General features: G+C 36.5%; 4 protein-coding genes across 4 annotated transcripts; 1 reads left to right on the forward strand and 3 right to left on the reverse strand.

The window, feature by feature from the left end:
- Nucleotides 1-9,043: 9,043 nt before the first annotated feature.
- LOC123667776 lies at nucleotides 9,044-56,599 on the reverse strand. The gene is made up of 34 exons (XM_045601614.1): nucleotides 56,490-56,599; nucleotides 54,937-56,193; nucleotides 53,976-54,085; nucleotides 51,764-51,856; nucleotides 50,400-50,483; nucleotides 49,321-49,364; nucleotides 48,681-48,803; nucleotides 45,860-45,918; nucleotides 44,748-44,865; nucleotides 31,470-31,847; nucleotides 30,798-30,887; nucleotides 30,483-30,710; nucleotides 29,443-29,546; nucleotides 28,392-28,568; nucleotides 27,991-28,111; nucleotides 27,754-27,909; nucleotides 27,471-27,594; nucleotides 26,442-26,586; nucleotides 25,924-26,031; nucleotides 25,017-25,155; nucleotides 24,055-24,170; nucleotides 22,548-22,657; nucleotides 21,622-21,764; nucleotides 20,024-20,153; nucleotides 19,081-19,153; nucleotides 15,111-15,167; nucleotides 13,945-14,121; nucleotides 12,096-12,240; nucleotides 11,695-11,799; nucleotides 11,498-11,597; nucleotides 11,253-11,371; nucleotides 11,078-11,217; nucleotides 10,414-10,492; nucleotides 9,044-9,148 (listed from the first exon to the last, which is right to left on the reverse strand). The coding sequence occupies exons 1-34, from the start codon at nucleotides 56,597-56,599 to the stop codon at nucleotides 9,044-9,046; spliced, it is 5,367 nt and encodes a 1,788-aa protein (XP_045457570.1).
- Nucleotides 56,600-59,153: 2,554 nt separating this feature from the next.
- On the forward strand, nucleotides 59,154-74,404 carry LOC123667833 (mothers against decapentaplegic homolog 3). Its single transcript, XM_045601671.1, has 12 exons — nucleotides 59,154-59,507; nucleotides 63,590-63,683; nucleotides 65,459-65,564; nucleotides 66,266-66,356; nucleotides 66,781-66,885; nucleotides 68,143-68,222; nucleotides 68,928-69,114; nucleotides 69,721-69,818; nucleotides 70,724-70,831; nucleotides 71,273-71,417; nucleotides 71,659-71,813; nucleotides 74,269-74,404. The coding sequence occupies exons 1-11, from the start codon at nucleotides 59,305-59,307 to the stop codon at nucleotides 71,780-71,782; spliced, it is 1,341 nt and encodes a 446-aa protein (XP_045457627.1). The 5' UTR covers nucleotides 59,154-59,304; the 3' UTR covers nucleotides 71,783-71,813; nucleotides 74,269-74,404.
- Nucleotides 74,405-75,322: 918 nt separating this feature from the next.
- On the reverse strand, nucleotides 75,323-86,720 carry LOC123667777. Its single transcript, XM_045601615.1, has 5 exons — nucleotides 85,883-86,720; nucleotides 84,861-85,035; nucleotides 78,065-78,430; nucleotides 77,518-77,753; nucleotides 75,323-75,390 (listed from the first exon to the last, which is right to left on the reverse strand). The coding sequence occupies exons 1-5, from the start codon at nucleotides 86,718-86,720 to the stop codon at nucleotides 75,323-75,325; spliced, it is 1,683 nt and encodes a 560-aa protein (XP_045457571.1).
- Nucleotides 86,721-90,539: 3,819 nt separating this feature from the next.
- On the reverse strand, nucleotides 90,540-108,774 carry LOC123667778 (solute carrier family 28 member 3). The gene is made up of 16 exons (XM_045601617.1): nucleotides 108,736-108,774; nucleotides 107,662-107,715; nucleotides 106,632-106,685; nucleotides 105,655-105,841; nucleotides 104,678-104,849; nucleotides 103,276-103,400; nucleotides 101,942-102,078; nucleotides 100,416-100,505; nucleotides 99,363-99,524; nucleotides 97,689-97,782; nucleotides 96,203-96,362; nucleotides 95,378-95,589; nucleotides 94,515-94,630; nucleotides 92,458-92,577; nucleotides 91,453-91,513; nucleotides 90,540-90,568 (listed from the first exon to the last, which is right to left on the reverse strand). Exons 1-16 carry the CDS (start codon nucleotides 108,772-108,774, stop codon nucleotides 90,540-90,542), a joined length of 1,812 nt encoding a protein of 603 aa, XP_045457573.1.
- Nucleotides 108,775-125,340: the final 16,566 nt, after the last annotated feature.

The following is a 125,340-nucleotide window of genomic DNA, read 5'->3' on the forward strand; positions in this document are numbered from 1 at the left end:
TAATGTGATGTCGTAGATAATTACATTTTTCCGCTTACATTGCAAACGCAGCCTGAACCCTACGAGATTTATCAAAATAATGTACTAAGTATTATACACATTGAAAAGTTCTACAGAAAACTCCGCTATGGTATATGTCTCTTTTGGATATCCCACAATAACATTTTTTTGTCATTTACTTTTTACGACAAATAGTGGCTAATTTTCAAATCGATTTTAACCAATACAGCATTAATCCTTATCTAATTAAATACCTTAAATACATTGTTGATTTAATATTGATCTATATGGCCCTTTACAGCATATGATTTAAATGAATATTTTTGAAGATATAGATTTAAAAATTGCGATACGTACCGTTTGCGGTAGTTCCGGCCGGCTTTTACTCTAAAGTTAATGCGTGCGGGCTACGGGCAGTAATGAATAAATCAAAACTACTGGATCGATTTTAAACATTTTTCAGTGAATGACATAGGCTATAATTATATTTTATACCCATGCGAAGCCGGAGCAGGTCGCTAGTATATATATATTTTAATGTATGTTCGGGGATAACTTCGTCGTTTATGAAAAGATTTTGATAATTCTTTTTTTGGTGGAAAGGAGATATCCCTGGTGTAGTAGCATGATAAGGAAACCAGGATCTGATGATGGGATCCTAGGGAAATCGAGGGAAACTCTCGAAAATCCGCATAACTTTACATTAACTACATAATACTTAACATACTACTGGGTGTACTGATTTTGATGTTTTTAACCTAATCGAAAGCCGATGTTTATCATGTGGTCATATTTCATCGAGATCTGATTACAACTTATGGAGTAATCTTTGATAATGCGTATTTATTGACTATTTTTTCAGGTACCTACATTGTATTACTTGTCGATGTAGTATTTCTTGACTATTTTTTCATGTACCTACATTGTATTACTTGTCGATGTAATTGAAGTCGATTTTTTTTTTCGTTTGCCTGCAAGCAGCAATTATTAATAATAAATTAATGCAAAATAAAAATAAAAAATAAGGATAAATCAAAAATTGATACAAAATACACAATTACAAGATTGAGAGTAATTGCTTCTAAAAACTGATAGGCGCTCCAACAAATCGTGTTTTTTTTTTGAAAATTATACTTAAATACGAATTACATATTTATAAAATATGAATCATATTTTTTACTGACAATAATAAAAAATATAAATAAATATAAAAAATCAAAAATAAAAAATAATTAAAAAATAATAATGATAAAATATGAATAATATTTTTCGATTTTACCGACATAATAATAAAAAATAAGAACAGCTTATTTAAATAAAAAAAAAGCGAGTGCAATTAGAAAAAGAAAAAGAAAAAATAATTGATCAGGGACATGTGGATTTGAACCATGATCTTCTCGGTTGATACCGAACGGCCGATTTTCCACCGAGCTATTGCAACTAAATTGACAAATGCGAAATTTACCTTCGTATTCTAACGATATTTTTTTTCACTCCCTAAAAACAGGGATAAAACGACATTTTCTGAAAATGAATCCTAGCTAGATAGATTTATCTCCCCCGAAACCACCTGTATACTAAATTTTATGAAAATCGTTGGAGCCGTTTCCAAGATCCAGATTATATATATATATATATATACAAGAATTGCTCGTTTAATAGTATAAGATATGTATAGATGACGGTAAGATCGAAAAATAATATTCATATTTCATCAGTGTAGGGTAAGGTTGCTCAAGTCGTACCTACTACCGCCTAAGTCGTACCTCGATGATATCCCAGCTGTTGCGTATTAAAAGTATCATGTTGTAAGGTAGATCTGAACTAAATAGTCGGGCAAGCACGTGAAAACAATCGGACGGCCTTCCGTGTTGCGGAGCAAAAATTATCAAAAAGTAAGTTTTTTCAAGTTTTCAATTAAATTTTCAGCTCATTCGTAAGTTTTTTATAAAAGGAATGTAATTTTCAACTTATTTTTTTGTTCACATCTTAGTTAAAGTAATATTTTATTAAAAAAACAAAATCAACGCATGCAGAAATTTTAATTACATAAAAATTGTTAGTTCAAACATCAATATCCAAATGAAAATCTTATATAGATTAGTTATTTATTATTTATTTGTTTAAATTAGAGGAGGCCTATGTCGAAGGACAAGCTGTTTGAAACCGATTGTCAATAACAAACTAATATAAAATTTTTAATTTTTCTATAAATTGTGGAACAGTAATAAAGGCTTATTTTATTTTATTTTTTTATTTATTTGTTTATTTAATAGTTTCAAAAAAGATACACATTGTTACTTATATATTAATAGCAATTATAAACCACTAAGATATAAAAGCGACGCCGCGTTGGCGCAACGGTTACAGCCATGGATTGTACCTGTTGCGCTGGCGGTTGCGGGTTCGATCCCTGCACATGACAAACATTTGTATTGGCCATACAGGTGTTTGCCGTGGTATGGGTGTTTGTGCAGTCCTTGTGGGTCTTCCCACCGTGCCTCGGAGAGCACGTTAAGCCATGGGTTTTGCCGACATTAAACTTCCATAAGTTACCATGACAATAAATACAATATTAAATACAACTTTTGTGATATCAGTTTTGTTTTTTAACAAACTTCAAAAAAGGAGGAGGTTATGCAATTCGACCATATATACCTACTTATGTATGTTCGGGGATAACTCCGTCGTTTATGAAGCGATTTTGATATTTCTTTTTTTGTCGGAAAGCACATATCCCAAGAGTGGTACCATGATAATTAAACCAGGGTCTGATGATAGGATTCCAGAGATATCGAGGGGAACCCTCGAAAATCGTAGTGACGACTAGTGTGTTTGTAATTTTTTTTTTTCGTTCACTTACGTTGTATTACTTGTCGATGTAATTGAAGTCGGTTTTTTCGTTTGCGAGCAAACACAATTATTAATTTCACAATTTTATTTACTTAGAATCATTTTTCTATAAAGATAAAAATGTCAACCCCATCGTTTTCTAAGTACCATCAACAGATCAACGATTAATTATGAGCTCATGTCACTTTATAATATTAACAATTCATTTTAAAACATTGGCTGGTTCATTTTTGTCCAAAGAATCGGCATAGCGATTCAACGGGGAAACGCTATCAGCATTCTTGACATCTTTCCACGCGGACCATACGCGTCCACGTATGTTTTATTCCATAACTATCTGTAAATACTTAGTTCTTAAGTTGTGAATTGTTATTATGTAGGTATAATATTTTAAAACTATAAAGCATCTTAGTTCAAACATGGAATCACATGTTACGAAAAGGAATACCTGACAGGTCAACATTACATAACAATTTTACTATGAAGAATATAATTAAAATAAACTTTTATCTGTTGGATACCGCTACGCGTCTGATAGATCATTAATTAATAAAACGGGCTCTCGTAATCACTGCTTCGTTCTTGGAAGCCTTATGACACCCCTAGTACCCCAAAATGATAATAACAGATTTACAATCAATCAAAAATTTTAATGTATTGTTCTAGTAAGTTTGATATTAATAAGATTTTATATTACCATGAATAAGGGGGAGGATATTTGAATATTAATAATAGTAATAATCGCAGTTTAAACGCGAGAAGGAATAACGAATTGTAACTCCAAGTTTCCGACTGCGCAAAGTATACGTCTCCTTTCTGGGTTATAATATTCGCATGTATAATAAAATCCCACAAACAATTTCGGAATTATCTCAACAGAAATTTAAAGTTTTTATTAAAAAGAAATTAATAGATAAGGCGTATTATTCGGTGCAGGATTACATAGTTGATAAAGGTGTGTGGACTTAGTGGCGCTTTGTGCTAAAACCCAGTTTATATATTATTTTTCAAAAGAGTAACCGAGGAGTTTCTTGCCGATTCTTCTCTGCTACATTCCGAATCGGTGGTAGCTTTAGTTTTACAAAAATAATAAACTAAAAATGACGATTCGAACGACGGTGCCTATTTGAAATTTGAATAAAGTTAGGTGGGACCTATTTGAAATTTGAATAAAGTTAGGTGGGACCTATTTGAAATTTGAATAAAGTTATTTTTGACTTTGATGACTTAAATTATTTTATCTAATAAGATATGATGTTATTGGCAAAGGGTATTCAAGTAATTGGCCGAGTTAAGAAATAGGAAAAAAAAATATGGATCATATATTGTTTTCTTGTCTACGCGAATTTCACTCAATATAATATTTCACTCATGGCAAGACCACCTTTTGTACAATTTGCTTTTTTTTCTTGCATATTTTAATACGTGTATTGTTTCCGATTGTAAAATAAATTATATTTGTATTATATTGTATTGTATGATGGAACAACTTGAAGAAATTAACGTGAGGACTCGTCCCGTGACCATGGTAGCTGTAGGTGTAATATCCGGAACGTCGGGCATGGAAAAAAGCTAATAAGCAGCGATTACATCCGAAAAAATTTTTTTTATTAAAAATATATGGATCGTATCGCTAATTATTTCCAGAGCTTAATTTTTGTACGATCAAAGTGTCAACTTACTTCGTGCTAAAAATATATACTCGTAGCTGACTCGGCGTGTTTCGTGCCACTATATATTTTCGTGATTATTTTTATTTATTTTTTTATTTATAAATTTTGTCCAGACAACATTGTTGAATTTAATTATTAATATTGATTTATCAATTTTAGGGCAATCGTTCGAAAATAAACGATCGCTCTGGTGTAATTGTGCCGTGTCGGCGGCGCCTTGACACCGACGGTCGCGGTTTCGATTCCCGCTCAGAATGGATATTTGTGTTTATACAAATATTAATTTCCGGTCTAGTCATTAGTCCTTATGGGTCTCCTCGCCGTGCCTGGGAGAACCCGTTAATCTGTCCCGGTTGTTATCATGTACACCTGATAGCGATCGTTACTAATATTAGGGAATATATCCCCCAACCCGTAGTAACCCGTTCTCCTACATGGGGAAAGAGGCCTATGCCCTGTAGTTGAGATATTACAGGCTGAAACAAAGGAATACGAAGAAGAAATATATATTTACCCATATATTGAGCTGTAAATTTCTTGTAATGGATATATGGTTCCTGTTCTCTAACAACATTGTCAGTGACATACCAATAGTCACAGTCAAGAGATAAACGCGAGCGATACCTCCACTACAAAGCATTTCATGTGTACTTTGGGACAGCTATTGCTTACCACGATTTATAATACTAACATAATTAAGTCATAACGCACGTACGGGTATTTACAACCCACAATTTAATTTGTTGCGTAAGCATTTACGATTTAAGCCACTAGCAAAGGCTTGTAATTTATGTGTAAAAAAGAGAAATCCTGGTGGTACGAAGCGATGCACGTTCAGTAGCCCGAGAAAATCCCAATCCCATTTTGGATTACAAATTAACTCACCTACGCGGTAATCGAAATTTTCAAATATTTTAATGCATATATTTATCACAAACAAACATTCACCAATTCACACTAAAATAACTTTTCCTTATTAGGTACTTACACGGAAATAAACTTTTGATAACAAGTAAAAACAGAATAATACACAAATATAAAATAAATAGGACCGTTTGAAATCCTAATTAGTTCCAAAATCCACATGCTTAACTCGAAACACTTAAAATTCTTTAGTTAGATCGAATAAACTTTAAGTTTTTAAATTCAAAATGACAGCAAAAAAAAAAAGAAAAAAAATGTACCTTGCGTAGTCGCCAAACTGTTATAACACAATCAAATCTCAGTTGAATTTTACTGTCAAGATATTAATTATCTGTGATAGCGTTTTGATATCGACGATTACTTTGATAATTATAAGGATTATAGATATTAAAATTTTATTTTCAAACAAAACCATTTACGTTTGGTGTCATTCATGCTTTTAGAATTATTTGATTCAAATTATATATATATATATATATTTTTTTGTATCATCCACATAACGAATGTTTGGTTTTTTATTATATGAACTACAGATATATTTAGCGATAAGAATGGATGATACTAGGATACTTTAATGCCTATTACGGATTAGATTACGAGAGTCGTTATATATCAAAACTCAGGTGGTTGGAATATGTGGATTAGTACATAAATGCTATTGACACGAGGATCTGGAATGAGAAAACCTAAAGCCGGGTCCAGACATGTATCATTTGCCCGATCCGATCACCGTATCCGTATCGTCGACGCGTATCATGATCGCATATGTGGACGGGTAATGATATACGTATCATGATACGAGATCTCGATACGCCGTTATGATACGGCCCGTCCCATGTCGTGTCGGTTTTTGTCCGATCATCAAAGGTGATACAGATACGGACGTGGGTCAGTCTGGACGCATCACTCGCGACGCTCGGTCGGTTGTCACCATCGTCTCTGTTTTGGTTTTGAGGTTAGAATGTTGTGAATAACAATAAAACAGGCACATGAAATTGCTAAATTCTCGTACATTTCAACCAACTGCGACGACATGTTTGATCGAGAGCAGAAACTGAACTGGGCAATTTGATACGCGATCATGACTATTGTGAAGATACGGATACGGAGCAAATCGGAGGCGTCCACAACTTGATACGGGGCTTGACAATACGCAGATACGGATACGGTGATAGGATCGATCAAATGATCATGTCTGGACCCGGCTTAAAACTGATCTGGATGCAGAAGTATTCGTGTTCAGGCAAAGACACCCAAGCTATAGCGCCTTAGTTGCGGATAAAATCCATGATGCCATCAACTTTGTGTTTAATTTTTCTGTACATTATTTTTAGTGCAAAAGTATATAAATAAAATAGATATATCTGTATTTTTGTCTAACTACTAGTTTTGTAAGAAATATTTTATCTGTTAATTTAGCCCCACCCTTCGTTTAATCAGTATAAGTAAATAGATTGCTGTAGTAAATACATTGGTTTACTTTCAGAATATGAATATTTCTATTCGAATGTTTTATACAATATATCATTTACAATACAAACCGAATTGACCTAAACTATTGTTTTTTCTTCATGCTTATAAAGTTTAGTTATCATATTATGATAACAGTTCTAACGTAGTGCTAGTTATATATGGGTGGTTGGTATTTGTACAAATATGTCTCTGGTCTGGGCCTATATCCTTGTGTATCCTCCCACCGAGCCTCGGAGATCACTAAGTTGTCGGTCGCGGTTATTATCATAGACTCCTGCAACTGTTACTCTTAGTGGGGAATATATCCGCTAACTAAGAGTGGAGCAGCATGGTGTAAGATCCGTCCTTTCAGAAGGCTCGGAGTGTGGTGATATAGAGAATCCATCATCTTTTAAAATAATAGAAATGAATCAATATAACATGTATGTAAATAGCTAAAATTCTCATCTTTTTCTTACATGGAGACAAAGCCCTCTTGTCCAACAGTGCCACGTTGGTTGCTGGTGCAATGCAGTTTAGTTCAGTGGTAAAAGTTTCAATATTGCCTTTTAACAGAAGTACCTACAGGTAAACATTGTGACTTTATAAATATAAAGTAAAAAATAAAACAACGGCGAAGAAACAAAATTTATTTTTCACTTAAATCTAACAAAGAAAATCATTACACCATTAAGAATAAACATTTCATTCAAATTAAAAATATTTTCATTAATGTATGGTTTGGTAAGAGAATAATTATATACATCATTGAAAAAAAGATTACTATATCAATATACAAATGGATATAATAAAGGAACATTAAATTACACCACATATATACCTATAGTGGCGTATTTTAAGATTGAACGCCCCGGGCCATTTTAATTTGCCACCCCATAAATTAAGCGAAAAAGGTGAAAGTAGCGTTTGTATTAGGGATGTTTTTTTTTATGTCACTAGGACAGCAAACAAGCGTACGGCTCACCTGATGGTAAGCGGTTACCGTAGCTTATAGACGCCTGCAACACCAGAAGCATCGCAAGCGCGTTGCCGACCCAATCCCCAATCCCCCCCCCAGGAGCTCCGGTCACCTTACTCACCAACAGGAACACAATACTGCTTGAAAACAGTATTATTTAGCTGTGGTCTTCTGTAAGGTCGAGGTACTATCCCAGTCGGGCTACTCCGTATTTTGAGCAGAAAATTCCTGCTGTGCCCTACAGACCTCAGTTGTGTTAATAAATACCGATTATGGTAAATTTTAACGACTGATCTTTTCTTGAGGCCGTTAAATTTAATACCTCTTGTTTGTTTCTGACCTTGCATAGTTGTACATAAAAAAGTTGACTCAAAAATAATGAAATACTTTGAACATGACAACATTTAAACTATATGAGATAGGTCACTGAACCGTATTTTAGTGCGTTTGATGAAGTTTGAGAATTGACGGACAAAATTTTTTTTATAACTTAAAGTAATTAAAATTAACTTATCTGCTTAGTGTTATACATGGGAAATTAAATAAAAAAAAAATTGATACTAATTTACGTACACAAACTATGTCATTTAAGTATCAAGCTCGTTTAGCACTAGTATAGTAGTTATATGCCCAGGTATGAGGTATGAAAACATTTTTTGATTTTATTAAAACGTTCTTAAGTTTAGTTTTCATGTACCAGGTTATAGCTTACAAAAAGTTTTATAAGAAATAACTCAATTAGCATAAAATTTTAAATTTACAACTTAAAACAATACAACATAAAATTTTAAATTAACTTTCATATATTGTTACATACTAGCTGTGCCCGCATCTTCGTCCGCGTGGAATATAAGAAAATAGTTATTGTTCAGTTCGCAGAGTTATAAAATAAATAAGTTTCTAAAATAAAAGTAGCGTAAATTACTTCTTATTACATCAGCTATCTGCCAGTGCCCTTCAAAATCGGTCCAGTTGTTTCGAAGATTAGTCGGAACAAACAAACAGACAGACAGACAAAAATTATAAAAAATGTTATAATATAAGGTATATGTGCCTTGTATACATACATATGAATTTACTAAAAAGCGGTTATTTTAATATAACAAGCAGACAATCCAATTTTATGTATTTGTAGAGATTAAAGAATATATAACATATATATTTATTCTAAGAACGATCTATCGTCTAACTGTAGTTTCACCATTTCATTATTATTGACAGCGGCGCCATCTTGTAGCAACAATTGAACGTTCAAACTTGTAATGTTCTGTTTAAAAAAACGTTATAGAAGTTTATATTTAAACAAGGAGAGTACAGACTAACTATTAATTTTATAAACAATATGTAATTAAAACTATTAATGCTATAAAACACATCTAACTACTACATGAAAAAAAGTGTGTGTCAGCTCCGACGCACGACTGGAGTTTACTCCTTCAGATCGACTGTCTAAATACGCACGAAAAGGCTTACTAGTCTAAGAAAAAGATTAATACCATATCAAATGGTAAATAAAAGATTCAAATAATTGGGTTTCGATAGATATCGTTATTTTCCATAACACCATCTATCGTAAATAACGCCATCTATCGGAACCCTATCGGGTTAATCAAAAACGTAATGATTATTCGTTCAGTAGCTTTCACTCCTCATATTTTTTACATATTTTATATGGAAAGCAATTCTTGAGAAATAAAACTCCAAAAACACGCACAAAAGTGAAAATCGTAAAATACCTAGATAAATAAAAAATATATTTAAGACACACATCAACATACATGGTCGTCTGTTTTAGGAAGGAAACTTTATGCTTGTTACATACAACACATACATTTCTGAGTCATTGATACGGAACGAAAAAGGAAATTTGGCGCGGCGTCCTAAAGCTGGTAACAGTGTCGAGAACCTTTTTTTTATGTCACTAGGTCGGCAAACAAGCATACGGCTCACCTGATGGTAAGCGATTACCGTAGCTTATAGACGTCTGCAACACCAGAAGCATCGCGTTGTCGACCAAATCCCCAATCCCCCCAGGAGCTCTGGTCACCTTACTCACCAACAGGAACACAATACTGCTTGAAAACAGTATTATTTAGCTGTGATCTTCTGTAAGGTAGAGGTACTACCCCAGTCGGGCTGCTCCATATTTTGAGCGGGAAATTCCTACTGTGCCCTACCTCAGTTAAAAGCTAAGGCTGACAGCACTATCGCGCTAAATGGTCGAGAATACAATACGGTCACGAAAATTCAGAAGAAATTTGAGAAAATCACTAAAACGAAGAATACGGTAGTTACGACATAGTTTCTTTGGTCGATTATCGATTTGTTCGTCCACATGATGTCTGACGATAGAATAACGCTGTCTTCGACATACATATTTTTTGGGTACTGTTAACGTGTTATACATTTTTGGAATAAACTTAATGACTTTGGAATAAAACGCACACGACCAACCTATTTTTACCTACTTTGTATTTAAGGTTCGAAAGATTACTTTTGTTGAGGGGGGGAGCTTAATTAATACCAACTCACCTCATTGTCAGTGTTAATATCGATGCTGTAGTCTTGATTCTGAATCGGCGGTTGCGTTTTGGATATTCCACGATCGTGTCTTGTTGTGAACGATTGGAAAATATCTACATAAAAGCGAATTCATATACATTTGCCAAATAGCTTGACTTATTTTTGTAATTTGTTGTGTATATTCGATTAATTCTATCTCAACAAGTTAAGGCAAAATAATATCCAAAAGGAATTAATTTCACAAAAAATTTTACTCCAAACTACTACAATAGTATAGTTGCAAGTGTTGTAAGCCAAATGTGTGGTATTTACACATACGTTCACACACTTGCACTTGTGCACACACAAACACTCTCGAACCCGCACAAATATCCATCCACGCAAGTATGTATGTATGTACGCATTCACGTAGTCACGCACACACTGACATATCCGAGTAAGTACGTATAAACGCATACACGTATCTAAGCATGCATTTATTGTTTACTCGTGAGTACAAGTAAACATATGACGACGGATACAGGCATGCTATAGCAAGCGATTTTCTACTTTTCACGAATGTATGGCTACATTTTCATTTTCATTTTCATTCTGTGTCTAAATTATTCTAACATAAAATCATTGACTCTCTTTATCTCTTTATACACCCACGCCTACACCCACGCTCACTCACACGCCCACCCACACGCCCATCCACACGCCCACCCACACGCCCAACCACACGCCCATCCACACGCCCACCCACACGCCCACCCACACGCCCACCCACACGCCCACCCACACGCCCACCCACACGCCCATCCACACGCCCACCTACACGCCCATCCACACGCCCACCCACAGCCCACCCACACGCCCATCCACACGCCCATCCACACGCCCATCCACACGCCCACCCACACGCCCACCCACACGCCCACGCACACGCACGCGCACACACACACACATATCGTAACGCAACAAAATACTATATAATAAACTAGACATGAGTTCGCACCATTTTTGTCGCGAACTTGTGGAGACCTATGTCCAGCAGTGGACTGCAATAGGCTGAAATGATGATGATGATGATGATGATGAACAAAATACTTACCAGAAGGTTCTGGAAGCTTCTCGCACACAATCTGAGTCCTCGGCACATCTCTCAGTAACGATAAAGCGCTCGATGAGTTCGGTACTATATTGACTGTGTCCTGTTTTAAAATAAATTAATAATTGTTTTTCTTTTTCTTTATCTCTTTGTCATTTACTCAGTTTATCGTTATATAATTTATTGACAAAAAAAATTACCTTTCTAAAGGAGATCATCGATATTTCGATAACTTTGTTCTGCTCGATGTTATTCAGCGTCAATTGTTGTGTAATCTCTTCAGGGCTGATAGTGTTCCCTTCGATCTACAACAATGGTTTATATGAAATTCTATTAGCTCTTTACAATTATATTAACCTGATAGCGATCGTACTCATAGTAACAATATATCCGCCAATACGTAGTGGATCAGCGTGGTGAACTAGGCACTCTGGTCACCTTACTCACCACAGAAACCCAGCAATGTTTGAAAGCAGTACCTAGCTGTTATATCCTGTATGGTCGAGGTACTTCTTAGATTTTGAGCAATATATTTCTAGCTATGCCCTACCTTAGTTATGATAACAAGTAAAAATACAACAGTTGATAGAGACTATCTTACCTCGATAACTACTAAATGCGACGGATGTTTCAACCTCAAATGGGTCTTCAAGTCAGATTTGATTCGGAATCGTTTAGGACATCTATTGCAAGCCCAAGCGCGGACTCCAGCGTGTATCAGTCTCTGGTTCCGCATAGCTGTTAACCTATTACGTTGATTCGTATTTACTTGTATGTATTTGTAATTTCTAAGTTCGAATACGTTATTTAGTATAATAATGATGACACATTAAAGGTTTTGTTGAAACTTAAGTTTGTAACTATCGTCAACTTTGTTTTTTACTTCAAAAGTGGAAAACGAGCGGTTCACTTGATGGTTAGCGAATACCGTTGGTTATGAACGCCAGTAATACCAGAACCATTCCCAGGAGCTCTGGCTACGTTATTTACTATAGGAACACAACACTAATTGAGAACAGTATTTAGCTGTGATCTTCTGTGAGGATGTGATTCATCTTCTTTTTGTTTGCTGTGTCCAATTAACGAGATTATTATCCTGTGTTTTTTTACATTATTTATGTTTATTTTTTACTTGTATCTATTTTACGTGTTTGGAAATGAAATACTCTCAAGTTGTTACACTTTAGCCAAGCGTTGAGAAAATTCTCATCCTCCAATCTTCGTACCACAGGGGATTCAGATACCTATTGAATAAAAACCATCGTGTGTTCGCGGGGACGCTGTAGCATGCTTCCGCGCATCACACTTCAGTATATCGTAGTCCACTGCTAAACATAGACCTCCTTAAGTTCGCGTCAAACATTATGGCGTGAACTCACGTGTGTTGCCATAGTCACCACGCTGGGCAGGCGGGTTGGTGACCGCAGGGCTGGCTTTGTCACACCGAAGACGCTGCTGCCCGTCTTCGGCCTGTGTATTTCAAAGCCAGCAGTTGGATGGTTATCCCGCCATCGGTCGGCTTCTTAAGTTCCAAGGTGGTAGCGGAACTGTGTTATCCCTCAGTCGCCTCTTACGACACCCACGGGAAGAGAGAGGTGGCTATATTTTGTACTAGCTGTGTGTCTATATAAATAAAATAATAAATAATAAAAAAGGCTAAAAGACAGCATCTTAACGACATTGTTCATGACATGGAGCGACTTATAAAGGCAGGCGAGACCAGAAAGTTCTATCAGGAGATTAGAGAAGTGAGGAGGGGATATCAGCCGGATACACAAATGCTAGAAGACGATCATGGTAACTTAGTCACAGACAAAGATGTCGTTAAGTGCATGTGGCGAGATTACTTTCAACAGCTACTCAATTGCCCCCCACCGACGGAGCCGATTATCCAACTAGCCGATGACAATCAGGAGGAACTGGGACCGCTCACCTTCTTTGAAGTTCGTAGGGCGATAATGAGGCTTAAAAACAACAAGGCCCCCGGTGTGGATGGAATACCAGCTGAATTATGGAAATATGGTGGAAGCGCTGTACAGTCCAAAATTTTCGAACTCCTGGAAAAAGTGTGGGACGTTGGAGTACAGCCCCAGGAATGGAATTTGGGTATTATTTGCCCAATTCATAAAACGGGCTCCAAAAAGAAGTGCGCGAACTACCGAGGTATTGCTATGCTCCCGACTGCTTATAAGGTCTGGTCATACATACTGCTGGAAAGGCTAGAACCATATGCGGAAAAAGTCTTAGGGGACTATCAGTGTGGGTTCAGACGCAATCGTAGTACGGTTGACCAGATTTTTCTTTTTAAACAACTCATGGAAAAGAAATGGGAATACGCTCAGAGCATTCACTCATTGTTCGTGGACTTCAGGAAAGCATATGACAGCGTGGATCGAATTTCCTTGTATGCCATTTTAAGGAATTTTAATATTCCAAAAAAGCTAGTGGACCTAGTGGTGGCGGCTACCGGAGTGAGCAGGATGTGTGTAAAGGTTGGTGGCGAGCTGAGCGACGAATTTCCTGTTATTACCGGTCTAAAACAGGGCGACGCCCTGTCACCAATGCTCTTCAATATTGTCTTAGAGCATGTAATTAGAGGATTGATGACACTCGATCTGGGGCTTGACCTGAATGGAAGGCATATGGTGATAGGCTACGCTGACGATTTGGCCCTGTTGGGGGAACACATTAACGATGTTGCTTTAGCCGCTATGACACTCGAAGAGCAGGCAAAAAAGGTTGGTCTCTTGATCAACCATGACAAGACCGAGTACTTCCACATGAAGCGATATAGGAATATTCGCGAAGCAAGACAAGACCTCCATGTTGGAAGTACCACATACAAGGGAGTGTCGAAATTTAAGTATCTTGGCTGCACTGTAACCGATACGAATACACGTGACGAAGAAATACAGATCCGTATACAAAACACCTTGAGGTGCAGTGCAGCCCTGCACAAGGTCTTGGTGTCCAAGCTTCTTAGTAGGAAGACAAAGATCACAATTTATAAAACCATCATTCGTCCAATCCTAATGTACGGTTGTGAGGCTTGGACACTTACGCTCAGAGAGGAGAACAGGCTTCTGGTTACGGAAAGGAAAATTTACCGTAAGATCCTAGGACCATCTAAAGGGCAAGATGGCAGCTGGCGAATAAAAACCAATGCTGAAATTGCAAACCTGGTGTCAGAGCCAAACATCATTGGAGTTACCAAATCCCATCGGTTGCGGTGGCTCGGTCATGTCGAACGCATGGGGGAGGATCGAGCAGTTAAGAGAGCGTATCTGGGTCGACCAACTGGACGTAGACCGGTGGGTCGACCCAGGTACCGCTGGAGGGACATGGTTGAAGCAGACTTGAGTGAGATCCAAGCCAATAATTGGTGGGAAATCGCGCAAGATCGTGCAAAGTGGAGAAATCTTGTTTCGGAGGCCAAGACTCACTTCGGGTCACTGAGCCAGTTGAGTTAGTTAGTTAGTGTGTGTCTATAATTGTTGTGACAATCAGTTGGTACCGTGGTGTGAATGTGAATGTATGGTGTCTAGGTGGGTGTGCGGGAGTAGGACTCCAGTGGTGGTGGTGTGGGGCGCACTAGCTAAGTACTGCTCGCACCCACCTGCGACAGGGCGGGCCGCGCAGGTCGCCGGCCGGGCGCGCGGGGCCGTGCGCCTCGCTGGCGGACAACAAATCACAAATCACAAATCACTTTTTTATATATCACTAGGTCGGCAAACAAGCGTACGGCTCACCTGATGGTAAGCGATTACCGTAGCTTATAGACGCCTGCAACACCAGAAGCATCGCAAGCGCATTGCCGACCCAATCCCCAATCCCCCCAGGAGCTCTGGTCACCTTAATCACCAACAGGAACACAATACTGCTTGAAAACAGTATTATTTTGCTGTGATCTTCTGTAAGGTCGAGGTGCTACCCCAGTCGGGCTGCTCCATATTTTGAGCAGGCACTTTATTCAAATAGGCTTCAAAAGCACCATCGAATCGTCATGTTATAAACTAGCGGACCCGGCAGACGTTGTCCTGCCCGGAAAACGGTTACCAAATTTGACAGCTTACATACCGATAGCAGCGCCACCTACCGGGTCCAATTGAGACAAAAACTACCCTATCTCTAAAATTGGACCAAATTACAGATGCTTACAAAATTTGATAAAAATTAGTTCAATAGTTTCGAAGTTACGTACCGATTAGCAGCGCCACCTACCGAGTCCAATTGAGACAAAAACTACCCTATCTCTCAATTTGGACCAAATTACAGATGCTTACAAAATTTAATAAAAATTGGTTCAGTATAGTTCTCTAACCTAACCTAACCTACCCGGGAAACAGCTACCAAATTTGATTGATTACATATCGATACCAGCGCCACCCATCAGGTCCAATTGAGATAAAAACTACATTGTCTCTCAATTTGGACCAAATTACAGATGCTTACAAAATTTAATAAAAATTAGTTCAGTACTTTCGGAGTTACGTACCGATAACAGCGCCACCTACCGAGTCCGATTAAGATAAAAACTATCATATCCTCCAAGTCAGACCAAATTATTATTAATAATAATAATAATAAACATTTATTCATACTCACACACATACATCATATAGTCAAGACAAAAAAATAAAAATCACAACATAACAATTCTATTACAATATAACTATATAGATATTATGACAAATAGCTAAATTGAAAACAATGAACACAATATAGAACCGAAATAAAACACAATAAAATTAAAAACAATAATAATAGGTAACTACCCACATAAAATCAACAATAACTTAATAATACATTAAAATATCTAATTGGCTTAGGGATAACCTACTAACGCTTAATATTCAGAAAACACATTATATCTGTTTCACTCCTTATTCTTCGTCGCAGCCAGACTGCAAATATAAAATCAAAATACACTGCTGCCCAGTACCTGGTGCTTCGATTTGTAACTGTCCACCCATTGAAAAAGTTAAGGAAATGAAATACCTAGGTATCATACTAGACCAACGGCTTAGCTGGTACTCCCACTTGAATTTGCTAATTAATCGAACCAGGAAACTCACGTGGGTTTTCAAGTCCTTGCAACAGGTTATGTCCAATAAACTTAAGAGCCATTTCACAAAAATCGGTAACAATCCGCGAAATTGTAATATTTTGACGTCGTTAATCTCAGTGTTGGATGCAATAATGTAATTTATATTCTTGAAATATAATAGAGCAACCTTTGTTGTAGTCCATAGTCAGATCAGAATTTTGATTTATATTATGTGTATAAAATTATTAACCTTTTCATCAGCCTCCTCCCTGGGTAAACGGTCGCAATGTATACTTTGAAGTCCTACTTTTCAATAACCTCTACGTTGAAACCATTTTAAAAAAATATCATAATATGTGTAATATAATTTTGTTGTCCACTATCATAGATTTTTATTCCATTTGTATCTCTATTAAACGATAAAAAAAATTTAAAGTTACGAATATTTTCCAAATAAGTACAATTTTAAAAGCGATATTTCTCTTAGAAAACTAAGAAATTTTAACGAACTATCTTCATCAAAGTAAACTTACATCATTAAGGAATACAAAAAAAATAATTAAAAGATGTAATTATTTTTAATACATTTTATATTAAATAATAAAAAGATAGTATATATTGCCACGCATCAAGCCCGGTAAATCAGTCGAGCGCTAGCGCTCTTAGAGGTAAGGTCCACGCCAAATTCTGCGCAGCCGTCTCTTTCGCTCACACGCGCCAAGCGCCTGTTGTTATAGCGGATAAAACGCATTTGATACTTTCATAATAAAATATAAATAAAATAAACATATTACGAAAATGACTGTAAAATAATATAATGATAATTTCTGTAAACAAATGTATAATTTAATTTTCTTTTCTCACACTATCAATACAAATAGGCATTTCAATCTGTTTGTCTTGTTAATTGTTAATTAATATGTTTGTCGGTGTCGATGTCATTAAATGCTTTTTTATTCAAATCGTAAATATTAGATTCATTCGTAAACTGAAAAAACTAAATCAATTTAAAAAAATTGTTTCATAAAATTGATTTTTTTAATTTTATTTTAAATTTATTGACTGTTGTTATATAACATACTTGAAATTTTTAACAAATTAATTATGTAAAAAACATTTTATACCATAGTTATAATTTTTATTATACATCAGAAAATGATCACGATGGTCTTTTGGTTGTCACACTATACGTACTAGCACAAAGATCGCGCGGCTCGTACGACTCGCGCGATGCGACCAAATTTACCTAAACTTGCAGAGCGTAAAATTGTGAAATGGCTCTTAAGAATAAAATTTACTTAGCTCTGGCACAATCAATTTTCACCTACTGCATCTCGATTTGGGGAGGTGCAAACAAAACTTATTTTCTTGATCTGGAGAGAGCGCAGAGATCTCTTATTAAAGTCATGTACTCTAAGCCTTTAAGATTTCCAACTGAATCTCTTTATAGAATTAGTGGTCTTCTATCGGTGAGGAAACTCTATATTCTAAATCTCGTTTTACAGTGCCACAAATCTCTAACTTATGTCAAACCAACCAGTCGAAGAAGAAGGGATATTGTAGTTCCCTCATGCAAAATTCGTACAGCCTTTGCTAGAAGACAATATATTGCCCAGTCCGCCTACGTGTATAACAGAGTCAACAAAATACTTAATATATACCCTATGCAAAGTTATAAATGCAAAGGAAGATTAACTAGATGGTTGCAATCTCTCACTTTTGTGGAGGTTGAAAACCTTATTGCCAAAATCAGTTTATAATATATTTTTTCACTACCGCTGCTATTGGTCACAAGTCATACGACGTACAATGATCCTCTACTTAGCTTTACTTAAAAATCATAGATAAGACTGTGTATTCACACACACACACACACACACATAGCCTCACACACACACACACATATACAGTCACACATACACACACACACACTCACACAGAACACTTACACTTAGTTTAATTTTAAAGTTTAAAATGTTAAAATGCTAAGTGTACTATAGTCTTAGTCGTCCGTAAGGGAGGTAGCGAGTCATTCCCAATACAAGTGTCTCTGACTACTTACTGGGAAGACTCGGTGATGATTTGTACTTAAGATTATAGAAATAAATGATTTTTATTTTTATTATTTTTATTATTATTATTACAGATGCTTACAAAATTCGATAAAAATTTGTTCAATAGTTTCGGAGCTACACACATTTAAAATTTTCATTGTTAACGCCCGCAATCTTTATTGGGGACGTGAGATCATAAAATCCGCTCATCGATCATTTCTACCAAATTTGGAGTGGATAGGAGCTATAGTATTAAAACTGGAATTTTCCATTGTTAACGCCCCCGAAACCCCCTCCCCCGTGTGAATTTCTTTGAATCCGTTCTTAGCTGACCTCTACTCGGCGGAAGGAATACTTCTACCAAATGTCAAGTCTCTACGCCTTATAGTTCCGGAGATATCGTGACGAGTCAATATATAACAGGTGGAAATCTCTTATGTATATAAATATAGATAAATTTCCAACAATTAACAGTTACAAATTACCTGATATGTTTCTGCAAAGCGGTGACATTGTGCAAATTGTGTCCGCACTGACCGCAAATAGTCGTTTTGTGACCTTCCGTATAAAATGAAATGTTGATATTAAAAATAATTTATTTATTTTATAAAAAAATTGAAATATACGTAAATTTGCATTTCACATTGCATCAATGATAATAATGTGTTTGCTTGCAAACAAAAAAAACCGACTTCAAATACATCGACCAGTAATACAACGTAGATCGACGAAAAAAATAGTCAAGCAACTACGCGTTATCAAAGATTACTCAAAAAGTAGTTATCATATCTCGATAAAATTTATATGTGACAACATGATAAACATCAGCTTTCGATTAAATTAAAAATTATCAAAATCGGTACACCCAGTAAAAAGTTATTACGGATTTTCGAGATTTTCCCTGATTTCTCTGGGATTCCATCATCAGATCCTGGTTTCCTTATCATGGTACCAAACAAGGGATATCCCCTTTCCAACAAAAAAGAATTATCAAAATCGGTACATCCAGTAGAAAGTTATGCGGTATAATACAACGTAGCTCGACGAAAAAAGCGTCAAGTAAAAACGCATTATTAGATATAACTCGAAAAGTAGTTGTTAGATCTCAAATAAATTTAAATGGGACCAATCGACGCACACTACCTTTCGATTAAAACAAAATTTGTCGAAATCGGTCCACCCGGTCAAAAGTTCTGATGTAACATACATAAAAAAAAATACAGTCGAATTGAGAACCTCCTCCTTTTTTGGAAGTCGGCTAACAAAAGTAGACGAAAAAATGGTTACAAATACGCATTATTAGCGATAAAGTTTTTAGGTAACATAAGCAAAAAAAAATACAGTCGAATTAAGAACGACCTCCTATTTATGAAGTCGGTTAAAAAAAATTAGATTCATTATTCACAATTATTTACTTGTAATAGTTACCTTCGTAGCCGGCCAACGTGTCGTCACAATGTTCTTTTTGCCTGTGCTTGTAAAGCTCGGTCTTATTGGGCAGAACAGCGTCGCAGTCGCGACACGGTATCCTATAAATAATATGCAGACGTACTACTGGCTACTGACGTAGTGAGAAACTTAAGAAATGTTACATATACAAACGAAAAATAATTGTGTTTGCTCGCAAACGAAAAAAACCGACTTCAATTACATCGACAAGTAATACATCGTAGGAAGACGAAAAAATAGTAAAGTAATTACGCGTTATCAAAGATTATTCCAAAACTTGTAATCAGATTTCGATGAAATTTAAATGTGAAAACATGATAAACATCGGCTTTCGATTTAATTAAAAACCATCAAAATCGGTGTACCCAGTAAAAAGTTATGCGGATTTTCGAGAGTTTCCCTCGATTTCTCGTGGATTCCATCATCAGATCCTGGTTTCCTTATCATGGTACCTCACCTGGGATATCTACTTTTCAACAAAAAAAGAATTATCAAAATCGGTTCGTAAACGACGAAGTTATCCCCGAAATAAAAAAAATAATAATAATATATATATATATATACAGGGTGACTGGTGAATTACTATCAATATTTGAGGACGTGTTAATTGACGATCATATATGACGAAAAAAAATTACATATAAAATAAATATTCATAAACTTCTAAGTAAAGTTAACCAACAGTTATCTCGTTAATTACGCGTCGTCTGGACGCCCTAGCTGCGCAGTCGTCACAAAGCAGGTGTGTAGGTATAGATACATAAGTTATCGCGCGGTCGTTTACCTACGTCCAAACACCGCCAAGTGTTAACAGGGTAGCAGGCTACTTTTGATAAACCAGTATGATCCATTCCCCGTTCATACTTTAATTTTGGCTTAGGACAGGCAAAAATACCAAGATAAGAATAGGCCGACCCCCTTCCCCTTGATAAATATTCCCCTTGATAATTTGATAAACATTAATTTATTACGTAAGAATCTAAACGAAAAAATGAATACACGTTTGGTTTGTTTCAATGTTAATTTTTATTTGTACTTTAGGTAGGTACTAATAATTTTTATTATTTGGTAGTAATAAACTTTGGTTTTAATTATTGATCTTTATCGACATAAGATTTTCAGTCCAGAGGCTTAACAAAAAAAAAAACAAATAAAAGAAACTATTCACACTTCAATAATCCATTTATTATTTCAACTACAATATTAATCAACGAAATAACGAATGTTGTTTACGAAAGCAAGTGACAACTAGTCGCCACTCGCGCGGTTGTCCGCGATTTTTCAAGGTATTTTCACTTTGCGCATTTTTGTAATTTTACCTAAGAACTATCGAGACTAAAGACATGATCGATCCCCTCTCCCCCTAAATCGTCTTACGTAATAAATGAACCATACTTATTGTCTTTTACACGATATAACACGAACGGGTCACTTTTAAGTACTCTGCATTTGTGTATTGATAAGCCATACCTAATTACTTATAACAGGTCACATTCATACTTGACATAATAAGTATACGCGTAAGATCGATCACTAGGCGCGCGCGCGGAAAGATGGACGTATTCTAGCGTACAAACCTTATGGCGGCGCTTGCCCAACTGACCTAGTGACCTACTAATCGAATTTAGGGGGGAATTAGAATTGGCGGGGGTTGCGGCGTGCGGCGGCAAGCGGCACAGTACAAGGCCAAGGCCGCACGCACGCACGAAAATTAATATGTCTACATTTCATTTATTTAAATTGAAATTTATGGGAATTTTGTCAAAAATTAAGTACCTATTTTTTTTACATAATTCGAATGAGAATCATGTACCGAGTATCCTCTGTAAATATTGATAGTAATTCACCAGTCACCCTGTATATATACGGTCGAATTGAGTAACCTCCTCCTTTTTTGAAGTCGGTTAAAAAAAGCAAGTGTGCTTTAGACTACACGACTGAAGTAAAACTTCTGCATAAAAGGCCTGCGCTATGTCCGAGATATACGAAACATAACTGGCTATGAGAGAAAGAGAGAAAGAAAATGTGTGCTCGCACCTCTCTCTTGCTCTGTTCGCCTGGCCTGATCACACTTTTCGTAACGCTCTCGTCACGCATTCACAAGCTTACTCCCCAAGTCAAGAGTGCGTAAAGAAGTTTTACTTCAAAAAATGTTTATTCCTTACAAGACCTTTACCCTAGAGCGGCGCGGATACGGCGCTTGGCTTATTTTTTTTTTTAACGCAAAATCATCAAAATCGGTCAAGCTAATATAAAATTCTAAATTCTGAACATACACAAAGTTTAAAAAAAATACAATCTTCGCTTAAACCGAATATAAAAATCATCATATCAAAAACTTCGATCTAACGTTATAGATCGTTCCATAGCTTAATTGGCTAGAGCGCCGACACGGTCAGTCGGAGACGCGGGTTCGAACCCCGCTGGATGTTTAAAATACAATCAAATTGGGAACCCCTCTTTTTTTTTGGAAGTCGTTTAAAATACGATCTCGTGTACAAACGGTTAATAGAACAATACCTATAATTTTCTCGAATAATCTTCGTGAAACCTCCGTTGTCGTCGTTTCCGCTTTTACCGTGTACTTTCTTCCTATGATATGTCATGCTCCAGCTAAAATATCAATAAAGAAATCAATAATCACTTCAAACATAAATTTCTCTCATACCACAATATCTTCAGACAAGAAAAAATTTGGTTGTCTGTAAAGTTGGTTTCCGGACGACAGTTTAACATGACAACGTCATAACAAAACCTCGGACGTATAGGCCCATTAGAGATAGTATATGGAATATAGATAGATGCGGCGCAATCACTGAACGTGACGGGACAATGAGCGTAACGCAAGGAGTCATCCTTTTTCGTACATACTGCTGGAGTTCATCGATTTATTAGACGTTGTCACGTTAGAAATAATCTTGGAAAATATTTAATAAAAACACTAACGCACAGAACAGGCAAACATCTGTATGACCTATACGAATATTTGTCATGAACGAGAATCGAATCCTCGTCGTCTACAATTTACCGATATACGTAAGCAAACTTAAAAGTTGATTATTATTTGTCTTCATAAAATGTATGACCTTCACAGAAGATCCAAATTAAAAAAAAAAAAACTTAAATAAAAATGCTATCACAATTATTTTTTTCTAAAAATTTTTAATGGTGCGATTTTTGTCCAGTGAGCCAGTCCTATACACAAATATAGTTAACTTTACGTATGTACGCTTCAGCCTGTAATATCCCACTACTGGGCATAGGCCTCTTTCCCCATGTAGGAGAAGGCTCAGAGCGTAATGCACCACGCTGCTGCAATGCGGGTTGGCGGATATATTCCCTACTACGAGTAACGATCGCTATCTGGTGTACATGATAACAACCGGGACCAACGGCTTAACGTGCTCTCCGAGGCACGGTGGGGAGACCCAGAAGGACTGCACAAACACCCAGACCACGGCAAACACCTGTATGGCTAATACATGTTTGTCATGTGCGGGGATCGAACCCGCAACCGCCAACGCAACAGGTACAATCCATGGCTGTAACCGTTGCGCCAACGCGGCGTACGTATGTAAGTATATGCCAAATATTGAAACCAATACGAGTATTAGAAAGCTGACGAGTTGTTGGATCATCCATTTACCGAGGAAGCCTATATTCTTTAAAAAAAAATTATCAAATTAACGCGAACTGAACCGCGGGACACAGCTAGTCTAGTATAAGGTACTGTATATCAATAGTTTTTTTCTATGTGTATTTAGTACATAAAAACCAAACGGTGGCGGGATAACCATCCAACTGCTGGCTTTGAAATACACAGGCCGAAGACGGGCAGCAGCGTCTTCGGTGCGACAAAGCCAGCCCTGCGGTCACCAAACCCAGCCCAGCGTGGTGACTATGGGCAAAACACATGAGTTCACGTTATTTTTGGCGTACACTTGTGGAGGCCTATGTCCAGCAGTGGACTGTTTAGGCTGTAATGATGATAATGATGATTTAGTACATACCTGTTAGGAAAAGTCATTTCGCATTGGTTACATTTAAATATGTAATTTTCGTTCGCGTGTTTCATACGACGATGTACTTGCAGGTACGTCCAGTGGAGGTACGAGCGACCGCAGTCCTAAAAACACATGTTTAATACTAAAATTCCTATTTATATAGTTTTGATAATTAAATAAATGAAAAAAGAGTAAATAGCAAGTAGAACCTCCCCCCCCCCCCCTACACACAGACGCACGCACGCACGCACGCACACAAAAATATCAATTTTAATACACTCGTAACAATCTGCCATTCCTACAGCTTGACATATTAAAAATAATTTCAATAATATTGTAATAAAACGTACAAAAAAATATCACCTGAAAATCTAAAAAGCCCACATAACACTCATCCATTATAAATCTATTTGAAAGCATCTTTATATATTTCTTTACGTATAATAAGCTGACAAACATAAAAAAATATATTATTACAAATGCACCTTGTCAAGCAATGAAATGTAAAACATTAAATATTTATTATTTATTAGCGACAAATCAAAAACTCCAAGTCAGATCTTGCACTATCTTCAATGATAGACCACATGACAAGCACTCGTGCACAAGTTATGAGCTACACACATAAAAAATACATTTAAATTAAGCACATCATTCTCTTTTTTTGAAATCGGTTAAAAAGAATTTAAAAAGAAAGTTTTAGAATATTATAAATTCACATAATCTAAAAACTAAATACAAAACTAAAAAACGAGTCTGCTTTAGACCCCACGACTGAAGAGGCTTATAACTTAAGACTTACGAAATGTAGCTCTCTCTCTTTCTATCTTTACTAACTTATATCTCCCTTTTAACTTCCATTCGCCTCGCCCTATCACACTTTTCATAACGCTCTCGTCACGCATTCACCAGCTTACTACCCAAGTTGAGCGCGTAAAGAAGTTTCACTTGAAAAAAAATATAAATACCTCACACAAAAAGTGTTTCACGACGGGGAATCCCCCATAACCCAGAATTCCCTCACTGGCCGGGCCACTCGTACCCTCACTACGAACCTCTGTAGTACTACGTTTGTAAAAACCGTGCGTTGTTTTGTGCGTTGTACATCTATTTATTGCAACAAATATACATAATTGGTACAATACAATGAAAATAAAAATCAAAAACCACTTTATTCAAACAGGCTTCAAATTCACTTTCGAATCATCATTTTACCAATTAAAATGTTAACCGATTCGGAATGTAGATTCTGCAGAGAAGAATCGTCAAGAAAGTTACTCTTTTGAAAATAATATATAAACTGTGTTTTTAGTACAAAATTAGTAAAATGTTGCATGAAATGACTTTAATTTGTTACAAAACTGTCGAATTTTACAAATTTTCCAAAATTTCTTTCGCATTGCAAAACTGTTTTGTAGAATTATGCAAAGTGACTCAAATGCATATTAGTTAGGTATATAAATATATTCATTGCTTACATAATTTATAATGTTCGTGAATATCTTTACAAATAATTACTTTGTGAACAGAAGTGTACAGATCCAAGTCCGAAAATATCATTTTAGTAAAAAAAAAATAAGACTGGGCCTGTGTCACTAATTGCAGATAACACTATTTGACGAATGATGACACAAATTCACTTTGACGACGGGAGGTAGAATAAGCCGGTAGGACCTGTTTCTCCTCAATAAGAGAAAGAAATATCTCATAAATATAGTTGAATTCGAAGGTTAAAAAAAAATAATGAATCAAAAACTTTTTACTGTCGGATACTGTCATAAATTATATATTATTTAAAAAATATACATATTATTTATAATAAAAATGAATGACTAATAAAATTATTATTATTATAGATTATTGAATAAATCTTACCTAGAATAAGTAGCAAACGACACTTTACAAATGTGACAGGTGAACGGATTTTTGACACCCTTATGGATAGTTCTGTGATTGTTGAGAGCATTTTCCACATAGAACACGCTGAAAAATAATAACGAAGAAATAAAAATAAAAAATTGTAAGCATGCAACACAATTCCAAGTCTAAAGACATATATTGATAAAACCTCCACTTAGTACATAATCTTATTGACTAACTTTTGTATCTAAAAAAAATAGCATACGCTATATATTTTTTTTCTTTTTTTAGATACAATACAATGCGTAAGACCGCACGGCAGAAGTGAAAACTTCATTGTGAATATACTAAGCACAGCAACACAAAAGCTGTCTGTATCGTTCTCGCTCGGGTACACTCGGCGGTTTCCGAGTTCACCCGATCGAGCCTTTCACCTCCGAGCGTGACGGATCGGCCTAACTTACTACCTACGGAAAAATGTGTGTGCGGTGCGCCAAAAAAGTTTTTACTTCAAAAAATTATAAAATACTAACTCTTCGCAATACTCGCATCTAAACGCCTTTTCAATATTAACGACGCGTATGATGTTTCTTGCTGCATCGTCTAAGCTCGATAGTAAAGCTACACTCAGTTCGTTTTTGACTTCGCGATCTATCAGCTTGGTGAGACGAGGGGATTCTGTTGTATAATTATATAATAATAGTTGAATTAAAACTAGTATATACTGATAACTGAGGTAGGGCACAAATGGAAAGTTCCTGCTCAAAATCTGGAGCATCCGGGCTGGGGAAGTACCTCGACCTTACAGAAGATCACAGCTAAATAATACTGCTTTCAAGCATTGTTGTGTTCCTGTATGAGTTAGGTTACCAGATCTCCTTTGGGGGATTGGGGATAGGGTTGGAAATACGCTTGCGATGCTTCTGGTGTTGCACATGTCGTTGATGGTGTTGCTACGGTAATCGCTTACCATCAGGTGAGCCCTACGCTTGTTTGCCGACCTAGTCACATAAAAATAAAATCAATCGATCGTCAAGTCAACATTAGTCAAGTTCATACAGTAAAATAAGTTACAATTTAACGCACATAAAATATCGCAGTCGAACTGAGAACTTTTACCTTCTTTAGAAAGTCGGTTGAAACGATTCGTTTTTCTTACAAATGCTAGAAACAACCCGCTCCGGTGTAGTGGTGCGTGTAGGCGCTTAAAACACCGACGGTTTACCGATTCGATACCCGCTCAAGATGATTATTTGCATTTGTACAAATATTTCTTTGCGGTTTGGATGTCTATCCTTGTTGGTCTACCCACCGTGCCTCTGAGAGCACGTGAAGCTGTCGGTTCCGGTTGTTCTCACAGACACCAGATAGCGATCGTTACTCGCAGTAGGGAATATATCCGCCAACCCGCAGTGGAGCAGCGTGGTGGATTAAGCTCCAATCCTCCTCCCATACAGAGAAAGAGCCTAATGCCCAGCAATGGGATGTTACAAGCTGATCATGATCGTGCTTGAAATTGAACGTTTAGTTAACCAGACAATGTATATTAATAATATACATACCACTAGCTCGTACAGCACGCCTCACAATCCCACTAGTGGGCGACAATTGTTCCGTAGCTTCAGTTTCTTCTTTCAACTGTTTAGTAAACTCTTCTACGCACTCTGTCGATTTATTTGCGTGCTCCTGAAACATTTTGAGCAAACGACGTTAACATACCATGTAAGTTGGAGTTACAACTTATTGGAAATAAGTATGGATTTTCGGAAATACGTACATTAAAATACCCATACTACGACTAACATTTGTACACTCAGTTAGTTGGATAAGAAGAAAGCGTCTGACCTGAGCATCAGCCGAGTCCCTGAAGGGCCGATAGCAGACGGAACAAGCCAACACCAGGGTCGGAGAAAGTTCCTCTTCATGGGCACGGAGGTGCATCCTCAATCGAGAACGACGCGTCAATTGCTTCAGACATATGTGGCATTGGAACGGCTTTATCTGGGATTTTGGGAATACCAACGATGCAAAATCATACCACAAGAGACGACACGATTTATCACCAACATAGTTATTTGTTACCTGTAAATGGGTAACCCCGTGCTCATCTAACGTCTGTTTATCAAGGAAACGTTTCCCACAAGTCACGCACACGTAACGCCTGGTGTCGGTGTGTATTCGACTATGTTTAGTCAGAGTTGCCCTGTTTAAAAAAAAAAGCAATTATATGTAGGCTTAAGGCACACGAAAACGCACACACCCACACTCGTATATAATTATAAAATACGCGTTTACTCACACAAAACAGTAAAACACACAACAATTACAGATAACAATAACAACAACACAAAAGCCTGGTTCAAATGTCACAAAACGGTTCGTTTTGCAAAATTCGAACTAGAAACCGGAACCATTCATCAATTTCGACGGTAAAACCAGTCGTTTTTGATACAGAAACCTAGCTAAACAAAGTACAAACGAACCGTAAAAAGAAAGTCTTCCCGCATCCCTTGACAGGGCACTGCCAACGTTTCTGCTTATCGTGCTGGAAATGCACGTGATCGAAAAGTTCTGTTTCCGTTTCAAACTTGACGTTTTCACACTCCGCGCACGAGTACCGTCCGTCGGGGTTTATCAGGTTTGTAGGGTCGTGGAACTGCCTGTTGAAAGTTTAAGTCCGTTTCCTATATTCAAAAAACGGTTCGTATCTCGTACGAAACTCTCTGAGCCAAACGTATCATTTTCTTAATACAGCAACTGGATATTACTAATTGTTTTTTTAAAGTCACGTACGTGTCTTGGAAATAGTATTTAGAACAAACAATTTAAATAAATATAGTGTTTTTTTCCACGAACAACGGCTACTTATGATTTTTGTTCAGATTAACGATAATGCTGTAGTCAGAAACAATATTATGGCAAGGCTATAACGTAACTAAACCATGTTGAGCAATTTTTGCTGTCGAATTGCAATAACATAGCTATAGCTAATACTAATTCACTCACTTCAGCCTATCGCAGTCCACTGCTGGACATAGGCCTCCACTATTTCGCACCAAAAATGGCGTGAACTCATGTGTTTTGCCCATAGTCACCACGCTGGGCAGGCGGGTTGGTGACCGCAAGGCTGGCTTTGTCGCACCGAAGATGCTACTGCACGTCTTCGGCCTGTGTATTTCAAAGCCAGCAGTTGGATGGTAATCCCGCCATCGACCGGCTTTATAACTTCCAAGGTGGTAGTGGAACTATGTTATCCCTTAGTCGCCTCTTACGATACCCAAGGAAAAAAGAGGGGATGGCTATATTCTTTACTACCGTAACCACACAGCAGTTTTAATTTGCAAATACCAATTATTAAATTGAAATTGAGATATATGCACAAGTGTATTTGACAATTAGTGAACAATCAACAATTGACATATTACGTTATAGCTAGCAATCGATCGCTGATGGACTGAGCCGATATTTCAAATTTCTACTAATTTTAAACTAATTTTTATATTAAAAATCATATCATATTATTTTAAAACTTACATATGGAACTTCAATCTCACTTTAGAAGTAAACGATTCGTTGCAATTGTGACAAGTAACGATTTGAGAGTCTGACTGTTCTCTGTTCTTCTTTTTACGACCCCTCTAATATGAAATAATAAAATTATTGATTTAATTATGATGTTTTCACTTCTGTTTGTTAACATAATTATATGGAATTCTAAACATTTTTGAATATCGTATCAAAAATTGACCGTTTCAGCGGGGATCGAACCCGCGTCTCCGACTGACCGTTTCGGCGCTCTAGCCAATTAAGCTATGGAACGATGTACCCGTTAGATCGAAATTTTTGATATGATGATTTTATTTTCGGTTTAAGCGAACCGTGGCGCCGTCTATAGTGAGTTATTTACAGAGACCCGTAACTATTCAAAGTTGATTGATTGATTGGTTTAATGGCTTTCAGTTGTGCCAAAGAAGCACGGTTGATTCCGCCAATGTCACGTAGAGTGGAGAACACACGAAGGAGATTAATTGGTCGGTGCAGTAGAGATAACAGTCTCTATTTAATTTTGAAAACAGGCGAAATAGTCAGACTTTCATTGTTACACCATAACCTAAAACAACACAAACATTTAATGTTAAACTAAGACTACAGCTGTTAGTAACTAAACTATTACAAACTAATTACACTAGGACAGACACATGATTTATTTACAACTTAATTTTATTTATTTCAAAATATTTACACAAAAATCTACAATAGGGACTAAACACCAACATTAACAAACATTGAACATTTATAGGGCGGGGAATATCACGGGGAAGGATGTCGTATATAGGACGGATGAGTTTGGGACAGGAAAAAAGGATGTGGGAAACCGTGCCTTCGTCAAGGCCACATTCACACAATGAGTGGTCACGAACTCTGATTTTGGCCAGATGAACAGGTGTACACGCATGGCCAAGACGTAAGCGACATATACTAGATGTTACCCAACGACGAGCATGTCTATGAAGAGAAAACCAAGGGCGTCTTGGGATGTCTGGTTGTATATTTGAGTAAAATTTACCCTTTACCAATTTTGATGAACTCCAAGATAAATTCCAGGACTTGTCCATATGGATTTTGGCTAGGGAACGAAGGTCTTGGCAGGAGTTTTTGTAGTGATCAAGGATACCAGTTTGGATTGCAGCTTTAGCACATGAATCTGCTGTCTCATTGCCTGCAATGCCTGAATGGCCTGGAATCCAGACGAGCAGAATATGCAGACCCTTTTGACTGCAAGAGAGCAAAGCCTCTCTAATCTTAAAAACAATAGAAATTTTCAATTTGCTACGAAAGGGATTTTCCTTAATGGCTAAGAGACAACTTAGTGAGTCAGTGAAAATTACCGTTGGTCCTAAGTCATGGGAGAGGGCAAAGAGGATGGCTTCCAGTATAGCAATAGCTTCACCGGAAAACACAGATGTTTCAGGGGGACACTTAAATTGGAGAATGATTTTAAATTTAGGAATCCAGCAGGCAGCACCAACACAGCTGGACGGGGAAAGTTTAGATGCATCGGTATATATATGATGATGATTTAACCAATTTTGATGAAGAATTTCTTGAAATTTTAACTTTATACCAGGATCTCCTTTTTTCAGACCCAAATCTGTGAGGATAGGAACATTGTAGGTAAGGGCGTTGAAGGAAGTAGAGAATAAGGGATTGATACAAAAGGTTGAGAGAGGATTTGGGAGGTTTGAAAATTTGGTGTAGCTGATTAAAATGTAGGAATGTGGCCGGTTTGGGTTGCAGAGTTGGGAGAGCTTGTTGAGTTTAGGCCAAAGAGGATGGGAAGACAGCTGTAATGATTTTATGACAAAACGATCGCTTAAAAATTGTCTTCTGATTTGCAAAGGAGGGTCAACACACTCAACCTGTAGGGCATTAGTAGGCGACGATTTCATGGCACCTAGAATAATCCGTAGGCTTTTGTATTGGATTTTATTTAACTTTTGTGATAGTGACTTACTAATAGGGTCTAAAACAAACAGACAATAATCCATATGACTACGTACAAGGGCATGATAAATTAATTTTAAGCAGTAGGGATGTGCACCCCACCATACACCTGATACTGCTCTTAATACATTAAGTGATTTTTCACATTTTTTAGAAATATATTCTATGTGGGAAAATCCATTCAGTTTGCTGTCGAGTATTATACCAAGAAATTTTGCCTTGTCCACCAGGTTGATGCGCTCACCCTGATAAACCAAATCAAAGACAGGGGCTACTCTTTTCCTGGTAAAGGTGACAGCCTGGCATTTGTTTATCGATAAGGATAGACCGTTGTCATCCAGCCACTGGCCTAGGTAATGCAAAGCAGAGTTAAGTCGAAAAGATAAATTTTCTACTGAATTTGAACTATGATATAAAACAATGTCATCTGCATACTGCAAAATGTTACAAAAGTTATCAACAGACATATCGAGATCATGTGTATAAATACTATAGAGCAAGGGACTGAGGACAGAGCCTTGAGGGAGACCCTTCCAGATAAATCTGGGAGGAAGCACAAATAGTGGATGTCTCACAGATATTGTTCTGCAAGATAGCATACTGCATATAAAATGAACCATTCTTGGCGGAACACTCAGCTGGTGCATTTTCTGCCTGAGTATCGGAAGAAGGACACTATCGTATGCAGACGCTATGTCCAGAAAAATGCCTACAAGATATTCTCCCTTAGCAAAAGCTAATCGAATGTCTGTTGTGAGTAAACTTAAACTATCAGTTGTGCTGAAACCCTTCCGAAAGCCAAATTGGGAGGGAGACAGAATGTTTCTACTTTCCACTATCCATTCCAGGCGATTTTTCAAAAGGTGCTCAGTAACTTTTGCCAGAGTAGACGATAAAGCAATAGGACGATAAGATTACTGTCGAGGGGATTTTTACCTTGTTTTAATATTGGGATAATAACTTGAGACTTCCATGATTGCGGGACGATTCCTGTCATAAACAAGGTGTTAATTATGTTAAGGTAGCAATGTTTTGCTTTATCATTTAAATTTTGGATAAGAGAGTATGGAATGCCATCTTCCCCAGGTGTTGAATCTTTCAGTCCATTCAGAGCACACTGAAGCTCAGAAAAAGAAAAGGGGGCATCCATTTCATCCGAGATAGATGCTGGCATTGAAGTAAAGATATTGTCCTCACAAGGGACAAAGGGAGGGGCGAGTTTGTCTGCAAAATCATTAAGCCATACAGAAGGATCATTAGAGGACAGGCTATCAGAGGCTAGGGAGCGGCGAAATTTTTTAAGTTGGTTCCAAACTAGACGTGGAGGAGAGCGGGGAGTAAGGGATTCACAGAAGCGAATCCAACAAAATTTTTTCTTTTTTGACACCAAGCGTTTAAACTTGGCATCCAATTTTTGATACCTGATAAAGTTTTCAGGGCACATGCTCAGAGAGTATGCCTTTTCTGCTTCCGATCTTAGTTCAGCCAGGCGTTTGCAATCCTCATCCCACCAGGGGGTGGAAAGCAAACGTGTTTTTGAGTGGTGCTTTTTGGGAAAATGGGTATTAGCAGAATTTAAAATAGCATTAAGAAAAAGATCATAACAAATTAAAATATTTCCATCATCTTGAGAACCAGGGAGGATGTCAATCATGCTATCAACAGATTCAGCATAAGCAGAGAAATTAGAAAACTTCAATTTAAATTTAATAATAGGGATAGGGTTAGGAGGCAGGGAAGGTCGTAAATGCATAGCAAGGATAATGGGAAAGTGATCACTGCCAAAAGTGGATGGGAGGACTTTCCAGGACAACATAGAAGCTAAGGAAGGGGAGGCTAAGGAAAGGTCTACAGCAGATTTGGGGTTCTGATTAGGATAAGCTCTTCGAGTTGGTGAACCATCATTGAGAATGCAAAAGTTGAATTCATCAAAGATGTCCAACCCATCTGGATCCCCAGGAGGTGTGATGGGAGTTTAAATCTCCCATGACAAGAACAGGGCTAGGAAGAGAAGAAAAGATAGAACGGAGTTCAGGGATAAGGGAAGGACTAGGATGAGGAATATACAGAGATAAAAAGGAAATGTCACAGGATCTAACAGCAACAGCATTGATGTGCTGGCTGGGGGAGGATATGGGGATTTGGGAGAAGGGGATTTTGTGCCGAATGAGGATGGCACTACCCGCATACCCATCACTTCTGTCATCTCTCAAACAGAAGAAACCCGGAACCCGAAAACGAGAACCTGGAACTAACCATGTTTCAGAGATGGCAATAATGAAAGGATTATGCAGGTTGATTAAGGATAGGATTTCATGTTTTTTTGGGCGGATGCTCTTACAGTTCCATTGAAGGAAGCTGAGTGGGGCCATTTTTAAGGATAGAAAAGAGTTGAGCAAGTGATGCGGCAACGTTGGGCGGTAAGGACATATCATTACATGTAGTAATAATACTAAGGATCATTTGGACGAGGTTTTCAAACAGGTTACTACTATAAGGGGTTAAGGGACTTTGAGGGTTGTTTAGTGCACAACCATTAGGGAGAGAGGAAGGGATGTCACCTACAATGGATTGATGGGCTTGTTTATCGTACCCTTTGCCTAGAGCGGCTACAGGACGAGGATAATGCGTTACCGTTTTACGATAGGACCTATTCGGTGAAGAAGGAGGCTGTGTTGAGGAGGTGGGAGTATATACTGGGGGAGTGAACATTTCCTTTGTCATCTCTGCATATGACCGACGAACAGGAGGATAGCGAGAGGATGCTTCTATATAGGATATGTTATCCGTGGACATATCGGTTTTAATTTTAATTTGACGGAGGTATTCAGGACAGTCCTTCTCGGTAGTAAAATGTCTACCAGAGCAATGTAAGCAAGTGGCATTTTCTTTAGTTACGTCGCATGACTCACCTGTGTGCGATTGTGAACACTTGTAACACCTTGGCTGTGACCTGCATTGTGTCTTAATGTGGCCGAAACGGCAACAATTTAGGCACTGTATGGTGGGTAGATTATAGGTCTCAACTGGTAAGGATGTATGGAACGAAAATACTCTACTTGGGAGAATTTGACCTCTAAAAGTTAGAACCACTGACTGGGTTGGGACCCAAGAGACTACGCCTTCCTGAATGTTTTTGCGATTCAGCCTACGAGCTTTCATGATTGAACCGCAGCCAGATGGGAGCTCTAATGACTCCACTAATTCCGCCATTGACCAGTCAACCGGAATACCCTTTATAAGACCCATTCGAGTTATATTGTAAGTCGGTACAGAAGCATTGAACTTACACATTCCTAATATGGGATTTTTTAAAAAATCATTAGCAGTTTGAGCTGAAACAAATTCAACAGAAATTTTGTTTCTGCCTACATTTTTAACGCCGTCTTTCACAACCGAGCCAATTTTGTGTGTGTGTAAAAATTGGCCGAATTTCAAAGCGCGAATAGTAGTTCCTGAGGCTGGGTCTGGGGTTTCACGGGCAACATGGACAATGAAGGGACCTTTGTCGTCATCAGAGTAACTCTTAGGGCCTTCGGAAAAGGATGGGTGTGTGTAAAGAGATTGTATTGACGGGCTAGCCGTGGATGGATGTACAATAGTTTTTTTAGAAGAGGAGTCGCTGGAAGAGTCAATAGCCGGGCGTTTTCTCATATTTTGATGAGAGGAAGAGGATTCAGATATATTTCGATCGTCAGTAGAACCACCCGTATCTGGCGGGTCTGGAGGACGATCGAGATCCATTTTTACAATTAAATATATACACTAAACTTACAATACTATTATAATTAAACACTTACCTACAACAAAAATGTTAGTTTAACCACTAATCCCACAATAATCTACTATTTACACTGTAAACAATAAGAAATAAGACACCAAGATCACTAAAACACGTGTGTTGACCACAGCTAACGCAAGCGGCTTCCTATTCAAAGTTTCATATTACAATGAAAATCTTTGACAGGAGACGACACCATGATTTTTTTAATATGTACGATTTTATTTTTGTGTTACCCACACATTAGGATACGATATTCAAAAATGTTTAGAATTCCTAATGTGGGTAACACAAAAATAAAATCGTTCATATTGATTGATTGATTGGTTTAATGGCTTTCAGTTGTGCCAGAGAAGCAGGGTTGATTCCGCCAATGTCACGTAGAGTGGAGAACACACGTAGGAGATAGATTGATCGGTGCAGTTGAGATAACAGTCTTATCGTTCATATTATAATTATATGGACTTGACAGTAAAATAACAAAAATATCAGTCAAACCATTTGGTTAGTCAAGGTAAAAATCATCAAAATTTGCGTAACGTAATACTTAAACGAACAATCGACGTCAAAAAATGAAATGAAATCTTACCGCTATCAAAAGGTCGTTTTCTCCCTGCTCTTCAATAGGACGAGGCCTTCCTTGGGCTCTCTATATTAAATAATTATAAAAGTTCAAAGAAACTATCTAAAAAAGAACAAAAAGCTAGCAACTACATACTATTACAACACGTGACTTGTACACATAAAATAATTAAACCAGTTGCCTAATTTTGCCTAAAAAGATAGTTTTCAAAAGTCAAAGGTCATTTCCAAATTTAAAATTTTTGAAGAAAATATTCTAGATGCTTCTACTGAGGATTCGAACTTGAGTGTTTCGAACTAAATGGGTTATATTGCGATGTAATTTCCTTCAACAAAATGTTTACTTTGTACCTATTTTATAAAATACCCTACTTCATCATCATCATCATTACAGCCTATACAGTCCACTGCTGGACATAGGCCTTCACAAGTTTACGCCAAAAATAACGTGAACTCATGTGTTTTGCCCATAGTCACCACGCTGGGCAGGCGGGTTGGTGACCGCAGTACTGGCTTTGTCGCACCGAAGACGCTGCTGCCCGTCTTCGGCCTTACCCTAACCCTACTTAATGCGAACAAATTTTCATCTAAAAGTTATTGTAGGCGGAATAGTGGTAAAAGAGACGTATATTTTTTAACACAACTAGAACCGCATAAAAGCGTACGGCGCACCAGATGGTAAGCGATTACCATGACACACCAGACGACGCCTGCAACACCAGAAATATTGCAAGCGCGTTACTGAACCTACCCCCAAACCCCCTTAGAAACCCTGTTCACCTTATATTCACCACAGGAACACAACAGTGTTTGAATGCAGCATTATTTAGCTGTGATGTTCTTTAAGGACTAGGTACTTCCCTAATCCGGTTGCTTCAGACTTTAAAAGCCATTTCACAATTTTTCACTGTGGAAATTCAGGAAAATTTGGTCGTATCGCGCGAGTCGTATGAGCCGCGCGATCTTTGTGCTACTTCGTATAGTGTGACAACCAAAAAACCATCTTGATCTTTTTCTAATGTATAATAAAAATTAATAAATATGGTATAAAATGTTTCTTAGATAATTAATTTGTTATAAATTTCAAGTATGTTATATAACAACAGTCAATTTTAAAATTAAAATAAAAACTCAATTTTATGAAACAATTTTTTAAAAATTTATTTAGTTTTTTGAGTTTTTTTTTTATATTTACTAACAAATAACAAGACAAACCGATTTAAAGAACACGCTGCTGCCCGTCTTCGGCCTGTGTATTTCAAAGCCAGCAGTTGGATGGTTATCCAGCCATCGGTCGGCTTCTTAAGTTCCAAGATGGTTGTGGAACCTTGTTATCCCTTAGTCGCCCCTTACGACACCCAAGGGAAGAGAGGGGGTGACTAAATTCTTTAGTGCCGTAGCCACACAGCACATTAATAATATTATTTTTTAAATTTCAGGTACAAGTACCAATGGAAATCTTGCCCACATTTATCGAACTGCCGGTAGCCATCCCAACTACACCTCATCACATACCAATGCAAATTGAGTCCATATCTACACAGGTAATTAGTTATAAAACTTATTCTGATTTAAAGAAAATCTATGTTTACCTTGCTACTTCATTTTCTCTATTTATTATCTGATTGTCTATAACTTCAATTAATCAAGAAAATGTATTTAATATATAACAAGCAATTATGAATCCTTTTTTTAAAAATTTCAGGTAGAAAACTCAGAGTCCATGGAGATTAAGACGATACCACGAAAACAGAAACTTTTGAAACCGTTCAATCGGAAAACACTTTTAGCCGAGACACGAAAAAAGAAGTTGGCAGTATTACGTTCAAAAAATCAGCGTTTCTTGAAGAGAAACGCTGAATTGTCCACCATCACAGAAACGTCAAAAGAAAAGCGGTTGATTAATCAAGAGGCAGCAGATTTATTATCCTCCATAAACCCAGGCGAAATGTTGAAATTTCAAAAAAGCAAATTCTCTCCCGAAGTGCCCAAATTTGCATTTCATTAGTTCGCGTGCTTACAATTTTGTCAGAAACGCTTTTAATACTTGTCTTCCGCAGACTCACACACTCGTTCGCTGGTATCAAACGATAGAAGGTGAACCTGGTTTCTCGTCCGAGGCACTTGCTGCTCTCAAACTCTTGTGCACAAATTCAACACAGAAGTGGATATGCGGACTTTCTTTTGATGAAATGGCCATTCGCCAAAAGGTTGAATGGAATGGCCAAAATGATGTTGGTTTTCTTAACTGCAGGGACCAGCCAGAAACTGATGTTCTTCCCGTCGCTAAAGAAGCATTGGTGTTTATGCTCTTGCTTAAATGGCAACTGGAAACTTCTTGTGGGCTATTTTCTGGTTAATGGGACGACTGCCGAACAAAAGGCGAACTTACTCAAAACTTGCATAGATTTGGTGAGTGCGGTCTTGTTGTTTCGTCAAATAACATTTGACGGTTGCCCAGCCAACTTTTCTATGGCTAAGTTATTGGGATGTCAGATAGACGGTGAAATAATAAATCCCGTATTTTTACATAACAACAGAAAAATTGTTATATTCCCCGACCCATGCCACATGCTAAAGTTGGTAAGGAACACATTGGGGGATAAGTTGTATTTAAAAAATTCTGAAGGAGCTACTATTTCATGGAATTACGTGAAACTTTTGGTCGAACTTCAGGAAAATGAAGGATTTCATTTAGCCAACAAAGTCAGAAGTGCATACATTCATTTCAAAAAACAAATAATGAAGGTGAAACTGGCTGCGCAATTTTTAAGTGAATCTGTAGCAGATGCCCTTCAGTTTTGTAAAGATATACTTAAACTAGAACAATATAGTAACTGTGGACCAACTATAGACTTTATTAAAAGATTTAATACCTTGTTCGACATAATGGACACGCGCAATTTAAATACATTTGGTTTCAAAAAGCCCTTGAATCCCGGTAACATTGAAAATGTAAAGCTTTTTTTTGGAAAATATGTTTCAATACATAAATGGATTAAAAATGGATATGTTCAACATACTTCGAATAAATTGGAAAACAGGATTTTTGGGTTTCGAGATTTGTATAAAAAGTATTATACTTTTTGTACGAAGAATCTGGGGGCACGGTAGTGCCCCCGCCAAGACGAACCAAAAAAAAAAAAAAAAAAAAAAAACGAAAAGCACTACCTATCTTTTCTCGAAGTGCTTCGTCGTTTTTTTGAACCCTCATAACTTGGGTTTGGATTAAGCCAGATAAATAAAATTCTGGGAATATGATGTCAATAGTGAACTTATTAAACATATAAAGTTTCAATTGCATAGCTCTTATACTTTAGATTTTATTGATATCTAAAAAACCCCGATTTCGTCACTCACTGATGATCATCAAAATTCATAGAGTACTTCCTGAAGTCCCAGAAAGCTGAAATTTGGTACATAAGCTAGTATTAGTACACAAACAACAAAAAAATTCTAAAACTTGGAACTTTTACCCCCCAACCCCTTAAACTAGGGGATGGAAGTTTGTATGAGACTTCCGCAAATTTTGATGCTAGAGGTCTGAAAATTGATATAGGGACTCCTTGTTATTAATAATAATAATAAAATACATAAAAAATAAAAATCGGTTATTAGTTTATGTCGAAAATTTACATTTTGTAATTTTGGTATTTAAGTTTTGGCGGAGATCACCGTTTGCATATCAGTTCAACATAAAATCAAAAATAGCGTGCTTAAACCGAATATGGTGAAGATTAGATAATATTTATGGTATAAAATGTCTCGGAGGTAAAACGCAACTACAATATTGTCATAAGCAACTTACAAAAAGAAGTGAAATCCCACCAAAAACATTTTCATGTAAAATGTTGCCAAGACGAGATCATATGGCTCGCACTGTCAAAAAGTTATCAGATCTCATCTAGAGCCAAGCTTCTAACTCTACACGCCCTAACTCTACAAGCCCTAACTTCACAAACTCTACACCTTAGTCAAAATATATGGCTTGGCCGTTTCGCTACCGTCACGTGGGCGTAAGCTGAAAAAATTTTTTCACTGTTTTTTACTTTTCTGTCATACAATAGTTCTATTAAAGAAAAAATAAAAAGAAGAAGAATAATTGATACACATATAATACAAATAAAAATAAAAAGAGAAAATATATTTATATAAATGAGACAGGAAAGTCGTCATCTACAACATCGGCAGCCGGTAGTAACGAAACGGCCAAGTCACATATTTTGACTAAGGTGTAGAGTTTGTGAAGTTAGGGCTTGTAGAGTTAGGGCGTGTAGAGTTAGAAGCTTGGCTCTACATGAGATCTGATAACTTTTTGACAGTGCGAGCCATATGATCTCGTCTTGGCAACATTTTACATGAAAATGTTTTTGGTGGGATACATAATTACCAAAAAATTAGATTTTTTGTCTACTTACAAACTCAGCCATGATCGCCTACAATTTTTTTTGGGGCTATCCGAGCAAAAGTGGGTTTTAATGCGTATGCTTGTTCATGGACAATTAAATCATTTAACAACGGGTAATTGCATTCCTCTGATGGAATTAAATATATTATACAAAACCCTAAATCGCAATCGACAACACAACGGATCACATTAGATTGACAGAAGGTAACGAGGATATTCAGCCATCTCTAACGTATGATCTTGTTGTACCTAACAATCATGACTATTTAGCTGATCCAACAAGGCTGACGGAATTTTCCCAAAAAGTTATAATTTATATAGCAGGTTTTGTCATCAAAGCATTGGAGGGCAAATAAAATGCGAACAATGCATATCTTCACTGCACAGAAATGAAAAAGAAAGACACCCTTCAGTACATAAAAGATAAGGGTGGTCTCTGCGGTATCCCTCAAAATCCGTTGTAAAAATTTGCGAACTAGCAGGAGTTTTCAAAAAAAAAAATACAAATAAAAAAAACCCGTTGCATTACCTTGTACAAGGAATGTTTAAAAAAATGTATTGGACTCAAATTATTTAATGATGAACACGATTTTATTGAGATCGATCTATTTTTGAGAACCATGACTCTCTTTTAATTAAATTAATAAGCAAAAAATATTTAAATGTACGTATTCATTATACGACAAAATGTTTTACAAACAAAATTAACTATGTAAGAAATAATAATAATTATTATTATATAAGCTTTTTTTTCATATACATGACTTCTTATATGTAGAAACTATGTATAGAAAACTATGTATCAATAAGGTATCTGAGATTAATTTGTCATGGCCCCATTCGGATATAGGCCTCCTCCAATTGTCCCCATTTTTGCCTGTCGTTAGCTGTTTTTATCTAGTCTCTATGTAAGAAATATGTACACAAAATTGATTATATTCAAAGGTCAATAAAAATTTAAAATTTGAATGACTTGTTTCATTTTTTGTTTCTTTTTCATGAAATCACGCTAAAGAAGTTTCGTTATCTCAAAACCATTTGCAGATAACAGACCCGTAGAAATATCAGTTCTGGCAAGCTTTTGTGTGAGAATTTTAGATCCTAAACGGTAATTCTGATTAAAAACCATATGAGAAACATAAATCCTGTGCTGTGTGGCTACGGCACTAAAGAATTTAGCCACCCCCTCTCTTCCCGTGGGTGTCGTAAGAGGCGACTAAGGGATAACAAGGTTCCACAACCACCTTGGAACTTAAGAAGCCGACCGATGGCGGGATAACCATCCAACTGCTGGCTTTGAAATACACAGGCCGAAGACGGGCAGCAGCGTCTTCGGTGCGACAAAGCCAGTACTGCGGTCACCAACCCGCCTGCCTAGCGTGGTGACTATGGGCAAAACACATGAGTTCACGTTATTTTTGACGTAAACTTGTGGAGGCCTATGTCCAGCAGTGGACTGTATAGGCTGTAATGATGATGATGATAATGATGAGAAACCTAAAAATGATTTTTTAATACCTCCCTATTCAACAATTCGTCACTTGACACAGTTCATCTATTTTCACTTTTTTTTTTTATTTTTCGCATTACAGTCTCAAAAATCGTCATTTTGATTTTTCCAAATTTTATGCTTTTTATGAGATTCGCACCGTCATGAGAAATCAAATGACGTATTGGTTATCAAAATCGGCCCATGCCTTTGCGTGGTTAATTATATTGATAAAGCACTGTGGCACAGTCCTGCAAAGTACAAACATACATAGACTGATAAACACATTACCCTCCTTTGCGTTGCGCAATCGTGTAAAAATCAGTGCCTGGTGAAATTGCAAGGCACGTCCGTTTGTATTCCATTATTTTACAAATTTCTCATCAAATTGCAATATTAGAAAATATTGACTTATATAATTAAACCATAAGGGCGTTTGGCCAATATAAGCGAATAATCGCATTGTCGCGGCAGTTAGCAGTTACTTATTATTATAATAGTATTTGTTAGTAATTTGGGGTAGTTTTGGTAGGGGCAGGCCACCCTGGTATTTTATGTACTTTTATGTCTGTCCCTTTCCCTTCGGGTGTACGCGTTTGGCAAATCCAGAGTATACTTGATCCATGGCGTTGACCTCACCTCTAAGAGCGCTGGCGCTCGACTGATTTACTGGGTTTGATGCGTGGTATTATATACTATCTTTTTATTTTTAATACAAAAGGTATTTAAAATAATTAAATATTTTTTTTATATGTTCCTAAATGATGTAAGTTTACTTTGGTAGAGATATTTCCTTAAAATTTCTTTGTTTTCTAAGAAAAATATCGCTTTTAAAATTGTACTTATTTGGAAAATATTTAGAATTTTAAAATTTGATTACGGATTAATGGAGATACAATCGTAAAAAAAACTGCATTATGTAACAATAAAAACATTCCACATATTACCATATTTTTATACAGTTAAGCAGGATTTTGCATGCTGTGCCCATGTGCCGTACTTCAGTTAATTTTCAAACCTACCTCAATTTGCGTTTGAAGACGTCTGTTATTATATTGTATTGAGTTCTTTTTTTTAACCGACTTCCAAAAAAGGAGGAGGTTCTCAATTCGACTGTATTTTTTTTTTTTTTTTTTTTTTTTTTTTTTTTTTTTTTTTTTTTTTAATGTATGTTACATCAGAACTTTTGACCAGGTAGACCGATTTCGACAAATTTTGTTTTAATCGAAAGGTGGTGGGTGCCGATTGGTCCCATTTAAATTTATTTGAGATCTAACAACTACTTTTCGAATTATATCTAATAATGCGTTTTTACTTGACGCTTTTTTCGTCGACCTACGTTGTATTATACCACATAACTTTCTACTGGGTGTACCGATTTTGATAATTCTTTTTTTTGTTGGAAAGGGGATATCCCTAGTTTGGTACCATGATAAGGAAACCAGGATCTGATGATGGGATCCCAGAGAAATCGAGAGAAACTCTTGAAAATCAGCAATAACTTTTTACTGGGTGTATCTATTTTGATAATTTTTACTTTAATCGAAAGTTGATGTTTATCATGTGGTCACATATAAATTTTATCGAGATCTGATAACTACTTTTTGATTAATCTTTGATAACGCGTATTTACTTGACATTATTTTCGTCACCTTACGTTGTATTATACCTCATAACTTTGTACTGGGTGCACCGATTTTGACGTTTCTTATATAAATTAAAAGCTACTATTCGTCACGTGGTCCCATTCAAATTTAATTGAGATTTGATTAGTAATTTGTGAGTTATATCTAATATTGCGTATTTACTTGACGGTTTTTTCGTCACCCTACGTTGTATTATACGTTATATCTTTTTACTGGGTGCACTGATTTTGATCTTTTTTGTATAAATCAAAAGCTAATACTTGTCATGTCGTCCGTTTTAAATATGATTGAGATATAATGAGCAATTTTTGAGTAATCTTTGATGACACGTATTTACATGACGATGTTAAGACGACTGTGGTCATGTTCAATACTTTGCCACAACGCCATCTATCAAAATGTAATGAAATTACTTCGTTCACTATCGATCAAATTACAATATTCCACTAGAGTAGAGAGTAGCAGTTTATTCGTTATAAATATATTTGAGCTTTTAATTTTTGAGTTATCGCTAATACTGGGTATTTACTTGGCTATTTTACGTCGACCAACGTTATATTAACCTCATTACTATTTTACTGGGTGGACCGATATCGATGATTCTTTTTTTAATCGATAGGTGGTGCTTGTCATGTGGTCCCATTTAAATATAATTGAGATTTGACTCGAACTTTTTGAGCTATATCTGATAAGGCGTATTTACTTGACTGTTTTTGGAGTTTTCTCCTTAAGAATCGATTTTCATTTAAGGCCCCGGAATGAAAAAATTGAACAGTAAAATCTACTGAACGAATGACCTTGTTAGAGATGGCGTTCAGACGTTTTCTAATAACGCAATTAGGTTCCGATAGATGGCGTTATTGCATTCATTTATTTACAATTTGATATAGTAAAAATATATTTTTTAAGACTAGTAAGCCTTTTTGTGCCTATTTAGACAGTTGATCTGAAGGGGTAAACTCCAGTCGTGCATCGGAGCTGTGTGAAAACATGAACATTACATATTTTTAATAAAAAAGACATAAACCGTAATTCAATATAAATCCGCTTCAACTAAAAAACCCGCCGTAATAAGCGATGTCAGCGCTTCGCGCGAATCGACGACGGGCCTTTTATGAAATTTCTGCCTACAATCGCTAACAAAATGTTAGAAATAACAGTAGAACATTATATAATTCTACAATTTTATAATGTCGCGTTATATGGAATACGAACAAAGTATTACTATTTTTTCGTCGATCTACGTTGTATTACTCTTCGATGTAATTGAAGTCGGTTTTTTTTTCGTTTGCGAGCAAACACAATTATTTATAGTTACTTTTCTATCATTATTTCTAACAAAGCTTGTTAAGCCTCCATAACTATACGCCCATATAAAAATAATTACTATAATTTATGTCAAATTAATTATAGTATTAAATTTTTTACCTTCAAAAAATCTTCTTCAGAGGGTACGTAAATAACTGACTCTTCCTTCCCCATACATTTCTGTCTTCGTTTTCTACACTTGTGACTGGCTAGAGTCTCCGATGATGGAAATATTTGGCTGAAAAATGTACTAACTCTTGTAATAATCTTTTAAAATTTCAAAACTGTACAAAGAATTGTCCGAAGGAGGAAGGCTATACAAAGACTGCAAGAATGCTATTTATAGTCCTAAGAATTTCTTACAAAATATGCGTTTTACACGTTTGGATGTAATCGTCTATAAGGTCTATAAGATTTTAGACAGTACACCTCCAGGACCTCGGGCTATCTTACCCACCACAGGAAGACAACAATATTTCAAAAAAAGTTAACAGTAAGTCCGTTTTAACTGAGGTCAGGATACTGCAGGAAATACCCTGCCCAAAATCTGGAGCAGCTCGACTGGAGAAGTTTCTCGACCTTACAGAAGATCACAGCTAAATAATACTGCTTTCAAGCAGTGGTGTGCCTGTGGTAAGATAGAGACCTCACGGGGAGGGTCAGGGGCAGGGTTGGCCACACGCCTGGTATGCCTCTGGGGTTGCAAGCGTCCATAAACTATGGTAATCGCTTAATATCAGGTAAGCCATATGCTTGTTCGATCTTGTTGTATTAAAAACAAAAATTTCTTGACTTTCAGTTGTGCCTGTGAAGTATGGTTTATTTTGGGGATATGAAGTAGGATGGAGAAGACACGAAGAAGATAGGTCCAGCTGAATATTACACTTAATTGTACTAATATTAATATTGTATCACAAAATGTCTACCATAAGAAACATAAATTAAGTGGCTTAATGTATTTTTATAAATTAATATAAAAATACCGTGTCACGGTGCCAATCTCCGAAAAGACTGGAACGATTTTAATGAAATTGTGCACAGATATATATACCTTTGTCAAATTTAAAATATAGGCTATATTTTATTTAGATTAAAGACTGCGATATTTTTGTTGGAAAATAAAAAAACAAATGGCGGAATTTGTCAGGTAAGCTATGTATTATAATTGAGAAGCATCATTCTAATTATTATATTCTTTGTAATATATTATTTGTGCTTGGTATCAAACTTACCTGCAACTAAAACACTTATGTTTTTTCAAGTCTTCATAATTTTTTTCATCGTCCTTTACCTTGAATCGAAATTATAAATTAGCAATTTTATAAAACTCATTTATTCTATGGTAAGTTAAAAATTGTTTAAGATTTAATAAAATACTTTGATAGTTTATTTTTAATTTTACTAAATCAAGTTTTACTAAATGGATACCAAACGAAAAATCTAAAAAGTCTTTATATGAATATAAATTTCGGCAATTCCTAAGTATTTTTAAATTGTAATTATCTAATTTAGACATTAAAAATTTTATACGAAATATACAAGGTGGTCGTGACGATACGACAATAATTAATACTGAGTATAGCTAGTAACATTCTCAATTAGCCTGCAAAAATTAAATTAACTAATATCTCATAGTTTAGTCACAAAACACTTTTCTTTTTTTACAACTAAAACATCATCCCATATCTGTTATTAAGCTATCATGTCCGACACAAGTTACGTATTTAAAACAATTTAAATAATGTAATTTCACTTATCATGCTACAATTTAACGCAAAATAAACCTTATACCGTTGTGCATAAGACACTAGAATTAATATGTGGAAAGGTAATAATTGATTTGCGCTTTCTTTCTGAAATATTTCGATCGATTTCTTTCGTATTTCGCACATCGTAATTCGTATTCGTAAGTAGGTCAGTGTGTCGTGTTTTGATATTGATACCTCAGCGCTCGCGCAACATTCGATCTAATGACGCCATTGTTTATAGGTACTCAAGTATATTTTTTGTTACTGTGAGATATTAGACGTATTAGACTTGAATTAATTGAAGACATATTATTTAGGATATTTTATAGGTGAACTGTGCGAAATTAGACGCTTATTTTGTGTGCAAATAGTAATATTTTTAACAAAAATGCCTCGCTATAATTATACGGCTTCAGAGTACACCGATATGATATTATTTTATGGAGAATGTCAAACAAACGCTGCTTTAGCGATTCTTACATATCAAGAGAGGTATGGGCATACCCGTGTTTGTCCAACAAATGGTCGAACTATCGTCAAAGCTATCTAGAGGCTTCGGGAGAATCAACTCTTAATCCCACACTCATAGTGCTCCTCCGCAAGTCATAGTGAAGTTGGATGAACGGATTCTAAATCATTTTACTTTAAATCCAACTACGAGCTTACGTAGAGCAGCTCGCCATTTTCGTTTGCCTCACTCAAGTGTCCACAAAATTTTGAAACTCGACAAACGTAAGCCTTTTAAATACAAAAAGGTACAGGCATTGTTAACAAGAGATATGTCTACCAGAGAAGAAATCTGTAACTCAATTGTTAACGATGCAACCTACAATTATTTAATTTGTTATCAGTTTGGTTTACCTATCCGCCACTGGATGGAATTATTTGTAGTAGTGAGGATATCTGCCAATAGATGGCGTTGGATGTCGATTAAATCGCGCTATCATCGTTTCGAATTATGTATATTAGTATTGTTGAAGGTAAAAATAAACTCGTGCTCAACCCATAATGGCCGTTTCATTTCCCCTGTCTCCGAAGGGAACCAGTTCCTGGGAACGTAAGAGTTGTACATTCGGTCCTTCGAGCGGGACGGCGCCGGCAGAGGACGGAGGAGGTTACGAAAAAATGAAGAACTCCCCGACTTCCTCTTCAACGTAATGTGGACGGATGAAAGTACTTTTACAAAGAACGGTTTATGGAACCGTCACAACTTAAAGCACTGGAGCACTGAAAATCCGCGACTGACAAGAGACAGCTCGCATCAGTACAGATTTGCCATCAAAGTGTGGGCTAGTATACACAGAAATACAAGTGGAGGAATGTGAGTTTTTCAACTCCCCCTCCCGGACAACTATTTTCGTGTAAATCCCGTTGTTACAGAGATATCGTGGTTGAAGTTTTGAGGTTCAATTTTTATATCGGAAAAAATTTACCTACCACCTTTGAGGTTAGAATAACGCTTCGCTCCGGAGCTGCGGGAGGGAGGGCTGCCATCCCTCCACGCCTCCGGCTTAAAAAAACACTAGGGGTAGGGCAGACCAAGACCACGTGGACAGTGGGGTGCTCCGATTCGGTTTTGGGTATTTTTCGAATTTCTATACCTATATTCTAGCATTATAACATTGCGTATGTTACTAATTTTATTAGAATATTATGTCTGACGCGTTATTTTGTTTAAAAGTGTCTATTTGTCAGTCGTTAAAGGTCAGTTCGTATCGTATATTTTGTATGTGTTAATTATTCTGACAATCAAAAACAAATAATTGAATTATAATAGTGTCAAAGTATTGCGATGTATTGTGTTACAGCGGCGAGAGGCTACCTGCCCGCCTTTAGTCAGAGGTGAGTGAATCTAAATTACAAATGGCGTACTATGTATTTTATTAATTTGTGATATTAAGTTTGTTCGAAAATTTCATTTTTTCAAAAACGGTTCAAAATATATTCTGATAGTTTTATGATATTTCTATATACCAATACGACCTGTTTTCATTTATTGTCGTATGGTCGTGTACACCTTGTATATAAAAATAAAAACAAATTTACGTTGAAACTTAATTTCAATGTCCTAAGGTTGGCCTTTTAATAGTATTATTTCAATTAAGAACTTAAGCATATTAAAATAACTCAAAACATTAAATCTATAAAGAAATTTCTACACAAGTCTTATTTTACAGTGAATCATATAGGAGTCCGCAAAAATACCATTCACTGAGGCATTATATTCTGAGTCAATAATACATTTTTACCTGTATAAGTGACTGTTACCTGTATACACGAATTTTACCTATCTGACAAAACTTACCTTAAGCAGTTTCTCCAAGTGTTCAGTGACGTCATCGTCTCCAGTTTGCACAATCCATATTGAATCATCACTGCTGTCTAGACTTTCTTGTTTTATTTCAGTAATAAAGGTGCGTTGTTCTGTCTGGATGTTGATTTATTTATGAACTAATTTGCATTTTCTTTAGAAGTATATTTTATGACAGAATTACCAAATATTATTAGATTACAGTCAATAAGTTATAATTAGTTTCTTCTTTGGTAGTTTATTAGTTTAATAGGAAACGACATTAATTCGAATTATCTAATAAATGTTTCTTCTGTAAAATATTCTCCATAATGGTTAACTTGTATAATAGCTATAATTCCGCCCACACAGCACTACAGTCAGTAAGTATATCTAAGCTTTGCTTATTATATGTAAATAACACAATTATATTAATTAGTACATAAATATATACCAGACGTATGGTGGGAAACGAATTCACAATATTTAATGCAAAAACCAGGTTAAACTGCACCAACGAGAAAGTCGATATTGATAAACAATAAAGGTAAATAAATAAATAAATGAATGAATGAATGAATGAATAAATAAATAAATAAATAAATAAAAAAATAAATAAATAAACGATTTTATAATACTTAAGACTTTCACTAACCACTTGGTTTGTATTGTCTTCGACGTTGGTGGTTTCTTTATTACCTTTAAAAATACCGTTTTAAATTAATTTAGTGATACATTATAAATTAAAAAAATTCTCACAACTACTTTGGTAATAAATATTTTATCTTTAATGAAACTTCAGCCGAAGCAAATCTTAGAAAATATATACAAAATTACAGTAACAAAGTCACTGCATGCGCTTTCACAGCCTAATATTTTTATATTAGACTGCATTTTGCGCTCAAAGCTATAAAATTTTGTAATTATTTTATTTATATTTATGATAAAACTATAATAGGTCGAATTATGTACATTAAAAATAGTTATGCAGAGTATTGCGTAATTATTGAATACTGAAGCAAGAACTGTATTGCGTATTTGTGTAGATAGTACTATTTGTCTATCTGTCTGTAATTTGATCATTCTAAAAGCTATTCTGAATAGATTTACCCTAAAATTCTTTGCGGTTTTTTTTTGGGAGAGGAGATAAATAGTCAAAACATAATTGCAAATAAAGTTACGGGTACATTTATTTATTTATATAAAGTGTCCTATCTAAAAAACCTGGAAACTTAACAAGAGATTAAGATTCCATGTACATCAATACACCCTATACAGTCCACTGCTGGACATAGGCCTCCACTTATTATGCCAAAAATAACGTGAACGTGTTTTGCCCATAGTCACCACACTGGGCAGGCGGGTTGGTGACCGCAGGGCTGGCTTTGTCGCACCGAAGACACTGCTGCTCGTCTTCGGCCTGTGTATTTCAAAGTCAGCAGTTAGATGGTTATCCCGCCATCGGTCGGCTTTTTAAGTTCCAAGGTGATAGCGGAACTGTGTTATCCCTTAGTCGCCTCTTACGACACCCACAGGAAGAGAGGGGGTGGCTATATTCTTTAGTACTGTAGCCACACAGTAGTAAGATTCCATGTACACAAAACCCTAAATATAAAATCTAGCTCTCTCTTCCTCTTTTTTCTTCCTCTGTTTTCATCCTTTTTACGTATTTTGCAAGTATATAACAAATATTTAGAAGTAAATAAAATGGTAGAGGATCAAATAAATAATAACCAGATTCGATGTCAGCGTCAATTGTTTTAATAAAACTTCGAGTTATGTTAGCGACTGGGGACGAAGCTGGAGTGTTCGTTTTATCTGAAAATAAATACAAATTATTTATTTTTGTGCTACCCACATATTAGGCAATTCTAAACAATTTAATTCACTATAGATGGCGCCACGGTCGCTTCGAACCGAATATAAAATCATCATATCATAAATTTCGTTCCATAGCTTAATTGGCTATAGCACCGACACGGTCGGAGATGCAGGTTCGATCCCCGCTGAAACGGTCGATTTTTGATATGATATTAAGAATTGTTTAATTAACAAATCTTCTTAGTCCTCCTTATAATCTTCTGGGCGTTTATTTAGGTGCTGAGAAGAATAGAATAAAATACAGAAAATAGATAGGAAAAAGTCGCTACAATGGTCTTCTTATAAGTGTTTGCGATTGACACCCTAATGGGAGACGGTGAATGTAAAGAGCTAATATTATATCTATATTCGACCCCCAACTACTATTTTGAAATAAAACTTCTTTGTGCATGCTGGACTTGGAGAATAAGCTGGTGAATGCGTGACGAGAATATGAAAAGTGTGATCGGGCGAGGCAAGCGGAAGTTGAGAAGAGGATATAAGTTAGTGAAGATAGAAAGAGAAATACGTTTCGTATACTTCTGTAGGGATAACTAAAGAAGTTTTTATTCAGTCGTGAGGTCTAAAGCACACTCGTTTTTTTTTTTTTTTTTTTTTTTAATTCTTTAATAGATAAAGAAACCTTTGGCCCACACCGGGAAATTTTCGTTAATTGTACAGTAAAATACGGTACGGTCACCAACCCGCCTGCCCAGCGTGGTGACTATGGGCAAAACATATGAGTTCGTGCCATTTTTGGCGTGAACTTGTGGAGGCCTATGTCCAGTAGTGGACTGCGAAATGATGTGATGATGATGTGATGTACAGTAAAATACCGATATGGAATGTAGTGTGACAAACGATTTGCAAAAATTATGTTTGAGTAGTATATGCATGAATTCTGTTTGTATGTCATTGTGTATTAAAACGCCGTTTATATATTATTTTTAAATGAGAGACTGTGGAGTTTTTCGTCGATTTTTCTCTGTATATTCTACATTCCGAATCCGGTGGTAGCTTCACTTTTAAAAATAATAATCACTATTAAAATTTTAATCTGTAAAATGACGATTCGAAAGTGCTTTTGAAGCCTTTTTGAATATAATAATTTTTATTTTGTATAAGTATAGGTCTCTGTGGACATTTGTCTAGGCAGAGCACTTCACTATAACAAGTAAAATTGTAAATAATGGCAAACGAGCTGATATAAGTGCAAAAAAAAATATTTAGTACATTACCATTGTTTTCTTCTTTATCAGCACAATCTTCTTTTTTAACGTTTCCATGCGCTACTTTCAGGTGACCGTGTAGCCATTTAAGATTAGCATAGCCTGAAAACATAAAGGATTATTTAAAATTACTTTGAATCGTCATTGTCAAAGTATCAATTTGTACACCTACACCGACGCAATACCATCTCCTCTGCCCCTAGGTTGCCTGGAAGAAATCGCTTTTCAGCGATAAGGCCGCCCTTTGTACCTTATGATACTCTGTTTAAATTGATATGTATTATCTCTGTTTTGGTGTACAATAAAGTGTATTGTTATGTTATGTTAATCACAGTCAAAGTGTATCTACCCCCAATTCGGAATGTAGATTCTGCAGATAAGAATCGGCACGAAAATCCGCAGTTACTCTTTTGAAAAATAAACTCCAAAGTTCGAATATAGATATGGTGATGAATAAGTCCTAATCCAAAAGATCCTCTATCTAATATATAAAATTCTCGTGTCGCGGTGTTTGTTGCCAAACTCCTCCGAAACTGCAGGACCAATTTTTATGAAATTTTGTGTGCATATTGGGTAGGTATGAGAATAGGTCATCTTTTTTTATAGCCCCAAGTTATAGGGGGTGGAGGTTAGGGGGTTAATAGTATATATGGCAAAACAACATTTGCTGGGTTTGCTATTTTGATTGTATATATATAGAGGTGGATATAAGCAAGAGGTGTTGAATTAAACCACATTAACAACATATCATTTCTAAACTACATAGTAAAACATCAGTCAAACAGACGCAGTAGTCACACAAGATAGGTTTACAAATGTAACTACTTAAAAGTGCTTCTATTGAACTATCTGACTGATAAAATAAAGGTTGGCGATAAAGAAAATAAGCATATCATAAACTTCTATCTATTGGACATCGTTATATAAAAGTATTTTCTAAAATTAACTGCTATTTAACTGAGGTAGGGCACAGCACGAATTTCCTGCTAAAAATATGGAGCAGCCCGACTGGGTAGTACCTCGACCTTACAGAAGATCACAGCTAAATAATACTGTTTTCAAGCAGTATTGTGTTCCTGTTGGTGAGTAAGGAGACCAGAGCTCCTGGGGGGGGGGGATTGGGTCGGCAACGAGCTTGCGATGCTTCTGGTGTTGCAGGCGTCTATAAGCTACGGTAATCTCTTCCCATCAGGTGAGCCGTACGCTTGTTGGCCGACCTAGTGACATAAAAAAAAGTCAGTAACTGGTTGAAAGTGGCCCCAAATATTTTTGGAGTCCTTAAGAAACGGCAATCCCGTGGTACGCATTCAGCCTGTAATATCCCATTGCTGGGCAAAGGCCTCTTCCTCAATGTAGGGAAGGGTTGTAGCTTAATCAACCACGCTGCTCCACTACGGGTTGGCGGATATGTCCCTACAATGAATAACAATCGCTATCAGGTATTTATAATAACAACCGGGACCGACGGCTTAATGTGCCCTCCGAGGCACGCTGGGGAGACCCACAAGGACAGACATGCAAACCGGATAGAAATATTTGTAGGTACAAATCAAATACAAATCCCGAGCGGGAATGGAAATCAGTGTTTTAGGCGACTACTAGCACACCTCCACCGGAGCGGTTGCTAGTCCTTAAGGTTGGCAGTCCCGTGGTATGAAAAATTATTAATAGTAAAACCGTTAAAACAGTAACGTTAATCTACCATGAGATAAATATAGAAAGAGATAAATGTATAGTAGTATTTCTCCAGTTGTGGATAAAATTTATCCTACAAACAAGTTACGATTAGACTTTAACAGCTGGAGGTAGAATAGGCAAATTATTCATTCATTCATTCAGGCGTTTCACATCAATTAATTTCCAGCAGAAGATCACAGCTAAATAATACTGTTTTCACGCAATATTGTGTTCCTGTTGGTGAGTAAGGTGACCAGAGCTCCTGGGGGGATTGGGGATTTGGTCGCCAACGCGCTTGTGATGCTTCTGGTGTTGCAGGCGAGCCGTACGCTCGTTTGCCGACCGAGTGATATAAAAAAAAATAACGTTATCCACAACTATTAAAGAGGCCCTAAATATAACAGTAATAGCTTTTAATGACTTAACTCCCGTGTTGGAGCTGGTAGGCATTTTGTTGGTTATTTGCTTCTTCTACTAAAAAATATTATGGTGTTCTTCGCTAGATTAATTGCAAAATTAAATACTTATTAAGGACTATACATGCCATAGTCACAAAGAAGGCAGGGGTATATTACACCGTCTTCCGCATCGTGCTTATGTCCTTCACAGTGGTCTAACATTTCTGACAGCTCTTTGAATTCTTGATTGCAGAACCTTGCAATGTTAAAATCAAGTTTAATAACTTTACAGTGTGTAGTTTATTATTTCGATTTAGGCACGGTTATTGTAATGACTAGCATATTTTTAGGGTTCCGTACCTCAAAGAAAAAAAACGGTACCCTAATAGGATCGCTTTTTTGTCCGTCTGTCTTTTAAGACCATTTTTTTTAGGAACGCGTGGATGTATCGAGCTGAAATTTATATCACATACTCGGGTCTAGTGCTCCTTGGAGCTGTGAAAGAGTCAAACTTCTAGTCCAACGCAATCAAAAGATACAGTCGCTTATGCTGCAAATTTTCAACACTCGCAAGGAAATCAAAACCTACAGGGTACTTCCCGTGAATTTAAAATCTTGAAATTTGCTACGAAGTAACGTCTTATAGCACAGATAAAGAAAAACTTGCGAAAATCATAAAAATTTAGTTAAATTATCAAACAAAAATATTTTTAATAATTTAGTTTGTACGGAATCCTCGGTACGCGAGTTCGACTCGCACTTGGCCGATTTTTAAACTGACTTTTATACATAATTTTACTACTATTTTTACATTTATACATAATTGACTTTTATACATAAAAATCGACCAAGTGGGCGATTTTTATGTATAAAACTCAAGTTGTACAGTTAGGCAACTGAATGCCTGTGTTTTAGATAACAGCTGGCAGAAATTACTTTTTTTTTATGTAAATGTAGGTAGGCTTATAGGTACTTAAACATAAATAAATACTTACACTTTGAGCAGACATTGAACCAACAATTCTGAAGCGGAAAGCAAGTTCGCTTACAAATGCGCCAACGGGCTAGTCAAAATGAACATAAACTAATTTATCCACACTATTGTACCTGCATTTTAATTCCTTTGTATCAATGCCATCGCTTTGGTACTTCCCCAAGAACTCTTTTACATCTTCATCTTCTATATTATCAATATCGATATCCATTTCCGGTTCGATAATTTCAACATCACTAGAACTATCTTTTTTCTCATCTTTTACTAATATTACATCTATATTGTCCACTGCTTTTGTTATTATTTCCCCATCAGGCCCTATTTCTACGTTGACAAATTCTTCTTTGCTTCTAGAATCTTCTTTTTCTATATCATAAACAGCATTATTTAAATCAACTGATGATATCTTCTGGAATATGTATTGTTGGTTATTTTTAATGACTAAGTATTCATCGTTGTTTAAAGATTGACTCGGACTTTTCATTCTACTTGGTTTAAAGTTTTCGCTTAGGCACTTTTCGCAAATTATTTTCAGTTGGCTCATATACTTTCGTTGTTCGCATCGATGTAAAATTTGATCTTCCTTGTCGAATAAGTATAGCTTTTCATTGCTATCAATGTTCTTGCAACAAATAAAGCAATCATGTTTGTTAATGGCTGTGTCGATACCCTGGTTAGGCTTTGGATTCCAACCTTTGTAAACTAATCTTGTAGGATCAGTTTTCCTTACATGCCTTCGAGTTTCGTAACCTTTATCCCCTAATGGTAGAGGGTTGACAGGCGTATTCTTAAACATATTTAGTATTTCTTCGCGAGTATTGAAGTTATTCGTACGATTTTGTATATTTTTATCATTTCCATCATTTGTACTTTTAGGTTTATTATTTGTGTTAAACGTTCTAGCATTAGATTCTAGATATTTAGTAAATTGCGCTTCGAAATTAGATATATTGTTACAGACAAGCTTGAAAGGAAGACTGTTGACAAAACTGCCTTTAGGACTATTTTTATTAGAAAGTGGACTTCCAACTATATTTATATCTTTTACTGAATAAGCTTCGTTACTAACAATATCATTCTCATCTGGACAGTCATTATATTTAACGAATGGTATATTTTCAGCTGTTAAGTCTGTTAAGGGATCTTCATTGTCGAATTGTATTTGTGATGCGCGGATTTGCGTGCCATCATCTAACACATATACAAGATCATCTGAATCGTTTGCATTATTTCCTAAGTTAGGTGGATTCAGGACAGTATCTGGTAGATTCTGTTCAGCATTTAGAAGGAAAGTATACGCGCTTTCTTCTAGAGTGACTGGTTGGTTACCAGTTATGGCGTTTAGGTCGACATCGTAACCTAAAAGCGACCTAAAATACAGGTAAGTTTCTAGTAATTAGGTAATACTCATAAATAAAATACACTAGGAAACAAATATTATATACGCTTTCAAATTTTAAATCATTTTAAATCGAAAATACAAGCAAATTAATACTATTTCAAGCTTATTAACAATATATAAATGAAGCAGGAGTGGGGGGGGGGGGTAACCAAACAATACAATTAATTAACGAACGAATCGGGCAAAAGAATAATTAATAAATGTACAAACGAATTAATAATAATTCCTGTCTTAAATTACATAAGAAACGATAAGAAATTTTACTTGGCTTTATCCAAAAACGTTTTAAAAGTGTCATGAGGTTCAATATTTAGCGCGACCTCTTCGCCTTTAGTGTTTTCCAAACATAAGATCAATGGTGGAGATTCTTCCATCGCATAGAATTTGTATATTCTCTGTAAAAAAATAAAATACTTTATTGACGTGTTGGCGCAGTGATCGCAGTAACTGGATACTGCGTTAGCGGTCCGCGGATTTATTTCCTGTCCTTGACAATAATATAAGTCATATGGATGTTTATAAAGTTCTGGGCGTTTATATTTTTTTGCAATACCAGAACTCCACCAGATTAATAAATCAATCTGTAACGTACTGCTAGGCAGCTGCCTCTATATAGGAGGACTGGAGCCTAATCCACCACGCTGCTCCCCTGCGGGATGGCGGATATGTTCCCTTCTATGAGTAACGATCACTATCCGGTATTTATGATAACAACCGGGACCGACAGCTTTACGTGCTTATTGAGGCTCCTTGAGACTCAAAGATGACCGGAAAGATGTATTTGTACAAATAAAAAAAATTTCACCCTAAGCAGGACTCAAATTCAAGATCGCTGATCTTAAGGCGCCTTTACGCATCACTACTAGTGATGTTCGGAATATCCGTATCCGTAACCATATCCGCCGGAAAAATGAGGTCCGTATCCATCACTTTTCTTGCGGAACAATATTAATTTTGAAATACAACTGACAGGATAAAATGCTACAGATTAATCAAAAAAATATTGGACACCTTTAATTGCAAACATATAGTTAGCATTGTAAACTATACTAATAGTATATAACTCAAAGACACTATAAATCAACTAAGTATCTTATGAGATAACTATTACACATAGAATGTTATGACATTACTTTTATAAATATAAGAAAATGGAAAACAAATAATTTTTTTATTGAAACAACCTTCTCCATTCTGAACCATTCTCGAGATATGCGCTTAGCAACATTCATTTATGTTTTCATAGAAGTAGAAGATAGATTAAATATGGAATAGAATAATATGATCAGACGTACAATATCAGCAACCAGGCACTTTGATATTAGCAAATAGTTAAACAGGTTGTAACATCCACTACCTAACAAATTAATATTTTGCAAACTCTGTCTCTAACATCCCACCGCTGGGCGAAGGCATCATCTTTTTCTGTGTAAGGAACGAGTTGGAACAAACTAATATTTATTGATCTTTATTAAATTCTAACATCTAAGTTTAGTTAAGTGAAAATGTATAATATAAATTAACAATATTAATTATTTACTTATTGGCGTATAAATACATTACGTACAGAGAGCACGTTAAGCCGTCGGTCCCGGTTGTTATCATGTACACCTGATAGCGATCGTTACTCATAGTAGGGAATATACCGCCAACCTGCATTAGAGCAGCGTGGTGCATTAAGCTCTGATCCTTCTCCTACATGGGGAAAGAGGCCTATGCCCAGTAGTGGGATATTACAGGATGAAGCGATTTATTTTTGTACAAATATCTACTAACTTCATAATTTAAGAAGTAATAACCATAAAAACAAACAATTTTGGCGCCATTATAAGCCATTAAATCCAATATATGAATGAAAATATGAATTTAAAAAATCTAATCAATATAATTTATTTAAATATGTTTTATATGTACATAAATATTAAGTGAATAAACTATAATCATATTAATTGTTCCCATTTTTCTAATAATGCTTATTAAATGACTATACTTTTGTACCAATCGGTCACAAAAAGTACAAATTTATTTATTAAATAGTTTAGAAAACTTTCGTATGGATGAAAAATTTGCATGAATAATTAAATATACTGGAAGTATTTCATTAAATTAAAAAAGAAATATGACGATTTCCAGCCAAGCTGTAATGTTGATAAATATGTTTAAATTGTCACTGGCCAGTTAAAATTAACAAGTGGCCAGCATTTTTTAATAAAAGTTAAAACGTGACTGTAAAGTCTAAAATTTATATCGAATTGGTACAAAACTTGAACAACTAACCTGATTATGTATTATATCACAATCTTAAAAATATTTTTGTAGCGACTGGCATGCCATTTGATAATAACAAAAGAATAAATATAAGTAAAATATTTTGTCAAATTTTGAAATCAAAACGCAATCCCTCCAATAACAAATGACCACAGACAATATAAAAAATTACCGTAACTAATCGAACAATTGAAATTGATACTGTACAATAATAATTTTAAAAGTATTTGTAATATTTACAACTACTACAAAATATTAAACAATACTTAAATTATCGCAATTAATGACATCAGCTCATATCAGCTCAACCTGTTGCAGTCCACTGCTGGACATGGCCTCCCCAAGTTCGCGGCAGACATCTCGGTTTTCCGCAATCCTCATCCAGCCTACACCGGCAATCTTATGTCCTGATGCCCCATCAAAATAAACTAAGGAACTAATCTAAATCTAACTGATCTATTGTAATGTAATAGTTTTTTTTTTTTTAATAAAACACCTTAGTTCCGATGTTTAAATTGAAAAAATATTAGAAAAAATAATATTGTTGAAAATAATCCCACTATAATATTTAATACTTTATAGATGTAACAATATTTTCCTATTGAAAATTGAATTAGATTTAGTAAAGCGCGAAAGAGAAAACAATAATCTGTTGATTGACATGACATATGAACTGTCATTCATTATTCCCAATAATGGCCGAATTTATCTAAATACGGAACAAACGAGCGAGTATTCATATGTAAATCTAATTACTCAATTCAATGTTTTAATCTTTGTGTGAATGTGTCAATAATAAATCTAAAGCGGAATGTTTCCGCTTACGCCGCCCGTTGTTAAGCGTTTGCTAGGTTGGAAAAAGGGTCCCGAAGGAACGTCGGCGGCCGAGGACAAATGGTCGGAGAAGGCGGTGAAGAGTCTGGTGAAAAAATTAAAAAAGAGCGGTGCCATTGAAGAACTGGAGAAGGCTTTATCGAATCAGAATAGTCACACCAAGTGCGTTACAATACCCAGGTCTGTATTTATTTATCTTTGTGAATGACGATTATTTTGTTTTTTTTTTTTTGTTTTTAATTTACTTTTTTTTTAATTCAAGGCAACCCATATAGTCTGTGTACTTGGAATGAAAAAAAGTTATATATTTTATTGGATATTATCACTTTTCCATTAAAAGAAAATTATTATGTTTCTAGATTATTTATAGAGTTAAATATAAATATAAATTTCTACATGTTTTACACATTATTTATATTTTAGCTTAATTTATTTGCTTATTATTTATTTGCTTATTATATTAATCATCAGATTATTGTTGCATTCATCAATTAGATAATACATTTCTTCAATAGATAAATATGTTAATACAAGAGACTGATAAAGGAAACAGTTTACCGATTACAATTTCTTAAAAATATTAAATTAAAAATATATATACAAATAATACATTTGTACACTTCACTATTAAATTAATATACTCTTTCATATTGTATATTTTACTTATTTTTATCAATTATTTTTCTTAAAAAGAAAACATTTTAAAAATGGAACTTTAATTTAGCAAATTATTGCACATCAATATTTTTTATTATCTTAGCTTGATCAATTTATTTCAGCTTATAAAGTTAAAATCTAAGAATATTATAAATAATATTTTTCTTTAACAAAAACACATCTGACTAACATAATATGAAGATAATCTTTGCTCTTAATAGGCATGTTAGCCACCAACCCACAGTGAAGAACTGTGATGGATTAATCTCCAATCTTTCTAGTTTAGAAGAGGCTGTTGCCCAGAATTAGGACATAATAGAGATTGATGGGAAATAAAATAGTAAACTGTTCAAGTATACTATAGTTAATTTATTTAAATTAAATAAATGTCAAAGCAAAAAGAAAACGATTTTAATAGCCATGGGGTTTATTTTAGCGGGCAAAATGAAGACTCAAATTATTTTTAATATCTGTAATATTGTATAATTTTTGAAGTGAGATTTTCAATTATCCCCTGCTCGGTTTGAGATTTGGTAAGATTTCAGTGGATCTCCCCCCCCCCCCATTCTGAGCTCATTTAAGTAATGTATGTCCTAGGGGACATAGACACGCTGTTTTATTAGTAAAGCTGGATTCAATCTCTACTAATATTATTAAAAGGAAATAATTTTTTTTAACAGACTCAAAAAAGAAGTAGATTCTGAATTCAATTGTACTTTTTGTTGTAATGGATAAACTACTGGATCAATAGCAAAATTTTGTTCACATTGTATATTTTAATAATAGAAAAAAAAAGTTGATCATTTAGTAGTTAGTACACACAAGTGAAGCCACACAGACTTTTTTCTCCTTGTAATACTAACCATACCATTCTGCCATATAATACTAATTGTTGGTGATATTTTATGGTGATAAATAATAATACATAACTGACATGAAAAAAAAGTAATTTAATTTTGTGTTTAAAAAACTTAATAATTTCTGTTTCCGTTTATTAAAAAAAAAAGAGTGAATAGAGACATAATTGCGCAAAAAAAAAACCTAGACCTAGCCTTGGTGACGAAATACCGATTGGAATAGAAAAAATCACGATTTACAACGTTAAACTATTATAATTATAATAATTGTTTCAATCATCGTCAAATAGAAAAAAAAATCCTAAAAACGTTTTATAAAATATACGCCAAAAGTAATTCAATAGTTGAGGAAAACCCCGTAGCCGTGAACCGAGCGCGGTATAACCCGACCGAATGTTATAGTGCGTCGGGCGCATTGACCTCGCGACGTTTAACGATCATTTTTCTTTGGTGACATAACCGCAGACAGGACGCAAAATCAAAAGGAAGGTCAAACTCCCGTCAAAACAATTGAAGCTTTTTGTTAATATGGCTGACGAATTTTTTGATCAAGATATTTTGATTGTCCAGTTCATTAAAATATATAATTAAAACCTAGACTGACTTTTATCGATTGCACTAAGTGTTTTCCTTCGACCTGCGTAGAGTTAGTGTTGTGTTTTGCGATGTTTTAAATGTTAATTTATTCAATAAATCGGAAGTGATTAATTCTTTTTAATCATTATTATTTTAGATTCTTGTTAGGTATATTTCTTTGTCTTTTTCATGAGCGCGCGGTGTGGTTTAGTGATGTAAATGTGTTGATTGCATTGTTACTAAAATCGTAAGTAAATTCGATGTTTCTTTTTTCATACAACGATTATTTTAAGGTTTTTTTTGTAGTCACATTGTTATCTAAACGAAAACAAATTGCTGTAAAGTAATAATTAAAATGAAAACAAAGTATGTGTACTCACCATTATAGTTTATTATAAGAGAAGCTTATAATTTTCATAGAATGAATTAATAAAAATGTTTCTCAAGGAAGTAAATTGAAATTCTTTTCGAGAAATAATGTCCTTAACCATACAAATCAAAACTGACAATTTGTATTATTAAAAATATATATAATAGTATGTGGGGTTTACCTACATTACATATATGCATAATATGATTACATACGATATATTTTAGTTGAACTTGAATTCAATATTTATATTGAAATTGCTAATCATGCAATAATATAAAAAAAAATAACAGCTTTGATGCAATCTATTAGGATTCTTCTCTGACTTTAAAGATAACATAACCCATATTATAAATATAAACTAAAGTTAGTAATTATCAAAAATAACCATTTCTTTGCTCAGAATAGTTATTTTTTTAAATAATGTAAGACGTCCTATTGCTGGCCATGTTGCATCTTGCTCTATATAGGAAAAGGATCGGAGTATAATCCACCAGTTATGGAAGGTTTCTTAAATTTCTTAAAATTGTTATTTTACAATTTCGATAAAAATACACTTGCAATGCTTCTGGTATTGCAGGTGTCCATGGACTGCGGTAACCGCTTACCATCAAGCCGACCATATGGTTGTGTCAGCCTAATCAATAAATACAGTTTAGCCTAATCAAATAATATTGGTATATTTATTAATTTCACTGTATTGAGTGTATGTAATTATTTTTATTTAAGATTTAAATATATATAGTGATTTAATTATTTCATGTTGTATTTTATGTCTAACTACTATTTAATTATTAGGAATGTTTAGTAATTTTAGTGTTTATAGTAATTTGACTAAGTAGTTGATACTTAGTCAAATCAGTATCCGTATTTGGAGTGAGAATGAAAATATAAATGGACTGATGACAAGGGATGAACACCCTTAGCTCTGTGGCGAACTGAGAGACAACTCTGAAGAAGTCTATTGAACATTGTAATTAAGCTGATATTGGTTATATATATGTATCTATTTGCAATATAGAAATTATAGGGTCTTGTTATAATTAAAGACCTGGCCTAAAATTTTATTAACACATTAGTGTAATTAGCAGGGACTCTGTTTTTCCCTGTGGAGGTACTTTACGCTACAGTCTGTACTATCCCACTGCTGGATATATGCCTCTTTCCCTATATAGCCCTATGCTCAGCAGTGAGATATTACTGGCTGAAGTGTATAAGCTAAAGGCCTGTTTTACAGGTTAATAAACTTATCTAATGTGTTATGGTAACTAACTGTTTTTGAAATAGTTTCCTTTTACGCTATTAAAGTTTAGTTTCTTTTTATATCACTAGGTCGGCAAACAAGTGTATGGCTCACCTGATGGTAAGAGATTACCGATGCTTATAGACACCTGCAACACCAGAAGCGTCGCAAGCGCATTGCCGACCCAATCCCAAATCCCCTCCCCCAGGAGCTCTGGTCATCTTGCTCACCAACAGGAACCCAGTACTGCTCGAAAACCGTATTATTTAGCTGTGATCTTCTGCAAGGTCGAGGTACTACCCCAGTCGCGCTGCTCCATATTTTGAGCAGGAAATTCGTGCTGTGCCCTACCTCAGTTAGATATTAGATGTCAAGATTTCCATTTGCAACTTTGTAGTTTATTAATTTAGGCAAAACAGGCCCTAAGTGATTATTTTACCTCTTACTGATAAAGCCTATCAGTAACTTATATGCGAGTTAAACTATATGAGTAAGTGGTGAAACAGGTTATTGGTATGTTTAGCATAGTTGTTTATAATATATATATTTGAATTTTCAGAGTGAAGCCAAACGACAACGTCATCAATGGGCAGTACAGGAAGGGTCTGCCGCATGTTGTCTATTGTAGGCTGTGGCGCTGGCCGCAGCTTCAAGTGAGTTTGTATATTACTGTTATATGTTTGCATTTTAATTGTAATGGTCTCTGAAACTTAATGATTTTGCACAATTTCTGTAATGAGTAAGGTGGCCAGAGCTCCTGGGAAATCGCCTAAATCTGTTTAAATCTAAAAATATCGAGATAACCGACTGGGGAAGTACCTCAACCTTACAGGAGATCACAGTTAAATAATACTGCTTTCAAGTAGTGCTGAGTTCCTGGGGTGAGTAAGGTGACCAGAGCTCTTGGAGGGGAATAGGGGTAGGGTCTTCAACGTACTTGCGATGCTTCTGGTTTTGTAGGCGTCTATAAGCTACAGTAATCGTGATCCTTCTGCTCCAGATATCGAGCAGGCTATTTCCTGCTGTACCGCCGTTTTAAAAAACTTGAAGATTTATTTGATTACACGTATTTTAAGTTGTAAAAATAAAAAAACGCTCTAAACTAGAGCTCTTGGAAGGGAATTAGGGGTAGGGTTGACAACACGCTTGCAATGCTTCTGGTGTTACAGGTGTCTATAGGCAACAGTAACGGCTCACCATCAGGTGGGTTGTTATACGCTTGCTTACCAAATTAATTGCATAAATGGTATGGTAAAAAATTACTTCTGTGTTTAAGAAACGCTTCAGCCTGTAATATCCCACTACTGGCCATAGGCCTTTTTCCCCATGTAGGAGAAGTATCAGAGCTTAATCCACCACTCTGCTTCAATGTGGGTTGGCAGATATATTTCCCACTGCGAGTAACGATCGTTATCAGGTATACATGATAAAAACCGGGACCGACGGCTTAACGTCGAGGCACGCTGAGGAGACCCACAAGGACTAGACAAACACCGAGACCACGGAAAACATCTGTATGGCCAATACAGATGTTTGTCATGTGCGGGGATCGAACCCGCAACCGCCAGCGCAACAGGTACAATCAATCGATGGCTGTAACCGTTGCGCCAACACGGCGTCTATAAAAAGAGAAGTATAAGAAATATAAGAAAACTAAAAAAAAAAATACAGCTGAATTAGTTCACCCCTTGTCGATTTTTAACCGACTTCCAAAAAAGGAGGAGGTTCTCAATTCGACTGTATTTTTTTTTTTTTTTTTTTTTATATGTATGTTACATCAGAACTTTTGACCGGGTAGACCGATTTCGACAAATTTTGTTTTAATCGAAAGGTGGTGTGTGTCAATTGGTCCCATTTAAATTTATTTGAGATCTAACAACTACTTTTCGAGTTATATCTAATAATGCGTTTTTACTTGACGCTTTTTTCGTCGACCTACGTTGTATTATACCGCATAACTTTCTACTGGATGTACCGATTTTGATAATTCTTCTTTTGTTGGAAAGGGGATATGCCTAGTTTGATACCATGATAAGAAAACCAGGATCTGATGATGGGATCCCAGAGAAATCGAGGAAAACTCTCGAAAATCCGTAATAACTTTTTACTGGGTGTACCGATTTTGATAATTTTTAATTTAATCAAAAGCTGATGTTTATCATGTGGTTACATATAAATTTTATCGAGATCTGATAACTACTTTTTGAGTAATCTTTGATAACGCGTAGTTACTTGATTATTTTTTCGTCGATCTACGTTGTATTACTCTTCGATGTAATTGAAGTCGGTTTTTTTTTTCGTTTGCGAGCAAACACAATTATGTACTTAGCAATTTATTTAGCCGTTCTTTTATTTATATACATAATTTTTATATCGATATTTATAGTATGGCAATTATATTAATATATTTGATTTCATTTTGTTACAGAGTCAACATGAACTAAAGCCTGTAGACCATTGCGAATACGCGTATCAGTTAAAAAAGGACGAAGTGTGCGTCAATCCTTATCATTATAATAAAATTGACTCTCCAGGTTAGTTTGATTTCCTAGTACCTGTATTAAGCCTTGGAGCAAAGGCCATTTTATATTAAGAATAGGGATTAGTTTTATTTTTAATATGTCTCGAGACTTGGAGGAAGTTGGATTTTGGAATTTGATTATCACTGTTTAGCATCAAATGTATTAAGTGTACCCACTGTAAGACACATTAATGATGACAATTTAATGTTATTATATCTATAACCCATTATAAAACAAGATTCTTTTACTATCAATCAATTTCATACATTCAATTTAAGACCTTCCTACAATTTGCCATATTTCAGGAGTTAATAAAAAATGTTGCCAGTAAATAATTTTGATTATTATTTACTGAACTGCAATTTTTTTTGCTATGTGGTTACGCCATTGTAGAATATAGCCACCCCCCTCTTCCCGTCGGGGGTGTCGTAAGAGGCAACAAGGGATAACACAGTTCCACTACCACCTTGGAACTAAAAAGTCGACCGATGGCGGGATAACCATCCAACTGCTGGCTTTGAAATACACAGGCCGAAGACGGGCAGCAGCGTCTTCGGTGCGACAAAGCCAGCCCTGCGGTCACCAACCCGCCTGCCCAGCGTGGTGACTACGGGAAACACATATCAGTTCACGCCATTTTTGCCCGACCTTGTGGAGGCCTAGGTCCAACAGTGGACTGCGACTGCAATTTATGGTTTTTCTTTTTCATACAGCGCTGCCGCCTATTCTCGTACCGAGGTGTAACGAAGGCGAAGTCCGAGCGCCGCCTCCATACGACTACCAGCAACATCACGACCACGATAGGTAGTAAGTCTAAAAATAAAACTGACTGACTGTTAACTTAGTATTAGTAACTTAAGTATTTAAATATAGCTGCTCTCACGTAGTAGTAGTGGTGAGTAAGGTAGCCAGAGCTCCTAGAGGTGTACTGTCAAAAATCTGGCGCAGCCCGACTGGGAAAGTATCTCAACCTTATAGAAGATTACAGCTAAATAATACTGCTTACAAGCAGTTTTATAATCCTGTGGTGAGTAAAGTGACCAGAGTTCTTGGGAGGGATTTGGGGTAGGGTAGGCAACGCGCTTGCGATGTATCTGGTGCTACAGGTGTGTATAAGCTATGGTGATCGCTTTGCTTCAGGTGAGCCGTACTCTAGTCGTACTACCGTTAGTTTGGCTAATTCGGTTTTTAAAAAAAAAGTATAAATGACTAATCTTTGTTCTCGTAGCGTGATGCAGAGCGGCGCGGTGGGCGTGGCTGCGGGCGGGCACAGCGCGCTGTACCTGGAGGCCACGCTGGCCCAGCAGGTGCCCGGCAACACCACCGTGCAGCTGTGAGTACTTGCCCTACACTTTAGCCTGGAGCATGCCACTGCTGGGCCCATCTCCACCTCTTTCCCCGTGTAGGAGAAGGATCAGAGCTTAATCCGCCACGCTGCTCCACTGCGGGTTGGTGGATATATATTTAATATAATACTATGAGTAACAATTGCTATCAGGTGTACATGATAATGACGACAAGCTTAATGTGCTCTCCGAGGCACAATAGTCTAACTGTAGGCTGGAAATAAATATTTGTATAAACACAAGTATCCACTCTGAGCAGAAATCGAAACCACGACCGTCAGTGTTTAGGCGCTGCTGACACGGCGCACGCAGCATTACACCATTGCGTGTGTTTGTGTGCGTTCATGTACCCATTGGAGGTTTTGCGTTTTTTGGACGGTTTGCGTCACAAGACCCCCATTGCAGGGCAGACAGGTTAACCTGCCCATTCTTACCATCTAATAGAGAGACGAGATCTTCCTCCATTACATGAAGAAATTCTCCATCTTACTCCTCTGAACCTTCCCGGCACCGCGCCCTTAACGATCCTATCACTGAATGGGGGGAAATATCTCCCTCCCTTACTTAATCTGTGCCTTCTCGGTTGTGTAACCATGTTCGCCGCAACCACGTGATTTCACGCGCCCACCATAAGAAATGAATCCAACTACTCCAGGTGACGAATCCTTAGGAAACCTGCCTACACCTAGTCCAGGGTTAGTACAGTGGTTTGTGTGCTTGTATTCTCCACACTCATCAATTGGATGGAGAGAGTTTCTCGTAGTTCTTTTGTTTTCACGCCCACCAGTTGGTTGTCAAGAGTCCGCGAGGAAGTCACTGACGTGGTATCCCACTGAGGAACTACCTACAGAAGATCACAGACTATTTATACTGTACATTGTGGTCCTGTGGCACTTACCACAGGAACACAGTATAAACAGGAAATATATTGCTAAAAATCTGGTGCAGTTTGATTGCAGAAGTAGATATATATAGTAGAGAGAAGATAGTAGCTAAATAATAATGATAATGCTCTCGAGTAAGGTTGTTTCTGTGAGTGGGTACTCCTGATAAATAGGGTGTCCAGAGCTACTGTGATGTTTTGGGATTAGAGTTAACAACACATTAGTGAATGCTCCTGGTTTTCAGGCGTCCATAGGCTATGGTAACCAATTACCATCAGACGGACCATATGCTTGTTTGTGCTTTTTACTATAGTTATATAGTAGTATATTAGTTGTTAAAATAATAAAAATTGTTTTCAGAAGCTCATCATCAGTGGAGACCCCGCCGCCAGGCTACATGTCGGAGGACGGGGACCCAATGGACCATAACGACAACATGAGTGAGTTTGTTGACAATTTGGATGTTTACTTATTTCTTTTATCTAATATATCTGTATAAATAAAAAATGACTCACTTAGTGTTATGCTAAGCGCAAAACTCGAGAATGACATAAATAGAAAAATAGAATAAGGAAATTATCAACATAGACGAAGTCACTTCATCATCAGTTCAGCCTATCGCAGTCTATTGCGGGACATTGGCCTCCCCAAGTTCGCGCCAAAAATGGTGTGAACTCGTGTGTGTTTCCCATAGTCACCACACTGAGCAGGCGGGTTGGTGACCTATGGCTGACTTTGTCGCACCGAAGACACTGCTGCCCGTTTTCGGCCCAAGTATTTGGAATTCATTTAAATTTATTACGCACGCATATACGTATTATTAGAGAACACACAAGATGACTTGTCAGATCTGGCTCAAATAAAATGGGATCAAACAACAAGCATCAGCTTTCGCATATAAAAAGAATTTGGTACCCATCAGTTAAAAGTTATAAGAAACAAAACAGAAAAAAAATACAGTTGAATCGTCCTCCTTTTTTTGAAGTTTGAAAGTCTTGGAAATTTAGAGTAACATCCATAAATATGGACTTCGGGATTTCATCCTTATCATTTAAAAAAGGAGAAAAGAAGACTGTCAGTGCTATTTAAATTGTATAGTAATAGTAACGAAAACTTAAGAACATAGGAATACTATTTTGCCACAGACCTGACGCGTCTAACCCCATCCCCGGGAGCCCTAGCCAGCGAGGCGGCTCCAGTCCTGTACCATGAGCCTGCTTTTTGGTGCAGCATCAGCTACTATGAGCTTAACACGCGCGTGGGGGAGACCTTCCATGCCTCTCAACCCTCTATAACCGTGGACGGGTTTACGGACCCTAGTAACAGTGAGAGGTAATGAACTAGCTAGTAAAACATCATATCACTTATCGTCATCAGCATTTTCCTCGTTATAAGTTTCCCTCTTTATCACTCTCCCTCTTCATCACTGTTCCTTTTTTTCACTCTCCCTCGTCATTACCCTCCCTCGTCATTACTCTCCCTCGTCATTACTCTCCCTCGTCGTTACTCTCCCTCTTCACAACTCTCCCTCGTCATCACCCTTCCTCTTCATAACTTGCTCGTTAAAATCTCCGTCTTCATCAACCCCTCTTCATCACTCGCTCTCGTCATCACTCCCTCGTAATCACTCTACCTCGTAATCAATCTCTCTCCTTATTACTTTTTTCCATCTCATCGCTTATGTATATTGAGTACCAGAAAATATCTTTTTCTTCAAACATTCCTGTGTTAAAAACTTCTGAATATACCTAAATCCCCAGTTACTTTGATCTATAGTAAATTCCATTTTTGGAAATCAAATTTCACCTATTAAAAAAGTACCTATTTTAAATAAATCGTATTTTACTAAACTGTGTTACACACAACAATTTCTTTTGTAAATATAAATTTTTAAATGTTCTAGAAAATACTACCTTAATAAATTTTAATTAATTTCAGATTTTGCCTCGGCTTGCTTTCGAATGTGAATCGTAATGAAGTGGTAGAACAAACTCGCAGACATATTGGGAAAGGAGTACGATTGTACTACATTGGTGGTAAATATATTTACTTATGTAAACACCTCATCATTACGTCAGCTTATCTCAGTCCGCTGCTGGACATACATAGGCCTCCGGAGTTCGCACAAGACTTTTATGGTATGGTATGGTATGGTTAACACGGGCTGGTTTCCGCAACTCGACGACTTTGCGCCTATTTTGCGTGTGTGGGAGTGATTCGGTTCAATCTTGCCACCCAAGCTCCTCCAGAAACTTCAGAAGCTTTTTTGGCTTCTTGAAGATCTCCGGAAGTGTCTCCAGGGTGCCAAGATGTTGTGCCCGGTACGCACCAGACTTATCTGTAAACATTATTTTATTTCGGGTTTCATCAAGAAATCGATATTCTGAAAGGTACAACAAATGCTTAATAGATAATACCGCAGTAAAATTTACTGGTCTAGAGTCATAATGTGATAACGTTTTAGCCATCTACTTTATTTCGAAAAAAAAAAAACAAGCTTTCTAGCTTAATTTTTTTTCAATTGAACAAGAAGTGTGTCGAAACGATATACAAACGATCAAGGTGCAATAATTTAAACTCACTTATTATTATTATTATTATTTTTTTTTTAAATCTGAGGAGCTCTTTGTTCCCTGTATTTCCACAAACACTGAGTAAAAGACAGGCGTCTTTTTGTGGCGATACACTGCTGTGCAGGCATTCATAACTTGATGAATATTGTGTTTCGCTTTTTTATTATTATTCCTTTTTTGGGAATATTTATAATTTTTTTTTAAATTTTTTTTTTTGACATATTTTCATTGTCTTAGTTATGTGTCTAAGCAGTGTATGTCTCAACTAATATCTGTCTTAAAGGATAGATTCTTAGTCGAAAATAGTTAAAGAAAACTCTAAATGATTACATCATAGCAAACTTTTCTAACTACCCTCTTGTCAACAGGTGAAGTTTTTGCGGAATGCCTGAGTGATTCGTCAATATTTGTGCAAAGTCCAAACTGCAACCAGAGATATGGATGGCATCCTGCCACCGTTTGTAAAATACCACCAGGTGAGGTTATTTTCGTCTCTTAAACTCCTTAGCAACCTCCTTGGAGATATTCTTTGTAGAATCTACATACAGATTTTGGGTATCTTCATTTTGACCTTAATAAAGTTACAAGTTAAAGAGTGCTACTAAAGCCATCATAAATAAGTAATTTTTGATTTTCTGATTTTGTTTTTTTAAGAGAGATATCATTAGGTTTTTAGGCTAATTAATATTTCAAACTTGTACTCGTAGATCCTCTTATTTTGTCTAAAATTATATCTATATTTAATCTAAATTATTATCTATATTGTTATATTATATTTATTATTTATTGTAAACTGTAAATACATTACAAAAAAAAAAAACTTAAAGGTAGTTACAGATTATTTAGTGCCTTTCCACTTACGGCTAAACTAGCTATTTATTCAAATCAATCCAAAAATTATAATCTCTCGTCACCAGGTTGCAACCTGAAAATATTCAATAATCAAGAGTTCGCGGCTCTACTCTCTCAGTCAGTGTCGCAGGGCTTCGAGGCAGTGTTCCAGTTGACACGAATGTGCACTATACGAATGAGCTTTGTGAAGGGTTGGGGGGCGGAGTACAGGTAATCCTTTAAAATACTTTACCGTTCAACCCCACTTGTTCCCGTTGTTCTGTTCCCGCTTGGGGTGGATATTTGCTTTTGTACAAAAATTTTTACTAGTTTGGATTTCTGTACTTATAGGTCCCAATCCCTTGAGTGCCCCCACTGTGCCTCGGAGAACACGTTAAGCTCCCAATCCCTGAGTGAACTGGAATTTTCCACCTCCTGGTTAGACGAAACTAAAATGAAATTATGTTTACAGGCGGCAAACAGTGACATCAACCCCATGCTGGATCGAGCTACACCTCAACGGGCCTCTGCAGTGGCTCGACCGAGTGCTCACGCAGATGGGCTCCCCGCCGCTGCCCTGCTCCTCCATGTCCTGAGCTCACAGCACCGCACACCGCACGCCGCCGGGTGAGCACACTGTAGCTCTCACCCTGCTCCTCCATGTCCTGAGCTCACAGCACCGCACACCGCACGCCGCCGGGTGAGCACACTGTAGCTCTCACCCTGCTCCTCCATGTCCTGAGCTCACAGCACCGCACACCGCACACCGCACGCCGCCGGGTGAGCACACTGTAGCTCTCACCCTGCTCCTCCATGTCCTGAGCTCACAGCACCGCACACCGCACGCCGCCGGGTGAGCACACTGTAGCTCTCACCCTGCTCCTCCATGTCCTGAGCTCACAGCACCGCACACCGCACACCGCACGCCGCCGGGTGAGCACACTGTAGCTCTCACCCTGCTCCTCCATGTCCTGAGCTCACAGCACCGCACACCGCACACCGCACGCCGCCGGGTGAGCACACTGTAGCTCTCACCCTGCTCCTCCATGTCCTGAGCTCACAGCACCGCACACCGCACGCCGCCGGGTGAGCACACTGTAGCTCTCACCCTGCTCCTCCATGTCCTGAGCTCACAGCACCGCACACCGCACACCGCACGCCGCCGGGTGAGCACACTGTAGCTCTCACCCTGCTCCTCCATGTCCTGAGCTCACAGCACCGCACACCGCACGCCGCCGGGTGAGCACACTGTAGCTCTCACCCTGCTCCTCCATGTCCTGAGCTCACAGCACCGCACACCGCACGCCGCCGGGTGAGCACACTGTAGCTCTCACCCTGCTCCTCCATGTCCTGAGCTCACAGCACCGCACACCGCACACCGCACGCCGCCGGGTGAGCACACTGTAGCCCTCACCCTGCTCCTCCATGTCCTGAGCTCACAGCACCGCACACCGCACACCGCACGCCGCCGGGTGAGCACACTGTAGCTCTCACCCTGCTCCTCCATGTCCTGAGCTCACAGCACCGCACACCGCACGCCGCCGGGTGAGCACACTGTAGCTCTCACCCTGCTCCTCCATGTCCTGAGCTCACAGCACCGCACACCGCACACCGCACGCCGCCGGGTGAGCACACTGTAGCTCTCACCCTGCTCCTCCATGTCCTGAGCTCACAGCACCGCACACCGCACACCGCACGCCGCCGGGTGAGCACACTGTAGCTCTCACCCTGCTCCTCCATGTCCTGAGCTCACAGCACCGCACACCGCACGCCGCCGGGTGAGCACACTGTAGCTCTCACCCTGCTCCTCCATGTCCTGAGCTCACAGCACCGCACACCGCACGCCGCCGGGTGAGCACACTGTAGCTCTCACCCTGCTCCTCCATGTCCTGAGCTCACAGCACCGCACACCGCACGCCGCCGGGTGAGCACACTGTAGCTCTCACCCTGCTCCTCCATGTCCTGAGCTCACAGCACCGCACACCGCACGCCGCCGGGTGAGCACACTGTAGCTCTCACCCTGCTCCTCCATGTCCTGAGCTCACAGCACCGCACACCGCACGCCGCCGGGTGAGCACACTGTAGCTCTCACCCTGCTCCTCCATGTCCTGAGCTCACAGCACCGCACACCGCACGCCGCCGGGTGAGCACACTGTAGCTCTCACCCTGCTCCTCCATGTCCTGAGCTCACAGCACCGCACACCGCACGCCGCCGGGTGAGCACACTGTAGCTCTCACCCTGCTCCTCCATGTCCTGAGCTCACAGCACCGCACACCGCACGCCGCCGGGTGAGCACACTGTAGCTCTCACCCTGCTCCTCCATGTCCTGAGCTCACAGCACCGCACACCGCACGCCGCCGGGTGAGCACACTGTAGCTCTCACCCTGCTCCTCCATGTCCTGAGCTCACAGCACCGCACACCGCACGCCGCCGGGTGAGCACACTGTAGCTCTCACCCTGCTCCTCCATGTCCTGAGCTCACAGCACCGCACACCGCACGCCGCCGGGTGAGCACACTGTAGCTCTCACCCTGCTCCTCCATGTCCTGAGCTCACAGCACCGCACACCGCACGCCGCCGGGTGAGCACACTGTAGCTCTCACCCTGCTCCTCCATGTCCTGAGCTCACAGCACCGCACACCGCACGCCGCCGGGTGAGCACACTGTAGCTCTCACCCTGCTCCTCCATGTCCTGAGCTCACAGCACCGCACACCGCACACCGCACGCCGCCGGGTGAGCACACTGTAGCTCTCACCCTGCTCCTCCATGTCCTGAGCTCACAGCACCGCACACCGCACGCCGCCGGGTGAGCACACTGTAGCTCTCACCCTGCTCCTCCATGTCCTGAGCTCACAGCACCGCACACCGCACGCCGCCGGGTGAGCACACTGTAGCTCTCACCCTGCTCCTCCATGTCCTGAGCTCACAGCACTGTAGCTCTCACCCTGCTCCTCCATGTCCTTAGCTCAAAACTAATTCCCCATTTCTGTTTTAATTACGAAAACAGTACATCAAAATATCAAATAATAACTCAAATGTGTTTTTTTTTACAAAATCATTAATAAATAATCTCTCTTTCAGGTCGGCAGAGTCAGTCAAAAATAATCAAATAAGCACACAAAACTGTAACAAAAAACGTAGATTTCGTAAGCGTAGCTCAACAAATTGAATACCTCGAGTCTTAGACTATTTGATAAAAATAAAAATAAAACTATGACTTGGTTTTCACTTGACATCATTTGGATAGCTCTTAAAAGAAGCTTTTTTCAATGTTAAACAATAGTTGTTTCCGATTGCATGTTATGTATAAGTATGTACAGGCAGTCACAGAAACATATTTATATATATATATAAATATTTGTCAGTCTTTGTCTGATCTTTCGTCACTAAATAACCCTTGTGGGATTTATTTTTATTAATTAGAAATAGTACATTATTAAAATCGTACTTCAAAAGTGCAATAAAGTTTAAAAAAGTGTAAAAGATATTGGAAAGGATGAAAGTTTGTACAAATACTGCGGATATAAAAACTACTAGTCACATATTTTTAATGAAAAAAATACTTTAAAAGTATCGCGCATATAAATATACATATATTTTGGATATACATATATAAAAATTTTATATAGACAGTTTCAAATGCATAATGTGAACAAAAAAAAAATACGCAATTACATAGCTTATGTAAAATTTATTTAACTTTGTAGAAACAAAGTTTCAGATGGCTTATTATTTTCAATAAACTTTGCAGAAAAAATACACGTGATTTCTGGGTAAGGAAGGGCGGTTGGTGGTTTAAAACCTCACCAAATATTTCCAGGTAGGGGTTCAAAAGTTGTTAAAAAAATCACGTGATTAGTGGACGACCTCAAATAGGAATTGTAAAATGGCATGAATGTCATCTTATAAAAAAATTTCATCTTAAAACCAGCACGACCTTATGGTTTACTCATTATAATATTTAATTAAATTACAAAATATTTTCTCGTCCAGTATACCTCCGTGCCTGAAGACAAAAGTGTTTGAGCAGTGTGTCTGACAAAGTGTCTGAGCACTGAGATCTTTTACCGTTAGCTTTTTCCATAGGCTCAAGGTCGCTCAGCGAGCGACGGAGAGAGCTATGCTTGGTATTTCTCTACGTGACAGGGTCAGGAATGATGAAATCCTTAGACGAACGAAAGTCACCAACATAGCTCTCAAAATCTGCAAGCATAAAGTATTGCATAAAGTGGGAATGGCCAGGCCTATATAGCAAGGAGAACCGATGACCGATGCGGAAGGAAGGTTCTCGAACTGGCAAAACGAGTACAGGCCGCCCTCCAACCAGGTGGACTGACGACCTTAAGAAGACAGCGGGAAGCCGCTGGATTCTGAGGGCGCAGGACTGGGCGGAGTGGCTAACATTAGGGAGGTCTATGTCCAGCAGTGGACTGTTAAAGGCTGATGGAAGGATGGGTGGCGTGACGACAGTGTTTTTAGATTTTAAAATGATTGTGGTACTTCAAGTATCTTTATATTTTTGTATCAAACCTCTTTGTTTGCATTATGTAAATGTGAATTTGAAACATCTGTGAACGCTTGTACATTTCATATTATCTATTTTTCAGAAATGAAAATTTATTAATGTTTTTTTTTTATATTATTATATTTGAATCAATAATTTGTTGTTAGTAAAATGTTTGAATAATTTTGCCATTAAGATGCATTTAATGTTGATGAAATTATAATCATTTAACTTTGGTGTTTTTTTATTATCTATGCCCTTTATATGTACAGTTAATTTTTTTAGAAGTATAATTTTAAGCAACGTAGGTGTCGTTTTATTTCATACCTTTCCCTTTACCTACCAATCGTTTTCGATGTAATAAATAAATAAATAAACCCTCACACTGAACAGCCCTCAATAGGGATCACTCCTGTGTCGGGGGTCCGGAAACAACAAGCACAAACGACTAGACCGCGGCAAATATTTGTATGGCTATGTGCGGGGGTCGAACCCGCAACAAATATAAGCCAGTGCCCTGACCCACGCGCTAACGCGTCGTCGTCAAATATTTTGAATTATTTCTTTTGTTGCCATTTTTACATCTAATAGTGTATTACACGTAGTGTACTAAATTATACAGGATGTCCGGATAACCCCGCAGGTGCTTCTTGCCCAGAACATTACACTACGCCCGTATGGAGGTACCTGAACAAGCGGTATCCCAACAGATGGATCAGCCGCTTGGGACCTATTTTATGGCACCATGATCGCCCGACCTAAACCCAATAGACATTGTGGCTGCTTGAAAGAGAAAGTATATGAAAAAACTCGAGATATTGAAGAGTGCAGGTATTCGCGCCTATTAAAAGGGTCGTTCATAAGAAGGTGTAGAGCCTGTATTGGAGTAGGTGGCAAACAATTTGAATATTTATTATAAAACTACCTATTCGAAATTGTTGTTTAAATTATCAATAACACCCAACCACCCCAAAATATACTTTCTCTGATTTTCGAAATGAAGTTCTTATTTTATTATTTGTTTTGGTTAGAAGAAAAATAAGTCTAGAGAAACATAGGTAGCAATAGCTCGGTAATTTTCCAATAAAAAAATTGAGTGTACCATGTTACCATGTGTGAGTTACCATTGATGTGATACCATTTAAGAAACTTCATGAAGTAGGCATGTTTTTTAAGCTATGGGCACCTTACGTTTTTTTTTATACCACAGATGCTCAACCTTTATCACAAAAAATTTGAATACACTATTAATGAATATGCAGCCGTAGTGCCCAAAAGTTTGAACAAAAATATTTATTTTCATACTTAAATAAAATTAAAAAAATCCTAGAACGTTGCAGATAGATTTATTTTTTATATTTGTCTGGGTTGGTCCTGTGCCCCTCCACAAGCACCTGCGGGGTTATCCATTAATTACCGGACACCCTGTTTAAGCGTATATACGTAAATCCTAAAAATAAGTACATATAAATGACGTCAGGAATATATTAATAAAGTAGTCTCACTAGAGCATTCGACATGGTTTGATTTCTATCTCCCATTTAAAACCTTTATAAAAAAAAACAATATAATTATTTGGTTAGATTGGCGCTGGTACTTCGAAACGTTGAAATGAGAATATACAATAAAAACGAAACAATAAATTATCGTTATCAAACGTATTTACACGAAACAAAGTAGAAAAAACGATATGGAATTTTAATGAAATTTATTTAAAACGTCACAACTATCTACACAAAATATAAACAAACATCAAATTCTTACAACACTCGTACAAGGCTCCCATTTATAACAAAAACCGCCTCGAACATCTTTTACGATATTACCTTTAATCGGCACTACTGATTCAGTTGAAGTATAGTAGACTATATTCGTAGATGGATCATAACTTAGGTTTTCTGAGGATTTATTCGTTGTTTCTATGGATGTTTCCGAATTTTTGGTGTTGTGTATCATTTTGTGATCCGGACGACGATGGTTGATAATGCCTGCACAGCTGTGGAACTTTGAAAATTTGTCGTTTATACGATGCTCGAGGTCAATGTGTAGACTGAGTTGTCGTCTGAAAATTTTATTAACACTTTTTATCTATTTCAAGTTTCTATATTGGGTTTATTGTATATACCAGAATGCTAAATAAGCGTATAGTACCTACACCTAAGTTAGTAAATACGATAGCCTACGGCTCCAAAATTTGGAGCATTATAGCGCGTGTCCGACTTACTCGCGCTGTCGAAAGAGCACATCCCCAGAGCTCAGGCTTATTATACTGCCACCAGAAATACAACACTAGGTACTTGAGAGCATTATTATTTTTGTGTGTTTTTCATAAATTCGGACTGTTTCAGAATTTCAACATTTTCGAGTACCTACCTGTGATCAAAATTCTCCCCACACAGCTGACATCTCACTGGCTCGTATTTTGGAGTTAGGTCTGAATAAAAAGAAGTTTTACTTCCTCTATGGAAGTGGGCACAACTTGAGCCTCTTTTTTCAGAACTTGTCTTCTGACTCGAACTTACATCTGATTTCGTCGTTTCAGATTGAGATTCAGACTTTGAAGAATTCTGGGAAGTCTGAATGTTTGTCCCTGAAGATCGATTCTTAATTTCTGCCAAAACTTCAGGGTCTGTGATTTTGTCGAAGAACGAAACAATTTTCTTTAATTTCTCTTCTGGTACATCGATTTTAGGTATTTCTGGCTCAGTTTGGGTGTTGCTTGCTATTTTTGTTGTGTATCTGTAAATAATAAAAAACACGTATATTATTATCATAAAGTAATTTTTTATAATTGATAAATACAAAAACTGTAGAGTTGGTTTTAATAATTCTTTCTCAGTTAGAAGTTAGTAAACATGGCATAATGGCAATTAATTATAGTATACATTTTAAAATGAATATCTACCATTTAATAATCTATAATCTATGTATCTATAATCTATACATATATAAAAGCGAAAGGTCACTCATCACGAAATCTCCGAAACTATAACACCTAGGAACTTGAAATTTGGCAGGTAGACTCCTTATAGGATGTAGACATCCGCTAAGAATTTACGAAACTCGACCCCTAAGGGGGTAAAACGGAGGTTGGAAGTTTGTATGAAAGTCCTATGTTTTTGAAGTAAGAGAGTTGAAATTTAAAATGTATGCTCTACAGATGGTAAGAAGGTGTCTAAATAATGTATCTTGAGAAATCAACTCCCTTTTGGAGTTAAAACGGGGGATGGTAGGTTGACTCACTGATAATGAAATCTCCGCAACTATAACACCTAAAAACTTGAAATTTAGCAGATAGGCTCCTTATAGGTCTTAGACATCCGCTAAGAACGGATTTTACGAAAAACGGGAACCGAGTAAAACGGGGGTTGGAAGTTTGTATGAAAGTCCTATGTTTTTGAAGTAAGATACTTGAAATTCAAAATGTATGGTCTATAGATGGTGAGAAGATGTCCAAATAATGTATCTTTAGAAACCAACTCCCTTTTGGGGTTAAAACGGGGGATGGTAGGTTGACTCACTCATCACGAAATCTCTGAAACTATAACACCTACATACTTGAAATTTGGCAAGTAGGTTTTGTATAGGACGTAAACAATAAGTCCCCAAAAGTGTATGTGATCGATTCCCTCAAAATTTACTGAACGGCTTTTCATGCGGTTTTACCAATGGAGAGAGGGCTTCAAGAGGAAGGTTTACGGAACGACTAAGCCGATTTTGATGAGATTTTGAGTTTCACTGGAAATTTGCCGGGAAAACTTGGTGAATCACTGATTTAAACGCGGGCGAAGCCGCGGGCACAGCTAGTAATTATATATAAATGTAGGATGTGTAATTTTAAAGACGAATGCATGAAAGGGAATGTAAAAGTGAGTATGCATGATGTGAAGGATGATTGACATTGACAGACGAACGGGTGACAGAGGGTGTGGGTGTGGCGCTAAGAGAGTGAAGACGGCAAGACGTGTATAATTTTATTTTTCTGTGTATTCGATTAAATCAGTATTTTAACGACTGTGGATTTTTTAATTTTATCCCAGAAATTTTGGGGGCTCGTCCAGGATATAAATCAAGTTATCCAGCGGAGTCATCGAACGACGTAAGACGACGTAAGACGACGACGACGACGACGACGTACTGTAACGGTCGATTTTAAATTTGAATATACCGTATCTCAACCCATTTCTGGACTCAGGATGTCGAAGGCGGCCAGGAAGCAGCGGCAGTGAGTGAGCAGAACAGGAATTTACTCCAGTATGCTGAGGATTTGTTGCCTAAGTTCAGCGGCAACGACAAAACTTACCCTGTCGCTAGGTTTGTACAGGAGGTTGACGAAAATGCCGAAATATTCGGGTGGTCGGCGCTACAGCAACTCATCGTGGCTAGGCGGTCACTAGTGGGCACTGCGGCGCTATGGTTGAAGTCGGAAAGGCCTTTTAAGACGTGGGAGGACCTTAAGGCGGCGTTAACCAAAGAGTTCCCGGATACGCTGGACGCGAAAAGTGTGCATGAAATGATGTCGGCGCGCAAGAAACAAGCAAACGAATCGTGTCTAGATTATGTACTGGTTATGAAGGAGTTAGGAAGACGCGGTAAAATGCCCGATTATGTTGCGATCAAGTACATAGTTGACGGCATAGAGGATGACGAAACGCGGAAAATAATGTTATACGGTGTTACAACGTACAGCGACCTGAAAGAGAAACTTAAAATATACGAGCAGGTGCGGGAGAAGATAATAACGCAGAAACCCGATCGTGCTAAAGTTGCCCGGAAGAGTCCTGAAAGAAAAATCATCAAGCATAAAAGGTGTTATAACTGTGGTGAAATAAATCACATATCAATAGAATGTCCTTATAAACGTAAAGGTCAAGGTATGAAGTGTTTCCGGTGCAACGGCTTCGGTCGTTATTCGTCGCAATGCAGGACCAATGACAGGCAAGTGACGTCAACTACACATAGGACGGAGATTGGCGGTACAGTTCAAAATCAAACGAATCATTCCGGTCACTACGCTTCCGGAACAGACCGTGCAACGAAACAAACAATGTGCATTGAAACAACGAGCGAGCGAGACAACATCAGTGCCGAGGGCGAGCGAACGGACCCGAGCACTTCTAACATGGCGGTTCGAGAGCGAGAAGTGTATCAGCTAACTTCACTATATAAATATATTGTTATATTGCGGAAAACCAGGATGTCTTGCGCGAACTCAGTGAGGCCTTTGTCCAGCAGTGGACTGACTGACTGACTTGATATAACGCTTAAACAGATAGTCGATTCCGTGTTCATCATCATCATCATCTTCACTTTAGCTTGATACAGTCTTGTGTCCGCAAGTTCAAGCTCCTCGTGTGTGTTTGCCATAGTCACCACGGTGGGCAGGTGGATTGGTGACCGCAGGGCTGGCTTTGTCGCACCGAAGACGCTGCTGTCCGTCTTCAGCCTGTGTATTTCAAATCCAGCAGTTGGATGGTTATCCCGCCACCGGTCGGCTTTTTAAGTTCCAAGGTGGTAGTGGAACTATGTTATCTCTTAGTCGCCTCTTACGACACCCACGGGAAAATAGGGGGCGGCTATATATTTTATTGCCGTAACAACACAGATATTTTGTCCAAATGAAACTCCAGTAATAAAATAAAAAATAAATAAAACATCTATCGCAGGTTAGCTGGAAGAGACTTCTTCTAGAGTTATCTCTACCGGCTTTCTACATATAAATTATATAATGTGTATAACGCCTGACTGAGCGCAGTAGTCAGTGGTCGTCGTCCAGGCTACATCTGACGCCCGTTAGCAATAGTTTTCATCATTAGTTTTGTTTCATTGCATATTGGAAAATTACTAAAATCGGAAACATCGACATTTTTTTTATTGTCCGCTTAACTTAAACACGCCAATACGCCACACGCCACATGCCAAAACTCCAACACGCCAACACTCCACACGCCAACACTGCACACGCCAACACTCCAACACGCCAACACGCAAATACGCCAACACGCCAACAGTCCAACACGCCAACATGCCAACACGGCAATACGCCAACACGCCAATACGCCAATACGCCAATGCGCCAACACACCAACACGCCAACACGCCAATGCGCTAACACGCCAACACGCCAATACGCCAACACGCCAACACGCCAATGCGCCAACACGCCAACACGCCAACACGCCAACACGCCAATACGCCAACACGCCAATACGCAAATACGCCAACACGCCAATACGCCAACACGCAAATACGTCAACACGCCAATACGCCACACGCCAACACGCCAACACGCCAACGTGCCAGCGCGCCAATGCGCCAACACGACAGGACGCCAACAAAAATAACAAACCTGTTTAATAACGAACCGTTATTATATTTATTATATTATATTATATCTGTCCAGGTCCGGAAAAGCCACTTCGTGCCATCTAAGGACATCGTGGCAGGATAGGAAATTGACTTACCCCTTTTGCGCTTGACAAAGCTCCAAAAAAGTTTAATGTTTGAAGACAAAGTTGTTTCCAGGCTATTCAAATACAATTTATAGTTTAGATTATGAAGCTTCGCGCAACGCTCCCTGAGCAACTTAAAAGTAATTAAATCACGAGGGTTGCCATTTTTACGATATTTAAATTTTTCATTGATGACTTTTATCAGTGCTGCAGAAAACCATAGCGGTTATTTACTAGACCGTGGTTTGGATTTGGGCACATGTTTAGCGATGATAATTCCCAGAACAGCAATCATAACTCGACAATTTCCTTTCCCAAGAATATTATTCAGGGCACTTGTAATTTTGTCATAGTCAGCTTTGTAGAAGCGGAACCTAGCCCCAATACAAGATTCGAGCTTTTCCTGAAAGTTAATTTTAACGGAAAACTCAATAGGAGGGTGTAATGGAGGTTCTATCCCGAAAAGAGGGTCCTTGCTTTCGCTCAATTGGGAGATAACCAGAGAGCTAATGCTATGAATTAGTTATTTAATGACATTAAATCAGTAATCATGTTATTCAACAAATTATTCGTTGTTATCGGAGTCAGTGCAGGGCCAGTCGTCTAGTTCCAACACAGACAACCCAAGTTAAAATCCCCAAGAACGATTATGTTAAAGGAGCTAAGTTTATCAATTATATGATTTGTATTTAAAATGAAGTGTTCCAAGATATGTTTCTGTACCGGAAGGGGAATATAAACGGTGCAAATGTACAAATAATCAGTTTGACCATTGGTATTTAGCAGTTCAAGTTTAACCCATAAATCCTCACAGTGCGATATACAATTTATGTGGAGTAATTGTGAGATTTTTCCCAAATAGGAAGGCAAACATCTTAACCTAAGTGTATTAATGTAATATATGATATGATATTTGAGAGCCAATTCATTGACGAAAGCAATCTATAAAATATTACGCTACAACGATTAATAAAAAGTCATCAGTTTTTGCAAATTAGTTTTGGTATATTGTATAAAGCTTGAAAATAGAATTAAAATAAGTTATATGATCTGTAAATGAATCTTAGCATAAAATAGACCAAATATGGATTTAAGACCCATAGCGAGTAAGAATGAATAAAAACTATGTTAATTGAAATTTTATTTGAATTATTCAAGATTTAAATAAAGCTTGAAAGTAGATTTTAAAATTAGGTATATGAACTCTAAATTAGTCTTGCACCTAGTATCAAAATTTCAAGGATTGTTACCGGTAAGATCTATAAAAATAAACAAATTATAGTAATATGTAAACATATATATAAACATATAAAAAATTGTTAAATAGATCAATATAAATTTAAGTCCCTTAGTGTGTAAGATAGAATAAAACTGTATTAATAAAAACGTAGTAATATTTAAAAAAGTCTGTAGTGGAGATGATGAACATCACCAGGACAAAATTCATATTGTACTAAAACAAAAAGCAAAAATTAACAGCCCTGTAAAACTAAAATCATTTAAAAACTAAACTGTGTACAATTATTTACCCGAGTTTAATGAAATAAAATAGTAAGTAGCCAAGCAAAAGTAGGCCAACAGTAGTGGGGAACCCACCCCGAGTGAGAAAGAGATGAATGAAAGAAAGAACAAGTATGCGGCATGAAAGTACATAGCAAGGCATGAAAGCGAGAACTGGAATGAAAGAGTAAATAGCAGAAAACGCGCTCCGACCACTATATCGGAGGTATAGAAAAAAAACGATTAGTAAAATAAAAATATTCCATAATCGAAAAAATGTATCTCTTTTCGTAGCATAACAGATGAGATAATATAAAAAAAAATTATCCCAACTGTTATGATAAAAATAAGACATGATAAATATTTATAATATTTTTTATACAACTAGGTCGCCAAACAAGAGTACGGCTCACCTGATGGTAAGCGATTACCAGAAGCATTGCAAGCGTGTTGCCGACCTTACCCCGAATCTCCCCCAGGAGCTCTGGTCACCTTACTCACCACAGAAACACAACAATCATTTATTTATACTAACCTATATAACCATTTATCCATTCCGTACTCTCAGTTATTTTATGATATTGAAAAATTAAAACGAAAAAGGTCCAATGAAAATAAAAAAAATTACATTTAAGTTGTTACATAGCGAGCAATGAACACTTTGTGACTGTCACAAACAAAAAAAAAAACTGTATAATTATTATTTTATTTATTTATTGACAATTGACTTATCTAATATATAAAATTCTCGTGTCGCGGTGTTTGTAGTTAAACTCCTCCGAAACGGCTTAACCGATTCTCATAAAATTTTGTGTGCATATTGGGTCAGCTAGTATAATATATATAAATATATAAGACTACTGGATCAAACAACTTTGAACCATCACTAGCCAATCAGCTTTCGTAAAGAAAACACTTTCAACAGTAGGTACCTATAGGCTCGAGTCCAAACTATGTTCAGTGATTGCAAATGATTGTTGGAGTACAGATTCAATTGCTTCTTTTTCAATTTAACAAGAAATCTACAATTAATGTAGGTACATTTCGATCTAAAGATTTGGTCATTTATACAAAATTCGACTTGGCCATATATTAACATTATTTATAATATTTTATCATCGTATCTATCATCTAAAATTTTGTCTAGTTTTAGATAAATCTACGCACTACTTGAATTATTACCTACTTGTAGATATTGAAAGTGGCCTATTAATTACCTTGTAGTAGAAGGTGCAGAAGTAACTTGAGCATTTACTTTATTTATACCAATGTGTTCATTCTCATGTAAGACCTTTTCATACTCTTTAGTAAAACCTTCATGGCAATAATGGCACACATACTTCCGATCCGGAAAGTGGCACAGGTTGAGATGATCATTGTACTTTATTATACCTGAAACAATCGCAGGTCATGACTTTGGAATTTTATTTAATCGTTTTACGAAGAGTAAGAAGTTTTTATCCAATAGTTTTACAGCCCAATATTGCAATAATTAATATCGCCTCAAGTCACTGCACTTACAAAAGACAAGTCGACTTTACTCAATTTAATTGGTCAAAATTGTTATACTTAGTAAGATTTTTTTTTATAAAATTTAACAAGCTCCTTTATTTATTTTTTTACTAGCTGCCTGGATAGACTTCTTTTTGTTAAAAGCTATTAGTAAAAATTTAATTTTTTAATATATTTTTTTTCTTAGTATTAAAACCTTCCTTGGGCCTTAAGAAAGATACAAAAAATAAATTAGTCAAATTGGTCTAGCCATTCTCGAGTTATGCGTTTAGCAACATTCATTTTTATTTATATAGATAGATAACGTAAATACCTTAACAGGAAAGCTTTGCATACGAATATTTTATATAATAATCTCTAGTCTGTGGAGCCAGTGACGTAGCGAGCTTAACGCGTGCCGAGGGCACAATACCTTATTGTTAGCGCCTCCTCCCCATTTGAAATCATATAGGTTCAGCAACTTTTTGTTTTGCAGACCATTTGACGCCCCCTTTGTAAGTAGCACTCGGGGCATTATGACCCCATCTTGACCCCCTCTCGCTACGCCACTGTGTGGAGCTACAATATTAATTTTGAATATTCATATAATTATTTGTTAGTGTATAGCTCATGCCTTGTAAATAATTCATTTTATAGTAAAATGTAATAAAAATTTAGAAGACGCATAAAATCACTAATATAATTATATAGATTTCAAAACATCAACATAACAATATTGTCAACCTACCGTAAGATATTTTTCTACACCCAACCATGGGACAATGTCGTGGCGTTGTATTAGTCAAATAACTCCGTTGAATAGATTGCACGTAAGATAAAATTACTGGCTCCTTCCCATCCCTTAACGCTATATCGGATTTCGCTTTCCTCGAACGCCTTAATCTTCGAAATCGTAGACCATTTCGCCGCCGCCTTTCCCGCATAATATTATTATCACTTCCACCATAGCCATCATTTTTGTCGCACCTTATACCTAAAATTCTTTGCAGAAAAATTTGGAAACGAGTCGGTTTCTTCCGACTTACCGAACGTTCGTCACTTACGTCACCAATCGAGGAGTCGTTTGAATCTTTAGTACTTTTATCATCTCTTGTATTTGATATTGATGAATTAGATTTAACGGTTTGTGAAGATGTGTTTAGATCTAACTTTAGTTCGTTTATAACTGTAGCCGCTTCAGTCTTTGATACATCACCGCTGGACACTTCTGTAGTTCCAGCGCATGCGTCAGTCTTGGTTCTGCGAGATCTCCTTCTTCTATGGGTTCTCTCATCATCGAATTGTTGCTCCGGATAATTCTGCGGTAAAATCCCTATGACACTTGCATCATATATTTGAAAGAGTTTCTTTAGACATTTATATTTCGCTTTCAGAACTTCATGTTTCTTCTTCGGTACCCATTTTATGATTTCTTCTTCTTTCTCTATCTGTTCTGGAATACTTGTCAATGTCGGCTGTTTGTTGAACATTGATAATCGACAATTCGCTACGATATTACAAATAATTTTGACAATCAAATATAAATAGACACTCAGTATTATTTCGCAATTTTCATACAGTATCATTACTCCAAATCGTATATTAATTTTGAATGTTTATATACAAATAAATGTTTAAATAGAAAATGCATGTTTTGGTGACATTTTAGATAAATAGTCTTAGAATTCTCTTTTTTTTTCAAATGTAACATTTAGAATTAAGGCCAGGATTATATTTTTAAGTTTTAGTTCTCAGTAAAAACAAAACAAATTAATTTTACATTGTAAATCACGAAAAAAAAACATAAAGTCACATTTAGTTACAGTAATCGATAAAAAATATTGAAATGAAATATTTGAATGTGTTTTGCCTGCCCGTGTAAAATTATTTACTGGCTTCAGGTTAACTTCTGTTAAATTGTTCAAAAGGTCCAAGGATATGTTACCTAACACCAGTGGCGTAGTGAGGGCGGGGCGAAAGGGGGCATCATGACCCAGGCACTCCTCACAAAGGGACGCCAAATGGTCCGTAAAACAAAAATTACTGGACATATTATATGTTTTTCGAATTCATTAAAAAGTATTGTGCCCGGGTGCGAGTTAAGCTCGCTACGTCACTAACACAAAATATGCTAAAGCTCTAGCCTCCACCCTCCACCCCTATAAAAAAAATTATTGGGTGCAATAAACCTGTCAGTGATAAAATACTAATCGAAGAATACACTAATCAGTTTTTAACATCGTTATTATTATTTTAGCAAAATATTTAAAAAAAATTAAAGTTGGTAATATTGGAATAATGTTTATAAGATGAAACAAAACTATGTAGATTCATTACAAAAGTTTTTACACTTAGAGTATTACTCTATATAGGGACGGTCCCAATTAAGATACTTTCTGGGAAAAACTGACATTTGATGTTAATGTTCTTTTTTTATAGTAATTGGTGTCTCTCACGTGGGCATATTTACCCTAAGGTCAAGAGTGCTATGGCCCGGGGTGGTAGCGGGTGGTTCTGCGAGGGACGGTGCAAACCAAGCACGAGAGGTGACGCACGACGAGCAAACGTAACTAGGGTTGTAAAAAATATTAAACAAAATCATGAATTTATAGAATAGGCGAAAGAACCCCTACTTCTCCGCGCCGTCAGCATCAAACCCTTTTCCGTCCACACATTCGTACATCTATCACAGAGCCACCCCCGAATTCCCGTCCAAACCGGGAACGAGTTTAAGATTTAGCTCCTTAGTCATAGGTTAAAATAAAACTAAATGATTTGTACAAAAATTTATTTGAATAATGTACAAAATAATTCCTTTATTTCCTTATTTACAACTTGGGTATCGTGTTTTTAAATACATTTATATCTTATAATACTTATTTATATTAAAACGTTTAAAATAATATTAACAATAATATTGTTTTATATATAACATTTGTTATTTACAATTGCAACATTAAGATAATTTATAATATAAAAATGAGTCGCTTAATGTGTTGCTAAGCGCAAAACTCGAGAACGGTTGGACCGATTTCGCTAATTCTTTTTTTAAAATATTTCTTGAAGTACGAGGATGGTTCTTACGGAGAGAAAAATTCAAAAAAAAAAATTAATAAAATTAAAGAATCGACTGTTAGGCGATACGAAGTTCGCCGGGTCAGCTAGTTTCATATGAAATAAAATACAACAAAATTTATAAGAATGTAATCTGTGTTATACAAAAAAAAAATCGAAAAAAGGATTCTAAGGTTTACCCAACGAAAAAATACTATTATCCTATCTAGCAATAGGTACTACAAGTGTACCTTTAAGTGTTGTAATCCTGTAACTTTAACACCCTTTGGCAAATAGTTAAGTAATATTGATGGTGTAACCATTTAAATAAATAGCCAACCCTATGGCGAAAGACTCATAGATGTCATTGCTCTCATAACTCGGTCTGTTGCTCTTTAATAAAGGATTCATCATTACAGCCTATACAGTCCACTGCTGGACATAGGCCTCCACAAGTTTACGCCAAAAATAACGTGAACTCATGTGTTTTGCCCATAGTCACCACGCTGGGCAGGCGGGTTGGTGACCGCAGTACTGGCTTTGTCGCACCGAAGACGCTGCTGCCCGTTTTCGGCCTGTGTATTTCAAAGCCAGCAGTTGGATGGTTATCCCGCCATCGGTCGGCTTCTTAAGTTCCAAGGTGGTTGTGGAACCTTGTTATCCCTTAGTCGCCTCTTACGACACCCACGGGAAGAGAGGGGGTGGCTAAATTCTTTAGTGCCGTAGCCACACAGCACTAATAAAGGATTAACTGAATAATTTAACTGAAGTAGGACACAGCAGGAATTTCCTGCTCAAAATATGGAGCAGCCCGACTGGGGTAGTACCTCGACCTTACAGAAGATCACAGCTAAATAATACTGTTTTCAAGCAGTATTGTGTTCCTGTTGGCGAGTAAGGTGACCAGAGCTCCTGGGGGGATTGGGGATTGGGTCGGCAACGCGCTTGCGATGCTTCTGGTGTTGCAGGCGTCTATAAGCTACGGTAATCGCTTACCATCAGGTGAGCCGTACGCTTGTTTGCCGACCTAGTGAAATTAAAAAAAAAAGAAAAAAAAAAGAAAAAGAAAAAAAAACTAGGTCTGCGAATATGGTCTGCATTTGTCCATGTTTTTATGAGCTATGAAATTTTTTTCCATAGGAAAGGGATGCTCAAGGAATCTACACACCATCTCCTCGTAGTTACAAAAAATCCTGTCGTAAAACGCAATTGCTTAATTTAGCATATCTGACTGAAGCAAATGACAAAACAGTATTTTTATATATATGTGTATTATTCTACAACAGATACTAGTGAAGTACATTATATAGGTGATCAGCTTATAAGCATAATATATGTGAATCTCTTTATATCTAATAGAATAATCGTAAAACGTACAAAAGACTATAATTTCCATGAAATGTACATGTATAAGGTTGAGTACAGCATAGCATATTTTAAATTCATTAAAAATGTTTACTAATAATATACTTAAATGTGTAAGTTTGTGAGGATGGATGAATGATGAACCTTTAACGCAAAAGGTTTGGATCTAAATAAAACTTATTCCACTTTATATCTTGATATTCTGACGGGGTCGGAAATTAAGCGGCAGAAATCGGTAAGCGCAACTAGTATAAAAATAATACATTTCAAACATAAGTTAAACTAAAATAACTATTAAATATCAAACATAAGTTAAACTAAAATAACTATTAAATTATACAATCATACATCTATTTAATTTTTTGTTGTATGGCTTTTAGTTATAACAGTTAAACACACTATCATACATTGTATGGGTCATACACGTTTCGCTGTCACGTCAAACTAAATTTCTCCCAGTCCTCAGTAGGAGCATGTAGTAAATTTTGTTCAAAACCTTAATATCTAAAGGTCAATGGCGTAGTGTAAGGCGAGTGCCGGGAGGGCCATGGCCCGAGGCGCCATACGAAAGGGGTACGGCAAAATCGCCGCGATATTTTCAATTGACAATAAAAAAAAATCATATCGCTTCCACAATGTAACACACAAAAAGTAGAGTAGAATTGAAAAACTTCTCTTTTATTAAGTCGGTTAATGATCATGATGAAAATTTTGCTTGCAATTAGTAGGTGTGTTAATTTGGTAAAAAAAAAAAAAATTGGTAGGGTTGGCAAATTTTCGATGGGCCCCAGAGTCAAAATACGCTACATCACTGCTGAAGGCTACCACTTTTGTAAACGACCTCTTGATACAATGTTGAGTTTCGGAATATATACATCATACATTTTTTTTTCTTTATGTTACAAGCACTCATATTTACAACAATTTGATCCGCACACACACTAAATAATTAATAAATTGTCCATATTATATAATCACAGCCTTCATCAAAATGAGTCATCTGTCATTAAAATTCCTGAAACAAAAATAAATAATTATTATTTTATACGTAAAATAAGATGCCAAACGGCTACAAAAAATTAGGAAAATGGATTAAAAACATTTTTGTAATAAAAGAGACTGTACGAGTGAGCCTGATTGATACATTTGTAATTTGTAAATGACTAAGTTGGCAAACACGCGTACGGTCCACCTGATGGTAAGCGGTTACCATAGCTTATGGTCCGAGAGCCAGTGACAGATTTTCATGACTAATTTCCTCCCATTCGAAACTTCGTAAAATGCCTTAGGGATTTATATTATGAATATTCGCGACCGTCAGTTGCGACTCTGTGGGTGGGGCGGGCAGTGGCAGCCTCCCACGCATGGAGAAAAAAAAGTTTTTTTATTCATCTCCCACTTGAAAATTTGTCGGATTATAGTTTCTGACTACCTAATATCTTGAATGACAAATAAAGTCAGCTGACCATAACATGGTGGATTATACGTCAGCTGGCGCCTTGAACATGAAGAAAAAAAATATTTTCAATGATTTTCTCTCAAATAAAAATTTACCTGGTTAGCACTAGGTTCTATGCTACTATGAAATATTAATGTCAGCTGGCTGTATATCGGTGTACAGTTTGTCAGCTGTTACCCTTAAAACTTTTTGTTACATCTTTCAAGGCACTGCCAGTAAGGGTAAGGCACTGCCGGTTAACTAGGAAAAAATTTAAAGACAATTTACCCTCAGTCTCCCTTACTTTAACGAGGGGCAATTATTAGAAGCAGTCATATACGCAGTATAAGTACTGCCCACCAGCTCAATTTTATTATTATTATACAGTCCGCATTTAAAGAGAATATATCATTATTTTCATATATACAGATAACAGTTTTATTTATTTTTATGTTTCTCACCCGCTATGCACGCAGTCATGAAGCAGATACCACAGCCAGCGAAGAATGCTCTCACAGTCATCTGAAACATGAAATTAATTTAGTAGTCTGCATAGGAAAGGTGAATGGTATTATACAATTGATGCAAAGCTAAAACGTTATTTTTTTATACAACTAGGTCGGCAAACAAGCGTACGGCTCACACAGATGCCTCTATAGATGCCTGCAACACCACAAGCATTGCAAGCGTGTTACCGACCCAACCCCCAATCTCCCTCAGGAGTTCTGGTCACCTTACTCACCCTAGGAACACGACACTGCTTGTAAGCAGTATTATTTAGCTGTGATCTTCTGTAAGGTCGAGGTACTTCCCCAGTTGGGTTGCTCCAGATTTCGAGCAGGATATTTCCTGCTGTGGCCTACCTGAGTCGACGTGTAATACTATCTAAGGCTATTAACGAAATCTATACTGCAGTCTTAGGGTTATTTATAATACGGCAAAATTAGGGTCTTCTTCACAGGACATAAAGTACAAGGTCATCTGACTGATAACGATTCCCAATAATTAAAATTTATCGATACATTTCCCTCATCATAATTAAAAAAAAAATCAACTTTTAGTTTTTCAGTTTCGAACAGAACTATCCCATAAATAAATTGAAATGCGATGGTGAGAACGAAAAATATATGTAGCTGTTGTCTGTTGGATACCGTTAAGTATCAGATTAAATTGTCTATTTTAAAAGTTTATGTTATGTACATATTGTATTATTATTGACAACGCGTTAGCGCAACGGTCACAGCACTTTCTTATGGCTGTAGCGCTAGCAATTGCACGTTCGATCCTACCTCATGGCAAACATTTGTATTGGCCATACAGATGTTTGCCAGGTGAGTTTTTAATGGTTTTTAGTGATTTGGGTGTTTCTGTTTGTGGATTATGTTTTTGCGGACCCCCGACATAAAATTAAGTTCTAGTAGGGGTGAGTGTAAGGTGTTTATTGTTATGTTTGTTATTGTACTTACACTTGATAGAGTTTCCCTCTGGTTCGGCGCCATGGCGGATATCGCTCCGATCATGATGCCCGCTGAAGAGGGGTTCGTGAACCCACAGAGGGAGTACGTCGCGATCAACTCCGCTCGAGACTGAAATAAAATTATACAATAAGTCCGTGCTTTCAAACACGTAAATTTGAAGAAAAAGTAGATTTTAGCTTACCTCGGTAATGGGCAATGTTAACGCGTTGAAGCAAGTTAACACTTTCATGCGAACAACGTATATGTACGTCACATATTGGTAGATATGATATGGCACAACGTACTATAACGTTCAGCAAAACCCCGATTTATTGAGCACAACGTAATGGTTCGGTGCCTGGCCATACTATTGTTTAAAAGTTTGGTTGCTGTGCCACAACATATCGAATTCTAAAAATTGTAGTGCTACGCCGCACCGATTTAATTTTGCCTTCTTTGATGGCATTCCGTACTGATACTCAGTACCTACTTTTTTAGCGCACAACGTCACTATACGTCGCTTCGCCTAAGAAGTTTTATTACTTCACTCGACTTGTGCGCCTCGCGGGGGTAGTGCGTGCGCCGATTGTGTTCGCGTAGAATATTGACGTAAAATGTAAGTATTTTTACTATCTTACTACATTATATACATTATAATAATTTATTTTAATCATTCTGAATATGTTCAAAATACATCTTTAGTATTTTTTGTTTGTTTTAGATATGTACCACCCCAGACCCTTTTGTTGACGATGGAGAATTTGGATCGGATGCTGATTACGACCCAGTCCAGATAGCGTTGCAAATATGTCAAATAGACTCTGAAGTATTGCGAAAAAATGTAGGAGATGGCCTTTTGGAGGATGCGTTTCTACTTAGCGGTTTTAGAGACTTAGAAGATCAGTCACAGCTACTCTTGCAGAACCTTTCTACAGAGGGCCAATGACCTCTTGGTCAGCCATCATCTACTTTACCAAATCTTAAAAGTGCATATCGCAAATCGACATCTCATGCGCTACTGCGTAGATTTTTATAAATTATTTGAAGCGTGGCGTATATTAACGTCGACGTCTAGGAACGTCAACGCAATATATCTAAATACTAATATCATCAGCTATTTGCACAACGTCATTAGACGCCGTTCGAATTTGTATGAAAAAATGATGTGCAATATCGCATAGAGCTACAATATTGACTTGTTCGCGTGAAAGTGTTGTCTTTTAATGATTTGTATGATATTATTTTTGTGTTACCCACACATTAGGGAATTTTAAACGTTTTTTTTTAAATTATCATATCAAAAATCGACCGTTTCAGTGGGGATCGAACCTGCATCTCCGACTGACCGTGTCGGTGCTCTAGCCAATTAAGCTATGGAACGATATATCCGCGAGATCGAAATTTTTGATATGATGATTTTATATTCGGTCTAAGCGACCTTAATCATAACTCTTTTAATGATGTACTCGAAGTTTTTATGAATGTAATTTAAAATACTGACAACTCGGAATAATGGAAAGAATGTTGGCAGTGTTTTCCTGTTGAATATCCATGTGAATCCGAATGTCATATGAAATCTTTGAGCAAAAAAATAAAATTCTCTTCCTGCAATCGTTAGAAACTATGAATTGCGGAATTAATTCTTATGGAACATAATTAGCGCTGTTATTTTATGTAAAATTTGTATGTGAATGTAAAGACACAAGTCGCGTGTATTAGTTGTAACATCACAGCGTGCAATCAAACTACTCAAAATATAGATTATTGTTGCTTTCAGAGAGCACACATTTTCTCTCTCTCTTTCTGCCATAGCGAGTTACGTTTTGTATATCTAAGACACAGTGCCGGCCTATTGTACAGGCCAGGCTAAAAAAGCTTTACTTCATTCGTGTGGTCTAAAGCACACTCGTTTTTTTTTTACTTAATCACATATTGTGCGTTTCTTTCTTGCATTCATATTTGATCGATGATGATCTGATTAAATTATAGTGAACCGTATACTGTTAGTGTTTTCCAAGGTGTACTTGGACAATTTTGTAACAGAAAACTAATTATTTATTACTCACAGATAACAATCCTTCTGCTTTCATCTCCCCCAACCTCTGGTACGCTACGAACTCGTTTACGACCGTCTTCAGACCGATCAGAGATCCCACCAGCTCGCACTCTTCCCAAGGAACTCCTAGTTATCATATGAAAGTTTCAGAATTAAGTTTACAAAAATGTTATAAGTAGTATCATTGGAGTAGTATCATTTATTTTTAAACGTTTTCCAAAAAGGTGGGGGTCCTCAATTTTTCGTTACTTTTATGTATCACTTCATTACCTCAGAACTTTTGACTGGGTGAACCGATTTCGATGATTTTTTTTCAATCAATGTTTTAATAAATCTCATAGTGATGCGTGTCATGTAGTCTTACTTACTAAGTACTTTTCGAACTACGTTATTATACCGCATAACTTATCACTGAGTTTACTGATTTTGATGATTCTTGTTGTAATTGAAAGCTGATACTTGTATCATATTCCCATTTAAATTTGATCGTGAATCTATGACTACTTTATGAGTAATCTTTCCATATTTTGATCGTATTCTCATGACTACTTTTTGAGTAATCCTTGTTAACGCGTATTTACTTGACTATTTTTTCGTCCACTAACGTTGTTTTACTTGTCGATGTAATTAAAGTCGTTTTTTTTTCGTTTGCGAGCAAACACAATTACGCAATCAAGATGTTTGATCAGTATTTAAGTATGGGTGTTCAAGTTTGCGTAACTCGCAAATAAAATTTTGATTTAATGATGATAGATACACTGACCTACTTGATAGTACTTGGTACGTAAACGTGATAAGAGCAATTTTCAACACATCATGTAACTTTAAACTTTTACTAGATAGAATATAAAATTCCGATACCGAATAACTCACCCATCATCCAGCACAACGGAATGAATATCTTTCCCAATATATATTCCAAATTAATATCCGGGTCGCCGAGCAATCCGCCACAGTAGCCCAGTACGCCATTCAAGAACGCGATGAAAGATACGAAAGCTACCAAGTTGGCGATGATGTTCAGGATTAGAGATATTCCATTCGTTGCACCGCGAGTAGCCGCTGAGAGTGCGGACTGGTCCTGCCTGAAATATATATATATATATATATATATATATATATATATATATATATATATATATATATATATATAATCAAAATCAAATCAAAATTAAAAATTATTTTATTCAAGTACGCTTCAGCCCTTAATATCCTACTGCTGGGTATAGGCTCTTTCCCCATGTAGGAGAAGAATCAGAGCTTAATCTACCACGCTGTTTCAATGCGAATTGGTGGATATATTCCATACTATAAGTAACGATCGCTATCAGGTGTACATGACAACAATCGGGACCGATGGCTTAACGTACTCTCCAAGGCACGGTGGGGAGACCCACAAGGGCTACACAAACATCCAGATTATGGCAAACATCTGTATGGCCAATACAAATGTTTGTCACGTGTGGGGATCGAACCCGCAACCGCCAGCGCAACAGCCTCAAACCAATGCTCTGACCGTTGCGCCAACGCGTCGTCCTTCTTTTTAAGCTGTCACTATTTCCTCTGGTAGCTTGTTTCAGGTCTCTACCACTTAATTTCTGAAAAAATACTTATGTAGTTTTTTATTCGAACTGATTTGGCTGCAGTTCCCTCGTAATAATAATATAACATGGAGCAGTAACCTTCCAGATGACCTACCTCTCAACAGTCTGTATATTGTCAACAGTAGTAAGCGAGCGCCTAGTCTCAGGCAGTAGAAGCTTCGCGAAGCAGACTGCAGCTGGTGCGGACATGACACTCGCCGTCACCAGGTGCGCGGGCTCTGCCCCAAAGGCGATGTACGCCGCCAGCACGGTGCCTGTGGTCGTCAACGTCATTAAGCTCCCTAACAAACACCTCACACTCAACGGCCCCCACTACGATTGTCTCCTGTTTCGGGGGTTCGGTAACACATACAATAAACAAATACAAAAACACAAGACCACGGCAAACATCTGTATGGCTATACAAATGTTTGGCATGTGCAAGGATCGACCCCGCAATCGCCAGCATAATTTCCATAAGCCATTGCTGTGATCGTTGCGCTAACGTGTCATCAAACTAGCTTATTAGGCTAGGCGCCTTATGAACCCCAGTATCGCTTATAATAAATTTGACTTTATTTATACAAAATATTATACATATTTACAATTCACAACTTAAGAACTAAATATTTACAGATAGTTTTGGTATAAATCATGTCCGCGTGGAATTGTGCCAAGAATGCTGGCAGCATTTCACCGTTGAATCGCTATGCCGATTCTCTGGGCAAAAAATGCACCAGCCCTCTTGTCACCAGTGGAGGCAATAAGGCGAGGAGTTATCTCATTTAAAAAATTTTTAGCACTGCTACTCCAAGGTCCAAGTGTTTCGACTGCAAACGGCACAAAGATGTAATTTGGAATTAGTGACGAATATTTGTGCCGTTTAGTCGTTTCAGCTTTAATTATAATTATATTTTAAAAATCTAAGAAAAATTACAAATTTACTGTTTTTGTGTACTGTTTTACAGTATTTGCTAGGCCATAATTAATAAACACATACATACACGCACACACATCAGCCTATCGCAGTAGACTGCTGGACATAGGCCTCCACAAGTTCGGGCAAAAAATGTGTGTTGCCCATAGTCACTACGCTGGGCAGGTGGGTTGCTGACCTTATTCGATTCAGCCTGTAATATCCCACTACTGGGCATAGGCCTCTTTCTCCATGTAGGATAAGGATCAGAGCTTAATCCACCACGCTGCTCCAATGCGGGTTGGAAGATATATGAGTAACGATCGCTCTCAAGTGTACATGATAATAATCGGGACCGACGGCTTAACGTGCTCTCCGAGGCACGATGGGGAGACCCACAACGACTGCACAAACACCCATACAATATATACACACATAATATATTTTATCAATTTGCCAAATTATTATTTTTGTACTACAAAACACATCTTTTTTTTTTACATGTCATATACATCCACGGGCTTATGAACCCATGTCCTTTTTTATTCTAAATACATGCAATTTTTATTTTTATTTTTTTCTATTTCAAGGTAGGCGTTACGCAAAACACATCTTAAAAATGCCGTAAAAATTGAATTATGGTAATTTTGGAGAGTTTAATACTTAAAACGTTAGATTTACTTGCCGGAAACTGTAGCAAAACCAGATGACATAACGACATGAAGCTCGGATTCGGTTAGAACTGGTAGATAGGGCTTAACTAGAAGAACTGACTCAGTCTGAAAATAAGAACAATTTATTTTATTAATTGTACTGTGTGGCTACGGTACTAAAGAATATAGCCACCCCCTCTCTTCCCGTGGGTGTCGTAAGAGACGACTAAGGGATAACACAGTTCCGCTACCATCTTGGAACTTAAAAAGCCGACCGATGGCGGGATAACCATCCAACTGCTGGCTTTAAAATACACAGGCCGAAGACGGACAGCAGCGTCTTCGGTGCGACAAAGCCAGCCCTGCGGTCACCAACCCGCCTGCCCAGCGTGGTGGCTATGGGCAAAACACATAAGTTACGTTATTTTTGGCGTAAACTTGTGGAGGCCTATGTCCAGCAGTGGATTGTACACGCTGTAATGATGATTTTATTAATTTCTCTTAAATCAACCACAAATTTGAGAATGACTTTACAGATTTCATACCTCTTTTCTTAGTTTTTTTTTGGAGTTTACTCCTTAACAATCGATTTTTATATTAAGGTCCCCGGTATGAAAAAAATATGAAGGGTAAAATCTACTGAACGAATGATCTCGTTACGTTTTTGTTAACGCTATCTAGATGATAATAGATGGCGTTATTTGATTCCTTTATTTACTATTCGATTTTAATACCATTATTATCATTTTCCAAATACTAGGTAGCCTTTTTTGTGCCAATTATACACTCGATCTGAAGGAGTAAACTCAAGTCGTGCGTCGCTGACACACACACTTTTTTTTTAATTTGTAGAAAGTTCTTACGGCACAAAATAATGAATAGTTTGGGCAGAAGATAAAATCAATTCACCAAACTTTATAATTCATCATTACAGCCTATACAGTCCACTGCTGGACATAGGCCTCCACAAGTTTACGTCAAAAATAACGTGAACTCATGTGTTTTGCCCATAGTCACCACGCTGGGCAGGCGGGTTGGTGACCGCAGTACTGGCTTTGTCGCACCAAAGACGCAAAGAAGAACTTTATAATTATTTAAACTTTAAACGTTTAACAATTCGCAAGACAAGTCGACGTCTCTCAGATCAGAAAGTTTATAACAAAAAGTAAATCATTAATCATATGTCTTTTCCAAAAATAAATTCTGCTTTTGGTTATTACCAACATTTATCATATCAATTGGAGGTCTCCCCACCGTGCCTCGGAGAGCACATTAAGCCATCGGTCCCGGTTGTTATCATGTACAGCTGATAGCGATCGTTACTCATAGTAGAGAATATATCCGCCAACCCGCATTGGTGCAGCGTGGTGGATTAAGCTGTGATCCTTTTACATGGGGAAAGAGGCCTACACCCAGCAGTAGGATATTACGGGCTGAAGCGTATTTGAATAAAGTAGTTTTTGATTTTGACACCTATTCCTACACCCAGTTGTGGGATATAATAGGCTAAAACGAAAATCATATTTGACATTGCAGTTTTGGCAGAAGTTTTATTAATTAACTATCGTTGATAATGTTTTGGATATTATGGTCGCTTTAGTTAATATTTAGTTAAGATTAATGATTTTCACAAATAAAATCCTGTTAATAATCGATTTTCCGCTGTATATATTTAATATTTAAACTTTGAACTAGAAATAACTCACCATTCCTAGAAACACATTGCCAACAGCGATGACGCTCTCACAAACGGTGGTACCCGTGGCAGCTTGTAAGATACTACCGAGCTTCAGGCAAAACCACTGTAAGGCTCCCCAGAAGAACAGAACTTCGACCAGCATACTAAAGAAGAAGATTACAGGCAGCGACTGAAAAGAAGAGATTAATTGACTACTGCTACTTTATTTTATTTTTATTAGTTTGTATTTGGGAAACAAACAGTACAATAAAAAAAAAAAATAGAGTGTGGCTTAGACCACACGACTGAAGTAAAACTTCTTTAACTACCCGTGCAGTTAATTTACGAAACGTAACTCTCTCTCTTTCTATCTTCACTAGCTTATATCTTTTTCTCAATTTCCTTCCTTTTCTTAACGCTCTTGTCACGCATTCACCAGCTTACTCCCCAAGTCAAACGTGCGTACAGAAATTTTACTTCAAAAGTTTATAACAAAGTATCATTTGGTAAAAAGGGCGATCTTTGCTCTGAAAACCTCTTTCCCTATACAACTAGGTCGGCAAACAAGCATACGGCTCACCTGATTGTAAGTGATTGTCGTAGCTTATAGGTGACCTCAATACCAGAATCATTGCAAGCACTTTGCCGCTTGCCCAACCCCCCATTCCTCCCAGGAGCTCTGGTCACCTTACTCATCAACACGATGTATTGACACACTACTTGAAAACAGTATTATTTAGCTGTAATCTTTTGTAAAGTTGAGGTACTGCCCCAGTCGGGCTGCTCCATATTTTGAGTAGGAAATTTCCTACTATGCCCTGTTAGCTGTATCTGCCACACAACATAGCGTTGGTGCAGCTATCAGCACTGGCTTATGGTTACATACAGACCATACAGATATTTGCCATGGAATGGATGGTTGTGCTTACTTATATATTTTGTGTTTCCAGACAACCGAATATATATGATGAAGATTAGTAGCAGCTGCGATGGCTTATGGGATGTTACGCTTGCGGTTGCGGGTTCTTTATTTACTTTATTTTTATAGGCGTGTAAATTGTAGCATAAAACTTATACTTACACTAAAGGCGAAAACTTGTTCATCTTTTACAAGTAGTCTCCCAAACACGAATTCAGCACCTTCCATACCGTAAGACAAAAACGTTGCCACCTAAAACATAACGGCATAATTTATACTTATAATGAATATGTACTTGAATCAATTCTGTACACTGAAGACATTCTGTAGAATTTTTCAAGTCTTAGAGAATTTTAAAAATACTAGTTGGATCCCGCGGTTTCACCCGCGTTAACTTGAGGAAAAATTAGCTTGAAATTAAACAAAACATTTACCGTCCGTCAGTCATGGTGACCTTGTTTCAAAATTAAAGCCCAATAATACGATAATTTTAATAATTGATTAGTTTACTAAAACAAAAAAAAAAGAATAATTTTTTTAGTTGTGGATGCCGGTAGAGCAAGCAGTTATCTATAAAATAATATATAATTTATGTGGAGGCAAACATTTTAAGTTTAGCGTATTAATATTAAAAATATATCGAAATGTTTTGCCATTATCTGTACCGACGATCTACGTAAGATTGCCGGTAGTGTCTGGATGGGGATTGCAGAAAGCCGGGATGTTTGGCGCGAACTTGGGGAGGCCTATATCTAGCAGTGAATTGTGATAGGCTGAAGTGAGAGTGTCACTAGTGGAAAAAAATCGAAAACCCGATACTTATAAACACCACCTTCGTGTTACCAAAAGGGTTACTTGATACGTTTGCTTACGACCATTTATAAAAACTAGTGGTCGCCCAGAGGTTGAAATCCGACCATAATTGAAAATTTAAATTAAAGAGAACCAAAAAATAATGAAAATAAAGAACCTCTTTTAAAAAATTTACAATGAACAAAAGAGTATGTATATGCGTAATCATAATATGCATGTGTGTGTCAAATACATGGTAGTGTGTGTAAGGTTTTTTTTTTATTTAATTTATTTAATATATTTTTATGCATAATTTTAAAAAGAATTTTAGCACTGTGCACCTTCTCTATAGAAACTATAAGTGTACGAAATTTCATATTCTTCCGTCCACGCAATATTCGTAAAAAAGGAATACAAAATTTTTGCTTCACGTCGTATTAATATGTAGATTAGAAAGTCTGACTGCTTCTTGACTTGAGTCAGTATTTAAATTTTGTGAGATCACCGTAGTAATACCCCGAATTTTATAAAGGTGAGGCAAAAACAAGTAAATTTAAATACTCAATAAGTATAAGAAATTAAAAACGCTTCCTATTTACTACGATTTTTCATTTACCTTTACTATGTATCTACACTATTTCAATGATAGCTTGAAGAGGTTTCGACTAGATCTTCCCAAACTTTCCTTATTAAAATCAAAAGTATTTACTAGCGTCGAGTCAGGATGCGACAAATGCTTCACCTTGCCACACTTGGGTACGCGCTCATGTATCTCACAATACTTTACATCACCGTCGAATACAAATTTTAAAGATAAATGCAAATTGAGCTAGGCTACACCAGTTGTAATCTGAACTAGTATCGATATCGATATTACTTTTTTACAAAATTCCCACCTTATCAGAGAAACACTGCAGCGCGTGTCGGCCCGTGCTCCACCTGATGAAGATCACTCCGAAGAGGAACTGCAGCAGCAGCCCGATCATGACACTCTGCCAGTTAATGCGGCCAGGGTGCTTAGAAAACACGAATCCTATGAACAAAATATGGCTTACTAAAATTGAAATTTATTTATTTAATAGAAAGATTTAACAAAAAATGTTTGCACTAATAGATACATAAAATTAAGAATTAAAATCTAACTAGCGACCCACCGTAACCCGTGCGAATAATTCGCACTAAATAAGTATAATAATTGCCAATAATGTGGACGTTGTTTCAAAATGAAAGCCGTCACATATATAATTTTAATAATTAATTAATTTCCAAAAACAAAAGCAACTATATTTTTTTTTGTTATGGATGTCGGTAGAGCAAGCAATAAAAATAAAATGATATTATACAATTTATTTAGAGTAATTGTGAGGTGTCTTCCGAAAAGGGAGGCAACCTTTAACCTTAGTGTATTAATATATATGATGATGATACTGAATACAAAAACAAATTAATGTGAAATACAACATTCAAATATACAATAATAAACAATATTTCGAGTGACAGTGGCCATCTGTCATTGTAATATGCTTTCACTTACTATTAATCACTATTATTACTTAAACTTGGTCAAATAAAGTGTACGCTTCACATGACTAATTTCAATAGATCAATCAGATCGGCAAACAAGCGCACACCTGATGGTAAGTAGTTACCGTAGCCTATAGGCCTGCAACACCAGATGCATCGCAATCGTATTGCCGACCCTACCCCAAAACCCCCCCAGGAGCTCTGGTCACCTTACTCACCAACAGGAACACAATACTGTTTGAAAACAGTATTATTTAGCTGTGATCTTCTGTAAGGTCGAGGCACTACCCCAGTCGGGCTGCTCCATATTTTGAGCAGGGAATTCCTGCTGTGCCCTACCTCACTTATGCTGTGCCCTACCTTACTTATCGATTAAGGGGGTTAATAACATATATAGTAAAATAAAGTTTGCGGGGTCTGCTAGTATCAAAATAAAATATAGCATATCTTTCAAGTTGGATCAAAACTTAGGAATATGAAAAATAGATGTTGGCCGATTCTCATACCTACCCAATATGCTTAAAATTCGGTCCAGCCGGTTCGGAGGAGTGTGATAACTAATATTCTGACACGAGAATTTTATATATTAGATATGTAATTATTATATTTAAGAAAAAAATCAGGCAGTACGAAGTTCGCCAGGTCAGCTAGCATATTATATAAACTGGTAAGTAAATCATATTCTTTTATAATCAATAAAACTCACCCATCAAAAGCAAAAGTCCTAATCCAAGTAACGGTATCAATCTCTCTGGTGAGTCTCTTGTGTCCCAGTACAGGAAGAAAGCTATACCTACTATGATAGTTAGACATAGTAACCATCGAAAAACTCTGAAAAAATAGTCAAAACAAAGTCATTGAATACTTTCATCATTAAAAATTATAACTAACAATCCCGCTCCAAATTTAACACCATTCAAGTTACCTTAGTTTGTAATGTACCGAATGTTATGATGAAAATTTTCATTTTATTAATTGATAAGCTGTGCCCGCGACTTTGTCCGCGTGGAATTTAACAAAATAATTATTGTTCAGTTCGGAGTTATAAAAAAAAAATTAAAATTAAAGTAGACTAAGTTAGTCCTTATTACATCAGCTATCAGCCAGTGAAGTTCCCGTTAAAATCGGTCCAGCCGTTTTAGAGATTAGCCGGAATAAACAGACAGGCAGACAGATAAAAATTATAAAAATTGTTATTTTGTTATTGTACCGTGTATACATACATATGAATTTAGTTAAAAGCGGTTATTTTAATATTACAAACAGACACTGCAATTTTATTTATTTGTATAGATATTTTTGCTACCTAAAAAACCTTTCTTTTATTTTGTTGTTGTTTTTTTTTGTAAATGATATTATTTTTTAAGTTTGTTGTGAGTAATCACTTTATGGCAAAATAAATATTTTCATTTCATATCGTTTCATTTCATTTCATTAGGTACTGATAAAGAAAGTAATAAATATATTCTGAATATTGGAAAGGGCCTTTTTATATGAGTTACGCGTAAATTACTAATCGGGCTGATACTAATATGATATCTTGGGGCAATGATAAAGGTTCTTTTTTATTGTTTAAACCAGTTTTGAAGCACCTTCTGTTAAGATATAAGATATATGTGTACACGTGACTGCGTAAAATTTCGGTGAAATATCAGCAATCATAATAAAAAACGACAAATATGATAACAAATCCAATTCCACAAATCAATAACAGTGCAACTAATTACGAAAGATTAAAAAGGTAAAAAACCTTTCATTTTTAGCACTTCATAAAAAAAAATCTCACTGAATATTTTTTGTACATCTAATATTGCCATGATCAAATTGCAGTTGTGTTGGCTTTTTCATTTTTGAAATAATAAAATAAAATATAGTAGGCTGAATCAGGATTGCGGAAAACCGGGATGTCTGGCGCGAAATCGGGGAGGCCTATAACCAGCAGTGGACTACGATAGGCTAAACTGAGTGAGTGGATAAACATAAAGAATTTTTTATCGATTGAAAATTTTTAGCAAAACGCATAATAATAGTTGAATTAAAAAAAATAAGAAAGCCAATTCAAGCCTTAGTAAAAGTATAATACAAGTCTATAAATTAAAGTAACTCACGTAGTTCTCCACAACCGTGACGATGTTTTCTTTACTTTTGTCCATATTACTCTTTCGAACCATTTTCCGAACAATCTCTTCACCACTAAGAAGTATATTATGAAAAAGTAAACTATACTCAATAAGGCAATGAGACTCCCGAAGCCGAAGCACAGTTCAAGGGCTTCAGAACCTGAAAAATTAGTACTCCGTAAAAACCTGTAAATGGCAAGACAGCTGCTATGTAAAATAGAGCAGAAATGTTTTCGAGACATGAAATCCTCGCTTTCCTTTGATAATTTGTTTTTACTGGTGAGCATAATATGATTTTACTGTGATAAAATTAAAATCATATTAATTTTTTAGAACTTGGACATTTCTTTTCATTTACTTTGAATTTAAAACAGATCGTCTTGATTTACGCCTAAGTCTTAAATTCATAAAATATTCAAATATTTTATTTGTTTCCGTCTGTAATTAGTGACTAAAGCTCTCTAAGAAATGTACTTATTTTACTCGATATATACCTAAGAGACACTGGATAACTCAAATACAATTTCTATTTCCGTAAAACTTAAGTTGTGTTTTATCGAGGTCGAACACAGCAGGAAATGTCCTGTTAAAAGTCTGGATCAGCCCGCTGAAGACTACCTCAACCTGATAGAAGATATCAAATAAATAATTCTGTTCCTAAGTAGTGTTGTGTTCCTGTGTTAGTAACATGATCAGGTTCGGGGGTCAGGAGTAGCATTGGCAACACGCTTGCGATGCTTCTAATGTTCCAAGCATCTGCAGCCTATGATAACCACTTACCAGATGAGATATATGCTTGTTTACCACCCCAATCATATATAAAAATAGATGATCAACTATCAGATCTGTATCTGCTGGTTTTCTAGCTGTTATAATAGCAAAAAATTCACTTCTCAATATCCTCTTTATCTGGTACCTACTTGCGAGGTTAAGGTAAAATAAAATACTTACTTATTAATACTTACTGTAATTAATCCAGTAATACAAGCAGGCGAAGAAGAAACCAATAACGAGACCATTTAATATAAAGATCGATATCGTCTTCATAGCTGATTTGTTCTTCTTAACAAATATATCTATTGAACTTCCAGTCTTCGACAAAGTAACTTCGAACCATCCGCTGGGTTCATAGTCTAATAGCTCGTGAGTTACCTAAAATTAAACATTTCATTTAATTGCATTAATGACCTCGAATAGCGTTGACGATTTCGACGATGTTACGAAAATGAAGAAGACGAAATGATGATGATGATGAATGATGGTAATAGATGGTTTTTTTTCAAAACTGCAGACTTTCTTGCCGATTCTTTTCTGCGGCATCTATATTACGAATCTTAGCCTTACATTAAATATACTAGCTATGCCCACGACTTCGTCCGCATGGAATTTAACAAAAAAGTTATTGTTCAGTTCACAGTTACAAAATAAATAAATTTCCAAAATAAAAGTAACCTAAGTTACTCCTTATTAGATCAGCTGTTTACCAGTGAAAGTCCCGTCAAAATCGTCCCAGCCGTTTCAAAGATTAGCCAGAACAAACAGACAGACAGACAAAAATTGTAAAAAATGTTATTTTGGTATATGTACCGTGTGCCGTGTGTGTATGTACATCCATATGCATTTAGTAAAAAGCGCTTATTTTAATATTACAAACAGACACTCCAATTTTATATATTTGTATATATAACAAAGGTTTACTGAGATTAATATTAGATTCTACTCTCATCTTTTTATATTAAAGGTTAGTCAAAGCAGCTCCTCAACTGAAAAATGACGAAATGTTGCAGTAGTTTATTTTAAAAGTAAACAAACAGACAAAATAATTTCCTTAAATTAAAGATTCCTTCTAAAACTCTGATGTTTCATATATTGGACTACCCATGGTGCACATAGTGATGGTATTTTTGCTGACCAATGTTTTATAATTCATATATATACTTACATGGCCATTAATGTCTTTCTTTAAGCTGCTCAACTCTACATCATTTGAAGTAACCTAAAAAAATAATAAACAATTCCGTTAGGAAGGCAATAGGAAATAGTTTTCCTAACTGAATATGTTAATACTTTGCTTATTTCACAAATATCCTTGAGTTAGCAGATCACAGACTCAGAAAAAGCAAACTGTCTATACCAGGGGTGAGCAACCTTTTTACTAGAGGGCCGCAAAATTTAGAAAAATTAATATTCTGGCCAAAAGCACAGAATGATGGAAAATAATAAGACTTGGTGGTACAAGTATCGAATTTCGGTGTGCCTTATTATAATCAAATTGACAGTTTTGAAAATTTGAAACCCTCTGGCGGGCCGCATAAAATCTCTATTCGGGTCGCATGCGGCTCGCGGACCGCGGGTTGGTCACCCTTGGTACGTACGTATATAACTACGAATATAATTAACTTACATTACATAAAGTAGACTAATTAGAAACTTTATTAGTTAGTTTAGTTTTAACAGTTATAAAATACTACATGATCAATTAAAACTTGTCACGTTTCAGCCTGTAATATCCCACTGCTGCGCATAGGCCTTCCCCCATGTAGGAGAAGGGTCAGAGCCTAATCTACCACGCTGCTACAATGCGGGTAGGCGGATATATTCCCTACTATGAGTAACGATCGCTATCAGGTGTACATGATAACAACCGGGACCGACGGCTTAACGCGCTCTCCGAGGCACGGTAGGGAGACCCACTAGGACTGCACAAACATCCAGACCACGGCAAACACCTGTATGGCCAATACAACTGTTTGTCAAAACTTGTCACAACTTTCCATTTATTGTCTAATCTACAATCAAATTTGTGTCCCTTTATTCATCGAACAATGGCTTAGCTAGCCAAAACGATACAAATTATTTAGCCAAGGTTATTGATAAAGAATTGATCGATCGAGAGATTTAGGCTGTTACAACTTTGACTGCACGAACAATATGTGTTTTAGCTATGTAACATTAAAGAAAATAATACTTACATCACTATTAATTTGTTTCTTTTGACTGTCCAATTCTTCGCTCACAGCAACAACCTAATTAAATAAATTTAGATAGTTAATAACATAAAGGAATAAATAAACGATTTAAACTCAACGGTCGGTCAATGGACACAGGATTTTATGAATGACTAGCTTCTGACCGTGACTTCGAAGCTCTCAAAAAGAAAAAAAAACGATTTTGAAACATTCTTCTTTGTTGCTACTCTTGTTTTGGTCTCAGCGTGATTATTTATGTCCTATAGCCTTCGTCGATAAATGGGCTATCTATTACTGAAAGAATTTTTCAATAGTTCCTGAGATTAGCGCGATCAAGCAAACAAACAAACAATCTCTTCAGCTTTATAATATAACATATGATGACGATGTTTTTGAATTTGTCAACACGTACAGAAACGATTAAATAACAACAAAATAATATTTTCACGGCCACAATATATACACAGTAATATCTATCATTAGTGTAGTATCAATCTACGCTACAGCACTACAGCCGACATATAAAGGAGATATTTTCAGACAATAATTGTTGTAATTTATAGAACTAGCTATACCCGTGCGAATAATTTGCACTAACTAAACAAGTATAAAATAATTATCACTTTACAAAATTACAAAAAAGTATTTATACGTGAGTTGATTTGAAATTTACCGACCGTTAATTATGTTGACGTTGTTTCAAAATAAAAGCCGTCATATATATAATTTTAACAATTAATTAATTTACAAAAATAAAAGCAATAATAAATGTTTTAGTTATTGATGCCGTTAGAGCAAGCAATTATCTATAAAATGATATATAATTTACGTGGAGTAATTGTGAGGTTTTTTCTAAAAAGGGAGGCAAACATTTTAACCTAAGCGTATTAATATATATGTTTTTTTCGCTTAGATCAAAAAGTATTTCACAACTTATTTAGGCTACTATATGCTGTTTCTTAAACATTAAAATGGTACACCTATCACTATTGACATCCTGAGACCTTTTTAAAATGAAAAACCTACCGTTTTCGATATTTTTAGATATTAGAGACGTAAAAAATTTGTTATACTTACGCTGTCAGCGCCGTTTACTTTTCTCTTGTCGACGGCCATCTATTCGCCTTTGCGTGTGATCTAAAAAAATTAAAACTTTATTATATTTACATTAAAGATAAAATGCAACTAAAATAACAACGACTCATTTCAAAGGTCCAATGGTATTTAAAGTCAATTGCTTAAGAAATTATATAAATTCGTGGTATCTAAATATCGTGTGGAAGTGGAACTGTAACGCTGAACAGTGATTCTGAGACATGCCCCGAGTTATTCACTCCGCAATATCTCTTGCGAGAACAAGATAAACATAATTTTAAAATATAACAATAATTATCTTAAAGAGTATACTCTAATCACTTGCCGGAGCTGCAGGACACTTTTGAAGTTAATTTTTTTACGCGCGCTTGACTTGGGGAGTAAGCTGGTGATTGCGTGACGAGAGCGTTAGGAAAAGTGTGATCGGTTGAAGCGAACGGAAGTTGAGAGGGAGATATAAGTTAGTGAAGATAGAAAGAGAGAAAGTTACGTTTCGTATATAACTGTTGGAGAAAAAGAAGTTTACTTTAGTCGTTTCGTCAAAAGCACACTCATTTTTTAGGATTCTGTACCTAAAGGGTAAAAACGGGACCATATTACTAAGACTTCGCTGTTTGTCCATCCGTCCATCCGTCCGTCTGTCTGTTACTAAGCTGTATCCCAAGAACCGCGATAGCTAGATAGTTGAAATTTTCACAAATTGTGTATTTCTGTTGCCGATATAATAACAAATACTACAAATAAAATAAATATTTGAGAGGAGCTCCCATACAATATAAATCCAAAAATACAAAAAAAATTTTTTTCGCCCTTTTTTGCTGGATACCAATAATGGCAACAGGTAGACACTTGAAATATACACAAAATACTTAATTATATATTTACTTTAATAATAAATAATAAAACTAAATTAAAAAAATATTTAGACAAAAAATTTTGTCTAAATATTTTACCTAGTCAATGGTAAGAAACCCTTCGTACGCGAGTCCGACTCGCACTTGGCCGGTTTTTTATCATACATTTTTGAATAGTGATTTTTGTGTAAGGTATAGTATTAATTAAAAAGATAATATGCATAGAAATTCATGTAAATAAGCCTATTCGAGGGCATTCGATTTTAAATAACTAGATGAAATGCAGTAGTTTTCGATTTTTTTTTTTTTTTTTATATCACTAGGTCGGCAAACAAGCGTCCGGCTCCACCTGATGGTAAGCGGTTACCGTAGCTTATAAACGCTTATAGACGAATATTAACTACACATAATATTTGCAGGAATTGTGTACTTAGTTTAAATCGTCTTGTACATATCAACGAACGATCGAATCGTTTGATATATAAATATAGTAATAATCGCATTGTAAACACGAGAAGGAATAACAAAATTGAAACTTCAAGTTTCCGACTGCGCAGTCTCCTTTCTGGGTTATGGTATTCGCATTTGTAACAATAAAAACCTGAAAACAATTTTGCAATTGTCTCAACATAAATTTCAAACTATTTATCGAAAAGAAATTAATAGATAAAGCGTATTATTTGGTGCAGGATTACACAGTTGATAAAGATGTGTGGACTTAATGACGCTGTATTTCATGCAAGATATTAGCTATTAATTTTGTATTTAAACACAGTTTATATATTATTTTCAGAATTAAGAGTAACTGCGGAGTTTCTTTCCGATTCTTCTCGGCAGAATCTACATTCGGAATTGGTGGTAGCTTCACTTTTAAAAATAATAATCACCTTAAAATTTTAATTCGTAAAACCGCGATTCGAATGTGCATTTGAAGCCTGTTTGAATAAAATTCTTTTTCGTTTTGATTTGAATATTTTATGAAATAAAACAATTTCAAAACAATGAAATAACAAACAGTGCAATGTAAATGATACCGAAGAAATGATACTCGCAATATTATCAATAATAATAAAAAAAAATTGTGTATACTTACAATATATTGTGATTTTTTTATATTTATTTAAATATTTTCAATCGTGTAAGTCACAAGTAACTCGTCGTTACACTAATATACAAATAATTGTGTTTGCAGACAAACGAAAAAAAAACCGACTTCAATTACATCGACGAGTAATACAACGTAGATCTACGAAAAAATAGTCAAGTAACTACGCGTTATCAAGGATTACTCAAAAAGTAGTTATCAGATCGCGATAAAATTTAAATGTGACCACATGATAAATATCAGCTTTTGATTAAATTAAAAATTATCAAAATCGGTACACCCAGTAAAAAGTTATTACGGGTTTTTGAGAGTTTCCCCTCGATTTCTCTGGGATCCCACCATCAGATCCTGGTTTCCTTATCACGGTACCAAAGTAGGGATATCCCCTTTCCAACAAAAAAAGAATTATCAAAATCGGTACATCCAGTAGAAAGTTATACGGTATAATACAACGTAGGTCGACGAAAAAAGCGTCAAGTAAAAACGCATTATTAGATATAACTCGAAAAGTAGTTGTTAGATCTCAAATAAATTTAAATGGGACCAATTGGCACACACCACCTTTCGATTAAAATAAAATTTGTCGAAATCGGTCTACCCGGTCAAAAGTTCTGATGTAACATACATAAAAAAAAAAAAAAAAAAATACAGTCGAATTGAGAACCTCCTCCTTTTTTGGAAGTCGGTTAATAACCTTACAAACTGAATACAGAGTGAGATGTTTATTTACAAAACATTGCTTGAAAACAATACTAAAAGTAACACAAATATAAATAAACCAATCGAAACGGACCATGAAAGTGTATAAAATGTAACGATAAAATAAATTGCCTTGTTATATGACACCAATAAACTTTTTTACTATTAGCGGATCCGGCAAACTATGCAACCATATTTTTTAATTTTCGTAAATAAAAAGAAGTGAACAAATATTTTTTTTTTGTATAAATCTTTTCGCAATAATATCGGACACAGAAAATAAGAAGAAGTACTTATTTAAGAAGTGTAAAAAAAACTTCATTTTTAACCTCACCTATTTAAGAACGCTCGGATTATCAACACGAATCTAACGATTTCTTAATAATTTAAATCTGTTCAGTGATTTGCAAGGTATGAAGTAATGGAGAATATACTTACACACAAGCTACGCGTAAAAAATATAACCATTCTAAGCAGAAGAATAAAAATAAACGAGTTTGATTAAGACCAAACGATAGAAGTAAAACTTCTTCACAATAGCCCAGCAATGTGTCTTAGATATACGGAACGTAACTGGCTATAAGAAAAAGAGAGGAAGAAATAGTGTGCTTCAACCTATCTCTCTTGCTTCGTTCGCCTCTCCCGATCACACTTATCGTAACGCTCTCGTCACGCATGCACCAGTTTACTCCCCAAGTCAAGTGTGCGTAAAAAGTTTTACTTCAAAAAGAATCATCCAATTTTGTGTTGTCATTTAGAAGATACACGTGCATATATTTCGACCATTCATGTTTTTGTTTATATTGAATCTAGTTATTCCATTCCTACACGAAGCGATGACGAATTGTAAAGTAGCGTGACAAATAAGAGTAACTCATATTTCAACACGTTCAAATAATATTAGGCTGTTGAAGTTTAGGTAGATCAAAGCGGGAATCATCATTACAGCCTATACAGTCCACTGCTGGACATAGGCCTCCACAAGTTTGCGCCAAAAAGGGCGTGAACTCTTGTGTTTTGCCCATAGTCACCACGCTGGGCAGGCGGGTTGGTGACCGCAGTACTGGCTTTGTCGCACCGAAGACGCTGCTGCCCGTCTTCGGCCTGTCTATTTCAAAGCCAGCAGTTGGATGGTTATCCCGCCATCGGTCGGCTTTATAGGTTCCAAGGTGGTAGCGGAACTGTGTTATCCCTTAGTCGCCTCTTACGATACCCACGGGAAGAGAGGGGGTGGCTATATTCTTAATGCCGTAACCACAAAGCGGGAATCATTTTACTCAAAATCTGGTGACACAAACTTGAAATTTAGTACAAGCTTATAGAAGATCACAGCCAACTAGGTAACACTACGCCCATGTAGTGTTGTGTTTCTATAGTGAGCAAAGTTGACAGAATTTCTGGGGAAGAGCTGTGTTAAGATAGGGTCGACTTTCCGAGTCAAAATCAAAATCAAAAACAGCTTTATTTTAATAGGCCCCAGCACTTTCGAATTCTCATTTTACAAATTAAAACTATAAAAATAATTATTATTTTTGCAAAAGTGAAGCTACCACCGGTTCGAAATGTAGATTCTGCAGAGAAGAATCGGCAAGAAACTCCGCAGTTACTCTTTTGAAAAATAATATATAAACTGTGTTTTAGTACAAAATTAGTAACACGTTGCATAAAATACAGCTCCACTAAGTCCACGCATTTTTATCAACTATGTAATCCTGCTCCGAATAATGCGCTTTATCTATTATTTTTTTCAAAATAAAAACTCTAAAGTCGATCGATGGCCCGCTTGGTGGTAAGCGGATACTGATACCGACCCTAGCCCCAATCGTCCTTAATAGCTCTGGCCAACTTACTCACCACAGGAAGACAATACTACTTCCCGAGTCGGGCTGTACCTTAAAGATATTTTCTGTTGCGTCTTACCTTACCATCTTAATCTTAACGCGTCACGTTGTTTGTCCGCAATGGACTCCTAAACTACTTATCGATTTTAATCAAATTCGCACACCGTGTACACTTAGATCCAACTTGAAAGATAGGCTATATTTTATTTTGATATACGTAATTATTTTATTTAAAAAAAAATTAATGTGGTATCATGTTCGCCAGGTCAACTAGTATATCGCCAGATAAATATAGCCCTAGATAATAGAGCCCTAGCTTATCTAAATACTTTTACAATTATACCACTTCTTCAAAGCAGGCTCGTGCACTACAAATCGTCGAAACGTGTCTTATCTTTTAAATTTTTATTGATTTCTTTCGAACGTGATCCTAGAGAAAAAGACGGTATTTATGTTAAAAATATTGTTTTATTTTTATTTTTAATTATTGATAAGAGTATGCAATTGTTTCACTAGTCATAAAGATGAATTGTTGTTTTAACTCTTCACAATAAAACACCTTGTTGTATGAAAATACAATAACAGACCACGATACACATAATTTAATTGCAGAAATTCTTAAAATCTACGTGGATAAAATAATATTTTATTTTTATTTTACTATTTTACTTCGATTTTGAAAGATTCACATAGATTGGTTTCAAGAGTTAGGTAATACTAAATCAGGATACTTTTCTTGATTTTGCACTTATGAGTATCGATAAAACTAGTCAATTTTTTTGTTATCTTTTATCCACCTGTCAAACTATTAACTCCATTCTGTGACATGATAACTTATCTCTAGTAACATCATAGTGTATGAATCTAGTGGGTGATCTTTACATATGGTAAAATATTGATAGAAAAACAAGTTTGACCAGAATTATGTAACGTTTCATTGAAATGTCTTTTTAGTTTTACCATTCCGTGGTAACTTTTAAATAAAACAACAGCAAATAAGTGTAAACGTTTTTATAAAATCTATATCAATGTATGTTTTATAACTTATCGTAATAAATAAATAAAATATTAGAATATTAAATAGACATTAGGTATATCACCTTCATTAATATTACAAAAAAAGTATTGATTTTCAGTTGTTCGTAATAGATAAAATCAAAAATCTTTGCACCGATTTTAAAACTTATTTCACCAGTAGAATACTATACTATAAATAAATAAAGTTAACGGAACAGTCAAAATCGTGTTATTAACGCGAACTAAGGCGCAACGGAAAGCTGGTAGGTTAAAATTTGATAAATAGCTAAAGTTTTTGTTTAGGCATTTCACAACAGGATATATCCAGCTCAAAATCTGGAGTAGTCTTCTGGTGTTGCAGGCGTCTAAAGAATACCCTATGGCAGTCCTACTATCTACACTAATAAAATAATAACCAACTTGCGGATCGAACTAAAATTTTCTTATTAAAATCTAAAATATAAATTATTAATGCAGGCTTTTTTCTTTGATTTATGTAAGTAATCTTAATGTACTCTCCTAGGCACAAAGGGAAAATCTACAAAGATGAGACATCTTGATCGGAAAAAAATTTTCATACAAATAGATACAAATATAGTGGACATCAAACCCAAGGTCGGACATTAAATCCATCGTCTATACAAAAAAATAAAATTGGAGTGTCTGTTTGTAATAATAAAATAATCGCTTTAATAAGTGCAAATTGATGTATGCATGGTACATACACCAAAATGACTTTTTTTACAATTTTTTTCTATCTGTCTGTCTGTTTATTCCGGCTAATCTCTGAAACTTTAACTGAGGTAGGGCACAGCAAGAATTTCCTGCTCAAAATAGCGAGCAGCCCGACTGGGGTAGTACCTCGACCTTACAGAAGATGACAGCAGAATAATACTGTTTTCAAGCAGTATTGTGTTCCTGTTGGTGAGTAAGGTGACCAGAGCTCCTGGGGGATTGGGGATTGGGTCGGTAACGCGCTTGCGATGCTTCTGGTGTTGCAGGCGTCTATAAGCTACGGTAATCGCTTACCATCAGGTGAGCCGTACGCTTGTTTGCCGACCTAGTGGCATAAAAAAAAATAGCTGGACCGATTTTGAATAAGGAGTAACTTAGGCTACTTTTATTTTAGAAATTTATTTTGTAACTGCGAACTGACCAATATCTTTTTGATTCCACGCGGACGAATTCGCGGGCACAGCTAGTATATAATACAATAATTTTTTCTAATTTTTTTTATTTGATTGAATCATTGATTTAGCTTGTAATATCCCATGGTGGACATTGGATCTTTCGCCATGTAGGAGGAGTGTCAGATCTTCACTCATCCCATCCACATTATCAATATCCCAGCCATCACTTTGCTTCCTTGCCAAGGTGGCGGATGATTGCAGCTTGAGGTTTATTTAAATTTTCTTGGCCTCTGACTCACGATTGTGGGAAGAAGATTGTTCTTAGGCTAACTCACTCATTCCAGTCCTATCAATTATGCCTCAATCAGTTAGTTCAGCCTGTTGCAGTCTACTGCTGGACATAGGCCTCCCAAGTTCGCGCCAGACATCCCCGTTTTCCGTAATCCTCATCCAGACTACACCGGCAATCTTACGTAGAACGTCGGTCCCACGGGCCGGAGTATGTCCCACACTGCGTTTGCTAAAACGTGGTCTCCACTCCAAGACACATCTGCTCCAACGGCCATAATTTCTGCGACATAGATGATTAGTCCTCTGCCACTTCAACTTGCTAATTCTGTGGGCTATGTCGATTATTTTCGTTCTCTCACGGAAAGTCTCGTTTATAATCCTAATTTTGAGAGAAGCACCAAGCATAGCCCGTTCCATTGCACGTTGAGCGACTTTAAACTTGTGGACCAGTCCCTTCGTCAGTGTCCACGTCTCGGCTCCGTATGTTAACACACGCAGGACGCATTGCTGAAAGACTTGTTTTCTTTGTTTTTTTATCAATTTCATTTTTTCATTTGTGCTTCATATTTTGTGTTTATTTTATTCATCATCGCTCATTATCGAGATGGGTTCCCAACTACTCTAGCCTTTATTATTATAAATACCAATATTACAAAACTGAAGATTTTGTTTGTTTGTTTAAGCACGCCAATCCCGGAAAATAATGGTTCTAATTGAAAAAATTATTTTGTGTTAGATAGCCTATTTAGCGAGAAAGGCTATAGGCTATTTTTCTTCAAATTAACGCGCGTGAAACCGTAGTTTACAGCTGGTTTTATTATATTTTCATGCCAGCATGGAGAAATGATTAATAAATTAAAGTGTGTCCCCTAAAGTGTATACACTTAATACAAGTTTTACATTATGCCTGATAAAAATAATTAAAGAAAATATATATCTAGGAATAAAAATGTCCGAACTTTACACAGCCATAAAATAAATTTAGATAACAAGAGGTTAAGGATTAGATAAAATTCAATAAATATGATTATGGAGATATGTTTACTGGGTATATAACGTAACTAAGGAAGTTTGAAAGGACGTAATTAGGTGTCGAACACACATAACTAAATCTAAATTTCGAAAAAAGAAGAAGGCTCTTAATTCGGCTGTTTTTTTTTTCATTTGTGCATTACCTCATGATTTCACAGCGTATACCAATTTTAATAATTCTTTTTTTATTCACAACTTGGAGCATGTGATGTCCATTCAAATTTGGCGAGATCGGATGAGGAAATTTCTAATAATCCGTATTTGCGGTCTCATTCATTTGTCGAACGAGTAATTACTTTTATTTACCATCTGCTTATGTACAACACGTGGCGTTATCGTTATATTAAACCATATCTTTATTTTAGGATTAGTATATGAGTTTTATAATCATTGTATCGATGTTAATTATTTCGATAGCTGTTTAATATCGATTATCTGTGACCAAATAAACTGGAATAGGTCTGATACTTTTGATGATATTGAAGATTTGTTAACCAACCCTTTTTCTTTGTGGTCCAGTATTTTTTTATTATTTTAGAAGTCATATACATCTTCCATATCAAATATGTAGACAAGCGTTAGTATCGCTTCAGTCTTTGATATCCCACTGATGGGCATAGGCTTCATTCCCCATATCGGAGAAGAATCTAAGCTTAACCCACCACGCTACTCTAGTGCGGGTTTGTCGAATAAGCGTTAATATGAGCTTACAAAATAATGGGTTTGGGACTTTTTGGTTATTGGCACTTTTTGGGCAAAACCTTTGTAGACTAGACCAGTGTGGTTCATATTTAGTTCAGATTTTTAGTAGAAATATGTACCAAAATATTAGGCCTTGTCTGGAAATAAGATTTTGATAGTAGAACATATTTGTTTTCAAAACTGTGTACCTATTGAGGTAGGGCACAACAGACGCCCAATGGTTCTTGTGTTAACCAATTTATAATTGTATTTGCTGGCAAACGAAAAAAAAAACAACTTCAATTACATAGACAAGTAATACAACGTAGGTAGACGAACAAAATTAAAAAACGCACTAGTCGTCACTACGATTTTCGAGGGTTCCCCTAGATTTGTCTAGGATTCCAACATCAGATCCTGTTTTCCTTATCACGGTACCACTCCTAGGATATCGCCTTTCCAACTAAAAAAGAATAATCAAAATCGGTTCATAAGCGACGAAGTTATCCCCGAACATACATAATATATATACGGTCGAATTGAGAAACCTCCTCCTTTTTTTAAGTCGGTTAAAAAGAATTAAATCAGTCCACTTTATAATATTTTATTGCAATAGGGCAAACCAGGAAATATCTTGTTAAATATTTTGGGACATTCGTCTGGCGAAGTACCTTACAGACCTTACAAAAGATCAGAGCAAACGTGTATAAGTAGTGTTGTCGTTTCTTCCTAGTAACGTAGTCAGGGTTCGCAGCAATGCGCTGTTACAACATGCTTGCTATGCTCCTGGTGTTGCAAGCGTCCATAAGCATATACAGCATATATAGTATAACTGCTTAATCCAGATTTTGAGAGAGATATTTTCTACTGCTTTTTATTTTTTAGTAACATCTCCGTCAAAGACGTCCAAGACAAGCAGCGTCTTCGGTGCAACAAAGCCAGCCCTGCGGTCATCAACCCGCCTGCCCAGCGTGGAGAATATGGGCAAAACGCATGAGTTCGCGCCATTTTTGGCGCGAACTTGTGGAGGTCCATATCCAGCAGTGGCCTGTATTAGTGTGAGTGTGTATACAGATATGAGAAGATTATTATTAATATCTTAACAGTAATATACTAGCTGTACACGCGACTTCGATCGCGTGGAATCAAAAAAAAATTGTTCAGTACGCAGTTACAAAATGAAAAAAAAATGTGAAACAAAAGTAGCGTAAGTTACTCCTTATTATATCAGCTATCTGCCAATAAAAGTCCCGTCAAAATCAGTCCAGCCATTTCAGAGATTAACCGGAATAAACAGAAAGACAGACAGACAGACAGAAAAAAATTGTAAGAAAGTTTATTTTGGTATATGTACCGTGTGATACATCCATATGCATTTAGTAAATAGCGGTTATTTTAATATTACAAACAGACACTCGAATTTTATTTATTTGTATACATAGATAAAGTTATGAAATTATCCTTATCAACGATCGTAAAAATTATCTATTGTGACAGTATTGACTTAATCCCAGTTCATATTTAAAAAAAAAACGATGCGTTTTGCGTACGAATCGTTCAATTTCGAAAAAAAAATACTAGTACCTTGAAACCTATAACTCAGCACAATATCAAAAAGCTTCAGCCTATAATATCCTACTACTGGGCATAGGCCTCTTTCCCAATGTAGGAGAAGGATCAAAGCTTAATCCACCACGCTGCTTCAATGCAAGTTGGTTAATATATTAAGTTGGTTAATATATCAGGTACCTACATGATAACAATCGGGACCGACGGGCGACGGCTTAACGTTCTCTTCGAGGAGCGGTGGCAAACATCTGTATGGCCAATACAAATTTTGTCATGTACGGGGAACAAACTCGCAACCGACTGCGCAACAGCCACAAACAGCGCACTAACCGTAGCGCCAACGCGTCGTCATCATGAGATAACTGATGCGATTATTACACATGGTCATCTTTGAAAAAACATCTAAGTAATGTATCAAATAATAATATAATCATACAATAATGTCACACGCAATATATATATATATATATATATATATATATATATATATATATATATATATATATATATACTAGCCATCTTCTCATCCCCCCCCCCTCCTTAAAACCAAGGGGTATGAAAAATAGATGTTGGCCGATTCTCAGACCTACCCAATATGCACACAAAATTTCATAAAAATCGGTCCAGCCGTTTCGGAGAAGTATTTTAACTAGCATTGTGACACGAGAATTTTATATATAAGATATATACAGGGTGGCCGATCACTTGACGTCATAAAAAAAAATTTAGGTCCGGTATGTTGTGGGGTATCCGAATCACCCCCATGTATGTTACGCGATTTTTTATAGTTTAGGAGTTATGAATTTTTTTCGATTTTATGAGAAATTTCGACTTGACCATCTTAAAAAATTTCTAAAAAAAAAGCAAAAATCTTTTTAGGGTTTTATTTTTTGCAACTGAATTTGCATAAGTTATACTTTTATGCATAAAATAATCAGCTTCGTCGCTTTGATGAAAGTTATGAAAATGTTGGTCTAAAGTCAAAAATCTACGTTCTGTGAATTAGGACTTAAATTTGCAACTTTAAATTAAAAATCTAAACAGGTGACCTTATGATTTCTTAGTTAGTCTTAAAAATGCGCCAGACTCTCAGCTTTCATAATAATAATAAAAAAGCCGTACTTAATATGGACAATTTGGCTAAAATCGGTCTTCAAAGACAGCAAGGTGGAGAATTCTTAAAATTAGCCTATTGATTAAAAAATTTTTTTTATCATTCCTAAGGCTAATTAATGATTAGAAAATGCTGGAAACCTATTTTGTTGGTTGGATAAAAAAAGTTTTAGGCTTTTAAGTAAGAACGAGATCATAATGTTAAAATCATTTAAAATTTATAATAAATGTTCAACGTGGCCAGTTCCAGAAACAATACACATTCTATACCGTCGTAAAAAAACGGCAAATTTTACTTGCAATAACAATAGGCTGAAAGAATAAGAAACTATATTGCTATCTCCCTCACTCTCGGTGGCAAAGAGGCCGATCGCAACCGATCAAAGCTAGTTCGTTAGTTACTGATCTCAGTTGTGCTCACATTGTGTTTACTGCTACTTGTGTCACCATTCGTTATTTCATTGCTACTGAAGGTGGCCACGTTGAACATTTATTATAAATTTTAAAAATATTAAATAATTTTAACATTATGATCTCGTTCTTACTTAAAAGCCTAAAACTTTTCTTATCCAACCAACAAAATAGGTTTCCTGCATTTTCTAATCATTAATTAGCCTTAGGAATGATAAAAAAATTTTTTTAATCAATAGGCTAATTTTAAGAATTCTCCACCTTGCTGTCTTTGAAGACCGATTTTAGCCAAATTTTCCATATTAAGTACGGCTTTTTTTTATTATTATGAAAGCTGAGAGTCTGGCGCATTTTTAAGACTAACTAAGAAATCATAAGGTTACCTGTTTAGATTTTTAATTTAAAGTTGAAAATTTAAGTCCTAATTCACGGAACGTAGATTTTTGACTTTAGACCAACATTTTCATAACTTTCATCAAAGCGACGAAGCTGATTATTTTATGCATAAAAGTATAACTTATACGAATTCAGTTGCAAAAAATAAAACCCTAAAAAAATGTTCGCTTTTTTTTTAGAAATTTTTAAGATGGTCAAGTCGAAATTTCTCATAAAATCGAAAAAAATTCATAACTCCAAAACTATAAAAAATCGCGTAACATATATGGGGGTGATTCGGATACCCCACAACATACCGGACCTAAATTTTTTTTTATGACGTCAAGTGATCGGCCACCCTGTATATATATTAAATATAGTGGGGCGAGCAAAACCACGTGTCTTGTCTATACAGCGTGAGTAATTAAATAATCACCTTCATTATTTATCAGCTTGCGCATATTTCACGAAACAACAATAGGCGTTTGAAACAACAGTGTCGTGACAACAATAAGTTTACCTTCGCAGATAGGTTCAAGATATTGGAAAATATTTAATGTACTGTTACGACACGGACTTGAAGTAGTAATACAATTTATATATTTAAATGAATATGTAAACATGTTAAACATACAAACACGGTTTCTGTTCAACTAGATGTCTGTTATGGGAATCAGTTGACTCATTTATGTACATATTTTTTTGTGATAAATAATAATAATAACCAACTCAGACATAGAACATAAGACATAGACGATAGAATTAGCAAGTTGAAGTGAGGTGGTCATCTGTGTCGTAGGACATTGGAGCAGACGAGTCCTGGAGTGGAGACCGCGTCTTGGCAAACGCAGTGTGGGACATCCCCCGGCCCGTTGGACCGACGATCTACGTAAGATTGCCGGTGTAGGCTGGATGAGGATTGCGCAAAACCGGGATGTCTGGCGCGAACTTGGGGAGGTCTATGTCCAGCAGTGGACTGCAATAGGCTGAACTAACCTAACTAACTTCTCATTTAACTAAATAATAATAATTATTTTTTAAGATTTATGGCATAGCCACAGGTTCCGATAGATGGCGTTATTTGATTCGTTTATTTACCATTTGATAAGGTATTTATGTGTTTCTTAGACTAGTTAACCTTTTTGTGCGTATTTAGACAGTTAATCTGAAGGAGTAAACTCCAGTCGTGCGTCGGAGCTGACACACACATTTTTTTGTTTCGTTGAGTTTCAAATCACAACAAAAAAAAATTTCATTTTAAAAAAGGAAATAATCTACTTAGAAAGGAATATATATACTAACAACTTATTATTGAAACCTATACACTATCCATGCCCGTAACTGTAGTCAAGCACACCTGTTTCTTTTGTATGTATTTTTGTTTTCCTTTCATACTTATCTTTTTTATATGTAAAATGTCCTCATTTTAGGTGTATAACAAAAAGAAATTTCTTTATAATTGTATTTCGTGACCTTTAAAAAAAAATGTGTAAATATGGAGCAGCCCGACTGGGGAAGTACCTCGACCTTACAGAAGACCACAGCTAAATAATACTGTTTTCAAGCAGTATTGTGTTCCTGTTGGTGAGTAAGGTGACCAGAGCTCCTGGGGGGATTGGGGATTGGGTCGGCAATGCGCTTGCGATGCTTCTGGTGTTGCAGGCGTCTATAAGCTACGGTAATCGCTTACCATCAGGTGAGCCGTACGCTTGTTTGCCGACCTAGTGACATAAAAAAAAAAAAAAAAAAAAAAAAAATGTGTGTGCTTCAGACCACACGACGAAAATCAATCATATCAATTCTAACATATTCCAGTTCAATTGCCTTGAAAGGTTCAATTAGTAGGCGATACGAAATAAAATAATTACTATTTGTTTTTGTCTTTCAAGGCTATAAACTACTTAATCGTTTTTTAATTGCTTACAAATGAACCGAATTAAAGAAAAAACGTGAATCTAGTTAAAGGATTGCTACTTTACATGCAAAAATTTCGAGATAAAAACGAGCAGGTTTTTTTATGAAGACAGTAATTTGTTTTCTAATGTTTACGAGAATTTCACTTATAAAACAACTTTTTCAAATTTTTTTGCGGTTTATTAAATTTTTCAAATGCCCGTTGTTTCATTACAATAAGGCAATATTTTGCTTAAATTGGGCCGATTGATGAAATACCTTAACTTTACAGAAGATCAAGCCAGATAATACTACTCTTGACTAGAGTTTTGTTCCTATAGTGAGTAAGGTAGCATGAGTTTCTAGAAAGATTCGGCACAGCAAACAAAAAACTGAGTAGAGACCAGAACTGGAAATATTTTTTTTTTTTTGTTCAAAATGAAAAAGCATTAAAAATTTACCTATAGAATAAATATTGTAACAAGATATGGATTTTGCTCTTCTGATATAGTCCACTCATTAAAAAACCAATAAACTAAATCATTTCACAATATCACACATAACACACGATAAGTACTTAGCCTTACTGCCCGATGGGGCCACTAACGTAAGAAATGTATACTATCATATAGAACATTCTTGTAGATGGCTACAGCCAAAAATTTCAGCCGGTTTGGACCTCTAGTTTTGTTTCAACCGCTTGTGGAATCGGGCGTGTCCGCGGATTTTGGAGAAATGGTAAAAAAGAAATATCCATATTCCATTTTTGATTATGCAAGAGAAATCGCGCAGCGAAATCATAAAACTGGTTTAACGACTTTGGTCACATATCGATTTATTATGAGCCACTCCTAGATGCAACGAAAACGACTATTGTAGAAAACAACACGGCCATAATCAACAATCTCGTTCTGGTATGCTGCCAATTGAAGGCGCGCCAGATAGCTGAGACGGTAGGCAATTTAAAAAAAAACTGCGTAGGTCATGTACATTAGAAAATATTGAAGATTTTCTAACAGGCTCTTTTACTTTGCGGTCCAGCTTAGTAGCATGACACGCTGTTAGAACAAGCTTTACAACGTTTTATTGAAGATTGGATTATACGTCAACAAATAAAGGCTATTTAAAGTCCCTACATATTATGTTTGTTTACATGAGATAGTATCATTAAATAAATACAAATGAAGGCATGTTAGATAATAACTTTGTTTATACTCGTACACGTTTCACGTTTTTGAAGGTATGGCTTAGTTTCTAAATATTTAGACAGAGAAAGTTGTTATTAGAGGCAGTAGTTTTGTAATTCCCTCTATTTTTCACACTCTCGTTACATATGTATTTGTTTTTATACTTCTTGGTCGGCAAAAAGCATACGGCTCACATAATGGTAAGCGATTACCGTAGCTTATAGACGTCTGCAACAACAGAAGCATTGCAAACGCGTTGCCGAGCCCAGTCCCAACCAGAAGCTTACTCACCACAGGAACACAACACTGCTTAAAAACAGTATAACTTAGCTTTTCTATAAGGTGAAGATACTTTTCCAGATAGATTGCTCCAGATTTTGATCAGGATATTTCCTGCTGTGCCCTACCTCAAGGATTATTATATATATAGATATTATATTATATACAATTTTATTAATAAAATATTTTCCGTTTATCCAATCCGGTTCCATGGCACTTTTTTTTATTTAAGCTTAAGTACATGACAATTTATGTTAATACAGTTTATATATTAATTCGAATCGACTATAACCTTTTTTTAATCACTTCAGCCTGTAATATCCCACTGCTGGGCATAGGCCTCTATCCCCATGTAGGAAAAGGATCAGAGCTTAATCCACAAAACATTATTTATTGTTTTTTAATATTAATTTTATATTAATAAATGTTTGTGTTTATAAGCTATTAATGATGGATTATCAACATTTTTTCTCTGTATTTTGTTAGTTTCATCTAATCTCTTAAATTTTCAGACCGATAACAGTAAACAATGGTAGATAACTGATATTTCAAACTGGATTTATTTTGAAAATAATGTTTTAAGTTGAGGTAGGTATATAAGGCCTATCCATGCTTGACAGCGAGAGATCGTGGCAGGCGGTGGTCTCCTTCTGCGAAGAGGTAATGACGCAGAAGGAGACCGCGGAGCGGGCCAGAGAGGAAGACGCCTCTGCTGGCCCACTCCGGCGCAGACGTACGGGGGCAAGGAGAAGGCGGTTTGCCCACCTCCTCCCCCCCTCGTAATAGTGGGGTCGGCGGCCGATAGTCGGGGGACTTCGGCCGGCCGGACGACACGACCCCATACGTCTGGGGGTGGCCTTGTTGTGAGCGAGGCCACCCCACCATCATTCCGGGGCCCGGAAGCTTTGTCCGGGCCTACCGCTGAGGCGAGGTGGCGAATGCTAGCGCGACCCCTCTCGCCCCACCCAGGCGGATGACTGCTAACACGTGGTGGTTTTTAGTCAGTAGGAGTCTGACATAACCCTCTGGCGCCCCCGCGCTGGAGGGTATCCATGATGGATTTTCCCCACGAAAAAAAAAAAAAAAAAAAAAAAAAAAAAGGTATATAAG

This window comes from Melitaea cinxia, chromosome 29 (genome assembly GCF_905220565.1).
Source record: "Melitaea cinxia chromosome 29, ilMelCinx1.1, whole genome shotgun sequence".
NCBI lineage: Eukaryota > Metazoa > Arthropoda > Insecta > Lepidoptera > Nymphalidae > Melitaea > Melitaea cinxia.

Bases quoted from the DNA above. Each gene is read 5' to 3' on its own strand.
- LOC123667776 (XM_045601614.1), bottom strand. From the start codon at position 56,599: ATGGAAGAATCTCCACCATTGATCTTATGTTTGGAAAACACTAAAGGC. The intron at 30,711-30,797 runs GTAATTTTCACT...ATTGTTTTTAAG, and splicing joins CCCATGACTTAGGACCAACG to ATTAGAGAGGCTTTGCTCTC. The intron at 11,218-11,252 runs GTGGGCTGTGGG...ATGGGCGTGTAG, and splicing joins GCGTGTGGATGGGCGTGTGG to GTGGGCGTGTGGATGGGCGT.
- LOC123667833 (XM_045601671.1), top strand. From the start codon at position 59,305: ATGTTTCCGCTTACGCCGCCCGTTGTTAAGCGTTTGCTAGGTTGGAAA. The intron at 66,357-66,780 runs GTAGTAAGTCTA...TTGTTCTCGTAG, and splicing joins CAACATCACGACCACGATAG to CGTGATGCAGAGCGGCGCGG. The intron at 71,418-71,658 runs GTAATCCTTTAA...TTATGTTTACAG, and splicing joins GGTTGGGGGGCGGAGTACAG to GCGGCAAACAGTGACATCAA.
- LOC123667777 (XM_045601615.1), bottom strand. From the start codon at position 86,720: ATGATACTGTATGAAAATTGCGAAATAATACTGAGTGTCTATTTATAT. The intron at 85,036-85,882 runs GTAGGTTGACAA...CGATTGTTTCAG, and splicing joins GTGTAGAAAAATATCTTACG to GTATAATAAAGTACAATGAT. The intron at 78,431-84,860 runs GTAATTAATAGG...TATTATTTACAG, and splicing joins TCTGCACCTTCTACTACAAG to ATACACAACAAAAATAGCAA.
- LOC123667778 (XM_045601617.1), bottom strand. From the start codon at position 108,774: ATGGCCGTCGACAAGAGAAAAGTAAACGGCGCTGACAGC. The intron at 107,716-108,735 runs GTAAGTATAACA...TTATTTAATTAG, and splicing joins AAGTAAACGGCGCTGACAGC to GTTGTTGCTGTGAGCGAAGA. The intron at 102,079-103,275 runs GTGAGTTTTATT...TTTTGTTCATAG, and splicing joins AGGACTTTTGCTTTTGATGG to GATTCGTGTTTTCTAAGCAC.